Here is a 139,428-nt window from a genome sequence, read left to right as displayed (position 1 = left end):
GCATATACACACACACCTGCATATACACATACATATACACATACACATACATATACACATACACTTACATATATACACATATACATACACATACACTTGTTTGGAGGATCTAACCTGAAGAATGTACCAGAAACTTCTCAAACTTGGGGCCAACTTGGGGACTCCTTGCCCCCCACTTTATGATAGGATCTCTATACTGAATGGCTCATATGTGTAAAGCACAACTGTTCCTGTGCACATATAGGTACACTGAGTAGGTACTCAGGGCACGCCAGTTCCCTTCTCCTTCCCCTTCCCACTGCCATGTGCACAAACCTACATAGGGCCTCTGGGATACGTGCCGTGCACTCCAGCTAACCCTGGCCTGCTCCCCTCTGGCAGACGCCTGACCCGGGCCTTGCCTCCCCGAGCCTGCTACTGAGTGGTCAGTGGGCACCACCGAGGCAGCCAAGACCTGCCAAGCTACTGACCACCCACCCCTCCGCCCTCCTCCTGAGCCTCTTCCTAGGCAGGGCCACGTTGACAGGCAGCAGAGGTTCCCAGAGAAAAAGACTGGGGTTGGGAGCCTCAGGAGCAAGCGGCTTGTAGGGGGCAGGGCCTCCAGATGTGTCTGCCTTCACACAGAGCCAAAAAGCTAACTCTTAGCGAGGATCTAGTTGAACAAAAGCTGGTACGACCACGGCCCGCCCCTACCAGCTGGCCCAGCCAGGCAGAAGAGTAGAAGCCCCAAATTATGAGGTGTTCTCCACAGCACCTCCTCCCCCACCCTTTGCCCCCTGAGGAACCACCCCAATGTCACTCCTTCTGTGAAGCCTTCACCAACCAACCCAGGAGGAGTTTGTCACCAAGCATCCTGACATCGCTTTTGCATACTGTTCTGCTTGTCTGGATGCCTGACTTCCCAACGGTCTGCACTACGAGCTCCCTGAGGGCAAAACAGCATCTTATTCATTTCACATTCCCATTGCCTGGCAGAAGGCAGATATAATCATACGTATTATTCAACAAAATGGAATAAAGGAAAGAAAAAGTGGATGGGTGGGTGAGTGAGAGAATAAATGAGTGAATGAATGAAGTCAGTACATCCCAGGAGAAAAGATCAGGGAGAAAAACTTTTGAGACTGATGGGGGAATGACCCACATTTTGAAGCCTACTGTCAGCCTCTTCAGGTTATGGGGCCCCAGTCACCGAGTTCTCAGTAAATATGTTCTTAAAATAGTGATATGGGAGGGCAACACTCAGCTCTCACCCTCCAAGGTCCCCCAGACAGATCCCCAATCCTAGCCCCTGACGGTTCCCCAGTGGGTCATGTCAAGGAGGCAGACCTGGCCGACAGCAGAGGCACAAACGTCCCTCCGTCCCAGAGCCACTGGTGCACCGGAGAGAGGTTCGCTTGGCAGCCTGTGGAAGGGTCTTCTGGGATGAGCAAGGGCATGCCCCAAGCCGGTCTGGAGAAACTGCAGAGGAGGTGGTTCAAGTTTGGGCCAACTGCACGCAAGATGTGAGCTCAGTGTTCTTGGGGCCTTTGTTTCCCCTGTTATAAAACCAGGCTGATGATGAATCCTCTCTTCCTCAGTGGGAGGAATGAAATGTCCAGGAAGCTTCGTGGCCCCCGACAAAGCACACTGCCCAGGCAGGAGAGCCAAGGAGAGATCACATGCCTGTGCAGAAAATTGGCAGTTTTACAAGGAAACGGGCACAAATATTAGATTACAGAAGAAGGCCCTCTGAGAAGAACTGGCAATCAGGGTAGAAGGGTAATGGCCAAATATCGACTTTCGTGCTATAAAGCTCATCACCAAGATGTCTGGGGAGCGGGGGAGGATGGGAGGAGAACAGGAGGAGAATGGGAGGAGGGGGGAAGGGGCAGGAATCCGGGCCCTCCAAGCCGGGGGTGGTTGTGCGGAGCCGGGAAGGCGGCACAGGTGTGCAGAGCAGCTGAAATGAAAGCGTCCGAGGGTTTCAGAGCTGTTCTCAGGGATCACATCCTTGGGGCGTGGGGTGTGCGGAAGGGGGGCCTGAGGCAGGGTGACACCAGACAGAGCCCCCTGTCCTATCCTCTCAGGCCACCTGTCTCCCCACCTCCTCCGCACCTCACTCTTCCGTCCCCGAGCCTCGCACTGCTGGGGCAAGGGTGGGAACCTGGCACAGAATCGAACATGAAACCCGCAGCCTACTCCTGTGACCCCCAGAGGGGAGCTGGTGCCCTGACTCCTGTTGGTTCACTGCTGGATCCCACAGGTACCTAGTGCAGTGGGTGTTCAGTAAATAGTGCCCAAATCAGCGAATGCATGAATGATTGGCCTCAAAACACGTTACTGACAGTATATTAATCTCTACAACTTTCTTATGAGCTAGGAATAACAAATAATAAGAACAAGAATGGGCATAATAATAGAATCACAGCGGCTACCATTTCATTTGAGGGCTCGGCCAAGCGCTTTGCATCCATTAGCCTCTGTAATCTTCACAACGACCTTTAAGAAAGAGTCTGTTGCCCTCTTCAGTTTACAGATGTGGAGACTAAGGAAAGAGCTGTTAATAAGCGTCTGAGGGTGGCAGAGATGGGCAGGGCCATGGGGGATCTCGTGCAAGTCTGCACTCTTTCCATTCTCCCCACGGCTTCTCCCCTTCCTGCAGTGAGGCACCCTGTGCCCGCAGTGTGCACAGCCCCCCCCCCCCCCCCCGCGGGACACCCAATGCCCAAGCAGGAGGATCCATGCCCCCGGGGCCTTCCCTGGCTCTGGCCCTGCCCCTCAGTCACCCGAGGCCCTAGCCCCAGGCAGCCCAAGCCAGCTCAGACAGAACTTTCCGGAGAAAGGGGATCTGGCAGCAGCAAAGCCAGCCCCAGGAAGCAGCCCTGAAGCCACAGCAGTGGTTCAACTGGTCAAACCAGAAAATCACCTGGCAGCCACCTTGGAACCCAGGTGGCCTTTAAAACAAGAAGGTCTGGAGGCCATGTGACACATGTACTCCGGGAAGAGCAAGGATGGTGTTCCTTCAGCTTCATGAGTGGCTCACATGACATTCCTGGCCACCGTGCAGAAAGCGAACCAAAGGCCCCCTGCATGTGGATGTCCCTTAGGCTGGGACACAGTCTCCCTGCCAGGGCAGGCAGCCCAGGACACATGAGGCCCTTTCAGAAGTTGCCAGCTTGACTGGTTTCGAACGGCTCTCCACTTCCTGGAGGGAAAGGAGAATCGGGGCCACTGTGGAGTTTGGTGTGGCGGCCACAGGAGGGGTGTATGGCAGAGAGAAGAACTGAGCTGCTACCCCAGCCCTTGACTGGTCTCCCTGCTGCGGGTCTTAACTCCCACTCCCAGCCAGGACCCTAAGTGCCACTGTCACCATGTCATTCCCCAGCCCAGGAACCTTCTATTCCACTGCGGAGGCCCAAGGCCCACCTCCTTAGCCAGGCCCTCAATGCCCTCTGCCCTCATTCATCCATTAATTCAACAACACGTATGAAGCTCGAGCCTGGCCCTATACCAGGATGATGAAAATGAAGAGGACTAAGATTTGGTTTTACCCTCACGCCCTTAAAGTAGCGTTTGGGAGACAAAGAAAGAGAAACAGAGGAACGTTCTCACTCTTCCCCTAAAAACTCCCTTCTGTTCTAGCCAGACTGCCCAGAATCCCAGGAACGCCCCCTGGATTCCCACCTCTGTTGTCTCTGCTCCTGTTATCCCATCTGCTCCTTCCCCTCCAGGAACGGAAAAGCAGCCCACACTGCAAGGCCTCCCCTTAGCTTCCCTTCCTTCTAGAGCCTTCCTTGCCACTTCTAGTCAGGCTGGCCTCCTCTAGCCCTTTGTCACAGCAACAGCACTCTCGGTCCCCTCCCCGGTCACTGGCTGCCTCCTGCACCCTGGCATCCTTATTTAGCTGCTGGTAATGCCCCCCAAGAGCTCCGTAACAGTAACAATGATCCTGTTGATCCCCCACATGTGAGGAGTGCTTCACCAAGTGCTTCCAGATCTTGTTGTGGCCTTAGCTCTTTTTGCTTGTGTGCAGGAAAAGGTGGCCTGAATAGGTCGCTAAAATGCCTGGCACAGTGCTTTGCAGTGAATCCTTAATTAGTTTAACAGGTGAGGAGTCAGCAAAAGCCATTAAGGCACGGGCTGCCCACCTACACGCGACTCCCGTCTGGGTTGGCACAGCCACGTGGGGAAGGCTGGCTTGTGGCACAGATCCAGCCCACGACCACCTGTCTACCTGCGGACTAAAAACAAGAGGGGCAGTCAGTGCCTCAGCTGACCTGGGAGGTCTCCTCACTGCTCCTGGCAGGCCCTTCTCTGGAACGTCACGGGCTTTTAGAGCAAATGCCATCAATAGTAAGTCACAAAGGTGCCAGCCTAGGTCACATCAACATGATCCAAGAATCTGAACTCCGTCTTGGCAATAACTAGTGAAATGCCTCGTTTTCCCCATTTCACCAAAGTCGCTCCAGGAAAGGTGCCTAGATCAGTGTCCAGCATGGTAAAAGAATGTGTCTGAGACATGGAGCAGCTTGAGAGAGGTGACGACGTGTCTTATTCATCTTGCAATCTCCAGGTCTCAGCCCTGAGCCCAGCTACAGGACCTGGGCATTTTTTTCTGAATGGATAAATTAATGACTATGAATTGGTAGTACCCATTTTCTTGGCTCCTTGATTAGCCTCCTGGCTGCCCTTCCGAACTCCGTGGGAAACTCTCTGGAACCCTGCAGGGAAAGCTTTCCTTGACCATCCAGCTCTGTCCCTACGTCGTAGTTCTTACTGAAAAACATGCCCAAGACCAGATAGAATCCCAAGTGCCTTAGGTAGTGTTGGACAGAACGCAGTCAAGAAGCCCAGTGGGCAGATTTGAAAAGGCTAGTGGGAAGAAAGACAGGTTTCTTTCTTTCCCATGAACCCAAACTCCTAAACAGTCCTCTGCGTCCTGGGAAAAGGTGGACCCAACCATCAGAAGCAGAGGAAGCCCCTGCTCAGGTTTTAGGTCAATACACCAAGGGCCTTGAGGGGATGGGCTGGGGAGTGTGCTATCGAGAGACCCCCACTCAGTTTGCTGACTCACTGCCTCTAAAGTCGTCGGCCCCAGGGGGACTCTGAGGACGACCCTGTGACCTGTGAGGGGAAACTGCACATTTGTCTCTTTGGCAGGAAGGAGGTGTCCAAAAAGGGAGAAGACAAGGTGGGAGAGACAAAAGGAGAAGGGCTGGTGGTTAGCAATTTGAGGGCATGGGACTTAAGGAAAACACAAGCCTCAGAAGGGCCATCTTGGGATTTCAGAAACATCGCTTCCCTCATTTGTCTGTGGGAGAAGGGGACACATTTCCTAGGGGAGGCTAGCTCCCCTAACACTGAGCAGGAGCCCAAGACCCTCTGAAATGAGGTGGATGAATAAAGTGCTCCAGGGAAAAAACCTAGGTCACTCCTTGGCCTTGAAATGTGGCCAGAACACCAGCGTGCAAACAACTGCTCATCAGGCAGAGTCTGGGGGCCACCAGCAGCCCACAGCCCTCTGTGATACCTCAGCAGTTCCTGGCGCCAAGCCCATCCATAAAATAGCCACTGAAAGTTCCCTTAAGTGCTAACCTGCTGCCCTTTGTCCCCAAGCCAGCAACCTGTCCCCATATCCCATCTGGTTCCTCAGCCCCTCCCCTGCTCACCTCCCAGGCCTTTCCCCAATGCCTCCTCTTCCCTGAGCCTTCCCTAGAGGCATGCAGTCCTCCTTTGGCTGCCAGTATCCCTAGAGGCATGCAGTCCTCCTTTGGCTGCCAGTATCCCTCCCAGATAGATAGCTCTCATCCACGCAGTGGCCCCTCCTGAGCTCCAGAACTCCTAGTAGCCTGTATGGATGGATGTATCTGTTCTCTCACCTTAAGTCCCTTGAAGATAGTGAAGCAAAGAGAGAATGAGACCCTGGGAGCTCAAAGACAATGACAACAATAATAACTAGCATTTATCCAGCTTCACACATGTCCAACTTTGTGTTAAGTGCTTTTACAAACATAATCTCATTTAATCCTTACAGCACCTCAGGAGGTAAGTACTGTTATTATTCCCATTCTACAGATGAGAAATGCAAGCTCCAAAGCTTAAGTGGTATTCAAGGTCACACTGTCCCAAAGTGAGGTCTCCAGGTCTATGTGACAACACAGACTGCCTCTTAACCACGGGTCTCTGTCCCTCCTGGCTCTACCTGCTCCCTCTTCTCTCTTGGCAGGGAAGGTGTGTTGGGAGGGAGGCTTCCACCCTCGAGTGGGAGCTGAGTGCTGGGGGCGGTGGGGTGGGGGGAACCTGGGCCGGGCTGAGGCTCCTCCAGGGCAACAGTGGGGGAAGCTGTTAGATGTGGTGGGATTCCCTCAGCTCAGACCTCCCAGAGGAGGAGGCCCCTCAGGGCCCAAGGGGGAGAGCCCCCCCTCAGAGGGGGGCTACCCACGCCCTCCCAGAACAAGAGATGGCATCACAGTCCAGTCTGGGAAGCCACGAGATCTTGTCCCTCTAAAGCACAGGCTCCAGCATTGCCAGATCAAAGCGATGTACTGGAAGGTGGGTCCTATCAGCCATCTGACCCGAGGTGTGGACAGTAGTCCTGACATTCCCCATCCTCCTCAGCCTCCTTCAAAACAAACCTTTTGCCAACTGTTTTTCTGGAGGTGGCTAGTAAGTGCCCCTTTCCCACGCAAACACGCTCACCGAGTCTCTGCCCTCCTCCAGGTGTCCCACCTTGTGGCTTACCTTCACAACTGTGCTCTGGAAACTCAATCCCTTTGGCCCCTCCCTTCCTCCTGTCTTCCCCCTCCTGGCTCCACATTGGGTCACCCCTGAACTGAGGGCACCCAGTGCCTCAGTGACGCGGCTCCCCACCCTGAACCCCTCTTCCGGAGCACAGGCTTTACTTCCCCTCCCCCTCTCCACCTGGGGGTGTGGGGAAGTCATTTCGGTGGCTAGGATTCTCGCTGCCCAGCTCGGGGTACCCAGGCCTAGACTCGCCCGGGTGGTCTCGGCTCCGATGCGCATGCTCCCCAGTGCGAGGCCGGAGAACCTATCCCTAATCACGGACCACAGCAGGGACGCCCCCACCTCCAGGACCCGCTTCTCAAGTCCCCAGGCGGCGGCCCCTCACCGGGATTTCTCCCCTGGTCCTGGCCTCCCGCGCCAATGCCTCCAGCCGGAGAGGCGGGCAGTTCTCCCGGGCTGGGGCAGGGGCCGGGGGCGGGGGGGCGCGGGCCAGCCGCGGCGGTGGGGAGGGTTGGGCGCCCCTCCGGCCACCGCCCCTTACCGATGGTGGAGATGTGCGAGGAGTGGAACTCGTTGTCGGTGAAGCGGCACAGCAGGCAGGTCTTGCCCACCCCGGAGTCCCCGATCAGCAGCAGCCGGAACAGCACATCGTACTGCTTCGCCATGGCTGGGGCCGGCGCGGCCCGGGGGGCTGCGGGCGGGCGGCGGGCTCAGCCCCGCTCGGCCGCTGCCATCGCGACGCGCCTCCGCCGGGCGGACGCCGCGGGCTGCGAGGAGGACGCCGGGCCGGCCCGCTCGCTCGGGGCCGGGGAGCGCGGCGCGGCGGGAGCGCGGGTGGGAGGAGAGAGCGCCGGCGGCCCCCGCCCGCCCCTTCCCCTGCGCCGCCGCCGCCGCCCGCCCGCGTCCCGGGAGAGGGGGCGGGGAGCGCGCGCCGGAGCGCGGCGACCCCACGGCGCGGGCCGGGCGGGGGCGAGGCGGGCGCGCTCCCCGGCCCGAGGTTGCGCGTCCGGGGCTGGAACCCGGGCCCCTCCCCACCTCCGTGTGCCGGACCCGCGAGCCCGGGGAAACGGTGCGGACGTTCTGAATGCGGGAGTTGAGGTGAGCTCCCACCCGGCCCACCTCTACCAAACTCGGCTTTCGGGTCTCATCACTTCTCCCCAGATCCCATCCGGATCCTGGCCCTGCTAGCCCCGCCCCGGCACCCCGCCCCTGCGCGAGCCGGGTCGGGCCTCCCAGAGTTGGTCCTCACTTGGGCTCACCCCGGGTCGGAAGGCCTTGATCAGGGTCTGCTTTCAAACACCCATCTATTCTTGAAGTCGCTGTCTCCAGGAACACTCGAGAGTGTTGCTAGAATTCTCTCTCTCTGCCATCTGGCTTGCCTATAAACCTGTGTGGCTGTGTCTGCCCTCCTCCAACCCCTCATCCCAATTTTAATTTAAACGGGTAAGATTTCTGCTGATCTCCTCCACTAGGGTGAGAGCACAGATGATCATAAAAACATATCCGAATGCACCATCCTTCAGACAGGCAAAAGTATCTGTTTTGGGTCTGGGCGGCTTAGATGCCAGGATGTTCAGGATGCCAGTACATTATTTCAGACCACTAAGTATTTCTGCTGGTGTACACCCATGACACCAAAGAACGCATGGGCCTCTTTCAAGACGTAATTTACTACCACTGAATGTGTTCGCACCAGAGAGAGGCAAATGCGTGTTTTCTGGAGTCTAGAAAATTGTGTATTCCTAAAAACAGTATTAGGGGTGAACAAGCCCAGCTCATTAGATCTTTAAAAAGTGGTCAAAAGTGTGTATCTGAGTATTGGATAGAGAATATATTTTTCAGTAGTAGGTTAAGGAAAGCAGTAAGTCCATCTTCTTCACTTGAAGAGTTGTATTTTAGGCAATGTGTCTAAATTTATAATAAAGAGGAAAAACTCCGGAACCGGATAGCTACTTTGATGATATGAAAAGTTGAGAAAATGGACCCTGTGAATTCCATTAACATTTTTCAGATTTCCAGGTGTATTTTTCTTCACTGGATTCACACTGGGTTTCAGGTGCGTGGTGGGGTCTCTGGAGTTGGGCACACTGGGTTCTAACCACAGCTCCTCCACTCACTGGCTGTGCAACCTTGAGCATGTTACTGTATGCCTCCATGCCTCAGTTTCCTCATCTGTAAAATAGGGATATCTTCACAGGATTGTTGGAAAGATGATATAATGTGTGGAGAGGACTTAGCACAGCACTTGACAGTACTCAATAAGTGCTGAGGGACAGAAACCACGTAATGTTTTCCCTATGCATACATGGATGGTAAGTGTATCCCACAGATGGTCAGGGATGTTTTCCAGGAACTCGAGCCATCCTGCTGTGATTCTTATCCACACTACCACATACAGTGTGGAGTGCAGGTTCAACTCAGCCTGACCCCCTTTGGGCACTTCAGCTGCCTTCCCATTGATTGGCATCCTAGTGATAAATATTCTCTGCAGGCCTGCTTAGTGGGACCATGAGTGGCTCTCTGTTTGCCTCTGTCCAAGAAAGAGGAAAGAAGATGCAACCTGAGGTAAGTGCCTAGTCCAAGAAGAAACTTCACTTTGAAGGAAATGGCTTTCCCTAGGCAAGACAGGAAAAGAAGTGAGGTTTCCTAAATGAGTCTGGGGAAATAAATACTCATACTCATAAAAAAATTAAGGATATCTCATTATACTTTATTCAGTAGCTTACATTGTTTTAAAAACAGAAAAGCGACAGGGGATCATCTAGAAGTCCAAGCTAGACATCTAGATTGTCCATTCACATCCTGACTCAGCTGCTTTCAGAAATATGTCTGTGTGTGTGTGTGTGTTTCACACACTATGAGATGGAAGAGCTATGATTTTGGGACAGTGTTAGCAAAAGAACTATATAAACTAGTGAAGACAACACAGTTTGCTTTAACCAGGGACTTTATAAATGAAATACCTAATTCCACCTCCTTACATCAGCACTCAGTGGGACATTCTGGCATCCTCCCCAGTTGAGGTCAACTTGGACTGGGACAGGTTTCAGTAGAGCTGGGAGACGTCTAAGAATGGTTGCTGGATGTCTCTCCCACAAGAAGCCTCCAAGAATCAGTTTCTCAATTATGTTATGCTCATTCTTTTACCAGGGAGACAAGTGCCTGCCCCTGCTTCCTGCGACCCCCCCCTCCCCCGCCCCGGCCCAAACACAGAGCATGCTCCCTGTTTAAGCAGCCAGCAGGAGCACCATTGTGGGATCTGCCATCGCCAAAGCTGAATAATGGAAGAGATGTGCTGATAGACAGCCCACTGCTGAGACCAACATAGCTGGACCATGGGGCTCTTCATTAGCAAAACTCTATGTGTCTTCCAGACTCACACCTGTGTTTCCAACCTTGACTGACGTAAGTGATATGCTCACCTTGTAGAAGGAGTTCCACCTTATTTCAGGACTAGAAGAAACAGGACAGAACCCCGCCCCCCCATCATCTCAGTATTATCCTCCATTCATATCCTCTTTCTTTTTTTTTAAGATTTTATTTTTAAGTAATCTCTATACCCAACATGGGGCTTGAACTTAACCACCCCGAGATCAAGAGTTGCATGCTCTACCTACTGAGCCAGGCAGGTGCCCCCATCCTTTTTCCTTTCTATCTCTAATAAATAGAGAAAGGGGGGAAGACTGAAATGACAAGGGAAGAGGGGGGGGAAGGCAAGTTCTCAGAGACACATGCATTTTGGGGTTGGGGACCAAAGGAAACAATCCTGATGGTAAGTCAAGCTAACACAAAAGGACCCACAGCACCACTTCAGGTTGTCCTTGGTATCCTGGCCACCACCTTCAGGACTGGATTAGCTTGGGCTGCCATCACAAAGTACCACATAATGGGTGGCTTAAACAATAGAAGTTTATTTTCTCACTGTTCTCAAGGCTAGAAGTCCAAGGTCAAGGTGTTGGCAGGGTTGGTTTCTTCTGAAGCCTCTCTCCTTCCACCTGGCCATCTTCCTGTTCACATTCTATGCCTTTCTGTGTCCTACTCCTCTTCTTGCAAAGACATCAGTCACATTGGATTAGGGCCCAAACATATGACCTCATTTTACCTTAATTACTTCTTTAAAGCTCCTATCTCCCCAAATAGTCACATTCTGAGGCTTTAGAGGTTAGGACTTCAATGTATGAATTGGGGAGTGGGGAGAGACACAATTCAATCCATGATAAAGAACAAATCCAGGAGCCTCATCAGATATTTCCTATGCACAGATAGTTTTTAGGAATGATTTCATTATCTTGGAATAGGAAGTAAAAGTTAAACCTTTCCTGTGGCTTCCTAATAGGTGGTCTAGACTGTCGATGGGAGGATTTCATGATGGGACAACCTCAGAAGATTCTTCCCTTTATGTGACTAGAGTTGAGAAGACATAACTAGTAACCACCAACCAGGCAATGTATGTCATATCAGACTTTTACTGTCAAAGTTATGTTTGGGGGGGTGGGGTGGGGACCCCATACTTAGGAATCTATGTAGGAATAAAATCATTCATTATATGTATTAGTTAAGGCAATGTTAGATACTGTAACAGATAAACCCTTCAATCTCAGGCACTCACATATAAAGACTTCCCTCTCATGTAAAGTGTGTTGGGCAGCAAGGAGGTGGGAATGGGGGTGGCTCTGTGCTACAAAGTCATTTAGGCACCCAGGGTGGCAGAGGCTTTGCTGTCTTCAATAAGGACTTCCACTGTGGGACTCAATTTAAAAGCAAGACATGCTCTTTATAGGATCTGCTTTTCAGGAAGGATCAAGGAAAGTGCCCACCAAGCAAGGATTGGGAAATACCACCCTCCAGTCCCTCACACTTCAAGGTTACAGGCTTTCTTTTTCTAACTATACCCCTGAGACGCCCCTCTAAGACTGCCTTGTACACAGCAGGGGGGGGAGGGCGGGGGGGGCGTGATACTCTATAGGGAAGATGAAACTTTGGGACACTCAACAGGGGAGGGGAGAGTTGACCCTGTTGTCTTAAGTTAGCAAACTTCGGGGCGCCTGGGTGGCTCAGTCATTAAGCATCTGCCTTCAGCTCAGGTCATGATCTCAGGGTCCTGGGATCAAGCCCCATGTCGGGCTCCCTGCTCAGCGGGAAGCCTGCTTCTCTCTCTCCCTCTGCTACTCCCCCTGTTTGTGCGCGCTCTCTCTCTCTTTCTCTGTCAAATAAATAAATAAATAAAATCTTTAAAAAAGTAAGTTGGCAAACTTCAAAAAGGCTATTTGAAGTAGTAATAATACACATTTGAAAGAGATCACAATATTTGCCCAGAAAATAATTTGGAATCTCTAAAGGGATTATGGCCATTTGTCCAGTGGAAGAAAACACTGAAGATCTCTTTGTTACTTGAGATCTTGAACTTTTAGAACGCAGGGCATGAAGTTCTTTTGAATGTGGAGGGCTGCCCTGGGCACTGACATCCTGCTGGGGGAGAGGGGAAGAGAGGAAATAGAGGATCAAGTAGGTTTTGAAGGGCCAGGCCTGGATTTGGTAGATACCACTTTTGCCCGTGGTCCACTGGTCAGAGCTCAGTCACCAGGCCCTGCCTAAATGCAAGGGCGCTGCTGGGCAACCAGTGCCCAGCTGCAACTCCCTGCTCTGGAAGGGGAACAGAACTCTGGTGGACAGCCAGCATTTCTGCTGTGTAGAAAGATTCCTGGCAGCTCTCAACCCTGTGTATGAGCATCACGTGTGGTGCTTTAAAAAACGCAGGTGCCAGGTCTCTGGCCCCAGGGATTCTGACTCGGTGGGCATGGGCTGGTGACTGGGAGAATCTGTATTTTCAAAGGCACAGCCTGGGTTGAGAGTCACTGGGATGCTCTGGAGCGTGTACCCCTGACATTGTCTCTCAACAGTTTTTAAAATCATTTCTCATCCTTCTCATTGGGAACAGTGCTCCTTATTTGGCTTCTATTTTGTATCTGCTCGTAAAATAGTTCTTGCCATGATCAAAGGGGACTAAGAGTCAATACTTTGGACAGGTTTTCAGTAATGGAGTATCTGTGATGAATACTATATAATTTGATAAATTTTGTATCAATATATGACACAATAAAATAATGCAGGTATGTGTGATTGATGATTTACTGATTTCTGAGAAGTGCAGTTGTTCCCTGTGCCATAAAATCATGTATTCAGAAAACTATTCTTTGAATGATTTGAAACTTTTTATATTTCCTTTTGTGTGCTACAGGAAATAAGAATAAAAAATAAAATTTCACAGTTTCCAAATTCTAATGTAGTCATTTAAAAATTATTACCAGAGAATATTTATTCTGTTGAAAGTATTACTAAATGGGCGCCTGGGTGGTGGTGTCAGTTGACCATCTGACTCTCGGTTTTGGCTCAGGTCATGATCTCAGGGTCGTGGGAATTAGCCCTGTGTCTGCTTGAGATTCTCTCTCTCCCGCTTTCTTTGCCCCTCCCCCCAGTCCCTTGCTCTCTCCCTCTGTGAAATAAATAAATAAATCTTTTTAAAAAAAGAAAGTATTGCTAAGCACAAATATTACATATTAAGGTGCTATTCTCATTAAATGGAATAAAATTAATTACTCCTTTCCTATTCTCCCACTGCATTTTGTATATGTTTTATTTTGTTTATATGTGTTTAAATATTTTATTTTATATTTACTTAAATACATTTATTTATTTTGTATGTATACAGTGTCTGTTTTAATTAGCTAGCGAGCTCCTGACGGGTAAGGCCAGTATTATGTTCATTGTCTTCATCTTCTACAGTGTGTTCTAGAAATGAGTACTCAAAACGTGTATTACAATAACTGCAAATCACTCACATCATTTAACCTACTCAATGCCTGTTATGTGCCAAAGAATAAACAACGACCAGTACAAAAATCTCTGCCCTGAGAGCTTACATTTTTGTAAATAAAATAAATACATTAAAGGTAAGGTCTGTTAGCTGGTGATAAGTGCAATGGAGAAAAGTAAAGACAGCGTGTTGGTGCAAGATGGTGGCATTTCAGCTTTGTATGGGGAGCTCAGGAAAGGCCTGAAGGGAAAGGAATTTGAGTTAAGCTAAAGACTTGAGTCAGACTTCAAGAAGTGGGTGGACAAATCTTGTCTGTACCTGAGGGCAGAGCATCACAGGGAGGGGGTAGCAAGCATAAGCACTCTGAGGCCAGCATGAAGCCAGTGCGGGGGGGACAGTGTGAGCAAGCGGGAGAGTACAAGGAGGAAAGGCCTTTGTTGTCGGGGCCTTCTAGGCCATGGTTAAGGACCTTGATTTTGACTTTGAGTGAGATGAGAAGAAGGCTTTGAGCAAAAGGGTAACTTTGCTCATACTGAAAAGGTTCATTCTGGCTTTTGAGCTTGTATTTGGCTGCAGAGAGGCAAGAGCAGAAACACGAAAAACAGGGAGTTAAGAGATGAGTGTAAGAATCCAAGCAACATGGTGGTGGCTTGGACCAGGACACTAGCGGTGGAATCAATAAGCAGTGGTCCGATTCTGGATATGTCTTCAACAAGATTTATGGGGAGTGAGAGAAAGAGAGGCATCAGGGATGGACTCCAAGTGGAGGGATGGAGTTAGCACAACTGAGATGGGGAAGACTGAGTGCAGAGGCTTGGAAGGGAAGGCTGGCAGCTCTGGTGTGGAGCTGCCTGTTAGACATGTAAGTGGAAATGCAAACAGGATATTAGATATTAGATATGAACTCAGAGTTCAGGAGATCCAGGCTGGAGATATAAATGAAGGAGTTTTCAACCCAACGGTAGAATTTAAAACATCAGGACTAACTGAGCTCACAGGTGATGAGTGTAGACAGAGCCCTGGGGTTCTCCAAAGTTAAGGTGTCAGGAAGATGAAGAAGTAGCAAAGGCTAGTGCTGGACACTACGAGAAAATATTTCTAGAGAAGGGAATTGCTAATAACAAATATTGCTAGGAAGTCAAGCAGGAAGACAGATGAGGACTGAGAACTGGCCCTTGGACTTAGCAACATGGAGTTTAACAGGGACTTGACAAGAGCTGATGGGGAAGCCAGATGGGAATGGGTTCAAGAGATATTTGGAGGAGAGGAATTGGAGACACTGGGAGGAAATGAGTGATGGGAAGGTGCTAAAGGAGGGTGGAATCAAGAGGGTTAAAAATGTCTTTTTTCCCCCAAGAATGGAGAAGTAGCCTGTTTGAGGGTGATGGGCATAACCAAGTACAGGGATAATGTACTTGACATTTTAAGAGAGACAAGGGAGAATTGCTGGGGTAACATCCACGGGTAGTGCATGAGGGGAGGGGGTGGGGCTGGCTCTCAGTAAGAGCTGGGCAGTAATTCTGTCCAGAGAAAGAGGAGGGACAGGGAGGACAGAATAGGAGGCCACAGATGTTGGTAGACGAATAAATGTGGGGAGGAAATTAATTATCTAGCAGGATAATGGATGAGTTCTTTCCATTTTCTAATCTTTACAAGATGTGTATTATTACATACTTTCAGAAGATATTAAAAGAAACAATTCATGCCGACATATGGGCTTCTGTGAGTAATGCAGTGAGAGCAGTTTTAAAGCCTACTCTGTAAGCTTACTCTAGGGTCAGGAGCGACCTCTAGTGGTTCATTTAGGTCATTAGTTTTTTTTCTTGTTTCCTTGCTCTTCAATGTACAAAATAGTACTATCCACATTTTATATTATTTTTAAAGAAACAATTACGACTCACAGCTCAATTTAGAAAAATACCAGGCATTTGAGTAAATTAAATCCAAACCATCTGCAGTCCAAGCTGGAGTTGCTATTATCATTATTTTCTCCTGTAAGTATATCATTCTTTGCCATACTGCCAATATTTATGTCCATTCTGCTTCTTGAACCAGTGGTTTTATCAAACCCAGAGGAATTATCCAAGACTAAGCAATCCTCTCAATGCTACACAGAGTACAAACTCCTCATATTTTTCATTCCTTGTTTCCCTTGACCTTTGGTTGTCATTGGGTTTCCTCACCTGGGATGTCCCCTCACCCTGCATTAATTAACTCATTTCCTTACATCAGTCCTTCCTGATCTTCCATACCATAAATTTCCCTGTTATACAATCTCACAATGGCCTATGGGTTTGCCATTTCCCCCAACTGTAATGAAACAGTCAATTTTGTAATGATTGTTTAATGTTTTGTTTCTTCTGGTAAATCATGAGCCCTCTAAGGGTTGAGACTGTGTCTGGCTTTTTCACCAATGTCTCTTCAGCACTTAGCTCAGTGCTCAGCACATAATGGGGACTCAATAAATACCTATTGAATGAACAGACGATATCCTGCAGGAGACTCTTGCCATGCCCCTTTCAGATCCCAATGCAGAAGAGACTGCATTTCAGAAATGGATTTCTATTTCTTGAATACAATTTGCAATTGCTTTAGGTACACCTGTAACAGATATAACAACTTGTTAGAAAACTGTTCCAGCTACTCTTTCAATAGCTCAACTTAAATTTCTAGCCAGCAAAGCAACTCTTTACAAAGAATCCTTAGATGTGACTCAGACCTTATCAGACCTTTTTTTTCCTAAAACAGAACCAAGGGAAAGACAATAAGATGCAAATAGAGAGGGAAGTACAGTGCAGTCATATCCATGACCTTAACCCACACAGTGTCACTTATTCTCATATTTAGAAACATTCAGCCACCTACAGGACTTAACTCAGCAACAGGACCACTAAAATGGACATGGTGATAGTGTTTACCTGCCTTTAGGGCATCCCAGCCTCATCTTTAGAATCTGAGAGCTTCTATTTAACACCAGAGATGGGTAAGAGGAGAATGGTTGGTTGTGAAATACCACAGCACAGTTCCTTGGGTTCAAGACATGTGATGTGGAATTGAGTGGGAACAGAGTAAAATACTCTGAGCAGGAAGTTGTCCGAGTCTCTCTGGAAAGCCTGTTATTATGGTATCTTCTGTCCCTCTGCCCCAATTCTTGGTATTACAATTTTGATGTAGTCCTTTCAGGACCCTGGAAGAGATTCTCTTCTATTCCTTATCCAAAGACAGGATTTTCCTAAAATCACAACTTTAACATTTTTATGTAGGCATATGTGATGATTAACCCTACTCAATGAGAAGTTTATTTATTCTGAACACCTTCAGATTAAATCATCAGAATTAATACACATACATACGTGTATCTGTAGCAGTGTTCTCTCAAACCTGTTCCTTCTTCTCGTGGAGCTCTTCCCCACATCGTTCGTGTGGATGGCTCCTTGTCATCCTTTGGGTCTCCGAGAGACCTCAGAGAGGCTTGGCCTGACCACCCAATCTGATGAGTCCCCTCCTCCTTTCCTCTCTCTCGTAGACCCTGTTATTTTCTTTCATACCATTTATCTCAAGTCTTCATATATTTATTGTGTTCATTCATTAATTCTGTCTATTCCACTGGACCGTAAGGTTCCCAAGGGCAGGGATCTTGTTTGTTTTGTTCACTTTTGTATTTCTAGAGCCTAGCACAGCATGTGACGTATAGTAGGGGCTCCCTAAACAACTGCTGAATAAACGACTATTTCCTTTGTCGTTGCCCTTATACTTCTTCCTTCTGCTTCACTTCAGTTCCTGCTCCTGCATGCTAACTCCCTAGGGGACAGGAGACGGCTACAATGCCCCTTCCCTCCATCAGGGAGTACCGACAAGGCAACTCCCTTGTTGAGAAGCCGAAGGCTTCTCCTGGGCGGCGGTCACGCAGCACGCAAATGGGCACAGTAATTCTATTAGCGATAGCGTGTCTGAGTCAGGAGAGCTGTCAAAAATGTTTTTACAGTTCCACTCACGGTTCTTGGGGACCCGAAACTGCGAGCTACTGCCATTACAATTAGGTGACAATTAGCACAACGTTGAAGTGTGCGTGCGTGCGTTAATTTGCATAACGGACCGAGGGGTCCTACACCATGTCTCCGAAATGAAATCCAGATGGATAGACACATCCATCCTTCCTTCCTTGCGCGCCAGGAAGCCGAGCCTCCTGCAGCAGCTCCTCTGCCCAATGGGGGGCGGCAGCATCCTAGTAACTCGCTCCCTGAAGATGTGTAGGTGGGTGGAGAGAGATTCGCGTTCAAAGTCTTTTTGACTCTATCCGCTCTCCGTAGCTACTTAGCCCGCTTGAGTTTCAATGCGCGTTGTTGTTTGACGAAGGGCGTCCTATACACCGCCTGCTGCTCTCCTGATCATGGCTTCTCCGAGTTCCTTCACCTACTATTGTCCTCCATCTTCCTCCCCTGTCTGGTCAGAGCCGCTGTACAGTCTGAGGCCCGAGCACGCGCGGGAGCGGTTACAGGACGACTCGGTGGAAACAGTCACGTCCATAGAACAGGTGAGGTGGCCGGACTGAGCGAGGCGCCCACGCGGGGGCTTCTGGGAGCGGGAGTTCCGTCCGCAGGGCCGTAGGCGTGCGGAACTCACTGGGGAACTACTACTCCCACAGTGCACCGCGGCGCCTTCCCTCTGGGAAGCTCTGGGCGCCCAGGCTTGGTTGTGTTGGGGAATGGAGCGTTTGTGGGGCCAGGTTGGGGAGAGGTCGTTGTCAGGGCTGGGTTTGGAGGGAAGGGCAGTACCCGGGTCCTGTCTGCCTAAGGAAGCGGAGAGAATTGTGTTCTGTGCCTGGAGGACTGAAGCAGCCTGGGCGGGTCAGACAGCCGGTTTCATTCTGCCGGGACATCGGGAGGTTTTCAGATGGGATAGTGCACTTTCCTCACCCTGCTCGTAGTTTGGGACATAGAGGGGAAGAGAAGCGGCCAGACTGCGTTCATGCCATTCCAGGATCTGTTTAATTTCTGACCTACAGTGCTAGGTGTAGGGCCTGCCTCGTGGGTGGGCATTTTAGTAGTCATTCAGTCATTTGAGCACCAGCAAAGTATTGGACGCAATGTTAAACGCTGGAAATACAAAGAAATAAGCCAGTTTCTGACTAAGAGCATGGCACAGCCAAGTTGAGGAAAGCAATACTGTCTGGAAAGCGCTATAATAAAATTATACATTTTTAGACGACTTATCCTTCATTCACTGAGGCCTCGAACTTATCACTTTGAAAAGTGCTTGAGGAATGAGTAGTGAACTCCAGTTTTGTTTTTCTTTTCATTCTCCATTTGGAATTGTTCCCAAGTTATTGTGGAAATGTTTGCCCATCCGTCACTAGAAGTGGTTGAGATGATTCTTTTTAGTACTAACAAATAAGCATCAGGCTTTAGTACTAACAAATAAAATAAGATCTCTTAGTAAGATCAGTTCCCAGGTTTAACATTGGAGGGACTTACTTTGACTTTCATACCTGAACCTGGAAGCCTGCATTTAGGCAAAATTAGTAGTGATAGTTATCATATTTTATATTAATGACTATGAATATAATTATAAATTTATAACAAAAAACAAGGACTTGAATACACAGTTATACACATAGTAGCAGAAAGAGTATTATAACTGGAGATTTATGCTACATGGGTTTTAGCCCTTACCTTTTGAATCTAGCTCCCCAGCTTAGTTAGCCCACCACTGTGTCTTTCTACAGAAGTCTTTTGCAAAAGATTGCAAAGAAATCCCCCATCAATGAAAAACCTGCAGGATCTTTGTAGTATTCCTAAGTGACGGACTGTAGAGTTTATTCAGGTGAAGCCTTTTCCTTTTTATGTGACATAAGACTACCGGGTCACTTTTTATGTAATTAACTGACCCCGCAGATAAGGATATGGACAGAATACTAGTGGAGAAAAGGGGATCAAAAGCTGGTCTGTTAATTTAGAGACCAGGACAGAGACTTCCATGGTTAAAGGGGCAAGTCAAAAACAGGAACATTATCAGGAGTTTTGCTGATCTGCTCTCTTTTTCCTGTACTACTTTATTTTTTCAGTCGAATGCCCCTGCTTAGTTCCTGCCAGGAAATACTAGCACTTATATTTTATTTTATTTTTTATTTTTTTTTAAAGATTTTATTTATTTATTTGAGAGAGAGAGAATGAGAGAAAGCACATGAGAGGGGGGAAGGTCAGAGGGAGAAGCAGACTCCCTGCCAAGCAGGGAGCCCGATGCGGCACTCGATCCTGGGACTCCAGGATCATGACCTGAGCCGAAGGCAGTCGCTTAACCAACTGAGCCACCCAGGCGCCCCACTAGCACTTATATTTTAAATGTCTAGGCATAATAAGTGATTCTGGGCTACCAGAAGGTCAGCCAAGGCCAAGGCTAGGCACTGATATGGAACATTGTTATTATAGGGTGTCTTTCAAATGTAGAACCAACTATGTAGATAGATAGTAAAGCATCTTGTTTGTCTTTTCCATGTCATTCTTCCAGTTCACATTTTAAAAGTCTGGGATAAACAGTTCCAGAGAGTAGGAAGATGATGTAGTATCTCATACAGATGGTTACTTCAGTGTCAACACTACTAATAATCATAGTAGTGTCCATTTACTGAGTCCCAGTTCTGTGCTAAATGCTCTCTATACATTGTATCACTCAATCCTTTTCCATTTCACAGACGAGAAAACTGAGGCTTAGAGGTACTAGGTGGGTAAGTTAATATGGATATATATTCATAAGAAATACCAACCTTGTTAGGAGGAGTTGTCTACAGAAGATACTAGTTATTCTTTAGGTTCTGTCCATTTATTCATAGGGATTTACTGACAGGGTTTAATTTTGTGCCATTGCCAATAAGAACAAATGCTTATCTCCTGTTTCCTGTCTGATTATCAGGAAACTTTATTTATTTGTTAAGCAACAATTTGATAATAGGAATTAAACCTATAAACAGTGTAAAGAGCCCTTAGCTATGGATTCTTCTGTTCTATTCATTTACATTTTTATTTGTTCAACAAATACTTGAGTGTTTTCTATGTGCCAGGCTCTGTTCAAGGCACTGGACATCAGGCAATAAGCAAAAGAGGCCAAGTTGGTGCCTTTATGAAACTTTTCTTCTAGGCCAGGGAGACAGTCAACAAAAAAGGGGGGAAAAAAAACCTGTCTGTCTATCTATCTATCTATCTATCTATCTATCTATCTATCTATCTATCTAAATATCCATCTGTCTGTCTAATTTTATTTATTTATTTTATTTTATTTATTTATTTATTTATTTATTTATTTATTTGACAGAGACAGAGACAGCGAGAGCAGGAACACAAGCAGGGGGAGTGGGAGAGGGAGAAGCAGGCTTCCCGCCGAGCCAGGAGCCCGATGTGGGACTCGATCCCAGGACCCTGGGATCATGACCTGAGCCGAAGGCAGTCGCTTAACCAACTGAGCCACCCAGGCGCCCTGTCTGTCTAATTTTAATGAGAGGTGCTGTGGAGAAAAAGAAACAGGATAAGAGAGATGAAGTATGCCAGGAATGGGTGTGGTGGGAGCAGGAAAGGTTTTTATATCAGGTGGTAAGGGAAAACGTCTGATGATATGCCTGCCGCTTGAGCTGAGACGTGAAGTAAGTGAGGGAACAAGCCATGTGTGTGTCTGGGGGAGAAGCATTTTGGGCAGAGAAAGCAGCAAGTGTAAAGGACCTGAGGCCTCCCTAGTGCCTGGTGAGTGAAGGGGCACTGTGAGGAGAGAGGTTAGTAAACAGGAGAATAGGAGATGAGGTCGCATCATGTAGGGCCTTACAGACCATTGTAAGTATACTTTCAGTCGCCCTGTTGAGATGGGAAGCCATTTGGCTGGATAGCTTCTTTTTACCTCCCCAGATCCACAGTACCCTTTTCCAGCCTGCTCTGCAGGTGCGCCGCGAGAGGCGGACCTGTGTGGACAGGCTCCCTTGCCTTATGGATTCTAGGTGTATTTGGCCATGGGGTGTACTGATAGGGGATGAGAGAGAGGGAGAATGAGATCAGCACGTTTACTCCTTTCCTGACAGATTGCATGGTCTGGAGGGTCTCTAGACTTGAGATCACAAGTCTTCTCAGGTGCCTTTCACTGGAGTTCTCTGGCACCCTCTCCACTCCTTCTCTTCACACTTTTCAGGCGTAGGAGGAGATCGAGTACCCCCGTGTTACCTGCCCTAGAGTTCTGTACTCTCTCTTGTGGTTTCCCTACACCTGCCCATACCACTGTAACTAGTTCCTTTAGAAACTCTCCTCAAATCCCTCACTTTGAATGTGCCATCTGTTTCCTGCCAGGAGTCAGACTGATCCATGATCTGAGAGTTTGGACCCAATCTGACTAGCATTTTAACGGGCCCGTGTAGATGAGTGTTGGGATTGTGAGGAGGTGAGGAGGGGTGCAGGGGGACCCCTTAGGAGGCCTTTGCAGTAAGTACTCCAGGTGATGGATGATGGCAGCGTAGCTCAGGGCTGTGATGGTGGAGGTGATGAGCAGTGGTCAGGTTCTGGGTATTTGTAAAGATTTCTGCCTTGACAAGCTGTTTCCCTGATGGGTTGGTGCATGGAGAACCTTTTACAAGTCTAGAAAACAAGATGTGGTTGTCTTCCTTTTTTGTGCTATCTGCACTCACCCCTTTGCAAATGCGCTTTGATTCAGGCCAGTAGGTTAATACTGGCACAGTCTCAGAAGCAGCAGGTTTGCCAAAAACAGTTGTTTACAGAAGGTACTCCTCCTGTTTTTCTTTTAGTTTGCCCTTAGAAACAGGGGCAAAAGCATCCTCCACTTGAAATGGCATGAGGTCATTAGACAGCATTCAGTCAACTGTGGGGAGTATCTGGAAGGATTATCAGTCTTAGTTCCTGCCCTCAAAATTCTTTTCTCTTAGAGAGAAAGAAGAACATGCCTAAAGCAACCACAGAATAATTTACAAAAGCATGGAAGTGCTAAATTATGACTGCATTGCTCAAGGATTTGGGGGAGCAGAAGCCATATGTTGTGGACTGAGGTGGTCAGGACAACTTCATGGGGAGTGTCGGGTTATAAAGGATGGAGTTGGGGGGTAGCCATTCCAGTCAGAGGAGCTGTTAGGAGGGAAGACTCCACCCTACTGGGCATGGAGGAGGCCCGTGGGCTGTGGTAGGAAATTAGGTCAGCTGGGCGGGTGAAGCCAGTGGGATTGGGGGTGGGTGGGGGGAGCGGGATGGAGACAGGCTGAGGAGCTGTCTTCAAGTGTTGAGCATTGTGCCACTGCAGCTCCTGACAGAGGGAACATCAGGGGTCCAGGAATGAATCCTGGATGCCTGCGGTTGACTTGTTTCAAGTTATAATCTCTGGAAGATTATTAAATGGAGGTGAAACAAGTCACTGAATATGATCAAACTTACTAGTTTTTTTGTGCTTCTGGTAAAAGAGACCAGAGCTCTGCTTGGTTACGTGGTCAACAGGCTAGCTATGGTGAATCAGTTTTGCTTTATTGAAATTCAGCATGTATCATGTTGCTCAACTCTAAGACAATTCCAAATATCAAGTTTCCCCCAATTTCCCTATTAAAAAGTAAAAAAAAAATGTTTTTTGGTCAACCTGAAAATACATATACTTTTTTTTTTTAAACCCTCTTTTTTTTTTTTTTTAAGATTTATTTGACAGAGACACAGCGAGAGAGGGAACACAAGCAGGGGGAGTGGGAGAGGGAGAAGCAGGCTTCCCGCCGAGCAGGGAGCCCGATGTGGGGCTCGATCCCAGGACTCTGGGACCATGACCTGAGCCGAAGGCAGACGCTTAACGACTGAGCCACCCAGGCGCCCTGAAAATACATATACTTTTAAGTACATAGGTGAACAAATCAAATCCCTACTTACAAAATTTACATTTTAAATTTAGGTGCATGTACCTGTTTAGAATCACACACTTCGTAAAATCACACTAATTTAGAGATACTGTTTTTCCTCTTTATTTATAAAAAAATTTTCTCCAAAATCTTCACGTACAACTTTGACCTTAGTATTTTTATCTCGCTGGAGCCACATTTTGGGTCAACCAATGTATTTTTTCAGATCACATTTTCATTTTTTGAGATAAATCCTTTTTCAATATGGGTAAGAATATTTCATCCCAAGTTACAGGTACCCACTTGTGTAACATTAGGATCCTTTTACAACATGTCCAGTTGGTGTATATCTGTTATCACCACAACTTAACTACTATTTACTTTTTTAAGTGATCTTTAAAAGGGTTTACAATGGCAACTTAACCTGTAGAAGTGTGAGTTCATATCCTCAGGAATAATTGCTAAATCTGGGCTTAATTTGTCATCTTTCCTTGGTTCCATCAACTTACCTCTATAAGCAGCCAAAACAAACCTTGACTGAGTTTGTTTTAGGCTGATTATGTCAACCCCATCTGGTATTTTGTATTTAAAATAAAGGATTGAAAGAACTCCGTATAGGAAGAGGTACATTGTAAGGACTGCTTATACGGTGACTTGTTTTTTCCTAAGGGTTTTTTTTTTTTTTTAAAGGGAAATCCTTGCCTTACATTTAATCTACTAATGATTCTTTTACAGGCTCGTAGACATTTATAGCTTCTGGGACCATAGTTCTTAGGTATAAAATAAGCAGATGTACCAGAAGGTGAGCACTTAATTCTTTGGATTTTAAAGATGCCATTCTATTGTTATTAATTTATTATTTTTCTTTTAGTTAAGCCTTTACCTCGTGTGCACATTAACAGAAACCAACAATACTGAGAAAATGGAAATGTAGACACCAGCAGGAACCAAAGAACTAGGGACTGGGGAAAAGATTGAACCAGCAGACCTCAAAGAAGGGGGACTGTGGATTGATTCCAAACAAATGGAGAACTGCAGCTGCAGTTCCCAGCATGGAATCTGACGACAGAACCGAGGGCTGGTGTTTAGAAGTTACTTCAGATTGGCTAATAGAAGGCCCTGAGTGCACCACCAGCAATTTCCAGTGTGGATTAAACCGGCAGACTCCGGTTTGGGACTGTGGATTGGAACTGGGGAAGGGATTCCCACGTGGAATTGTAGATTCAACCAAGAGCTAAGGACTGGGGCTAGACCGACCAGTAACCCTAGACTGGAAAGCCAGTCAGATGGGGAGCTCCACCGATTGGAGCTCACTGGCAGCCCTCAGAAATGGCGAGAAAGACCGTGAACTCAGAGGGGTTTGCAGGGCACCACATCTGTTTCTTGTTGTCTCCATATGCCACCACAAGTTTGCTTTGGATCGCAGTGCTGCCACCTAATCTGTTAAAGACCAAAATTCAACTGAATAAATTTGAAGGTCTAATTGGCTTTATTAAACAATTCATTAATCAGGCAGCATCCCATCTAGCAAGTAGAAAGGAACTCCAAAGGGCTACAGAAAGGGAAAGGTTTTTAAAGGCACATAGAAGAAAAGGTTTATTTTGGGTGAGTTCCCCCTTCCCATGGTCATGTCCATAGAGAGGGTCCATGGGACAGGTTACCTTATTGGCACTGACCAGAAAATTCTTTTTTTTTTTTTATAATTTTTTTTTTTTTAAGATTTTATTTATTTGCGAGAGAGAGAATGAGAGACAGAGAGCATGAGAGGGGAGAGGGTCAGAGGGAGAAGCAGACTTCCTGCCAAGCAGGGAGCCCGATGTGGGACTCGATACCGGGACTCGAGGATCATGACCTGAGCCGAAGGCAGTCGCCTAACCAACTGAGCCACCCAGGCGCCCTGACCAGAAAATTCTTGACTGGTTAAGATTACATTCCCTGGGGGAGGTTGAAAATGCACTTAGGGTTAGGTGTTAAGCTCCAGTCTGGTGACCTAGCATAATGACTTTATTATGGGCCTGTGGTTTTCTTTTTAAAAAAAATTTTTTTTTTTAAAGATTTTTATTTATTTATTTGACAGAGAGAGAGATAGCGAGAGCAGGAACACAAGCAGGGGGAGTGGGAGAGGGAGAAGCAGGCTTTCTGCCGAGCAGGGAGCCCGATGTGGGACTCGATCCTAGGACCCTGGGATCATGACCTGAGCCGAAGGCAGACGCTTAACGACTGAGCCACCCAGGCGCCCCCTGTGGTTTTCTTTTTAACACTGTTGTTGATTTTTTAAATTCCTTCTCCTCTTGATGGACAACTGAGCTATTTCTAGATTTTGGATATTAATGGCTATAAATGCTACATTCTTGTAGAAGTCTTTTTATGAGCATATGTTTTCATTTCTGTTGAGCGAAGACCTAAAAGTGGAATTGTTGGATCATAGGGTGGGTGTATGCTGAGTTTTATAAGAAACTGCTGTCCTTTCCAGAGTGGTTGTACATTTTATACCCTTACTTGCATTGTATATTAAGAGTTCTGGTTGCTCTACATCCTCGCCAGCATTTGGTGTTGTTGGTTTTTTCAACTTTAGTCACTCTGCTGGCAGTTGCGGGTGGTATTGTTAAGGAAAAAGTTATTTGTGATATTTGTTAAAGGAAGTCTCTATTCAAGACTTTATTACTACAGTGACGATTGCAGTAGGGGAGAGAGATTGGGCTCAACTCTGAATACGACAAGGGAAAGTGAGAATTCATAGCCAAGGAGCAAGGTGGAGGGATTGTTGGATGGAAACTTACTAAGAGAAAGGGTCAGAGGAAAGGAGGAATTCCGGCTAAGCCAATTTAACAGGCTTCCTCCTAAAGGCAGGCCAGTGTGAGCAGACATCACTGGGGGACGATGGAGGATGAGGAACCCAGGCAGATACTGAGGATGATCAGATATTAAGGATGGGGGATTCTAGCTGAGCCAATTTGGTAGGATTCTTGCTAAAATTGGGTGATGCAAACATGGCCACAGAAGTACAAAAGTCAAGGCTTAGTTGGGATATGGATGCATTGTATGTGTGTCTGCAAATGATTTGACTTTTCAGAAATCTTTCTTATGCCTACATACAGTAGTCATGGTGAAATTTTGGTATTAAGTGTTTTGTTTTGATTTGATTTCTTAATAATTCCCTCCAACATTTTATTATAAAAAAATTTCAAATATACTGGACAATAGACAGCATCTGTTTACCTTTCACCTAATCTTTATCCTTTGTATAAATATAAACTGTTAAAGGATAAATTTTACAAGAGGATAAAATCAAGACTCATACAAATATAAAATGAACACATCAAAGATTTTATTTAACTCATGGAACTGATAGAGTATGATAACTAATTCAGAGGAGAACTCAAAGTGCCACACATTCACAGTCTGGTAAGGAGTGCTGAGGTGAATTTACAAATGCATGCAAAACTGGTCAGTATACATACAGTGATCATTAATTGCATTTTACCAGATATCATATTCATATCTATGGGTAGAAATTATTTGCATAACTATCAGTTTTCTACAGATTAACTTCTACATCTACAGAGTGTGAAACAGCCTAGTTAAGGGCAAAAAAGGAGATAAGCCAGTGGATCATCTAGCCAGGATATAATTTTTCTGTATGTGTGTGTACACACGTGTATATATACACATGTGTATGTATGTATATGTATATGACTAATATTTTTTTCTGAATCTTTGACAATAAGATATAAGCATGCATGTCTTTACATTCTTCCACGTTAAGGACAATAGCATCACACCTAAGAAAATAAAAAAATAATTTTATAATATCATCTAATATCCCATTTTAAATTTTTTGTTTTCTCCAATTGTCCCAAGAATCTTTCTATCTCTTTGTGTGTGTGTGTGTGTGTGTGTGTGTTTTGAACTAGTCAAAGTTACTTTTTTTTTCCAGGCTATTTAAGAATTTTGAAGAGCTAATTCCTTGGGACTAAATCTTCTGGTGACTAATCCTGGTTGCCTTTCTTACAACATTTCATATAGCAATGTTTCTGAAACAGATCAGATGCTTTAGGCTGTCATCTTCCTCCCAAAAGAGTCATATCACTTTCATTAACATGGTCATGAGCTGTGTGCCCTGTACCCAAGGGAAATGAACCTATGGACCCTTTGGTATTTATACAAAAGAAAATTATCTGTTGTTATGGGGCTGTTAATCAGCCTTTGTATTGTACCCGGTTGATGACTGCCTTGCCTATTGGGGTTCTCATGCTGAAAGGAGAGATTGACTAGAATATAATAGTCCGTTCCTTTGGGATGGAAAGGAAGCATGGAAATCCAAGATAAAATGAGAGCTCAGGGAAAGTGGGCATGGTTTAGCATCCCTATGCAGTATTGAAGCTGATTTTTTAAAAAAATTCTGATTTGAGAGCTATATAGTGTTCAGAGTTTTCCTGACTGAGGTAACTTTGTTTTTTTAATACTTAATGTCAGTTCTCTTTTATTTAAAGTGATTTATAAAAAGGAATTTAGCTATAGATCTTGCCTACAGATATTAAGCAGTTGTTATGACTGTTTCTCTTAATTCTATCCCAAAGGTTAAATTTCTAAGTCTACTAATGTATTAGAGGTCCCCAAGACCACCTCTAGTTGATTCATTACAGGGATTCAGAGAACTCAGCATATAGTTGTACTCATGGTTATGATTTATTACAGTAAGAGGCTATAAAGCAAAATCAGCACGTGAAAGGCTCATAGTGTAGTCTGGCGGAAATCAGACACAAGCTTCCAATAGTCCTCTCCCAGTGGAATCACATAGGACATACTTAATTTCTCAGACATCAAATTGTGATAACACATGCAAAGTGTTGTCTACCAGAGATGCTCCTTAGAGACTTGGTGCTCATGGTTTTTACTGGGGTTGGTCACATATGCACTTTCTGCCTAGCATGTCTCAAAATTCCAGACTCCCAGAAAAAAAGCTGTTCAGGGGCGCCTGGGTGGCTCAGTCATTAAGTGTCTGCCTTCGGCTCAGGTCATGATCTCAGGGGTCCTGGGATGGAGCCCCGCATCAGGCTCCCTGCTCCGCGGGAAGCCTGCTTCTCCCTCTCCCACCCCCCCTGCTTGCGTTCCCTCTCTTGCTGTGCCTCTCTCTGTCAAATAAATAAATAAAATCTTAAAAAAAAAAAAAAGCTGTTAAGCATAAACAAGGTTCTTTATGCAGTTTCAGCCCAGTGAGCCACACATCAGTTCTTGGAATGGTGGGGACCCTCCCCAAATTCAGGTTTCTAGACACCAGCCAAGGGTCAACCGTTCAAGCTGGCCTTTCTAAGCATTGCAGTCTCACAGTTGGTATGGTGACTCCTTTGTATACAACTAGCTTTTTTCCTTTCCTTCTGCTACACAAATCGGAGCAAAGAATGCTTGTGTCTTCTCAGTAACAAATTTACTCAGATTTTATATAACATTTGGCGGGCCATATGGGGAGAACGGAAGGCAAAAAAGGATGTTGCATGTTTTGGAGATGACTTTGATTTTCTCTTCGCCAGATGAGTTCTTTTTAATTTCTATATTAATCCATTACTATTTGTCAAAAAAATTGCAGGCTTATTGCTAAGTATTATTTTTAAAGTTGTACTCTAGAAACCATTCTGTGTGCTCTAAGGTGATCTTTTTCTAAAATATACCAGTTCCTAAAGACAACACATAGAATGGGAGTAAATTTTTTTTTTAAAGGTTCACACATCCATTTTCAAAGAGAGAGTGAGAGTGGGGGGAGGGGCAGAGGTAAAGAATCTCAAGCAGATTCCCCACTGCGTGGGGAGCCTGACGTGGGCCCGATCCCATGACCCCGAGATCATGACCTGAGTCGAAACCAAGAGTCGGTAGCTCAACCAACTGAGCCACCCAGGTGCCCCATAGAATGGGAATAAATTTTTGTAAATCATGTATTGGATAAGGGTCTTGTATCTAGAATATATAAGAAGTTATTATAATTCAATAATAAAAAGACAGCCCAATCAAAAAAAAGAGAAGTATCTGACTAGACATTTCTCTAAAGAAGATATACAAATGGCCAATAAGCCCACAGAAAGATGCTCAACATCATTAGCCATCAGGGAATTGCAATCAAAACTGCAATGAAATATTGCTTCACTCCCACTAGGATGGATGTAATCAGAACCACAGAGAGTAACATGTGTTAGTGAGGATGTGAAGAAGTTAGAATGCTCATACATTGCTGGTGAGAATGTAAAATGCTATGACTGCTTTGGAAAACAGTCTGATAGTCCCTTAAAGAGTTAAACGTAGAGTTACCATATGGTCCAGCAGTTCTTCTCCTAGGTGTATACCTATACTTAAGTAGAAATGAAAACATATATCCATCCAAAAACTTATACCAGAATGTTCATAGCGACTTTATTCATAATAGCCCCAAAATGGGGACAACCCAAATGCCCATCAACAGATGAAAAATAGATTAAAAAATGTGATATATCCATAAAATGGAATATTACTTGGCAATAAAAAGAAATGAGGGCGCCTGGGTGGCTCAGTTGATTAAGTGACTGCCTTCGGCTCGGGTCATGATCCTGGAGTCCTGGGATCGAATCCCACATCGGGCTCCCTGCTCAGCAGGGAGTCTGCTTCTCCCTCTGACCCTCCTCCCTCTCATGCTCTCTGTCTCTCATTCTCTCTCGCAAATAAATAAAATCTTAAAAAAAAAAAAAAGAAATGAAATAATGGTTCATGCCACAACATGTATGAAACTTGAAAACATTATGCTAAGTGAAAGAAGATAGTCACAAAGGACCACATGTTGTGTGATTACATTTATATGAAATATCCACAATAGGCAAATCTATGAAGATAGAAAGTTGATGAGTAGTTGACAGGGGCTGGGGAAGATGGAGGGTTGGGGGTGACTGCTAAGGGGTGCAGGATTTCTTTTGGGGGTAGTGAAAATGTTCTAAAATTGATTGTAATGGATGCACAACTCTCTGAATGTACTAAAAGCCGTTGAATCATACACTTTAAATAAAGGATGAATTGACTAGTGTGTGAATGATATCTCAATGAATCTATTAAAAAAATATACCAGTTCTTAAGAGAAGATAAAGGGAATTGTTATTTGTCCATTTTTATGAACAGCTGACCTATAACACTCAGGTATTTATTAGAATTCATAACTTAGATTTTCAGACATGAGTCCGTTACTAACTGCATTGGAATATCGCTTGTTCATTCTGCAGAAGAGTAATTAGGAAATCCGAAGAGAAATGACACAGTGTTGGGAATATTTTAAGCACTTTCTGCCTTCTGTCTGTCAGGTATCCTAGTTTAGCAGTAAAACTACATTTTCCTCATCTAGTACTTGGCTGCTTATGTTGTCCGAGGGGGAGCTGAAGGTGGGTCTCATGAAGGAGTTCCTGGCTGGACCCTTTTCTCTCTAGGGGTCTCAGTGTCAGAATGCTAAGGAGGTGATGGGCTCATCCATCAGCCTTGGAATATTATTAAGTCGTGTGGATTTGAATCAGCTTGTATTTGGGTAAAGGAAGTGAGTTTTCCTCCCACTTGATTTTGTTTCATTCAGAATTCATCAATTCACTTAGCTCTAATGGAATACTGTAGGCAAATCTTTATTGCATGATCTTACTGACGTATGTTTCTTGTATATTTTTCTGCCCCTTTCAGCTTACAGCTGAGGAAGGCGTAACTGAGAAATTCAGTCTGTCTTCCATTTAGGCTGGTGCTTTATGTTAGTCTTGTGTGAGAGTCTGGAAAGGAAAAGAATTGTGAAGAATCGGGACAACTTCCTTATTCCTCCTGAGTCATATTCTGACAGCGACTTCAGTCTGTTTTTTGAAGTATTATGAATTCTTAGCCAGATTATCCCTCAAACTCATGTTCAGAGGCAAATACCAAAGTATATCCTGAAACCAAGTATAAATGAATTTTAGATTGGCTACCATTTGGGATGATTCACATCATTGCTCCCCTCATCATCACAAATAATTCTTGCACATACGTCAAGGGCCCTAGACGCTCTAACTCAGTGGGTGATTCAGAAATAAAGAATACATTTTGAAATTCCCAGAGAGGACATTATTATGTATCTTGAAATCTCAATGAGGACATATCTCACTACAAAACAGGGATGCCAGTGAAGGAGAAACCCTGTCTCCTATTAACCAATCCACTTCTGCCTTGCTGTATCCTTTCCTTACAGAAGCTGAACTGTGTGACCACGTTGTGGTAGGTCTTCAGAGGAAACAGGTGGTCTGGATTTTTTTGTGACCTGGCTTTCTGAGACCCTTTGTATTATGGGACTGTGGAGTCCTATGTGTGACATAGGCCCAATGACCAGATGTGCTATTTCATAGGTGTTTCAGTGATTGGTGTTCTTGTAAATCCCTTAGGGAATTTTAATACTGTTCAATCTGTATTTAAACGGTTCAGTCTGACAATAAGAAGCCTGACCCTTAGCAGGAATTAATTTTGTATTTGTGAATGGCCAGTTAAGTGAACACCTAAACAACTCCATAGAGCAGGCAAGAATAAATCTCTCAAGCAGAATGCCTTGTCTGCCCCCTAAGTAACTGGTTTCAGTGAGTCAAACTCCAGGACATGCCAAACTACATGGATAGTTTACTGGAGGAGTCGATTGTAATGCCAGCATGGACAGGACCTTCTCTCTTTTTTGTCTGTCCTGAGCCTGCCATCTGCAGAGCCCCTGAATCGAGTCTTACAGTCCCGTGAAGTACAAAACCACACCAAGAAACTGTAGCCAGTGGGCATTTGTGACAACAGGAAGAAAAAGTTGACAGAGGACTCATCTGTATTTGTTTTCTCTCTCCCATCTCCTGGATTCTTACCAGGCAAAAGTGGAAGAAAAGATCCAAGACGTCTTCAGTTCTTACAAGTTCAACCACCTTGTACCAAGGTAAGCTGTGGTTAGGAGTTTGGGGGGATCTGGGAGACACCATCTCCTGTGAGAGCCTTTCTTCTTTCCTCCTTGAGCCTATTCACGTCAAGGGATAAGTCTGTTGGGAGAAGGGTTTCTTGACCTTGTGGCCACCTAGTAAGCTTATGACCCCAACTCCTTCCTCTATTAGAAAGATGTTTAGAGGAGATGCTCTCCTCAAACTGAACCATCAGGTGGTACATGGGTAGACCCCTCAAGGCCTGAACTCTGAGGTCTGAAGATGGGGAGAGGAAGTTCATGTTTCTGTTGCTTAGTTGTGACCTGCTGCTCTGGTGTCAGATTAGAACTCTCAAGGTTTTCTTTGTCGTATGACACTTTGAAACAGATGTAGCATCCAGGGGGTGGCAAAGGATGGATTCTTTTGATGTATATTATAATGTGACTGGGAAGAGGTGACGAGTTTGAGCTTCTCCCAGCCTGGCCCTTGTTGGTAACGGTGGAGCTGCTCCCAAGGATGAAGTCTCCAGGGAGAAAATACAATGCCTTTTATTTTCCTTGGCACTTAGCAAGTTGAAGTTTTCTAAGCAATTTGATGTCAGAAATTCCATAAAGGGGACTATAAGCAGAAACTTATTATTTAAGTTGAACCTTTATTTTCTCTTTATTTTGTAGTTTATAATGTATCACACTAGGATTTCACGAGGATATTTCACCCCTCTATTAGCATGTTTCTCCCAGTCCCAAGTTGTTTCTCTAGAACCATCCTCTGTCATATTTCCAGCCATCAGAATGGATTAGGAGGTCGAAACTGTGTGTGGTCATGTTTTATCTTAGTGATACAGCACTCTGCCTTGACTCCTCTGGACAAAGGGCCGTTGGGCTGCTGGCTGATTCGCTCTGGCTGGGAAGGGGGGGCCTGAGGTCCTGCCTGAGCCCTGAGCCCTGTGCTTCGGAGACTGAACAGAATAACCCCAGGCCATTCAGGCTCTGGGTGCTCTGATTTACTGAAACATCACACATGGTTCTAGCCTGAGTTCACTTTATGTCTTTTTTTACCACCATTATGTTTTGCCACTATTTCCTTGAAAAAGAAATTTTCTTCTGAAAATTCTAATTAGCCAAGGCAGAAAACAATTGGAAAAAGGAGAAGGCAGGTGGGAAGGTCATCTTCATGTTTCTTCCCTGGGGAAGGAAAGAGGGAAAATATGAACTAACTGGAGGAGTCTTTCCCCAAACTGCTGAACCAAATCTCTGTATTAACCTAAAGCTCAGTCTTCAATAAATGAATTATTGCTTGTCAGGAACCACAGCTGGAGATTAGGAACTGAAGCCATTTGTTTCAACAGCTTGGGGGCTGAAACTAATATAACAGTGTATGTCAACTCTACTTAAATAACATTTCTACAAAATAGGCTTTCAAAAATATTTATTTTCTTCCAAGTTTTTATTTAAACATGGTTTATATCTTAGAATAATCCCCAAGATATATTAAATGGAAAAATAAAAATATAGAAAAATATGTCATACTCTGCCAGTTGTGCTAAAGATAAAGCAGAATGTTTTTACACATCAGTCAACAAGCAGCTGAGGGGGGCGGGTGGGCACCACCTCTGCCCGGTACAGGCGAGGCTTCTCCAGATGTGGCGGGACCTGGTGGTAGTGAGGGGTGTGATTGCTTTCGGAGGGCCTTTGTGCCCAGCAGTTGCATCCCCGGTGACTCACCTGACTGGGCTCTGACTCACTGTCTGCTGTCTGGGGCTCTGTGGGCACATGTTCCCTGTGTTTCCAAAGGGACCTTTGATCATTTGACATTCCTTTTCACCCATCATCAATAGACCCTTGGACCTTTCTTTTATTCTTACAGAGATGTGAGGGAGAATTGGAGTTTACATAGTCTAGGAGGAAGAAGTGGTGTTTTGGGAGTGGTGGTAGAGGACAATAAAAAAATTAAATCCCCTGAATCCGTAGGTCTTAGGTCAGGTGTGGGTGGAAGACAGTGTTCCTCTTGGGTTTGGATCCTTCTGGAAGTAGAATATATCAGGGCTCTGGATTTATTTCAGGAATCTGACATTTCCCATTTTATCATTGTTGCCTATTGAAAGTGAGTGTTTTAAAGGATGCTAATAAGTATCTCATTATGTCACAGCATGCTAATTAATATTAGAGATATTACACATTTTGGCAGAAAGGCTGAGTGAGTGGCTGATATAAATCAACATATCAATGTAAGGCTGAAGCCAAACATCACCATCATAGAACTAACTTCTAGGATAGAAGAATAAATCTGAAAATTTAGCAGAATTTTAAATTATTACCACAATTTCAATATTTAACATTTTAGAAGTCAAATTTTAAAAGTCTGACATAATGGAGGAGGAAACCTTCATTTTTAGCTAAAGTGAATATGCAGATACCAGCAATAAATCTAAATGAGATGGCGTGTTTGTTTTTGAGGTTATGACGCTGATCAGTGTGATGGTATCACACCCGCACCCAGGACCACTGACCACGCGTAGGTCCAGGGATGCCAGGAATGATGCTGAGGGAGGCATTTGCCTCTTGAACCTTCCAGTGCCACAGCCAAATACCAGATTTGGCTGAAATTCACGGCTGAAGCTGAATGTCAGTACCTTCTACAATTATTCCCCATTCCAAAAGTGATTTCCCTCTCTCTCTAAGACCGTGAAACCTGCATCCTTTCCTGGAGTGAGGTAGTCCCTCCCAAAGGACCTTTTTGACCGTGATTTTAACGGTTTTGTTAGTCAGTAGCCTGCTTTCCCGTGAAAGCTAATTTCCCCTTCCCTGTGGTTATTCCACACATGTAGGAATTTACCCCTTTCCATTTATTACATTAGCTTTAGTAAGAAATCTGAGATGCATGAACTAAACTCTCTCTCTCTCTCTCATTCTCACATACTCCCATGTCATTTTCCTCTTGGGAAAGAGTGATCAAGGCTAACCCAGGTCCTGGCCCTACTGGACTCTTAGTCTCATGGGGGAGGTAGCCATTAAACAGATGCAAATACATAAACAGATGCAAATACATAGAGGACTTTGGGAGGTGATTAGGTCATGAAGGGATTAGTGACCTTATAAAAGAGGCTCCAGAGAACTCCCTCACCCCTTCTACCATGTGAAGACACAGTGGGAAGATGGCCATTTAGGAACCAGGGAGTGGGCCCTCATCAAACACCGTATCTGCTGAGATGCATGAACTAAACTCTACCGCAGACTAGGTGGCTGAAACAACAGAAATCATAAACAGATGCAAATACCAATGGGATGGGTGTCAAGGAAGGGAATGGGATGCTCTGAGAGAATAATAGGGAGGATGTAATTTAGGTTCGGAAGTTAGGGAATATGTCTTAGTCTGTTCTGGCTGCTACAACAAATTACCATTGACTGGGTGGTTTAAATAAGAAACATTTATTTCTCACAGTTTTGGAGGCTGGGAAGTCCAAGATCAAGGCACCAGCAGATACGGTGGGATCTCAACATGAATTTTGAAGGGACACGAGCATTCAGTCTCTAGCAGAAGGCCTCTCGGAGAAAGTGGCTCTCAGGCTGAGACCTAGGGGGTGAGTAGGAGTTGGTCAGAGTTTAGGAGTTTAGGAGGTGGTCGCAGTGTTCCAGACGGAGGGAACAGCATGAGCTAAAGTCTCGAGACTGAAAAGCACAGAGCACAAAGAAGGCGGTATGACTGGGTTTAGTGGGGGCATGAGATGAGGCTGGAGAGAAGTAGGTAGAGGCATATCACAGAGGGTCTTGAAACCCAAAAGGATTCAAGTCATAGTAGGAAATTACATTGTATTTATAATTTACATCGCTGCCTGGTACACATACATATATATTTTTAAGATTTTATTTATTTATTTGACAGAGGGAGATAGCGAGAGCAGGAACACAAGCAGGGGGAGTGGGAGAGGGAGAAGCAGGCTTCCTGCCGAGCAGGGAGCCCTATGCGGGGCTCGATCCCAGGACCCTGGGATCACGACCTGAGCCGAAGGCAGACGCTTAACGACTGAGCCACCCAGGCACCCCTAGTACACATATATTTCAAAGTTCCTTTTCAGATAGTAGAGGTGGACTCCCAGGATCCTTAACATATTTACTTACTTGATCCTTTCTCTTATGTCTCCCCATCTCCCATCCCCCTCTGCACGGCCACATAGATGTCCTCTCATCCACTCGAGCACTGACACCCTGCACTCCCTGCCCCCCCACCCCACTCCTGCACAGAGCCTATGTTGTTCTGCTTCACCTAATGGCATGGCTGTAGGGCTGAATTGTTCAGCAAAGAAAGGGAATTTCTATTTTAACTCCTTACACAGAAAAGATTTTTGGACAGAGGTGAATTGAGAATAAAGGAATAGTAAGGGTATTAGTTTGTTAGGGCTGCTGTAATGAAATACCACAGACTAGGCGGCTGAAACAACAGAAATTTATTTTCTCACAGTCTTGGAGGCTGGAAGTCCAAGATCAAGGTGCTTGCAGGGTTGGTTTCTCCTGAGGTCTCTCTCCTTGGCTTGTAGATGGCGTTCTCATTGTGTCCTCACATGGCCTTTCCTGTATATGCTCCTCCCTGGTGTCTCTTCCTCTTCTTATAGGGTCACCAGACCTTGTTTAACCTTAAATAACTCTTTAAAGACTCTGTCTCCAAATACAGTCACACTGGGGGTTAGGGATTGAATGTATGAATTTCGGGGGACACAGTTCAGTCCATATCAATAAGGCTGTTAGTACAGTTTCTGCTGACCAAAAGAAACTGGATATGTGTCCCTTCAATTTAAAAGAATCATAAGCCTCAGAGGAGAAGTTAAAATTCAGTCAGCATTGTGGTCCTTGCAGCTCTACATAAACAAAGAGACCTTTTGCAAGATTTTAGAATAACCTAATGCTGATATGCATATAGTGTGTGTGTGTGTGTGTGTGTGTTTGATTAAGCGAGCAAAAATGAAAGAGAATAGTTTCCCTTGTGGAAATGCTCTATGTAGAATTTCTGTTTTCTTGCCTATGGCTGGTCTTCAGATGAAACCAGCTAGAGGAACTTCTTAGTTCCCTCCCGGCAGGGCTGCTAGGGCCTGGCTGTGAGTGAGGTTCATCCAGGAGGGCGCTATGGGGGAGCCTGCCCATAGGGCCCAAGCCAGAGCTGCAGCAAAGGTGGCTGAGGCCCCCTTCAGTTAGGTGTTTGTTTCTGGGCAGGCGAGGCTCCAGGTATCCCGAGGCAGGATCTCTTAACTCCCTTGAGGCAGAAAAGCATTTGCCCCTGAGGTCAGTCACTTTGCAGTGACTGAAAATCCCCTTGCCTATCAAGTGAGAGGAGCGTGGAGAAGACAAGGAAAAGGGTTTCTTCTCCAAGTTTCTTGTTTCTGTTTTCCCAGTAGGAGACAGGGTTTGCTTAGGTGCGTAATTGGGCTCTCTCAGAATTCTCGGTCCCATAGGGGAGGGCAGCCTGCGGCCGGCGGGTCTCCTCAGTGTGGAGGGCGTGAGCACACGCGCGAGAGCTGGAGGGACAGACCCCTGAGCCAGTCCAGTCACCCCTCTCCATGCCCTCTCCAAGTGAACCTGAACTCCCCTGGAGGTTTGTCATTCATTTAAATCGAAGGAACATGTATCCAGGGAGAACAGTCTCGTTAGGTTGGTCAGAAACTGGCCTTACTGTGTGTTCCTTTATTCTTCCTTCTGTTCATTTGACAAACAGATGTCAAGAGCCTGCTCTGTGTGGGGCACAGATGTGGAAGCCAGGCAGGAGCTCTCCTCAGAGTGACAAGGCAGTGGACTAGGGACAGACTGACCACGTGGTTCCAACAAGTGCACCCACCTTCTCACCTGGTCCCTTGCCCTAGCATTGTACTTAGGATCACAAATTCTTGTTTACAGGACCCCTTAACCACTGTCTTGCCTCACATTTCCAAATGAGGTGGCTAGTGTTCTCTTCTGTTTCTCCCTTCTCTGCTCTGTGGCTTAACCTCTCAAGGCATTTGGTATATTCAAATTCCTTTGATTGTTTCTTCGATAGGAAAGAATTGACCTATAGAAAACCGCACTCTGAATGGGTCCTTTCAGAGTTAGAAGTCAGGCGATCTGCCTCCAGATTCTGTACTTGCCCTCACCTGGCTTGGGTTTCTCAGCCTGCCCTCATTGATGGTCTCGTGGACACTCCTGGTTCTCCTTGTCTGCACTCCCATCCTGGCCGCCCCCAGCTTCTCAGCCTGCGCTGTGGTTCGCAAGCTATTTGTCACCAGTTCCCTGGTCTCATTCAGGTCGCTCCCGCCTCCGCCTTTCTGCTCTTCCCCTCCTCCCAGTCCTTACCATGGCATCCCTATCCCTGCTTCTGCTGAAGGATCCCAGCAAGATTTCCAAGGAGAAAAGTCATGTGACGTTGCCTGCTGAGTGGCTACACCAGAAGTTATACTACAAGCTTTAGCTGGGCCTTCACTACTGCTCTGTGCTCCCCTTACTCATCTCTTGTAGATTCTCTAACACACTCACCCCAGTGACCTGTCTTGCCCCCTACCTCCTGAGAAACTCCAGGCTGTCCCATGTGAGCTTCCTTCTTCCCCACTTCCAAGTCCTATGTTTGTCTAACTTCACACTTTCTCTCACTGTTTCCATCTCTGAGAATGGAGCATCCATCCTTACTGCCAGACTCATCTCTCCTACTGAACTCTCCACCCCAACCCTCCTTCTTCCCTCTTCTTTAGGGACCGTCCTTGGTGGATTTTTCTCTGGACACTTGTATTTTCAACGTCTTTGCTCTCAAGCAGTTTTTACCTCTCCTCTGCCTTCCCCCCAGTAACCCCCTCAGGCTGCCAGTCTGTTGTCTTTCTTCCCTCACACACATCACAGACACACTTGGATTGTGGGTTTGGTCTCCTGCCACTAGTCTTATCCGCACCCCAATCTGTTCAGCATGCTGCAGCTCCTGGGATCTAGAAAATGCAGATCTGACCATGTCTTTCCCATGCCTAAAATACTTCAGCGACTGCCTCAAATTTTTTTCTTTTTACTTGTCTTTTTTTTTGGTAACAGCTTTGAGATACAATTCAGATATACAGTTCACCCAAAGTGTACAATTTAGTGGTTTTTAGTATAGGGACAGAGTTATGCAACCATCACCACAGTTAATTTTAGAGCATTTTCATCACCTCACAGAGAAACCCTGTCCCCCTTAGCCATCACCCTCCCATTCCTCCGTTCCTACCCAGCCCCTGGCACCCACTTCAGCTACTTTCTGTCTCTGTGGATTTGCCTCTTCTGGACATTTCATGTAAGTGGAATCATACCATATGTGGTCTTTCTGTGACAGCTTCTTTTACTTAGTATAGACTTTGCAAGGGTCATCTGATGTTGATGGCACAGTGACTCCTGATGCATTTAGAAGTCCCGCGTGATCGGGTGCCTGTGTGTCTCACCAGGCCGACTTCTCACGGCTCGCTACCTTCTACTTATGCTCCGGCTGAACTAAACCTACACAAATGTGCCACGTCGTTCCCTTCCTGAAACACCCACCCCATCCCCTCCTTTCTGGCTGGCTAACTCCTGTCCTTCCAGTCTCCTTCATTCCTTGACGCAATGCTGTGTCCTCTGGGAAGTTTGTTCTGATCCTGCATGCCTTGCCGTGTGCTCCCAGAGCCACCACGCTTCTCTCTTGGCCGAGGCTGTCACTGCCATGGACTTGTCTGTGTCTGTCTCTGGGCTGCAGCTCTAGGGAGCGGAGTCAGAATCCACCCCACTGCGGGACACTCAGCCTGCACACAGTGGGTGCTCAGAATCCTGGCCCTCGGAGCTCCTTGAAAGAGACATCGAGTCTGGCCGTCTCTTCTCCTTTATGCTCTGGAATCTGCTCACGGCTCCCTGAACTCTCTCGAAGGTCACCAGCCACTTTGTCATTTGTTCTCCTTTTCCTCAGTCTTGCCACAGCATTTGCGACAGTTAAATACCTCCATGGAGTTCTCTCCTGCTGTTTTGCCTGTGACATGATATTGTCTTTGTCCTCCTCCCACTTACGCGACGTTCTTTAATTCTCTCCTCTGGCTCCTTGTCCTCTAAGCCCATAAGGATGGGTCTCCTCCCAGTCCAGCATTCAAGCCCTTCTCTCTGCTTTGTCCTCTACTCTTGCAGCTTCATCTGTCGTCTGCGTGCAGATAAATGATTCCTAGTCCGTCTGTGTCACTTGGAACCCTCTTCTGAGTCTTACATGTGTTTCTGGCGCTGCGACTGACATCATCACCTCAATACACTTCCTGTGCCATACAGCCCACCTGCCCATGGGTCACCGTGCTAATTTGAGCCCTAAGGACTCGAAGTACTTCTGCCCTGGTTGACTGTGAGCACCGCCTTACCCTGTCTTCCCACCTCCCCTCTCTCCACGCTTAGTGTTTTCCCTTGGCCCAGTTTGTAAACACATACTGAATACCTACTGCTGCCAGATAATCTTTCTAAAGCGTAGTTTGGGTCACTTTTTTTCTCAGCTCACAACCTTCAGAATTTCAACTTCCACCCGCCAGAATAGCTAGAACCAGAAAGACAAGAAATAACAAGTGTTGGTGAGGATGTGGGGGAAAAGGACCCCTCATGCACTGTTGGTGAGAATGCAAACTGTCGTAGCTGCTGTGGAAAACAGTATGGAGGTGCCTCAAGACATTACAAATAGAATCACCATATGATTCAGTAATTCCACTACTGGGTATTTCCCCAGAGAAAACAAAAACACTAATTCGGAAGGACATATGCACCCCTGTGTTTATTGCAGCATTATTTATAATAGCCAATATATGGAAGCAACCTAAGTGTCCATCAGTAGATGAATGGATAAAGATGTGGTGTAAATAATACAGTGGAATATTACCTAGCCATAAAAAAAAAGAATGAGATCTTGCCATTTGCAACAACATTGATGGACCTAGAGAGTATTCTGCTAAGTGAAATAAGTCAGACAGAGAAAGACAAATACTATATGATTTCAGTTACACGTGGAATCTAAAACACAAATGAACAGACAAAAAGCAGAAACAGACCCATAAATACACAGAACAAACTGGTGGTTGCAGAGGGAAATGGGTGGAGGGAAGGCAAAATGGGTGAAGGGAAGTGGGAGATTCAGCCTTCTAGTTCTGGAATGAATAAGTCTCAGCAAAAGGAATATTGTCAATGGTATTGTAATCGCATCATATGGTGATAGGTGGTAGCTACGCTTGAGTGAGCATAGCTTAATGCATAAACTTGTTGAATTACTAGGTTGAAACTATAACATTGTGTGTCAGCTCTACTTCAATAAAACAACAACAACAACAACACAACTTAAGTGGAAAACAAAAACAAAAACTTCAGGGTCTACCTTTGCCTACTAAATTGAGTAGGAAATCCTCAGGTGGCATTCCAGACTCCTATAAAAGGGCTTAAGTTGCCTTTTTGACCACTGTTCTTTCATTCCTAATGAATGAAAGGCCAGATCCCCACCCTTTTTGCACACTTAATACCTGCACTGCCCAATACAGTGGCCATGTGTCTCCTGTAGCTATTTAAACTGAAATTAATTCAAATGAAATACAATTTGAAATTTAGTTCCTCAGTCACACTAGCACATTTCACATGCTCAGTAACCACTCATGGCTGGTGTCTGCCTACTGGACAGCACAGATCCATTTCCATCATTGAGGAAAGTTCTTTTGGACAGCACTGGTCTGAACCTTTTTGCTTCTGTTCCTTCTCGCTACCGTCTCCTCTCTACTCACCATCTCTACCTGTGAACATTTTCTCCCTCTACCAGGGCCACCCACCTCGTATTCCCCCTCTCCCACATAGCCTTTCCTGATCATTCCTTTCTTCATGAGATGCCCCCACTCCTTCCCTTTAGAGTCTTGGTAGTATTTTATCTGTGTTTCCTTTATGAAACCTACCCATTTGTTTTTCACACTGTAGCCACTCGTGTCTTTAACTCATTTCCAGTACTGAACTGGGAGACTCTTTGAGGTAAAGACTACATGAACGATCTCACTCTGAGCATAATATAGAGGGAGTTCAATAAATTGTTTTTGAACTGATCACCTAGAAAAGAGAATGGTTCTCTTTTAATTTGTGGAATTAGTTAAGCACGGGGACTGCTGGCCACTGTGTTCTTTTTTCCTTCCTCCCACAATCACACAGGCCTCTGCTGTGAGACCCAGCAAGAAGTGCAGCCCCTGTCCTTGGCCTTGCCTGTGCAGGTGGCCATGGGCGGCACATTCCATCTTACAGCCAAATTACAGACATCAGTGCCAAGGAGACGAACTGGCTGCAGAATACAAATAAGATCCTGTGGCCAGGGCAGTAGGTCAGCATGTAGGAGGTGGAATTTCAGGGAGGGAGTCACAGACACACAACTGAGGAGCAGGCAGGGTACAAACAACCCACCTCGGAGAAGTAACCCCAGAAGAAATGACTGGAATGACAGAGGCTAACCAAGTCAGGAAAGTGGTGAGGCTCAGATTGGAATTAAACTCACAGGATGGGGAGCCACAAGGTGTCTGTTCACAGACCCTGGAGGAGCTTTCTGGATGGCTTGTCATCGCCTGGCTGTGTGTGTTCATTGTGGCTTTTTGCTTAGCCCAAAGTTACCTACTACAAAGGAGAGGAATTCACCCAAAGCGTCGGCCAGCACATTTTTCAGACGCTTTAGGGACAGTCAGGTGCTGGCCTCTTCTGTCTGGTTTAGCTGCCCTTGGGAGCTAAAGAAGATGCTGGTTATCTACTTGTTGACCGGGGGGGTGGTGGTGCCCTGAAGCTGAGAGTGTGTGCATGTGCACATGTGTTTTCTCTAGTGGGGCTGAAGCAGAAGCATGAGACTAGGTGTTGAAGCTCTTTGTCTTTCCAGGCTGATTTTGCAGAGGGAGAAGCACTTCCATTATCTGAAAAGAGGGCTTCGACAGCTGACAGACGCCTATGAGGTAAGCATGCTGCCAGGAGCTCAGTTGGATGGTCAGCCAGATGGTCCTTTTTTCTGTTGGAATGTGAAACACTCGTGGGCCTGACCTGCTGCCGAGTCACTCTTTGATCTCCGTGGCTGTGGCAGGAGCCAGGTACGCAGGAGCCGGCGCGCCCACTCCTGAAAGGGCAGAACCAGCTCTCTAGTCGTGTCCTCCCCTGGGATGGACAGGGCAGCCTACATGGGGTGGAGCTTTCTTGTACCTTAGATCGTGGTGAGGGGTTCACGTGCTTTCTCCTGGCCACCGCTTGTCAGCTGGCTAAAAGGCAGTTCCTCTCCATCCCTAATCCTTTGCCCTATAAGCGGATCTAATTCCTATGCTGGTCAAAGGATCAGTATATAAATCCCAGTGAGGACTTCCACAGTTGAACACTGTAAAAATGCCCACACTTAGAGTGTATTTTAAGTCACATTCCTCAGAGCCCTGGGCTTCCACAGAGGGGCCTCAGGGAGGGCAGTGGTGGTGGAGGGGGGGGTAGGGTGTTGGGAAGGTGGCAGGCAGGGGATGCATGTGAACAGGAGGGCTCCAATCTTCCTGCCTCACCTTATACACAGCAGCCCTGCCTTTAATTTGCTTTTTATTTGGGGGTCTGCATTTGATTATTTGCAGCAGGGATTGGCCAGCTGAAACGCCTGTAGACCCAAGCAGGTAGCGTAAATAAGAGAAGTGGGCAGGTGGGAGGGAGACTGAGGCATGCCCGAGGCCCTGTGCTTTCCCTCTGTTCCAGCAGACCTAGGCTGGCCAGATCTCTCTCTCTCTCTCTTTTTTCAAATTAAGCCAGAAATCCAGATTTCTGTGTGACTCTCCCAATGCCTACAGGTTGCAACTAATTCTAATTTAAAAAACAAAACACTACAGGGAACAGGTAGAACATGCCTATGGGCTAGACTTGGCTTTGGGGTCAAAATTTTCAACCCTTGACGGGGGTCCTCACTGGTTAAGGTGCAGTGAGCCCCGATACGGTTAATAGTGTACCAGCTAACAGTTGAACAGAGTGCTGCAGCTTGCCATGCCCTCTCTCCCTACTTATCTCACCTACTATCTGACGGAAGTCAGTGGCAGGATTAAGTCATCTGCTCAGAAGTGCATAGCTGTAAGAGGGGGAGCTGGGACTCCAACCCAGGCAGGCGGGATCCACACGCACAGCTCCCCAGGTGGTGGCCTAGCCGCAGCTGGGAACGGTCAGTGCATTTATGAAGAGGGCAGCTTGGGCCAATGGAAGGAGCACAGGAGTGCGAGTCCAGAAACCTGGCTTCTTGTCTCAGCTCTGACGTTTGATGGTCTTCGTCGTCTGGAAAAACTTAATCTCCCTGGATCTCATTTATATACTTTTACTCTGGAAAACGGGAGCAGTACGACTACCTGCCTGCCTGCCTTGGATGCTCTATCCATGTTTATGGGTTGAATTGGGATCCCAAGCACCTCACGCATCACCTTGGGAAGCCTTTCCCAGCCCCTGAGGCAGAATTAGGCTCTTCATGTGCTCTGTCCGGACTCTGCTCCTGCCCATTGCAGTGTGTATTGTTATTCGGGTACATGCGTGCATGTGTTATGTGCCGTCTTGTTCCAGAAAGCTGTAAGGTGACTCGTGTTTAACTGCACCTGTCTAGAGCCTTCTTCCTCTACAGATAAACACACACATTCTATATCCCAAGCATCTCAAGAGTAGGAACTAAGTTGTATTCATTATTGTGCCCCCCGTATCTAATACAATGCTTGGCACACACAAGAAGGTACCAAATATTTGTTGAATCGGTGAATGAGTTAATCCAGGAAATCGCTGTCTGAGAGCCTAGATCTCCTTGGGTCTACACTGAGAAAACGGCATCACTTAGCTTCCTAGCGTGTGGGTGCCCCTCTGCTGAGCCTTCCTTAGGCGCCTATCGGGGAGGACCTAGTGGGCTCAAGGTGGACTTCTTTGTCCCATTGTCCTTTCTGCACATATGGTCACTTCAGCTGCTGACTAGGGCCACAAAGCAAAGCGTCCTTCATTCACTTATCGTTCATAGGGTGCCCTCCTCCCCCTTTCCAGGCAGCCGGGGTGAGCCAGATGTCGCCTTGTCAGCAGCATCTTGAGATGATTCTGAATAAGGGGTGTGTTCTCTCCCCTGTGCCTTTTGCAGTGTCTGGATGCCAGCCGCCCATGGCTCTGCTACTGGATCCTGCACAGCTTGGAACTACTCGATGAACCCGTCCCCCAGATGGTGGCCACAGAGTGAGTCCGGCTTCAGGCAATCTGGGCTGTTCTTTGAAATTCTGTTTTGAGTCGGGGGTTCTTTTTGTTTTGTTTCTGTTTTATTGATTTTGAATGAAAAACACATCGGGCTACAAAGATACCCTTGCCCTCCCCTTGACCCCAGTAACTTCCTGAAACTCCTCCACTTTAGAAGCCTATTGTGAGCTCGTGGGTAGAACAGGACTTTGAACTCCCAAGAGAAGGATTCTGGTTTCTTCTATGGCCTTTTCTTTCGGCTCTTGCTCTGGTGTTTGAGAAAGTTCTTCATCATCAATTCTGAGAGACATGATTTTGTCAGAAAGTACAGTATGAATTTGAATAGCTTCTGTGGGGAAGCATGTGCCAACCCAATGAACAAAAATGCCTTTTCCTTCCCTAAACACCTCCATCGACCTCCCTCCCCACCAGTGCCTGGGGGACAGTGTAGCTCTTGATGGTACTAGATGTGTTACATTCTTGGTGTGCAGATATTTTGACCCACAATTTTCTTAAACTTCTGATTTATGAGTAGAGATCTAAGCAAATGAGATTCTCCCCAGACTGCTGGTGCAGATGGTGTTCTGGGGATGACTGTGGCACCTCATCCTTAGAAGCTCATCACAATTTATATTTTAAAGCAGAACCTTATCCTCACTCCAGTCTTAGGGATACCTGGGATAGGGAAGGGCAGCCAGGGATCAGATCCGATGCCCCAGTTCTCACGGAGAGAGAGAGAGAGCGCACACTCCCTTGGAAACATCTGGAGTTCATCTGCTCCCCTGGCGCTCCTGAGGGAGAGGAGTCCGGGAGGAAAGGCCCGTGAGCCGGGGTCGTATTCCGGAAGCACACAGCGCCGGCCCCATGAGGATGCGTGGAGGCTGGCCTGGGCCCCGCCCCGGTCCCAGTGCCCCCTGCCTGGGTCACATTGTCAGGTCAGAAGAACAGAACCACACATTGTCTCATTCATTCTGTCTTAACAATAACCTCTCATTCTTGCCTTCCTGGGCAGGGTGTCTTGTGATGACTGTGGATGGGGAAGATAATAAAGAATTAGGCAGTTAACCCTTGTGATGTGTACGATGCTTTCTGAGGGAGAGGAAAAATATGCATTGTCCTCATCATGATGCTGCTGCAAGCCTAGTTGCTTCTAGCTCTGGAAGTAGAATTGGACCCAGTTTCTGCAATAACAGGAATTTAATTGTCAAAGGCCCGTGTGTTTTTGAAATACCAGTTGGGGGTTGTGGAGTGTTTGGGAAATTTCTCCCCCACAGATACACAATCAGGATGTACAGCAGGGGAATGGGAGAGGCGCACATGAGAGAAGCAAACAAGAAATGGAGGATTCGGGGGCAGGGAGGAACAGGTGTGCCCGAGGAGGACATAGTTCCTGAAGAGGAAGACCGCGGGTCAGACTTGGGTCGGCTTCGATTTGGGGTTTGTTCTAGGTTGTAGACTCGGTGTGGTGTAGGTGAGGCTTTGCTGAGGAAAGGAGTGTTGGGGCGGCTTCCGTGGCAACGTCCGAAGCGAGGACTCCTTCAAAGGCTTTTCACAGTGAACACCTGGACCCGAGCCCACTCTCCACAGGAGGGGTGTTTTAAAGTGTGTTTGAAGCTGAAGTAAAACATGGTGCGGTGCATACAGTGAAATACTGTGCAGCCATTTAAAAATTGCACTTAACAGATGTTAACTAGACTTGCTGTGATCATTTTGCAATATATACAAATACCGAATGACTGTGTTGTACACCTGAAACTAATAAAATGCTGTGTATCAATTATACTTTAATAAAAATGTATACATAGGAAGTGCATATTTGTTTATAAAAATGGATACGGACTCCCTGCCCAGCGGGGAGCCTGCTTCTCCCTCTCCCTCTGCCGTTCCCTCTGCTCATACTCCCTCTCTCTCTCTCTCTCTCAAATAAATAAATAAAATCTTTAAAAATGCATACATTTATGTAGAAAGGTGTTCATGATTTAAGTGAAAAAAGGTAGTTAAAAAGATTCAACTTCTGTAGATTAGAAATAGACCAATTACATGCATAGAGAAAACCAGAAGATATGCCCACCTGGTAGTAGTTATTTCTGGATGGTGGGGTTATTTGCATGTTTTATTTATTTTTTAAAATTTTATTATGTTATGTTAGTCACCATACAATACATCATTGGTTTTTGATGTGGTGATCCACGATCCATTGTTTTCGTATAACACCCAGTGCTCCATGCAGTACGTGCCCTCCTATCACCAGGCTAACCATTCCCCCCTCCCCCCTCCCCTCTAAAACCCTGTTTGTTTCTCAGAGTCCAGAGTCTCTCATGGTTCGTCTCTCCCTCCACTCCCCCCCCACTTTTTCCCTTCCTTCTCCTAATGTCCTCCATGCTATTCCTTATGTTCCACAAATAAGTGAAACCATGTGATAATTGACTTTTATTTGCATGTTTTAAAATGTTATTTATTTTATTGTTTTGTAGTTAAGAGAATGCTTTAGAACTAAAAAGCTAGTTTGTTCTAATTTCAAGAACCACGTGATAGTGAATGAGAATTTCTGCTTCCCAGCTGCCTTAAAATCTTTACTTGTGGTTCTTCTGAGCATTGATTTAACAGACTTTTAAAGAATTACTTAGACTTTCCAATAATGAATTTTGTTTTGTGCCTCGCAGGCAGTTAGTTCTAGGTGCAGGTAATATCTGTTATCAATGAGCTTAGTAGCTTTGACAAATAAGGAAATAAGCTATTTTTGGTAAGATACAGAGAAATCTTAATGACTTCTGTAAAAATGTGGAATTTTTTAAAAAGACAATCTGATATAGGATATTGCCTTTTTGTTTATTTTGCACAGAGAAAAGAAAATGTGGTCACGTTTCTGTTCACTTCTTCGTTAAGGTGCAGAATTTAGGTCTGGAGTATTATTATTTTCCTGCCCCTTTCTTTTCCCACTCTGCCACCATGTGCAGGTCACACACACACGCATACATGTGCGTGCGCGCACACGTTTCTCTTTCCTATTTTGTTCAGTGTTGTGCTTCTGTTTGTTTAGGGGACAGTATGGCAGGCCGAGTTCCCTCTAGTGGACAAAATCACTTTTTCAGCTGCTGTGAGTGCCTGCTGAAGCCAGCAAAGCCAGGTCTTTACTGCAGGTCTCAGACCTTTCAAGAACAGTATATTCATAGGTAGGAATTTAGCTTGCTGCTCTTGAGAGACCGTATCCACAAATTTGCACGTGTTTACCCGAAATAAATTAATATCTTGGAACTGGACGAAGTACATTTGTTGATGATTTAAGCCCGGAAGGAAGCATCCTTCAATGAGAGTCCCATGCTTTGTTATTGAAAAGTACTTGAATATAACACACAAAGTGAAGTCTTAGGGGGACCACTGCACTGTTAAAGTTAGGTTTTTAGCTTCTGTAAGATCTAAAAATTGTCTTTAACTTAATTGTTTTAGGACTTCTCCGCTTACTAAGTTTTTCCAAGTATTGCATTTCAATTTTCGTGTGTCAGTGTTTTACTATTTCCCCTTCAAAAGGTTATTAGTAGCTGATCCCCTGGGTAGCTCTTTAAATATTTTTCCTTTTAGTTTTTAAATATAATTTGTCTGTTTCCTTGCCTTTCTATGAAGATACCTCATCTCGTCCTTTGTGTCTAGGCATTTTTTGGCCAGGCACTGCTAGGCTAGTGGGTAGAAGTTGGGGTGCTGCCAGATACCCTCCATAGGACAGCTCCCACAACGAATAGCTACGCAGTCCAAAATGTCAGTAGTGCCACGGTGGAGAAGCCCTGCTCTAAAATTACTGACTTCAGCCTTGACCATAGTTCCAGAACAGCAGCGTCCAGAGGATGGCTGCGCTTGGTGAAGTCCAACAACGTGTCAGACTCTCCAGGCAGCACTGGCCTCCTGGGGTTGGTGCAGAGCCCACCTGCCTCTCACCCAGTCACTGCCGGACTCCGCTCGGGGAGGACTTTCTCTCCCTCGCGCTAAGCTCAAGTTGTTTTATGGTATGAAATTCGAAAGACTTCGTCCTAGAGGAAGCCCAATGTCCACACATCCATCTTGTATTGGCCTCGTCTCCCAAGCCATCCTGCTCAAGGATGACTGTTGCTATTTCCAAAGCGGTCATCTTTTTAACCTCTTCTGGGCTGTCAGTCTGTCCACGGTAACCTGTTCTGGTGCTGAAGGTTTTCTTAAATCTGACCTAAATTCTGCTGCTGTGGTTCAGCTTCAGTGTTCATTTCTTTACCAGAAAGTTTGTACAGTTACTCTTTGCATGCTTGAGGTATTTTTCTGGGTGGCTTCCTCACTGTGCTTGCCTATAATAGTAAGCCTTTTAATATTTTTAATATTTAGCCATTTTTACAACTCTAACCTAAACCTCCTTTGAGTTAGAAAATGGAGGCTTGAGCCAGATACAGTTGTGACCAGCACTGTGTTTATTTTATTTAGTTAGTTAATTTTATTGTATTAAATAATTAATTTGTTTTTGAAGATTTTATTGATTTATTTGAGAGAGAGAGGAGTGAGAGAGAAAGAGCACAAGCGGGGTGGAGGGGCAGGGGGTGAGAGAGAAGCAGGCTCTCTACTGAGCAGGGAGCCCAAAGCGGGGCTCAATCCCAGGACCCTGGGATCATTACCTGAGCTGAAGGCAGTCATTAACTGACTGAGCCACCCACGTGCCCCCAGCACTGCATTTATAATGCTCTTAACACGTGTTCTCATTTTTGTTCACAACTCACGGGCCCTAACCTCTGGCCCTTTTTCTCCTATATTCCCAGTCCTTTCCCATCATATATTTATATGCTTTACTCATCCCCTACTCCTGCCATCCCTAAGTATATTATCTGTTACTTGTCCATGTTTTATTTGTTCTATTCTTACGTGCTTCTGATTTAATATTATTCTGGACTTTTAATTCTCACCTTGGAGGTGTTTCTCTGCTCCTTTGGAATTATTTGTTTGTTCACTGTACATGCTTTAGAATACTTCATCCAAGTTGGTGATAGAGATGCCCAGAATCAACCACTTTAGGTCAGTCCTCAACCATCACCTCAGAGTCCAAGTAAACCCCTTATGAGGCTGACGGTAAATCATTAACACTCTTGCTTTGAACTTGATCTCCTTACAGGTCTCACATACTTTTTAATAGTTGAATGAGAGAGTGTTGATGTTCGATAGAACTTTCCACAATAATGGAAATTTTCTCTATTTTGTGAGAGCCACTGGGACATGTAGCTATTGAACAATTGCGGTGTGGCTTCTGTGACTGAGGAGCTAAAGTTTACATTCATTTAATTAATTTAGTTTAAAATTTAAATAGCCTCATGTGGCTAGTCACTACCTATCGGACAGCACAGATCTTTCGCATTGCTACCCAAAATGTGGTTCCCCAGACCAGTGGCATTGCCATCACCTGGAGTGTGCTGAAAGGGCAGACTCAGGCCCATCCAGCTCTTCTGAGTCAGAGTTTCATTTTAATACGATTCTGAGGTGATTTCCATGTGCACTCAAGTTTGAGAGGCACCGATACTTGGCTGTATATTGGAGCCACATGGGAGTTTTAAAACATACGGCCACTTGGGTCCCTCCCTCAGTGATTCTGATTTCATTGGTATTAGATGTGGCCTGGGTGTTGGGTTTTTAAAAAGACATCCCCCAAGTGATTCTAATTGCTCAGCTAAGACTTGGGATTCTCAAGCTTCGTGTGTATTCACATCATCTGGGAATTTGGTAAAAATACGGAGGCCCAGGCTTGTTTCTTGCATCTCTGTTGTGTCTACTCACTCTCCAGTGATTGTGATACACACATTTTGGGTTTGAAAATCCCTAATCTTAAAGGTAGTTCCCCACTTTGTTGACATTTGTCACGTTAGCTAGAATGAAACGCCTTGCTGACCTGAAAGCAAACAGGTCTCCTCGCCCTTTTAGTCATATGACTAAATGAATGATGCATGAAAACTTGTTCTTCACAAAGTCTGCCACTCTTGGTATTTGCACCATGTTTCCTGCTTGTGATTTTTTTTTTTTTTAACTAATTGGTAAATTTCTGGTCTTTAAGATAAGTTTTTCCTCCCCCTTTCTATAGATAGAAGTCTCATTCACATTTTGGTTTTCAGAATTGCTAAGAACTCTGCTAATGATGGCTGGTAGCTTCATGATCAGTTTGCCAGTTCCTTAAGGTGGGAGTTGGAAAGCCTATGGAGCAGAATGTTCTATAAAATGGAAGCGTCTGAGAGTCCAGAAAAGCCCCGCCTGCTCCCCAGCATAGCCCCATGGCCAGTCAGATGCTGCATGTCAGCTGAGGGAGGTTGGCATGGAGGGATGATTTAAAGGTGTCCAGTACATTCAGATCCTGGCTCTCCAGACATGAGGCTACAGGGTCAGGGGTGTTGTATTTGGCACGATTCTATCTTGGAAGTTGGGAAAGAGAATGGATAGCTAGGTGACTCTTTTTCTTTTCTTTTTTTTTTTTGAATGTGCTGTTAAGTTTTATATCAACTAAAACCTTTTGTTTTTGTGATACAGAAAAATGCCAGTGTGGCCAGCCTTTGTCAGGACATGAATTTATTAGCTATTTGTTTCCAGGACGTATGCTATGAATTGATGAAGGTTTGGAAAATATGTTAGGAACAAACTCATTTTCTCAGTGAAAATTAATTGCTATTACAAATATGACACAGTACTGTCTGCCTTCTCTGCTGATCAACTTCCACTTCAATCCTCATGTTTCCTGCAGTAAAATCAGAGGTGCAGATTGAAGGGAGTGTGTATTTTTTTTTTTTTTTTTAACCTGTGAAGACTTCAGAGCTCCAGTAGCGAGTCAGCAGTGTTTTCTATTGCTATCCCTGCGAGATAATGGAAGGTCTGAAATCAAAAGCCATCAGATATTATGTGGAAAAGCAATAATAAGCTTGTGCCCTGGAGGAGATGAGCTAGAGTCTATGTGGTTTCTCTGTCAGCAGTAGATAAGAAAGAATGAGATCAAAGAGTCCAGGGGAAGAAGGCTGCCTGAGCACCAGGGCAGAGATTTGCAGCTTGTTCTCTTAAACGGAGGCTTGTCCGTATTGGAAGCCTGTGATCCCGGCTGAGTTGTGGGGAAAGAGCTCAATAACCAGGACTTTCCTGGGGCACCCCTTCCTGGTGAACTTCAGAGGACCTTGGATAAATAGGGGCTCCCTTGGTTTGACCTCAGACAAGAATGTAACTTCTGGGCAACCTGATGCCCTGCTTGGAGGTTTCCCTCAGTGGCGGACCTGGAGATTCTCCAAAAGCCTACAGGCTGGGATGCATTTTTGTGATATGAGTTAGCAGTGCTGAGGTTTGCCACAACTGAGGTGAGCGTGATAGAAGTCCACTTTTCTTTTGTTCTCCTAGCCATGGAGGCAGACTCCATTAGAAGCTTTTTTTTAAAAATTAACATATAATGTATTATTTGTTTCAGGGGTACAGGTCTGTGATTCATCAGTCTTAACACAATTCACAGCGCTCACCGTAGCACATATCCTCCCCAGTGTCCATCACCCAGCCACCCCATCCCTCCCACCCTCCTCCACTCCAGCAACCCTCAGTTTGTTTCCTGAGATGAAGAGACTCTTATGGTTTGTCTCCTTCTCTGGTTTCATCTTGTTTCATTTTTCCCTCCCTTCCCCTATGATCCTCTGCCTTGTTTCTCAAATTCCACATGTCAGTGAGATCATATAATGATTGTCTTTGTCTGACTGACTTATTTCACTTAGCATAATACCCTCTGGTTCCATCCACGTCACTGCAAAATGGCAAGATTTCATTTTTTTGATGGCTGCGTAATATTCCATGGTATATATATACCACATCTTCTTTATCCATTCATCTGTTGACGGACAGCCAGGCTCTCTCCATAGTTTGGCTATTGTGGACATTGCTGCTATAAACATTGGGGTGCACGTGCCCCTTCGGATCCCTACATTTGTATCTTTGGGATAAATACCCAGTAGTGCAATTGTAGAAGCTTCTTTCTTGGTGGTAGTAGGAATAAAAGTCAGAAACCCCCGGGGCTTAGGTGACAACAGGAGTAAGAAGACATCTCTTGCAATATCCTGGGTAGGCCTAGGTGGTGGCTCCAGCCCAGAGTGGTTAGCGTGGACAGAGGTTGGACACCATCACAACAACTGAGACAAAACTCAATTTAGGGACCTCAGAGGCAAGGAGAAGGGGCTGGGTCCACAGATCCAGCATGGCGAACTGAGGGGAAAGTATGGGAAAGATTCTGTCAAGAGGCATGAGACTGGGCGCCTGGGTGGCTCAGTTGGTTAAGCGACTGCCTTCGGCTCAGGTCATGATCCCAGGGTCCTGGGATCAAGGCCCACATCGGGCTCCCGGCTCAGCGGGGAGCCTGCTTCTCCCTCTGACCCTCTCCTGTCTCATGCTGTTTCTCTCTCGCTCGCTCTCTAATAAATAAATAAATAAAATCTTTAAAAAAAAAAAAAAAAGAGGCATGAGACTTACTCCCAATTCTATGAAAAGCTGTTGGTCTCTGCCCGGGCTTCTCCTTGCTTCACAGCTAGGCGGGTCCTTAAATGCAAAACTCAGAAAGAAGGGCATTCGAAATAGCAGGGTAGAGACGCCCTTCTCAGAGGTTATATTCAACATATGTTCAGTAATTGGGAGGAGAGGTTTTTTTTTTTTTTTCTCTTTTGAGGGCAAGTCATGGACTCTGGTGGAATTTGATGTTTGGAAGTGAATGCTCTCTGACTTTGGTTTTCCCTTTGGCTGTGTACCTAGCGTGTGTCAGTTCCTGGAGCTGTGTCAAAGTCCAGAAGGTGGCTTTGGAGGGGGCCCTGGCCAGTACCCGCATCTTGCACCCACGTATGCGGCAGTCAGTGCGCTCTGCATCATTGGTACCGAGGAGGCCTATGACGTCATTAACAGGTACAGCCAAAGCAGCAGCACCGGACAGCCAGAGGCCCCCGCCTGCTGACACTGCCCTGACCATTGCTGTCTCCTGCCTCCCACCTGTTTGTTTCTCAGAGAGAAGCTTCTTCAGTATTTGTACTCGCTGAAGCAACCCGATGGCTCTTTCCTCATGCATGTTGGAGGTGAGGTGGATGTGAGGTGAGTAGGGTTTTTCTCAGGCTGCCCCATCAGTAGATTCTAGAGCTTATCTGCCATTGGAGATGCCAAACCCAAGGAACAACATGGAAAACCTGCTGCTTTGTCTCACAGAATGACACGTAGAGTGACGTGTCAGGGACACAGTTCATAATCATGGCAAACGTGAGGCAGACGTCCTCAGGTGTCACTGTCCCTTGACTTCTTCTTTGTAAATGTCAAAATATAAGTAAGACAGGAACAAAATCAAATGCTTTGAAGAATCAAAAACTTATCTGGTTGGTAGAAAATGACATACCATAACATAAAGTAACTGTATAGTGTAACATAATCTTTCATCTCTCTGGGATAGGAAGGGAGAAGGAAGCCCAGTAGGGACCTAGTAAATATTTTCTGAATGAATTTGATGAAATCATGAGAATGTCTATCACCTGCATGAGAGTCGCTTTGGGAGGTACAAAAACCCTTGGGGGCCAGTAGAGTGCAGGGAAATAGAAGTTTCAATAACTGATTAGAACCGGTTGGCTCAAAATTATTATTTCACTCTAGAATGATCTAATGTACCTAGCAAGTAGCTCACTCATCTGGCAGGAGATTACTGAAGCATATGGGGAGTTCACTGACTAAGCCATTTCTCAAAGGTGGTGGATCATTGAAATTCTATGATAAATTCTTATTATTTAGTCAGAGAAATATGTTTTCTCGAGCTTTCTATAGCAAAGCCATCTTATTACCTTGTTCGTAAATGTGTTTAGCTTCCACACAAGTTGATTAATTTTCTGGCTTAACCGTTGGTTTGAAAGTAAAGGGGGAGAAAAAAACCATGTAACGTGTCTATTCAAACCAAAAACCTGTTCTCCACTGGAAAACTGGTTTCTTAATAACTCTTCTGACCCCAAACGTGTGTTTTTTTTTCCTCATGTTAAACAATTCGGACACCAACTAACCAGATTTAGCTCAGATTTCACAGGTTAAGGGCTCAGTCCCACAAGATCACCCCCACTTCAGATGCTTCCCCATGTTACCCACACTTCTGTCTGTCTTGGCTACAAATCAGAGGTTCCCATGACCCCTCTTCAGGTTCAACAATTTGCTAGGAGGGCTCACAGAACTCAGGGAAACACTTTACTTACTGGTTGATTACAAAGGATATTATAAAGGATATAAATGGACAGCCAGATGAAGAGGTATATAGGGCGAGGTCTGGAAAGGTCTAGAGGGCAGGAACTTCTGTCCCTGTGAAGCTGGGGTATGACGCCCTCCAGGCAGTCACATGGATGCATTCACCAACCTGGAAGCTCCTCAAATCCCGTCATTTAGGGTTTTTATGGAAGTTATCTTGTGTAGGCATGATTGATGAAATTGTTGGCCATCGCTGATTAACTTGATCTGCAGCCCCTCTCCTCAGGGGAGTGGGGCTGAGAGTTCCAACCCTCTAGTTCCTTTGGCAAGCAGCCCACCCTCCAGGAGTCACCTCATTAGCATAACGCAGGTGTGCTTCACCAGGGCTTGTTCTGAATAACTAGAGACTCTCCTGTCACCCCTGTCAAGCAGGAAATTCCAAGGGTTTTAGGAGCGCTGTACCAGGAATCTGGGAGAAGGCCAAATATATATTTTTATTATATCATACTATCCCAGTATCTGGTGTTAAAACATAAAATGAGGCATATTTATTTATTTATTTATTTTTATTTTATTTTTTTTAAAGATTTTATTTATTTATTTGACAGAGAGAGACAGCGAGAGAGGGAACACAAGCAGGGGGAGTGGGAGAGGGAGAAGCAGGCTTCCCGCCGAGCAGGGAGCCCGATGCGGGGCTTGATCCCAGGATCCTGGGATCATGACCTGAGCCGAAGGCAGCCGCTTAACGACTGAGCCACCCAGGCGCCCCCAAAATGAGGCATATTTAAAAAAATATAAGAGTTTGAGCAAAAATCTGGTCAAACTGGCAGTGTCTAACCCAGGAGATAGAAAGGTGCTCCAAGGAGCTACACAAAATGAGAGACTTTTATAGGCAGAAGGGACCAGGAACAAGGAAGTTATACTAGGCAAACAAGTAGGTAGTTATTGCGAGGTTACTTTCCTTTAGGGGACAGCAGGGTTCTATCAGGCAGATGACCTATCCAGTGCTGATCAGGTGCTTCCTGATTAACTGGTTAAGACTTCATTTCCGGAGAGCTGAAACTATTACTAAGTTGCAGTTTGGTGAGGTGGGGCTTAGCATAAGTGACTCCATTTGGGGCCTGTTGTTTTGTGTTTAACCCTGTAAATGCCAACAAAGCCAATATAACTAATGAAGAAAAGCAGTATTGTGTTGACTCTTCTTAAGGAAAAAGTTAAACATTTTTTTCCCCCTCACAGACACTAGATTTTCATTTCTCTTCTACAGATAGTCCAACTGAATATGCGCAATCTCAAAATTTAGCTTTTTAAAACTTCTGACATTGAGGCAAAGGCAGGTTCCTTTGACATTGTATCACATACCTTTTTCAGATGTGAATATTCTCTGGCTTATTAGTTCCAGCATGAGTTTTTTCTGTGTTCTTATTTATATCTGCTAGACAAATGGTAGTAAACTTCGCCAGTAAAATCGATCCGTTCCACCCAAGAGCCCTGCAGCCATATCTCACCTGTACTCACCTGTATCTCACCTGTATCTCACCTGTAAGCTCCTCTGGTAATGTGCTCCCTTTCAGCCATGCTTCTCATTCGCATAGGGTCACAATGCCTCCTTGCTTTGCCTGGTTTCTAGTATCCTAGTTCCATCATTTCTTGCTTGGTATTTAATTGTCCTTTGCCAGAAAGTGTCAGCCAGGAGTCCAGAGTGCTTATTGAGTGGGTTTGACCAGGAGAGAAGCAGCAGTGACAGGCGGGGTGTGTGTGGGGGGTGCCTTTGGGCATCTGGAGGCTAGCAGGTCTCATTCTGCGTTAGACAGAGTGGCCTCTTGATCTTTCCTGTCTGTCACGATTCCTGATAGTTTCTGGGATGAGCTTATTCAGGGGTTTATGGCACAGGTGATCAGACCGCAGTGAACTCCTAGCAAGCGCCATCCTTTCTCAGTTCTCAAGAAAGGAGGTTATTTATTACTGACCTCCTAATCTAGGTTATAGAATCTGGAGCATTCTGTGAGGGTAGGGGGGAGACAGAGACCCAGCATTTGCAGAAGTTGAGGTGACCGGGCATAGAGTGTGTTCAAGAAAGCAGTTTCGTGTTGCTGAAGTATAGAGGGCCTCATGGGCAGTAGAAGTGAAGCTGGAAGAACAGGCTGGGACCAGACTGAGGGATCCTGAAATCTTAAGAAGTGGGAGTTTAAGAGCAGTGGGAAGCCACGGACCAGTTTTAAGTAGGGAATGACGTGATTTGATCTGTATTTTATTAGAACTTCTCCTAGTTGCAGTGAATAGATTGTGGTGTTTTAGTCAAAGTCCTCTGACTTCAGGGTCAGAGGGAGGAAGACCAGGCAGGAGCTTGATCCAGGTAATGGTGACTTGGATTTGGGGTACAGCAGAGAGGATGGAGAGTAGTGAACAAATCTGAGAGATGTGATGAGCAGATAGAAGGAGAGAGGAAGAAACTGCATGAAAAAGATGTGTTTTGTTCCCCCGCTGTGAGATCTAGGACTAGTGGCTTCTGGCCTCAGCTCTCAGTTCTTCCATTTGTAAGAGGCAAACTACGTGGTTGGCCACCTCCCTGCCTCAGAAGTTACGTTAAGGTTCAAGAGCAAATACTGGGGAACCCCTCTGAGAGGCTCAAAATCTGAAAGAAATGAGATCAGACCTCTGAGGTTAGCTTATGGTCAGTGATACTGTTTGGCACGCAGGACTCTCGCATGCTTCTGCTGCCTGCTGGAGTAACTCGGCGTCTGCCGTGCCGCGGCCAGCGCGAGCAGGCTGATAAAAAGGCTGCTGTAGCAAAACAACGCTCGCAGCTTCCGCAGAGATTTTTTTGGAATACCTCCTAAGTTTGGCTTCGTAATTACGTCCATATTGAACGACATGGAAACTAGGCCTTCCTCTCTCCTCCCTTTTATATTCCCCAGGAGCCTTAGAAAAAGGATCTGTAAGCAGAATTAGAACAAACAGTTTTTGTCTTCATCGTAAAATGGAGCTGAGATGCTGGATATTTGAAAAGGGTGTAGAAGGAAAGAAAACACAGTTTGTAGATATATTCTGTAATAGAGGGAGAAGCTGAAATAAAATGTGTCCTGAGAAGAATTAGGGCTGGCAGGATGGAATGGCAAGAATTATTCCAAATCAAGTAGGATAACATTAAAAAAAAAAAAGTTCTCTTTCTTTTTCATTTAAAAGTGTGTGTGTGTGTCTGTGTGTACATATACTGGTGGGGTGCTGGAAATCAAAGCTCTTTTCTCTCTAAAGGCCTAAGGAAAGTGTCTAAGTGGACTCATCGATTCCTGTTCCTCTGTTCTGGACTAAGCAGCCATTAGGGTCTAGTGCCCTGCTTTGGAGTGTCTGTTGCAGAAGAAAATATATAGTTAACCTTTAATGTGTCCATGTATAAACAGAAATCCTGGATCTAAAACATTACTGACGTCGACTGAATGAGCGTATCAGAAATAGCCGAATGACACCGCAGAAGTTTGGGAACCATGATAGGTCTTTGAAAGAAGAGCTAAATTCACTTTGGACATGAACTGATATGGCTGTTATTTCCTCTGATGTAGATTTGACCATGTGGAGGTAGGGAGACTAGAATGTCATGTCCTTTCACTGAAGTCACGCTGTGAGCAACTCTATCCAAATAGAATGTCAGACCTCTCAGTCGGAGACCCAGGAGGACTGACCGAGTGCCAAGAGGGGATTACAGCTTACCAGGCAGAGAGCAGTCTGCCTGAGTTCAGTGAACCTTATTTTAGCCCTTCCTTAAAGTTTAACGCTACCCCCCTCTGTTCCTGTCCTTCCAGAAGCGCATACTGTGCCGCCTCCGTGGCTTCTCTGACCAACATCATCACTCCAGACCTCTTTGAGGGCACTGCCGAATGGATAGCAAGGTGAGAGCTGCCGGGATTTGTCCTGGCCTCTTGGAAAGCAGGTGGTTAAGATTCTGAAAATAAGGAAAATGGAAAAGGCGTGGAAGGGAATATAAAAATTACAAGAGATGGATTGGGGTTGTAGCGTCGTGCATTTCAAAAATACTTCAAAAGATTTATTTTTTTCCCAAACTTTCTTCAATGTTGTCTTATTGTGTAGATTGGCCAGGATCAAAACCTTGCTCAAACAGTACTTGTTGGCATCTAAATGTAATTTAACCAGTTTGGAGAGCAACTTGGTAATACCTTAAAGATGCCTTTGCTAATGACTCAATAACCCCACACCTACAGAAGCTCACACACCTGCATGAAAGAGACAAACATATGACTTGTTTGTAATGGCAAAAACCCAGAAACAGGTTAAATGTTCATAAGCACAAGATGGAGAAGCAAGTCGTGGTATAGTCACATTGCAGTATAAAATAGCAGTTAAAATGAACGAACCAGAGCTGTATGTGTCAAGATGGATAAATCTCAGAAACAACACTGAGTTAAAATAAAGGGTGTTAAAACATGCAGATTAGCACATTTACTTAAAATTTGAAAACATGCACAATAATTCTGTATTGTTTATAGAAAGAATCACATGTGGCGATATAAAAACATGCATGGGAAGAATAAGCACCAAATTCAGGATGGTGGTAACTTCTCAGGGAGAGCAGAGAAAATGAAATCGGGAGATGTCTATCCATCTCCACAGGAGACGTCAGCTGTATCTGTAATGGTTCATTTCTTTAAAATAAAAGAAAGACCCGAAGTGCATATGACTCAGTTAAAGCTAGGTGTTACATACATGTATGTTCTATGTATTATTTGCTATACTTTCCTAGATGCTTCAAGTATCTCGTGATTTAAAAAAAAGAAAAGGAAAGGTATAGTAGATACCTTTGTACTATTACGGAATGATATCCAAGCTTTATTATTTTGTTTTTTACATTTTTATTCTTACCAAAGTAGTACCTATTACTGTGAAAATATAATTTACAGGTAAATCAGATGGTAAACTATGATCATATTTACTTTCCTATATAATTTTTATTTCCCTGGAATTAATCATCACCTCTTTTTAAAAATGTATACATCATGAATTTATTCCCAGATTTTCTGCCAGAGCTATAAAATCACTCTCAATACAGTCAAACACTTTAGGTAATGTATCAGTTCTCGTGTGTGTGTGTGTGTGTGTGTGTATTTTGAGTTCTCCTTCCTGGAGCCCTCTGCCCTCCCGCTTCTGTCTGGACAGATTGCTCTCAGCATGCTGCACAACAGGCATCCAGAAGCTTCCTTTCAGCATGAAATTCACTTCACTTCTCTCCTTTGTTGAAGCCTCTGCCCTCCTTTTTCTTGGCTTACTTACATGTTTTAATGAAGCACATACTCCAGTAGATCCCAAAAGAGAGCACTTAGGAGGTGAAGTTTTAAGATTGTGCATAATAGTTATTCTAGTCTCACACTTGACTGAGATTTTATTTGGTTAGAGATTTCTAAATTGGAAACTGTATAAACTGTGTTCCTTCGGAATTTTTTAGCATTCCTCCATTATCTTTTGGCTTCCAGTGTCATTGTGGAAAAGGCTAACAATAATAACAACCAACATTTACTGAAGACCTGGCATGTAATACTCACTGGTAAGGTAGCTGTAGTTTAGAGATCGAGAGTATAGGCTTTTGAGCTAACCTGCCTGGGTTTGGATCTTTATTATACTTTCTCTGTCTCAGTTAAGAATTCCCATCTTTTTATTCATTACAAGTGTATTTTTTTCCCATCTTCCTGAGGTAAATATATAGTTATAAAATCTGCTTTAAAATTCTTGTGTGGTAATTTCAACATGTGGGTATCTTGGAGTTGGCATGCCACATTTTCCTGATTCTGCATATGTCAAGTAATTTTTGGATTGTATCTTAGACATGGTGGTGTTATATTGTAGAGATTGGATTCTGTTAGATTGCTCTAAAGAGTGGTGATGGCTTTGTTTTAGCAGCAACTCGGTTAGACCCAAAGTGTGGATTGTCGTACGTGCTCTGGGCATCAGTTCAGCAATTTGATCAGTTCTTGGGTCACAGGCTGCTTTCAGTTTGCCTAGTGCATGTGTGCTTCGGAGTCAGGTAGAAACGTCAGTGACGTTTAAACACAGAATTTGGAGTTTGCCTTCTCTGGCTCTCCTCTTTCTGGTATTCCTCCTCCGTTTCTGTCAGCCTGGTTCTTCTTACCAGAAAAATGGTGGGCTCTCTATTCGTTTCGGCTGCCCTCCACTGACTTCTACCGCTGGCCAACTGCAGCCATCCTCAGGGCTAGCTGGGAAGAAAAAAAATAGGGTGGGGGAGGGAGGAGCCTGCTGCCTGCTGTTGTCTGCTCCAACCATTAAACCCCACCAGAACCTGCCTGCCTCTTTTCAGTCTACTAAGACCTCGGGAAAAGTTGTTTCTGTGTATTTTGTCCAGAGTGCGTAGCTAGTATTTGCAGGAGGATTGGTTTGTTAGGCACTTACTAGACACGGAACTCTGACTACCTGGGTTTGAATCCCAGTTTTGTCACTTTCAGTAGCTTTGGACAAGTTATTTCTCTTCTCCATGCCGTAGTTTCCTTGGATGTCAAATGGTGGGATATTGAATTTGATGTTAAGCTGAAATGTAAGGAATTTTTTTTTTAAAGATTTTATTTATTTGAGAGAGAGAGAGAGAGAGTATGAGAAGGGGAGGGTCAGAGGGAGAAGCAGACTCCCGCTGAGCAGGGAGCCTGATGCGGGACTCGATCCCGGGACTTCAGGATCATGACCTGAACCGAAGGCAGTTGCTTAACCAACTAAGCCACCCAGGCGCCCTGAAATGCAAGGAATTTAAGTGGCCAAAACCTGTTATGGTAACCACTGCCTCCCAGTGCCATTGTATTCCCAATCCATTGTGTGTGTGTGTGTGTGTGTGTGTGTTTAAGATTTTATTTATTTGATGGGGAGAGAGAGTGTGCACAAGCAGGGGGAGCGACAGGCAGAGGGAGAGGGAGAAGCAGGCTCCCCATTGAGCAGGGAACCCGATGCGGGGCTCGATCCCAGGACCGTGGGATCATGACCTGGGCCGAAGGCAGACGCTTATGTTTTGTTTCTCTTTTTCTCTGTCCCACCGTATTACCCTCCCTAGAAATTTTTTGGACTCTTTATTCTTGCTGTTTAGAAACTTCATGCTGATGAACCATGATATGGATTTTTTTTTTTAATTTCTTTTGGCACTCAGCAGGTATATTCAATCTGGAATTGCATATACTTTAGTTCCAAGAATCTTCATTATATTATTTCTTTGATAATTTCTTTCCCTCTGTTTTCTGTGTTTGCTGTTTTTATAACCTCCTATAAGTAGGGTTGGTCTTCTAATTTTTCAAATTATTTTGCCTATCAAGACTCTTAATCTTTCTTTTTTTAAAAATTTTTATTGTTACGTTAATCACCATACGTTACATCATTAGTTTTTGATGTAGTGTTCCATGATTCATTGTTTGTGTATAACACCCAGTGCTCCATGCAGAACGTGCCCTCTTTAATACCCATCACCAGGCTAACCCATCCTCCCACCCCCTTTCTTATTGTACTTTCTGAGAGATTCCCTTACCTTTTATTTTCTAATCCTTCTGTTGAGTTTTTATTTCTGCAATTCTATTTTAAATTTTCCAGAGCTTATTTTATTCTCATTTATAAAAGAAATACTTTTTTATATACTCTCCTGTTCTTGTTTCAGGCATATTTTATTCTTGAAGTATTTTTATCTCATGTAGTATTTTATCTAAAAAGTTTCCTTCTGCTCCCTATGTTATTTCTCCAACTTATTTTTGTGTGTCTGTTCTGGTCTCTCTCTTCCGTATTAGAGACTGCTGAAATGTCTGGTGTTCGTATTTAGGAGCCAAGTGCTAAAAAGCTGATGGAGAGCTACGTTTGCCAGGATTCAGCCTTTCACCCCATTGGGGTTTTTCCCTTGGGTTCATCAGCTTCCATTGAGGAGGATCTTCCAGATTCCTGGTTGGGGTAGGAAGTTGGCAGCCAACTTTGTGAAATACTAGGAGGGGTTCAGATTATAGATTCTCATGCAATCCCCTGCTCAGTGTGATGCCTCCCTCCTGCTCTCAGCTGTGCTGGATATCCTGGAGTTCAGACCCTCTTGATTAAACCCCTGGAACCCCCCATCTTCTGCTAGGTACCTAGGGGTCTAATTGATTCTTACATACATTTGCAGCCAATTAACTTGTTTCCACCTCATGTGGCTTCTCGAGGTGTCCTGTGCCTCCAGTAGGTCCTGGTCCTTCCACAGAGCACATCACTCTGCTTTCTGTTGCCTCCTGCCCTGGGCTGGAGGGCAGGTCTCTCTAATCTGTTAGGTCCGTTGCTTCTTATCTCTCTCCTTTCCTGGCTTTTGAAATTTTGTTATCTCCTGTCTGTGTTCATATCTTCTCCTATGCTCTTTACCTTTGTGGGTTTATCCCTTTTGAAATTCCTTTTCTTTCCTTTTACTGGGCTCTTGTGCTCAATCTGTTAGGTTTAGCTAGAAGACACTCCCGAAGAATTTTACTAAATTTACTAATTTACAGTGATTATAATTGCTCCCATGCATATAAAAGGGAGGAAAAGCAGAATGTAAACCATGTGCGTTCGCACGTCTGTGTGTGTGTGTGTGTGTGTGTGTGTGTTTGGAGAGAGAGAGAGAGAGAAAGAGGCAGAGGTGCACAAACCGACAGCGGTCACTGCTGGTGACAGGGACTGGGGGCTAGGGTGGGCAGGAGATTTACTTCTCATTATTTGTTCTTTAACAGTATCTGGTTTTTTAAAGATTTTTTTTTTTTTTAATTTATTTGAGACAGAGAGAATGAGAGAGACAGAGAGCACATGAGAGGGGGGAGGGTCAGAGGGAGGAGCAGACTCCCTGCAGAGCAGGGAGCCCGATGCGGGACTCGATCCCGGGACTCCAGGATCATGACCTGAGCCGAAGGCAGTCGCTTAACCAACTGAGCCACCCAGGCGCCCAGTATCTGGTTTTTTAAATTCAAAATGTTTTTTGAAAAGTAAGTTACATTAAGAAAAATGCTAAGAGGTCCCTGGCATGTCCCTTACCCATCAGACTCTTCACAACTATTACTACGCTACATGCGGCCAAATGTGAGAGAAGGAACATTCGCCGCTTGGGGGTGGGGGGGTGGGGGGCGGGCGCCAGGGTCCTGGGACAGAGGTGCTGAGGAGTCTGTGCAGGGAACAGTAGCCCGTTTTTGACTTGGCACTCTACACTGTGATGTCCCTGGGCCCCGGGACTGCTCTCAAAAAGGCCTGTGAGTTCCCAAGATGCCAGGCCTCTAGGGAGAGGTGCCTGGAAGACGGGCAGGATTACTGCTTCTTTTCACTTCCGTCCAGAAGTTCTGCCAAGTTTTGGAGTAAGTGCTCCTCCCCCTGTGCACCTGTTCTCCAGCTGGGACTGGGATGTGGACACACCTGCAGAGTATGAGCCCGTGTTCATACATGGAGATCACGGGAAGTAAAGTCCTGCACTGTTATAGGAAACTAGACTAAGAAAATTTCTTTATTTCACAGATAAAACATTTATTATAGGCAAGCAAAAAGAACATCCAAACTGCTTGGAATCTACCATCAACCACTCTGTTGGTGTATATCTTTCTAGAATTCCAGAAAAATTATACAGTACATTATCACTTTGTAACTTTTTGCATGTGATATATTTGGAACATCTTTAAATATACTTCATAGCATCGTTTTAAATTGAGTGGTTTTCTATTGTACAATATGCCATAATTTATATAACCGGTCCCTTACTGTTGAGCTCCAGAGTTGTTTCTAATATTTCACTGTTATAAATGGGAATGGTAAACATTCTTATAATCTGCTATCTGAATACATTTTTGCTTATTTTGTAAGATTAATTCCTAGAAATGACCCTCTATTGCCGGTCCAAAGATTAGGCATGTTTTTATGACTAGAGAAACTATTAATATATAGTGTAACCCCAAATAATAACAATTATGATAATAATAAATTCAGAACTTGAATAATGGGAAGTTATCATTTTAAAATAAGTTTATTTTGGGATGCCTGGGTGGCTCAGTCGGTTAAGTGTCTGCCTTCGGCTCCGGTCCTGATCCCAGGGTCCTGGGATTGAGTTCCGCATCAGTCTCCTTGCTCAGCGAGGAGCCTGCTTCTCCCTCTGACTGCCACTTTCCCTCTCATATGCTCTCTCTATCTCTGTCAAATAAAATAAAAAAGTTTATTTTGATAGTGATAAAGGTATTTATGTTCATTATAGAAACTTGCTGAAAATACAGAAAAGAGGAAAAATACCAGCAATAGATACAGCATTTAAATACCAGTTGTCATACTGTGTATGATTTTGTAACTTTTCCCCTAAAAGTAAAGATTTGAGATACTGTGTTACATAACTAGACTATTTCTGAGTCCCCCCCGCCTTTTTTTGGAGGGACAGGCATTTGCAAAAGTTAATTAGCTGGCATCTTTCCATTCCTAGCTGTGACGGTTCATGTGGTGACCTGAGCAAACTCGTGCTTTGCCGTCCAGGGCGGTTCTGCACTTGCGCCCCCCCCCCCCCCCCCAGCTGGCCGCTCATTGGTTGACACCGACCACTCAGCCTGCTCTTCTTGATCTCCTAGGTGTCAGAATTGGGAAGGTGGAATTGGTGGGGTGCCGGGGATGGAAGCCCACGGCGGCTATACTTTCTGTGGCCTGGCCGCACTGGTCATCCTCAAGAAGGAACGTTCCTTGAACTTGAAGAGCTTATTGGTAAGTGTCTGTTGACCCCTCTTTCTCTTGGGCCCCAGGCGCCCGGCAATGTGACTGCTCAGCCTCACAGGCTTGGGGACTGTTCGGCTGTGGGAAGGGTCTAGTGTTCCTGCCCTGAGCCCACGAACTAAATGACCTGTAATGAAGCTTTTCAACGCAGTTGTTGGGGCACTTAGCACTGTTCCAAGAAAGCGGGAGGGGCGAACGTCTGCTCTTGGTCTTGGCTCCTTTCTTCCTGCCTTTCCATCTTCCCGCTCTAACCTTTCTGTGGTGTGTTAGGCCAACTCCATAGTTGTCTTGAGTCCCTCACACATCTGGCATGAGCCAGAGTACTTTCCTCATACTTCAAGACTGTAGCTTCAGTCTCTTAAATTTGTGTGTCTTAGAACGAATCTCCTAAGAGAAAACGTCATGAGAAGCGCTCTCAGGCCTTTTGAAGCCGAGCTTTTATTACCGACTGCAATATGTGAACATGTAGTAACTACATTTAAATGAGCTGGGCAGAGCAGCGTGGCTGCATTGAGCAGGTAGCCCTGGCATGTGTGTCTGGACTCTGGGCTCCTGACAAATACTGAGTGGAATTCAGGAAGCAGTCAGCTTCAGGCAGTCACTAGACTGTACTGAAATTATCAGAGGCCTAGTGTACAAACATACACACACCCAGTGCCACCATCTTCTGGGAAGCATTTACTCCCAACCATGACCTCAAAGCAAACCAGCTGCAACTGACATTCATCTCCTCTCCCTAAGTTCAGATGTCAGCCTCTCATCATAGGAACTGTCATGAGACCCATCATGAGCTTGCAAGAAAGTTTCTAGTATACTCTGTAGATACACGGTCAGCAGTATTTTGTCCTCATCTCTAGGAAGCCTCCTATAGTATACTTTCCTTGAAGGTTCATGCTGAAATAGCCAACTTTGTGCACTGGATTTAGAGTTTGTTAGACATTTAAAAGCCTGATCACCAATAAGGCATGAAATATGAAAGTCCCATTTCCCAGGCAGAAATAGGAGTATAATTAGCAGAAGCCTCAGTTACAATGGCAGTATTCTAGATTGGAGCCCTGTTTCTACCACTTCCTAACCATGTGACCTTAGGAAATTTGTCTGTTTTAGCTTCAATTTTTTCTCCTCTATAAGGCAGAGATAACAGTTTTTTGAAGCTTAAAGGAGAGGTTAGCAGTCCGGACCCTGAAGGTTAAAGGAGAAAGAATCTATAAACCAGCCTGGCATATAGTAGGTACTCACTAAATGCCAGTGTCCTTCTCACCCAAACCACTCTCTCCCCTCCGTTTACCTGGGAGACCTAGGGCCCATGCCTGAAGGATTATATGAATTCATATAGCCAAGGGAAACAGAATAAACCCATGGGCTTAGGCATTGGAAAAAATTATTTAGTCTGACTTAAAAACCATTAGTCTGGGGGAAAAAAAAAAACAACCCTTAGTCTGTAGGGTAAGTAAAAATGACGAATGGTTTCCTCACTGTAGTACCTGTTTTCTCTTTCCTTGAGTGATGCTTCACCTATTTTCATTAAATGGCGTCATCCCTAAAGCACTGGCTCATTGAAACCTCACTGGGGACGTATTAGTGCCTGCACCTGCAGTCTAGTTTTTATGTCTTTCTTCTGAGAATTTGGGACTTGACTCTTATGGGTGAGTGTTGCCTTGAACAGGGATATAATCTAAACTCCACAACTGCTAACTAAAAGCAGGCTGGACGCCGCCCCCCATTCCAAAAAGGGTCCTTGGTGGCTCCTTTCAGGAACTCGGTCTAGCAAGAACCTAGGGACGAGGAGATGCCCTGTTCCGCACCGTTCAGTTCTGAAAGCCCGTGGCTGGTGGCTGGAACTGCCTGGGAGGGAGATGGAGATGTTATTATCTGCTTAGCCAGTTGGTTCGGCTCATTCCTGGAGGCCAAACCCACGGCTATCTTGATCTTGGTAGTAGCACACGTGTAGGAGACTTGGAGATAAGCGGGAAGGGCAGCATCATGGGTGACTGCTAAGTGACATCAGGAGCCACTTTCCAGGGTCAGAGTGGAAGATTTTCTTCTGTTAGGCAGCCAGGTTCCCCTGGAGAAGCAGAGGGTCTAGACCGGACAGAGCCGTCATTGGTGGTTAGGATAATGGCTTCTGCTTCCAGTCCTGCAAGTGACTGGCTAAGAAACCTTGGATGGATTTCTTCAGGTGCCAAGTCAAAGCCAGGAAGGGTTTGAGATCATCTGACGAGACGTAGCACAAAATTCCACTTATCTGCTTTTAATAAACTTCCCTGAGCAGGGAAAGTGGTTAGAAACGAGCCCCCGGTGGTCTTGCCTTACATTTCCTAGTTAAGCCTTGTTTACGGGGAGACACTTGCAGGTCTCCTTGCAGGCCAGCCCGGCCTCTTCATCCTGTCAGCACCAGAACCCCTCTGGAACCCGGGAAGAGGGGGTCCGTTGTCTGTTAGGCACGGAGCCGAGGTGCGTACCGGTTGCCCTGAAGGGGTCCAGCTGAAGTGCTCCACGTTGCATCTGTGGCAGTGAGGGGCAGGAAGAACAGCCCACGCACTGGGACTGCTGGTGCCAAGAAGCCAGGGGATGGGACCTTCGCCTAAACTGCCTCTCCCTTGTCTGTGTCATTCTCAGCAATGGGTGACCAGCCGGCAGATGCGCTTCGAAGGTGGCTTTCAGGGCCGCTGCAACAAGCTGGTGGACGGCTGCTACTCCTTCTGGCAGGCGGGGCTCCTACCCTTGCTGCACCGCGCCCTGCACGCTCAAGGTGAGCCGGGGGGGTGGGGGAGAGGGGCTGGCGGGGGCCTGGCGATGTCCCGCAGCTGCTCACCAAGTCAGGAAGCCAGAGTGCCTTTTTGGGGGGGCGGAAATGAGCTCTGTCTGTCCTGGATTTCGAGTGCCCGGTGTGGAACCTCCTGCCTTGGGCATGCATGCGCAGACCAGGATTTAACTCCAACGGTTCAGTCGCGTTAGGGGTGCTACTTCAGACTGGCTGTGGCCGGCAGGAGGTGGGTGTGCGCCCTGGGCCCCGGGGCGACTGTCACCTCAGCTGGGTGTGAAGCCACAGTTTCCAGTGCAGAGTTCTGTACCAGTCATAGCAGAACTGAGAACCGACGCTCTGCACGTCACGGTCACAACAGTGATCACACAGGCACTTTCAGAAAGGGGCAGAGAAACAGAACCCGTGTGGAAAAGATCCACCATGTCTGACGGGCTTTGTAGTTGCCACCATTAGAAATGCCGCCATTAGAAATGTAGTTGCCGCCATTAGAAATATCTTAAGTTCATTGGAGAGTCCTAAATGCAAGTTTGTTCCCACCTACGCCTGGAGTGGAGAGACCTGTGTTCATTTCTGTGGAGTCTCAAATGGGGATTCCAAACCAAAGCACTTAGAGAGCAAGCAAAACTTCTGGGAGCCTTCCTTTGTTATCTCTTGAAATCTCAGGTTGCCTACGGACTCCCAAATCATCCTTATTTATTTTATGTGAGAGCAGGGTGTCCCTGAGGAAACCAGTGGGAGAGGGGAAGTCATGGCTGCCCCCGTGGGTCCTGATCTGTTCTTGGAGTGAGATCCCTTGGCCCAGAGGGAAGGTTTTCTTTGGACTTAGTAGTTGGGTAATTACTTGCTCAAATGTGGAAGATGAGATTCCTCCCTACTGCCTTGCCATCCCCCCATGCCTTTTTTTCTTCTTTGGCTGTTCTTTCTGAGCCCCTTTTCTTTAGTTTCTTCATTTCATTTGAGTTGTGGCCACTTTGGATACGGACTTGAGGTAACCAGAACCTCTGCCCTATCTTCCCATTCTCCCTGTCGTAGTCTGTCCTGAGATTCCTTGCCTGGGGCTCCAGGGCTTTCGGTCTCAGGGCGTTAAGATATATCATTCCCCTGACTCTGGAGCCTGCACTGTCTCTGGCTTGACCATTGTAATAGAGAAGTCAAGAACTCCCCAAGAGTCCAATGTTTTCAAAGCAAAAATAGCTTGGGGTTTTAGTGATTTCTTTATCTGGAACTGGTGAGGTGAAGCCCCTGGTAAAACGGTCAGCCTTGCACAAACCTGCCCCTGGGGGGGATGCGATGTAGTCCTAGTGCCGTGGCCAGGAGCATCCCGGAGAGAGCTGTTACAGGAGCGGCAGCTGCCAGCGTCTTCCTGGGGGGGCTGGGGGGGGCGGGACGATGGGCGGCTGACATTTTGTTTATTGTAGCACACGCTCTGGAGGCCTAATCGCGTGCAAAGCTTTGCCTGTGGAAAAGGTTGCCAGTGAATCTTGGGCCTTGCAGCTTTCTTCACTGCTTGGGAGAAGCCCTGGGTTGGGCTTGAAGCTCACCCACTTCTCAGCAACAGTGATAAAGGAAAAAGGCAAATGTCTTAAGCAGTGGGCATAATACTGACATCGGGAGTCAAAAGGAGATGATGTGTAGAAAGATACTCATAATATACTACGATCAGAGGTTTCAAAGCAGTGTGTATATAATTCCATTTTTTTTTAAGAGAGAGAGAGAGTGCAAGCAGTGGGGGCAGGGCAGAGGGAGAAGGAGAGAGAGAATCTTAAGCAGGTTCCATGCCCAGTGAGGAGCCCGAAGGTGCTCGATCTCACGACCCTGAAATGGTGACCTGAGCCGAAATCAAGAGTCTGATGCTTAGCTGACTGAGCCAGCCAGGTGCCCCTATAATTCCATTTTTAGTGAAGAGTTGACTCCAAAAAATTACTAGAAGGTATCTGGGTTGTGAAATGACAGGTGATATTTGTTTTCTTTCTTTGTTATTTGTATCTTCTGATTTTCTACAATTAATTTGTATTTCTTGCATAAAGAAAAACAAATGTTATTTTACAAAAGAAGAGAAATTCTATAAACAAATCAAGTAGCAAGGTGGGAAAAATTACTTGCGACAAATGACAAAGGGCTAATTTCTTTAATTTGAGAGACTCCTACAAATCACTAAGAAATAGCTGGACAACCTCCCTGAAACCCAGGCAGAGGATCTGAACAGGGAGATACCAAACAGGCAGGGAAAGAACTCCTGGTGGTGTTACTTCTGCTACCACTGCCCCTCCTCCCGGGCACTCAGCCTCAGCCTGGGACTCAGTGGAGTCCTTCACTCGTATTTTCTCATTTGAGAAATGAGAACAATGTCATGAAACAGGTACTCTTGTCACCCCCGTTTTACAGATGAGGAAACGAAGAACAGCGAGGCTCAGTGACCTGCTCTATGATACCCGATCGCCACCTATGCCGGTGTGACCGCCGCAGATGGCATAAATGGAACAAAAAGATGATAGTGAAAGACATGCAAATAAAATCAGTGGGACACTGGTCGTTTTTACTGTCAGATTGCCAGAGATGAGGAAACGTGGTGCCCAACGTTGGGAAGAGTGTGGGAAAACAGGCACTCTTGTACTGTCAGTGTGGGTGTAAACAGCTGTATTGGTTTTCGGAGGGTAGTTTGGAGACTTGTTTAAATTACTTAAACCAGGCTAGTGCATGGTCAGGAATTTACCTGCAGAGATTATTAGCAAAGGATGTGTATTGAGGTGGAGTTTAATGGCGAACAACCGAACTGCTCATGGAAAGGTTAATACAGGTTAAGCGGTTAAGCGTCTGCCTTTGGCTCAGGTCATGATCTCAGGTCCTGGGATCGAGCCCCGCATCGGGCTCCCCGCTCAGCTGGGGAGTGTGCTTCTCCCTCTGCCCCTCCTCGCCACTCGTGCTCTCTCTCTCTCAAATAAACAAAATCTTAAAAAAAAAAAAAAAAAAGGTTAATAGTTAAATATATTACGATTTCTCCATACCATGGTTACCTGCAATGGGCTACTATGGAAAACTCTCCGGAACCCAACATAAAGTGTAGAAAGTGTGGTCTGTGTGCACACAGGCTGAGAGCCCCACAGCTTTTCCTGGAAGCGAGCAAAACCCCTTTAACGATGGGCACCTTTGGCAGAAGGATGGGAGTTGAAGGGAGGGAGACTTATGTATTGAACTTTTTTTTCCTTCTGGACCATACTCTGCTTTTTTCTTAACCATGTGCATTCCTACTTTTATCTCAGGAAGTGACCCAATACACTTTTTTAAAGGCGATGATCCTATTGCTAGTTAAAGAGATAAGAGGGGCCGACCCCTGGCGGCGCACACACCCAGTCGGACCTCACCGGCCACCTCCACACAGGTCGCTGGTGTGTGGGTGTAGAACGCAGTGGCTGAAGAGAAGAACAAATTATTAAGATTTTTAAACTATAAAATGCTGACTAAATGAGAGAGTTCTTTGGTTTCCGTGGAGCTGTAGGAAAGCAGCAGGCCTGTGAGCGTGTGTTTGGATTGGCGGTTACCAGAGGCTTGAATGTTCTCGGAGGCATACTTGCAGGCCTGTTTTTGTCCACTGAAGTTGCGCTACATGTCGCTGTACCTGTCCGTTACTGTTTGGGAACACTTTTCTAAGGGAATCTTTGAGATGCAAAATGACATGATGGCGATTCGTAAGGTGAGGGAGAAGCATGAAGGATTTAGAAGGCTGATCCCAGGGCCGTCAGCAGCACCCTGTAATCCCGTCTGCCTTCATCTGTGATGATACGTGGTGCTGCGCAAATTCCAAGATCCCTGGAAGCTCCTTGTCGGGTTTGTGAACTTTGAGCTTGCGGACTTCTGTAATACAGCACGTCATTGACCCACTCTGTAATCTATAATAGTAAACGTAGCAGGTTCTTTTCAAGATTCCGATTTTAGTGATAGGTGAGCACTTACCTTAAAATAATAGTCTTTTATTTCTTTTAAGATATAGAATAAAGGTATATTTTGTACAGATGTTTAATGCAGTTTAAGACATTTGTTTTTTTTTTTAAATAACAGCTTCCTTGAGATATAATTCACATAACCATACAATTCACTTATTTAAAATATACAATTCAGTGGTTTTTAGTGTCATCACAGATTTGTGCAACCATGACCATAATCAATTTTAGAATTTTCATCACCTCCCCAAAGTCCCTGTACCTATTAAATAGGCTTCTTTAAAAAAGAAATCACAAAGGATTGATTGATTACAGCAGAGAAAAATGTATGCCTGTAGTGTTAAATGGAAAACACAAAATACAAAATGATGATAACTATATAGAAAAATGCATAGAAACAAAAAAAGACTGGAAAAAGAAAAATTAGCTTTTAATTGCTATTTACAGATTGTTTGCTATCTTTGTAGTAGCCCAGGGATCAAAGTATAAAATTAACCAAGGACTGAATGCATGTGTGGAGTTTTTAAAAACCAATTCCCATTTAAGTGCTTCTGCAAACATCTATCTGGTTGGCAGTCTGTCTCTCCTCCCCACTTGATAACTATACAGCACATGGAATTCTCTGACCGTACGGATTCAGCTTCAGAGTGTAGAAGCCCAGTTGCTTGTCCCTACTTTAGTATTATTACCAGAATTGCCAGTTTCTGCTGCTACCATATTAGATGATGCAAGAATCCTGGCAGTTACTAATAATGCTTCTTAGGAAAAGTTTTTGAGCCAAGAGAAAAGTTGGAGGACGCCCTTTGGAGATAGATTAAGTTCAGGCTTAGAAAAGAGAAGGAACAGACATCACCCCTGTTGAGAGTTCCCTTAGCCAACTGGAGTCAGACATGTGCTAGAGGAAGTGTCTTAAGAAGCCCAGAGCAGTATAGGGCGCCTGGCTGGCGCAGTTGGTTAAGTGTCCGACTCTTGGTTTTGGCTCAGGTCGTGATCTCAGGGTTGTGGGATTGAGCCCCGTGTCAGGCTCCAAGCTCAGCACGGAGTCTGCTTGGGACTTTCTCTCCCTCTCCCTCTGCCCCTCTCCCGCCCCTCACATAAAGAAAATCTTAAAAGAAAAAAAAAAAAGAAGAGGAGGAGGGACTTGTGGACTGATCAGAGGTAGTAACAGGGTCTGGAAGGCGGAGCTAGCCAGCTTGCTCACACCTTCAGGGATGTGGTTTCGGATGGGCACCCACTCAGCACCGCTGCTCTGACTCGGGTCGAAGGTCAGGAGAGGGACATATCATGGGACTTGCGTGAAGGTGTTAAGTGTCCTGAGAATGTAATTTTCAAAATTAGTCCAGGAAGAATAGAGGGAAACCTTAACTGTCCCCAGTGGGTAATAAAATACAAAGACGTAATTGATACCGTGTTGGCTGTTTCCCTGGCATGGGCCCGCCCTGATCCTCTGCCTTCCTGCAGGTGACCCTGCTCTCAACATGAGCCACTGGATGTTTCATCAGCAGGCCCTGCAGGAGTACATCCTTATGTGCTGCCAGTGCCCCGCCGGGGGGCTTCTGGATAAACCTGGCAAGTGAGTGCCTTCTCTTGGGGGAGGGAGGGACAGGGAAGGGAGAGAGGGTGTGCCACTCAGGCCTACCCAGAGCTCTGCAGAGGTGTGTGGGGGTGGTGGTGGTGGGGGTCCCTTTCCATCCAGCTGCTTAGTACTAGGGTGAAGCACCCCCGTGGGGGCACCCCTTCCAGTACCATCCTGGCTCCCCTGAGCTTACATGCACTCCCCTCTCCAGGTAGGTATACAGATTGCCGGGGTGTAGCTTTTCTTTTCTCCTTTTTTTTTTTTTTTAAATTAAACTGATCTAAATAGAATAGGATACAGGATTTTAAAACCCTTGAGTGTCGTAAACAGAAATTATAATCACAGCTATTACCACGTAGATTAAATATTTTTAGGCGCCACAGTCAAAGAAAAGGGACATCAGATAAATCCTGTCCCCCTCGCTATTGGTCATGGGCACACCCTGCCCCTGTCGACATCCAGGGGAGGGCCCAGCTCAAGGCTTGTCCCCAGCAGTTGATCAGGAAGAATTTGACCCGTTTCTAAGCATTTTGGTAGTCTTTTGGAGAAGTATATTAATTTAGCACCAGCACCACCCTGGAAGGCCCTTTCCAGAAGACAGCTGGAGGGCCCCTGGAGGGGCCGACTCTGCAATGCCAGTTCCTGCTGTGGGGCAGGACGGAAGGACGGGGCTTTGAGAAATGCCACCGGGTGGCAGTGGGATGTGGGGGTGCATCTTGGGCCCGGATCTCTTGTTGGAGGCTGTGCCTGTGGGGCTTTGTGGGGGGGCAGAGGAGCCCCTGCTCAGAGCCACCTTGTCTGCGCAGGTCTCGGGACTTCTACCACACCTGCTACTGCCTGAGTGGCCTGTCCATAGCCCAGCATTTCGGCAGTGGGGCCATGGTGCACGATGTGGTCCTGGGTGTGCCGGAAAATGCTCTGGTAAGACGGGATGGGGGGCTTGACACCCCTTCTCCACAGGGTCCCCAGGACCGTCCACGCATCCCCTCTGCAGCCTTCCAGGAGGAGCTGGTGACTGACGAGGGAACCTCCTCAAGGCAAACTCAGGCTTCCAGGTGGGGGGATCCATCTGTGATGGAAGTTCTGTGCCTTAACCCCCCACCTCAGGACCCAGACCCTTGCCATTAGTTCATCCGAGGCAGCGTACTCAGAGGCAGTACGTTTCTGGAATCACCGCATGTCTGTGGGAGCCCTCGGCTGGCATAGCGGCTCTCCAGAGGAGCTTCTGTAAGTGAGGTCCCCCCAAAATGCGCCACCACGGCGCCCTGTGTGTGCCCTCCCTAGCACTCCGCGCAGTTTGGAATGTGTGTGTTTAACTTGTTTTTGGCTGCTGCCCCCCAAAACTGGCAGCTGCGCGAGGGCAGCGTGTTCGGCCCGCCTCCAGCCCTAGAGCAGCCCAGCCTCAGGAAACACCCCTGAGCCCAGACGTGAGCCTGGGACACGAGTCCATCCAGCACTGTCCACAGCCAACAGATAATGGGGCCCGCGCAGACCGCCACGCAATAGTTCCAATAGAAGGAACACAGATGGCCAGTAGATGGATGAAAAGATGCTCAGCCTCACTGATAAGCAGGGAAAATGGAAGTAACCACCACTCAGCTTTTTCAGGTCTTAACATTTTTCCATATTTGCCTCCCACACAACCCTTCTCCCTTTGTCTCGCTCCCCCATCCCCAGCATCACCTTGTCCTAAGTCTGACCCTCGCCATGGCTGCAGGTGTCTTTGTGCTGTCACTGTGTGTGTGTCCGTCAACAACACAGGGCAGGCTTTCGTGCCTGTTAGAGCGGGATCCACCACACCGCATACTGTGCAGTGCTTTTCTTGCTGACCGTGTACTTCCGACGCTTATCTGCGTTCGTGTGTTGCTCTGGTTTATCCATTTTAACAACTATACGGCATTCCCACGTGTAAGTGTACCCCAGTTTCTCGGTTAACATCGACATGGTTTTGGTTCGTGCTGTTGCAGACAGACTTGCGGTGTCCTTTGTGCTAGTTTGTCTAGGAGAGACTCGCTGGGTTGAAGAGAAACACTTGATCTTCACTAGACAGCGCCTACCCGTCCCCCACGTGGTTGTGTTTTTGACGCTCACGCAGTACTCAAGGCGCTGCTCCGTAGTCCGACCTTTCCTTTCTGCCATTCGATACGTGGGAAGTGGTACCTAGGTTTTATTTTTGCATTTCCCTGATTACTAGTAAGCTTGAGCATCTTTTCAGAAGCTCATTGACCATTTGTGTTACGGCTTCCGTGAATTGGCTGCCATCTGCTTGCTTTCTTGCTGATTTGTAATTTTAATTGTTTGCCCTTTTCTTGTACATTTGTTGGAGTTCTCTGTGTGTTCTTTTTTTTTTTTTTAAAGATTTTATTTATTTATTTGACAGAGAGAGAGACAGCTAGAGAGGGAACACAAGCAGAGGGAGTGGGAGAGGGAGAAGCAGGCTTCCCGCCGAGCAGGGAGCCCGTGCAGGGCTCGATCCCAGGACCCTGGGACCATGACCTGAGCCGAAGGCAGGCGCTTAACGACTGAGCCACCCAGGCGCCCTCTCTGTGTGTTCTTGATAGTAATCCTGTGTCGGTGGTGTGTGTGTAGTGAATCTCTTCCATTCGTGACTTGTCTTTTCACTTTTTGTGGGGTTTTTTTGTTGTTGTTGAATAGGAGATTTATATTTTATAGTGAATAATTTTATTGCCTTTTTGGTTTTTGAGGGTGTGGAGGGGTACTTAAGAAATCTTTTCTTACCCTGAGGTCATACATATATTTTCTTCCCAACAGTTTAAAGTTTTGCTCTTCCCATCTGGATTTTTAATTCTCCTGGAATTGATTTTTGTCTGTGGTGAGGGGGGGATATAATTTTATCTTTTTTCCATTTGGATGCCCAGTTCACCAGCACCACCACTAATGGAAGTTTACAACTTTCCTTCTGATGTGTGTCCCATGTACGTCACGTACTCAAGTTTCTATATCTGAGGTGACTCTGTTCTGTTCCTTTGGTCTGTTCGCCTGTCTGTGCTTTTTTTTTTTTTTAAGATTTTATTTATTTATTTGAGAGAGAGTGAGAGAGCATGAGAGGGGAGAGGGTCAGAGGGAGAAGCAGACTCCCCACTCAGTGGGGAGCCCGATGTGGGACTCGATCCTGGGACTCCAGGATCACGACCTGAGCTGAAGGCAGTTGCTTAACCAACTGAGCCACCCAGGCGCCCTGTCTGCGCTATGTTAAGCAAATCTTTTTTTTTTTTTTAAAGATTTTATTTATTTATTTGACAGAGAGAGACAGCGAGAGAGGGAACACAAGTAGGGGGAGTGGGAGAGGGAGAAGCAGGCTTCCCGCTGAGCAGGGAGCCTGATGCGGGGCTCGATCCCAGGACCCTGGGATCATGACCTGAGCTGAAGGCAGCCGCTTAACCGACTGAGCCACCCAGGGGCCCCATGTTAAGCAAATCGTAAATGCAGGTAGGCAAGTCCCATCCACCTTGTTCTTTTTATTCAAATTTGCCTTGCTAGTCTCTGCTTTTTGCTTTTTACTGTGGATTTTAGGATCAGCTTATCAAGTTCCACAAAAAGCTATAATGGAATTTTTATGGGAATTTGCACTGGATTTAAGATTAATGGGAGAGAACTGACTTCTGAGGCTTTCCATTTGTGAACACAATTTTTCAGATTATCTTACACGTCCTTCAGTGGTCTTTTATCATTTTCTCCACAAAAGACTATCACATCTTTTGTTAGACTTGTACCTAGGAAATTTATAGTTTTTGTGTCTGTTGTGATTGGAATATTTTTTCCATTATATTTTGTAACTGGTTGTTACTAATGTACAGAAATGATATTTATATTTTAATTTTGTATCCAGCCACCTTGCTGAACTTGCTTAATAGTTGCAATAGTTTGTAGAATCTCTTGGATTTTCTATTTAGAACGTGATGTTATTTTAAAATGAGGACAGTTTTGCCTTTTTCTTTCTGATTCTTTTTTTTTTTTTTTAAAGATATTTATTTATTTAGAGAGAGTACAAGTGGGGGGAAGGGCAGAAAGCGAGGAAGAGAGAAAATCCTCAAGCAGACCCCGGGGCTCAATCTCATGATCCTGAGATCACAACCTAAGCCGAAACCAGGATTGGACACTCAACCAACTGAGCCACTCAGGCACCCCTTTCTTTCTGATTCTTAAGAGTTTTCTTTCTTTTTCCTGCCTTGGGATATTGGCTAAGACCTCCATAGAGTACTGACTGGAGACAGTCATAGGGGGCGCTCCTTATCTTGCTTCTGGTTGTAATGGGAAGGCGTCTATAATTTCACGATTACGTAGGATCCTTACTGTTTGTTTAAGATTTTATTTATTTATTTATTTGAGAGAGAGAGAGTGCACAAGCAGAGGGAGGGGCAGAGGGAGAGGGAGGGGCAGAGGGAGAGGGAGGGGCAGAGGGAAAGGGAGAAGCAGGCTTCCCGCTGAGCAGGCAGCCTGATGTGGGGCTCGACCTGAGCTGAAGGCCAGCTGAAGGCCGACTTTAACCAACTGAGCCACCCAGGTGCCCCAGGGGGGTTTTGATAAATACTTCTGATCTGGTTAATGATGTTACTTGCCCTCTCTTCCTGGTTTGCTAGGTTGTTGTTTTGTTTCAATCATAATCTAATATTAAATTTTATTGAGTGCTTTTTCTACACCTGATTTTTCTCCTTTAATCAAATATGCTATTATTTTGTTAATAAATGTTCTGATGTTAACCTTACATTCCCAGGATCAGCCCTTCTTGGTCATAGGACAGTGTGTGTGTGTTTATTTAATACATTGCTGGATTCAGTTTGCTAATATTTTTTGGCTATTTTTATTTAGGATTTTTTGCATGATATTCATAAGAAAAACTGATCTAAAATTTTTGTTTTATTGTATTGCTCTTTCCAGTTTATATTTCAGGATAATATCTTAGCCTCATAAAATTAGATGGGTATTTTCTCTCCCTGCCACGTTCCCCGCCCCCCGCCGCCTTTCTTTTTTTAAGTCTTTGAGAACATTTGTACAGGTTAGAGATAATCTGTTTCTTGTAGGTTTGATAGCGCTTGCTTGGGAAGCTGTCTAGGTCTGGTATCCTGGGGCAGGAATGATGGGAGCAGAATAATCAACTGTATTATTGATTTAATTTATTCATGTACATTTTAAAGAACTTCTTGAGTAAATTTTGGGAAAACATATTGCTCTATAGAGTTACTTAGTTTATCTGTACTTTTATATGTTTTGGCATTAAGTCGCTCATAGTATTCTCTCTTAAAAGTTTTATAACTTAGGGGCACCTGGGTGGCTCAGTTGAGCATCTGACTCTTGATTTTGGTTCAGGTCGTGATCTCAGGGTCATGAGATCGAGCCCTGTGACAGGGTCTGCACTCAAGGTGGAGTCCGCTTGGGATTCTTTCCCTCTCCCTCCCCGTCCCTCCCTGTTCGCTTGTGCTCTCTAAAATAAATAAATAAAATGTAAAAAAAAAAAAAAAAGTTTTGAAACCTCTCCTGCAATTCTGTCCCCTTCTTCATTCTCCCCAAATGGAAGAGTTGTGAATACTGGCCTCCAGTTGTGCTCTTAGACCAAAAGTTTCTTTTGGGTTTCTGTGACGTAGTGGAATAGAAAAGAATTTAAACATGGCCTGATACCTTTACTGCGTCATAGGGTTGTGGTCCTTTTTCCTGATTACAAATGTAAATACATGGTGATTGTTTTAATAATTGGAATATATAAAAAAGTATAATTAAGAAAACTTAAAACAATCCTATCACTGTTCCTGTTTGGGTATATGTCCAATTTTTGCCTATAAATCACATCTATAAACACATTTTCAAAAAGTTTGGGATAACGTTGTGCATACCATTTTCCTCACTTAATACCTTATAAGCATTTGCCCATATTATTAAATATTTTGAAAGCCTGTTTTTAAGTGGCTACATAATATTCCTTTGTGTCCCATGTACTATTAAATGTTTTTACTAATTCCTTGTCCGTGGACATCAGGGCTTTGTGGGCTGGATCTCCCTGGGTGTCTCTGATGAGTCCTTCTTCCTGCTCAGTTCTTACAGGTGCATTTAATTTAACGGCTTCAAGGCTGTGCACATTCCCAAGGACCACTGGGGCGATTAACTGGCATCTGCCCTTCTCTTTGCAGCACCCCACTCACCCTGTGTACAATATTGGACCAGATAAGGTGATCCAGGCCACCATGCACTTTCTGCAGAAGCCAGTCCCAGGCTTTGAAGAGCACGAGGATGAGGCGCCAGCAGAGACCGCCAGCGCCTAGAAGACAAGGGCCCGAGGCTCTGTGCTCACCCACCTCCCCGGTCGGACCAAGGTGTATATGTTGCGATACCTACTGCACTCTGTGCTGCACAAGCCTTGGCCACTGTGGAGCTGTGGTCCTTTGTCCTTTCTTGTCAAACAACACAAAACTGATGGCTCTGGGTTTGGAGAACATAGTGGCGTGGTTTTTTTAAAAATTCTTTCCACTTCTGGCAAACCAAAAATCTGTCAGCCCGCGCGGCACCTGCACCCGGCTCTGGCCCGGCCAGGGCTGCTGGGGAACAGTGCATGCCGGGCAGAAGCAGCCCCTCGCCGCCAGCTCTCCGGCCTGGACAGTCGTATTGAGATGAGTGGTGCCTACGAGTCACTGCTGCGACCCCCGCTTGCACACCACCGTCAAGTCGCCAGGAAGGTGCCCTCCCACGGGTGGAAATGAGTCTGCTCTGTGCCAAGGGGGAGGGGGGGCTTTGGTCCCATCCAAATGAATTCTCCAGAAAAAATCATGGTGGGACTTCACTAGGAGATGCCCAGGGCTGTCACCTCCCACCGGGGTCATTTGCAAGGGAAAGGACCTGGGGGAGGGGGAGAAAGGTCTTGGGTTGTGAGCTCCTCCGCCTCCACACCTGAGAACCGAGCCACACCTCTCCCCAGGGCCTCAGCCACCCGTGTGGTGACTTTGGCCCAGGAAGCCAGTTACGAGTGGAAAATGAACCTCCAGTTCAGTTCTGCGCCCGAGGAAGCAGCCCCGTGCCCACCCCTCCCCGACCCCATCATGTACCATGACAAACCCCTCTCGTGTCCGCAAGGCAGCACCGGCGGCCCGTGGCCATTCTGCGTGTTTCCACCTCCCGTCGGACTCCCGGCCCCCTCAAAGGTAGTGTTGTCTTCTCTCATCCCAAGTATTAACGCTACTAAGTCTTTCACCTTAATTTGACTCAGGATTTATGCACGTCCTGCCCACTCTAGGCTCACAGAAATAAAATCAAGTGCTAGATGGGCTGGGGGCCGCCCAGTGTGCTCAGCCTGTCGGGGCCTCAGCTGCACGCAGGGAACCCTTTTTGGCCAGTGGGGGCTTGAGTCGGGCCACCTGTCCGCGTGGCTGACCCGGCCTTCACGTAAGCAGCCACGGACTGCGGGCCGACGGGAGCGCAGAGGTGCAGCAGAGGCTCTTCTCAAAAACTCTGCCCTTCGCAGCCTCTAATTCCCTATTGCTTTGGCGGATGGGGCTATGTATTACCTCCTTGAAATAAAAAAGAATAACATTTTCTATGATGGCTCTCATTTGTGATTGGTACCGAGAAGATTCCCTCCGGATGTCCAGTGGTCGGCGGTATTGAAGATTGCTCCCGGATCGCCAGTCTCCTGCGTGCAAGGTTCCGGGCCCCATGCGTTAGCGGTCACAGGGCTCTGGCTTGGGCCCCACCTTCAGACACGCGCTCCAGCCAAGGCCACCGTGGGCCTACCAGCAGGAGAAGCTGTTTCTCCCCAGCTCCCCAGAGCAATTTGGTTGACTCCCCAGCACTCTGTACACCGTGTCTCATGGTCCGTCTGTGTGTCTGTCTCCTCCATCCGACTCTGAGCAGGAACTGTGCTCCTGAGTCCTAAGGCAAGCATTCAGCAACAGGTGGGGGCGGTCGTCCTGACCGGAGGCAGGGGGCTGTCACCGGAACAGGAACAGGCCCGAATCCTGCAGGCAGCTGGCTTTCGTCGAGGGATGAGAAGAGGGTGTCCTCCTCTTGGAATATAATCCCTGCCCCTGTGCTCCCAGTGTCCTGACAACAAAGCTTGGGCCACAGAGCAGCATGGTCAGATGCATCCCTGCCGTCACTAACAAAAGGCCAAGCCCTCGCACACTGGGAGCCTCGCACGGTGGTAGCACATGGGTTGCGGTAATGGGTGTGGTTAAGAGACAGAAGGGATCGCTCTGGTATGAGCTGGCTTTATTACACCCTGGCCGCAGGGTTTGCGCCAGCCCCAGGGGTAGGTGAAGTATCTCTCGGTAGAGGAGAGAGGGTCCTTTGCTGGCATGCTTATCTCAGGGCTTCACACTGGCATAATCATGAGACTCCCTTCCTGCTCCCAGTTGGGTCTGGAGGATTTCCTGATTTTACAGCATTCAAGTGGGTGCTAGAGATGAATTCTCAGATTTATCATGTGGGTCCTTAAGTAGAAGGCACTTACGTAGCATTTAAGGTGGGTTACCCCAAATATTTCCCCATCAATCAAGAAATACAAAACTACCACAGATCTCTATATCCAGATGGGCTCCGGCTTCCCCCTTGGATCCATTTCAGACCCACCTTGAGCCCCATATAAGTTGGGCTACCTGCAGGAGCTCTCCGGTAGCTTCAGCATCCCAACTCCGAGGGAAGGGTCATGGTCTGGGACAGGGAAGTAAATGTTCTTTATGTCTGCGGGCTATCCTAGGCTCTCTGTGGTCAGGACTACTAAAATACAAACGCTGCAGAGACCAAATATTAACAAAGATGTAGTATGTCTCTCATTCTCTGGGCTAAGTTCAGTTCGATGAAAGTTTGCTTTCCTAATGTTGATAATCAGACCTGAGGTAAACGATACAGAGGTCTATCATGGAGGGCTACTCACTGTTGCTTCCATTTGGGGACACAGGTATTCAGTTGAGGGGGAAGTATTTGCTATTTTATTAGTCTACCATCTACACCAGGGGGCAGCAAATTTTCTCTGTAAAGGGCCAAATACTAAATATTTTAAGCTTTGCAAACCACTACTCAACTTCAGTCTGCCATTGTAGTACAAACAGCCATAGACCAAGTGTGGCTGTGTTCCAATAAAACTTTATGAAAACAGGTAGTGGGCTAGATTTGGCCCAGCAGGCTATAGTTCGCCTACCCTGATCTAGACTACATCCCATCCGTATTCATTCAGCATTCTTCCACATCTTTCATGGCTGAGATGCTTTCCCTGTAATACTAGTCTCAAATGACAAATGGGCTTGGTAAAGTTTGTATCAAATATTCCAGCCACCCACACGAGCAGTTCAGGGCATTCACTGCCTTTGAACAGGAAGGAGAACTGTGTGATTTAAGACATGGCTACAACTTGCTTCACGCAAAGAGGAAACGTGTTGACTCACAGACAGACATCCAGGAATTAGCTTGGCTGCACAGCTTCGGTAGGTTTCTCCATCTTTCTGTATCAGCTCCAACCTCGGGCTCTCTCCATGTGAGTGTAAAATGTCAGCAGCAATAGCTCCAGACCTTATAGCCTCTCAGGGTGAAGTTCAGCAGACGAGCAACTGGCACTCTCCCGGTCTTCCTTGCTGGCAAGAGTCACTATGTGTCATTGGCTTTGATCAGGCCAAGGACCTTTCCGAGAAGCAGCCCAGTGGCCAGGAGATGAGAGTGCACCCGTTGACCTAAGTCTGGATCACATGCTTCTCCCATGAGTGGGCAATGGTGGGGTTCCATCAGAAACACACAGTCTAAGAATGGGGAAGGAATGAAGCCGCAAATGCAGATTAGGGTTGTAGCCTAAGGGAGGACACGGATGCTAGCGAGACAAATCACCATTGCTCTCTACAACCGTGGATTATTACTGGGGATGGAAACCTGTGGTGGACATTGTTGGCATCCATTCCTCCCCTCCCCAACTGTGGCGGCCAATAGGCTTGTGTGGATTTGATCCCCTTCCTTTTTCCAGGTCCAGGCCCTGATTGGCCTAAGCCAATCATCTTAATCCGTCCATCTTTGCTTCAGTAATTTGTTCAGGTTTGGCAATAACCCAAGCCGAAGCCAGTCAAATGGCTTGGCCCAGCCCCACCGATGGATGTGGGGCCAAGCACGTGGCCTAAAGCAGACCAGAGAGAGAGAAGCCCTGGACATTATATGATGGAGGAAAAGCACCTCTCTCCTGTGAGGGATGGTGGAATGTGTGGCCTGGGGCTCCTACAACCATTTTCCTACCTAGAAGGAAGCCAGTCTTAGAAGCAGTACACACAGACTCCCCGACTTACTGAGAAACATGGCCAGAACCCTGATCACACCACTCCTGCAGCTTGCCTGGTCTCTGGATTTTTCAGCTATGTGAGCCAACCTGAGTTGGATTTACTATTACTTGCAACCAAAAGCATCCTAATACATACAAAACCTGATCCCATATTAGCCCCTTGGCTATCAAAGTCCTTACCTGCTGCCTGAAGGACACTGACCCCCCCTCTTGCCACATCCACCCAAAGAATAACCTCTAAGAGAGTTCCTTCTGACCTACTTGCCTTGTCTCATTTGATCCTTGACTTAGCCTCATGAGGCGGGTGAGGCAGGTGTATTATCTGCATCTTACAGCTGTAGAAACAGGGCAGAGAGCTTCAGTGAATCACCCACGTTTCCGAGCTCTTGAGTGGTGGAGTCTGAACCTGACCCCAGATCCGCTGCCTCCAAGCCCATGTGTTCCCATGCCTCCAGGTGTCTAAAGGAAGGTGAGATGGGTGGTCTCAGGAATGGGGGCAGGAGCTAAACATGCATGGGTTACCTCCAGGGCTGGACGGCTGAGACCGCATATGCTTGTCCCCATCTTTTACCAGGACAAGGACGGTGACAGCCAACAGTAGGTGCAGGCTCACCTCACCCCTCTAAGCCACCTCCCACTCTGCTAAGTCCTCAGCGTAGAGCGACGCTCCCCGCCCCAAATGGGTGCCACCCCAAGTGCGGAGTGTGACACCGCATGACTCCCAAGCAAGGTCGTGGTGAGTCAGTCTTTCTGGGAGCAGATCACGGCCCCGAAAACAGCCTGGCCTGGCCTGCCTAGCTGGTTCCTGGACATCCTCTTCACTTCCCAGCAATAACCTCGCCTCTGCTTTCCACCAGCTGGTGCAGGAGGCTCAGAGAACGGGGCCAGGGGCCGGATGCCTCCCTCCCACTTCTTGGGCACATCCAAGAACAACCAGGCAGGCGGTGCCAGCCCAGCTTACTGGAAAACTTTCCCTGCCCCCTGCCCCTCCGGCATAAACGACTCCTGCAAAATAACAACAATAGGAACACATTTTTAAAAACAACCTTTTTATTTTAGGACAGTTTTGGATTGACCGAAAAATTGCAAGGATCGTAGACAGAGTTCCCATAGGCCCCTTAAGCCAGTTTCCCTAGTGTAAGCATCTTACATTGGGGTGGAACCTTTGTCACAACGAATGAACCGGTATCGACACATTACTACTAACTAAAGGCCACAGTTCAGTTAAATAACTTAGTTTTTACTTAATGCCCCTTTTCTGTTCCAGGATCCCATCCAGGATACCTCATTACATTTAGTTGTCAAGTCTCTCCTTAGGCTGCTCTTGGCTGTGACAGTTTCTCTTAGACTTTCCTTGTTTTGAGTGACCTTGACAGTTTTGAGGAGTACCGGTCAGATATTTTGTAGTGTCCGTCAATTGGGATTTGTGTGAAAACCATTAGACTGGGGCTGTGGGTTTTGGAAGGCAGGCCCCAGAGGCCAAGCACCCTCTCTTCACATCCTCTCAAGGGGCCGTGTGTCCACATGGCTTATCCCTGGGGCCGTTAACCTTGGTCACCTGGCTGAACAGTGTGTTTGGTTACCCCACTGTGAGATTCCTCTTTCTTCCCCTTTCCAGACTGTCTGTCCCCCTTAGTAGGAAGTCCTTGTGCATGGTCCATACGGCGGGAATGGAGAGTTATGCCCCACATCCTTAAAGGTGGAGTATCGACATAAATTATTTGGAATTTTTCTGTGGGAGGTTTGTCTTTTCTCCATTTATTTATTCAATCGTGTTTATATCGGTATGGACTCATGAGTATTGATTTTATACTTTGGGTTATGTTCCATATTATGTTGCTCAGATTGTTCTGGCTTTGGCCTTTAACTCTTCCAGTTGGTTCCTGTGTCCCTTTGACATCTCCACACTTCCTTACTTAGAAAATAATAATAAAAAAATAATAATCATGCATTTTGTCATCCCTTTTCTTTCAAGAAGTATGGCATGTTGAGAATCGTTGACACTGGAGAATGGGAACATTAGGGTTCAGTACATTACTCTCTCAATCATTGATAACATTTAGTTCTTTCCAGAATAAAAAGTACTGCGTGCCAATGATCTTGGATGTGAGACTTCATGTTGTCCTCTACTGTACCTGTGATGGCCTGGCAGATGGGATAAAGGTGGTGACAGGAGCTGAGGACGTCGGCTCCCAAGTCAGAGAAGGCTAAATGTCACAGCCTTATCGAGGGCAGGGCCAGGGGACCCTGGGACTACAGGGGTCTCTGTCCCCCAGGCAGGCTGACCAGTGCCTGGCAGGAGAGCGGTGAGGGTCCGGCAAGGGGCAACTCTGGAGGGGGATGACAATACCCAGGAGAGCTATGCTGCGCTCCCAGGAGGGCTGATCCAGTCCCTCCCCTCTCTCTTGGGAGCAGTGGCTGCCTGGGCCTGGATACCAAGGCAGCCAGTGACTCTGGTGGAATGGGCAGCAGAGGCTCTGGCCCACCTTCCCTTCACCCAAAGCCTCCACTGGGCGCTTGTGGGGAGGGAGGAAGGCGAGCATACCAGAGCTTGGGAAGCGAGGGCCTGGCCCTGTTCCTTGCCCCTCCGCATGCCAAGTCCATCGTGGAGGGCCTGGCTTCAGATCTCCTTCGGCTTCTGAAGTGCAGACGTGCACCTCTGGGTCATGTGCTTGAGTCTGGTCTCTGCCTCCTCCACGCTTCCTCAGCTGCCCTGAATCTCCCCAGCGCCTGCCATAGCGCTCGGCTCAAGATGCGTGCTGCTCGCAGACCTGGGGCTGAACTCTCCTAGAGGCAACCCCAGAACGGGCCGGCAAGCACACAGAAACGCTCGTGCGCCAGAGGCTGGAGTCGCTTGGCATGTGCACCTGCATGTGTGGGGGGCGCGGGGGTACCCCGCGGTAGGCCAGGCTCTGTGATAGCGAGGAAGCAGCGAGCACGGAGACCAGGCCCTGGCCTCGGGGGAGCTTCCAGCCGGAAATGCCTGCCGAAGTGCTCCCAGCAGCTCTGCGCAGAGTGGCCAGCCCCGGACTCATCTCCCGGGTGGGAAACCTGGCCGAGCTGTTTGAACCAGAGTTCCTCTCCCTGAAGTCTCCCACTGGCCTTGTGGTGGCTGTTTGCTGTGGACGTGACATTCCTTCTCTTGGCTGGCTGGCCTTGCTGTGGCCTTTGGCCCAAAGCCATCGGCCACTGTCCTTTAGCCCCAGACCCGCCCCTGCCACCTGTGAGCTGTCGATGGCACGGGAGATAGGAAACAAGGAAGCTCCTCAAGCATGTGCGTGGGAGCCGCACGGTCGGCTCCTCCGGCTGGGGGTGACTGAGGCGGTGGGGGGCAGCTCCGCATGCCCATTGGGTATTTCTTGGCCCAGACCCTGCGTGGCTCATTGGGCCCTGGCAGGAGCCAGCTTATGGGGTATGTACCCTTCTCAGCTGGCCTGCTATGGTAGCTGTCAGGTTTCTGTTTCTCTTGGCAGGACACTCAGACCCTCCTCACGTTCAGCACTGGAGTGGAAGGTTCTGGCACAGATTTCTTAACATTGGATCCTTGATTTTTCTTCCCCGCTGCCCTCTCTGGCCTTCAATTTACTGGGGAAAATTAACAGAGACTGTGCTAGACAGTTTTGCCCGGAGAAGGCTATCGGTATACAAGGGCCCCACTTCTGCCATGGTAATCGGGGGAAAACAATCCTAAATGGGGCCTGGCAGTCAGAACAGGCCTGCCCAGCTGGTTGGGAACTGTCCAGGGCCACCCGTTGGGCTCTCTTCTAGACACGCCCATCCCGCTGGGTGTGTGTGCGTGCACAAGGTACACACATGTCGGTCAGCGTGAGCTAGAGTGTGTGGGCCCTGGGGTCTAGTCCACATGGAGACAACAGGCTAGTCTGTCCCCACCTCACCTCTCCAGGCAGCTCAGCTCAAGGGGCCCCCGAGAGGGAAGGCTGAACAACAAGGACTCAGCCACTATCAGAAGCAAGCCTGGGCAGGAAAGAGCGAGCAGCCCAAGATGGGCTTGCAGGATCCCTGTGCGTGGCTCAGCATGGGCCGCCAGGCAATGCAGAAATCCAAAGTAAAACCAGGATGGAGAACAGGGCGAAGGAACCAATATGGTAATGGGTCATGGCTCCGATCCAGCTAGCAAGGCTGTATTTCGTTTCCATGTCCAGAGTTTTTCAAAAGGTAGTAAGATTTGTGGTCTTGCTTGAGTTCCAACAGAAATCAAGGAAAGCCTATTTGCTACCACCCTCTGGTATTCAACATGGATTTACTTCCTTTTAACGATTAAAATGAAATGCACTGAAGGATGGGTTTTATTCCCTCCGTGTTTCAACAAAACTCAAACAGAAATGGTCACACAGCCCAGGGCCCACAACGGCAGACAGACCTAGGGCTGGCTAACATCTGAGTACTTACCAAGTGCCAGGCACAGTTGAAGGGCTTTCGCACTTACACCCGTACGCCTCACCATGGCACTTGGTGCTATCTCTGTCCTCCTGTTCTGCCTCAGGAGACCGGGGCAGTGTCACCCGGAGCCAACCCAGGAGGCACGGGGAGCCGGGGGCCTGAGCCATCAGGCACTAGCCCGGCAGCTGCCCGGCTCCTGGCCCTGCCCGGCTCCCAGCCCCGCCCGGACCCTGACGGCGCGACGAGGACACTCACCAGCTGGTGACTGTTCGCCGGGAGAGCCTCCGAAACTCCAGTGGGGGCCTGCCCGATGCCGTCACTCCGGCCCAGCGTAAGCCTGCTTATCCAAACTTGTCCAGGAGTGGGGTATTTGGCCACTTTGATTTCCATCTCGGGAATTAAGTAGAAGAGGTTTTTTGTTTATCCCCTTCCCGAGGAAAGCCTGGCGCTGTATTAATTAAATTAGTCCATGCCTTCATAACCCCACACAGTGGAGGGCTTTCTGTCTTTGCCCATTCGTGACCTAGCGGGGCTTCCGAAGGGCCCTAGTTCTCCCCGTGGTGTTTCCACTGGATGGCCAATGCAGAGGCCCGCAAACTTTCTCCCTACCCTGCGTTTCCTTCTCAGGCTAGAGAAACTGTTGGGAACAAAGAAGGGCTCTGGTTTCATGTTTCCGGAGGCTGTCCAGGGAGGAGCCTGGCCAACAGGCCCAGGAGACAGCCTTGCTCCGACTGGCCTATAGACCTGCCTGGCCATCAGAGGACAGCCAGCGTGTGGGATAAAGATGGGGGAGGCCCCAGGCCATCACCCTTGCTGGGAGCTTCAAAAGCAGGCGTTGGGCAGCCCTCGAGAGTGTGAGCGCGCCACTGGGAAGAGGGAAAACACCAGCAAGGCAGTCCTAGCAAGTGGATGGCTTCCCAAGCCCCTCTCTTCCCGCCCCCCTTTCTCCCAAGTGCAGCCTTAGAGGGCCTGACCTTACGCCCACTTTGCTATTCGGCTCAGCTGCGCCTCACACTTCCTCCAACAGCTTCTTTCTGTTCTCTGCATTATTTTCCTTTTGGGAGTCAAACCTAAGTGCGTAAGAACCATGTGGGAGAGCCTGTTGAACAGACGGGCTCTGGCTGTCGGGCCACAGTATGCTTTAGGTCAGAGATGCAGGAGCCCAGAAAGGCTTTTAACAAGCACCCCTGGGCGTGGCTCAAGGACCCCACCCTGAGTACCAGCACCATGGGCACGACACCAGCGTCCGAAGTTCAGAGGCTCCGAAGAACAGCGGGAGGAGGGAACGGCAGCGCCTCCTCGCTCGGGCTGACAGCAGGCCTAAGGAACCCACAGGTGCCTCTTCGGTTTTAAAGAGCATGTCAGTCCAGTCCTGGGGTCCCCTTGCTGTCTCTTTATTCACCTTGCCTTGGAAGGGGTGGGAAGCGTCTGTGGGGCCCCAGGAAGTCCGCCCTCACATACTGCAGGGAAGGCTGGTTGCAGGAGCGGGGTTTTTCCACCTTCTGGTCAGCCCTGGTCACGTGCTTTGTGTAGCTAATGAGCTGGCACCGGGGTGCTCACTAGGGCCTGAGGTCGAGCACGTTATAAGCATGATTTCATTTAACCCTCACGGCCACCTGATGAGACTAGTACTATGATTATCCTCGTTTTATGGATGAGGATGCAGGCTGGGAGAAGTGGCTCCGAGATGAGCAGCCACTGACAGAGCCAGGGTTTTGAACTCAGGCAGTCTGATTTCAGAACCCAAGCATAGAACGCTCTATTTCTAGAAACAGAATTCTGCTTTCTTCAGTCCCAGGTCAGGGCTCCATCTCCGCTCATCTGCTTAGTCTTGTTTCTCAAACCTTTCCCAGCTAAGATGATAGCTCGGTGAGCTAATTCTTTGCTGAACTTGTAGCTACTCTACATATGGGGTCTGCATATCAAGAATTTAAAAAAAAAGGGCCATTTAAAATACCCTTGTACTTGGGACAATCGTAAAGGTAGGAAAATACCAAGCTTACCATTGCGAAAGAGAAACGGGTGGCTTTCTCCAGGACTGTCGGTGCCGCAGTGACCAGGCACATCACCAGGTTCCCCAGCTCTTTGCTGCCTGCCACAGCGCAGCGACTTGCTGGGCGAGCAACCCAGGGTCAGCCTTTGGTGTCCCGGGAGATGCATACCTTGGCTTCCTAGACAGACCGGAAGGAACCGAGCCGGGACTCTCATTTGTCCCCTTCAGCGAGCACAACCTCCAGCTTGGGTCTCCTACCTTGTTTTCTTTTCTGGGAAGCTGCTTTCTTCCATCACAGAATGTAGTCAGGTGGTTCACATCTTCCCAGGAAATAGTAGCCTCCCATCCGGGCCCTTTTCTTCCAACTGGTTTGTTGAAATTTTGAGGAGCCGAAAACTCAAGCCCTTGTCCAGCCGATATCCTGGAGCCAGGGCTGGCTCTCGGGGCCATCGCCTATGGCTCAACTGCCCTTCTCCCCGCTCCCCACCTCCCACGTACCCAGCTGCACACTCCTTCCACCTCAAAAACACAGCTTCACCTGCAGCTTGCTCCTGAGGCCCACCCATTCCCTTCCGAGCCAATTGTGTAGGAGATTTATAATTAAGGCCAGATATACAGAGATATAATAAACAGCAACAAAAAAGAGGAAAGCATGAGACCTTTGAGGGCTTATTAAATCACCTAACTTCATTCTCATTTTCTTATTCTTGTCTCTATTCCTGTCTTGGAAAGGAGTGCCTTTAATAAATGGGATGCTGTTCTCCCAGCATCCTTGTTTTCCTAATTGCAATCATGGTTTTGGGGGTTTGGTTTGATCATGTTCCAAACTGCCTGTTGTAGAAACACGGCCTACCTATCAACTCCCATTAACCAAAGAGATGCTGTGAACTTGACATCTGGTTGACAGGAGCCTGAGCACTACCATTCTAAAGAGAGGGACAAATCAAAGAACTGATTTAACTTCACTCCCTCCCTTGGTCTAGGAATAGCCATGTTTCCTGTCAGCCAGACAGGAAAACCAAAGCTGAGCTGTGCTCTGGCCATAAATTCTCTTCCTTTCAAGGTCAAACAAGTTCAGGCCAGTGTTGGTCCCTAGGCCGAGTGGAGCTAACATGATGCTGTGAACGAGCCTCCTGTATTTACAGCCCTGGGCAGCTCTGCTGCCTCCTCTTACCGTGGTGGAATTCTCTAGAAACACAAAGGAGCTAGAGACTACCAGTCACCCCTGAACTGGGCATTCATTACCAAGAGAAACCCAAACCCACAGCTCTGGGCTACCAATTCCCCAAGGGTCATTTATTTAATAGGAACGGTCTCTAGAAATGTTGCTCTGGATAACCCCATCCCTGTTGGAACTTTAAAAAGCTACTCTCCAATGAGCAAAGTCACCACCACTGGTTTACCCGTCCCCTGGCCTGGTCAGCTGAGCTGAGCCCTTACAACAAGAAGGGGGTTGCTGTGACTTCCAGGAGCTCTGCCTTCTCTTAGCTTTCCCCACGGGCCCCGTGGCCTCCAGAGGGCTCTTCCCTTAACCATCTTGGCCTCTGCAAGGGCAAGAAGACACCACCACCAAGAAGGATAAAATAAGTTTTTATTTATAGTCTTATAGTAAAGGGGAAAGCCTTAACTTGCAAGACAATTCTTGGGCAGTATGTACAACATACTTTTTATTTCCATGGAATGGAATCAAACACGGACTGAGACTACAGAGTACACACTAGAAATCAGCAAATGCCAGGAACGGAGTAGGAAAAAGACAAAGAAATGAGGCCTAAACACACAAACCCCTTCACTGGGATCTGCTGACCGCAGCCAGGACCAGGGCTGGATCACACGACGGGAACGGGTTCCAGGACGTGTGGAACGGGAGTGGGGTGAGGGCGGGGAAGGGTCCGCACTGGGGGGCGGGTTTAGTACCAGGTCAATTGCTCTTGGTATTTACATACAAAATCAGTTGGCTCTATTTCTTAGAAATACACACGGAAAGAAAGGAAGATTTGATCATTACTTTATGAATCTGCCGCTTTGCAATACCGACATCATCAGAAATAGGGACAATTCACTCAGATTCAAATTTCAGTAGCAGGAAATAAATATCAAAACATCATCACTGGCCCTCAATACAAAACCTCTCCCCGACCCGATCCTCCCTCCTGGTCCCACCCCCACCACCCCTCGGCGGCTACCACTTCACCGCTGCCCCCCACACGTACCCCACGAGTGTCACGCAGCCCTCCCTAAGGCTGGCTGACAGAAGCAGGAGTGAAACAGGCCAAAGACTGTGCTGCAACTCTGTCCCCACTTGTTTTTATACCACAGACTTCTTCAAGGATCTGGCCTTTTAATAGCGATAAATAGCTTTTTAGGAAAAAAAAAAAATCCTTTAAAAGAAGGGGGATTAATTCTGATTACTCCAAACCGGTCATCTTCTTAAAGTAGAGCAGTCCACAGATTCACAAAGTCTATCAAACGGAGGTGAGGGGGGCCCGGGGGAAAGGGCCCAGGAGGGCGGAGGAGCTGGTGGCTGGTCAGGACACCATGTGCTCGGAGGGCCGGCCGGCCGTCTGTCCTCCACAGAAAAAGCTGCCAAGTTGGGGTGTTTTGGTTTAAAAATTCCTGGTGGGGACAGGGAATCCCTGAAGGGAAATGTTAAAAAAAAAAAAAACAACAAAACTGTGGAAATGGGGAAGGAGAACGAGAGCTGTTATCCAAGAGCTTCTACGTAAAAATAAAATTAAAAAAAAAAAAATAGAAAGAGAAAAAAAAGTCTCTTAAATGTTTGTGAGGGTTCTAGGGATGAACTGAAAGGAGGATGGGACGATGGAGGAGACAGACAGTTTGTATTGCTGGCCTGCCCCGCGGAGCTTAGCTGGCCTCCATCCGGAGCTTCTTCCTGCTTTGGGGCTCTTCGGGCTCCGACTCTGAGCTGGAGTCCGAGCCTCCATCGAAGGCAGAGATGGTGCTGCCCTTGGCGTTGGTGTAGAGGCTGTTGTCTGAGGAGGGGTAGTTGGTCTGCAGTTGGGCACTCGACCTCGCCTTCTCCAGTGCACGGACTGAAAGGCAACCAAGCGAGCGGGTTACAGCCTTCTGGAGACTGGGGGAGTAACCAAGTCTCAGCTCAGGGTCCAGCCTGTTCTTCCGAAGGGCTTGCTGGCCCCCGAGGCTCAGAAGTAACACCCTTCTGGTGGCTGTTCCACCCACACGCTTCATTTCCCTCCTCCTTTCCCAGCCAGACCCAGGGGTCCAGTGGACATGGCCAGCCGCTCTGCAATGCCACCCAACCCTCAAGAGAAGGCCTGTGATGTCACCGTCCTGCCACGGAAGCCGAGTGTAGAGACAGGAGCCTAAGCTCCCTGTGGGACCCAGCAGTGCAGTGACAGAGGGAAAGCTGGCCCGGCCATGCCAGGCTCCACAAAGGGTGTGAAGGCCACACAACAGTAGGAAAGGATGACATAGGATGTGTCAGCCAAAGTTTTGGCTTAGCTCTCTTGTACAAGATCCACTTGGAAAGACAAGCTGGACACTTGGAAGCAAGTCACCAATACACACAGAAAACCTGGGCCTTTCTACACACAGCCCCTACATGCAGGCTGCTCGGCCCAGTAACCAACCCGTTGCCACCTCCCGCTGCCCATCCCCTGGGGTTCAGCTCATCTTGAGCCTGGAAGGTCAACCCGTTTATTTTATCTTATTTTATTTTATTTTATTTGAGGTGTTCTAACCCAGGTGGTTACTTGCATTTCCTTTTACTTGCATCTTCCATGAGGGAGGAAGAGAAGTGAATTCCCCAGGAACAAAGAACTTGATCAGCTCTCGCTTTCCCCTGTGGTTGTAGGAAAAGGCGGGTGTGAGCATTGGAGAACAGCATGGGCCTGGCCCATAGGCTGCCCTGATTGGACTATCATTGACAATGGGGAGGGCTCACTGTCCCTGAACACCTGGAGTTTCTGGTACTTACACAGCACACTCCAATCCAAGGACCTCAAAGCTCTTTTGAGACACCTGATGCTAGGTGTGACCCCTACTGCAGGCAGAGCACCTGAGCCCCAAGAAGGGGAGAGATCAGGTCAGAAAAAAGTCTCCAAACGTCCAACCCCTAGACTCCACTGTTCCCTCACTGGCGGCTCAGGTCCTTCCTCAGGATGGTTCTAACACTCAACTATTCAGGCCCCAGAAGCAGGGCTGCAGCTGCGTATGAACACGCGCTCCGTAACTGGTTCTGACTCTGCAGGCCCAGGTGCGAAGCGCTGACCTGGCCGGAGCGCAGCAGGGCCAGAGGCCCCACCGGCTCAGGGGCTCACCTTGCTGCTCCAGAAGAGCATTCTGCCGCTTGAGGTCATCAATATCTTGCTGGTGTGTGTGGTTTTTCCTTCGCATATACTGGATATACTCTGTGGCTTTGTCTAGGATTTGGGCCCGGGAAGCCTGTTGCCATAGGAGAAAAAGCAAAGGGAACAAAATAAAGACCTAGTCCAAGCAGTGAGGAAACCACGCCTTTCTGCAAGAGCAGCCCAGGGGAATAGAAGCAGGAGGGTGAGGCGGGACAGGACCGAGGAAATAGTAACTGCTGCTGGGAGCCTTCTCCGTGCCGGTCCAGGGGCCTCCCGGCAGCACGCTCTGAAGCAACTCCACCAGGAACCCGAGGCTCAGAGAACCTTACTGGTTTATTCGAAGTCACCAGCTACATATGGCCGAGCCTGGATTCAAACTCGGATCCATCGGACTCCTGAACTTGTACTCCTCCCAGCCCCTTTGGTTCTTTAGGCTGCTTTCAAGTCTTCAGCCTGGCTACGTCTGAAAACATTAAAATAGTACTTAACTGAGAGCTTACGCTGCCCACTCTCTGCTAGGGAGTGATACGGGCAGCTGGGCCAGAGAGACAAGAGCAAGTTCTAGGGGGAGCCAGCTCAGAACTGCAGTAGGTGTAAAGCTTTTCATCCAGGTCCCTAGATTTCAGACAAACCCTGACTGCGTTAACATTTCCAACTGAGCCATGCTGCTGTGTCATTATTTCAGCCTTCCTGGCTGCAGAGACTTTAGTGAGAGCTGTCTGAGCTTGATGTCAACACAGGAAGGGCAGGAGATTGGGCCATTTCAGGAAGCAACCACACCTTGACCATGGCCATGGGCATGGGCAGCCCAGGCACTGCCCCGTTAGAGGAACAAGTTGATAAGCCATTAAAATGGATGTCAGGTTACTTGGCCCCTGGAGGTCCAACATGCCTGCAAAGAATCAGAATCCCTCCAGGTTGCAAACATGGCCAGAGTTACTCATAGCCAGGCGGCTAACCAGCCAAATTGGTAGAATGGTACAAAGCCCGAGGACTGACACCCAAGGCAGGGTAGTCTAGAAGTTGAGTGCGGTGGCAAAGCTTCTTACTCAGGGTAGGGCAGTACCAGACAGTTCTGTGTTACAATCCTAGCGGGTCCTAAACAACCAGAACACAACAGGGGAAAATGGCAAAGAAGACATCTACGCTCAGGCTAGCAAAACTAAATCTACTTGTATTAAATCCTGACAATCTCAATTTATATACCTCAGGCTGGGCTGCGGGTCAGAGAAGTTTGCAAGGCCTGGATTTATTCACCACTCCTCCCAAGTACCAGAACTTCCAGGCTTTCCTCTTATATAGCATGCTTAAGGCAATTTCCTCAAAAGGAAATTGTTCATATTTAACCATTTTTATCTGCTGCAAATTATGTGCAAGGTACCGAGCAGACACTGTGGGGAAACAAAATGTATTAGTCATGGCTTCTTTGGCCCAGAAGCTTACTTACTATCTAGCTGAGGAGATAAATATATCTATACACAGACAAATCACAGGGCAGCACCGACAAGTGCAACTTGAGTAGTACAGATTAGAAAGGCCACGGCAAAGATGGCTTTTGGCTGGAGTGATTACCTACTGTGTGCCAGGCACTGGCCCTGGCTGTGTGTGTGCACGCACGCGCACACACACACACACGCACACACACATTAGACTGAGGTGACATCTGTGGGAAAGGGTCACTCTGGGCAAGGAGAGTAGCACAGCAGGAGTACGAGAGTGGAGACTGAGCCAGGTGTGTTTCTGGAGTCAGTCGGCTTCTGTAGCAAGAATGAGAGTACCTAGCAATGGGGGCTTGCAACCCTGGCTGCAAGGCTGCTTCCGACGCCGTTTCCCATTTCTGCCGAAGGGAACTTATTAGGATGTAATTACTAGGGGAGAAATTGAAAAAAAGAGGCACATAATCAGAAAGGACTAATTAAAATACTCTGCTCCTCTGTATACTATAGATGGAACTGAAAAGAATTACTGTAGGACCGGTGGCAGAGCGGCAAGGAAGAGTTTTAGGCATCCAGGAGACAGGTGCGTTCTGGGTTCTGTGACCGCAGACTGAATTTTGCTCTCCAAGCTATTTCTTTCTTTCTTTCTTTTTTTTTTTTTAAGATTTTATTTATTTATTTGACAGAGAGAGAGACAGTGAGAGCAGGAACACAAGCAGGGGGAGTGGGAGAAGGAGAAGCAGGCTTCCCTCGCAGCAGGGAGCCCCATCTGGGACTTGATCCCAGGACCCTGGGACCATGACCTGAGCCGAAGGCAGACGCTTAATGACTGAGCCACCCAGGCAGCCCTCTCCATGGCTATTTCTTATCTGACTAGAAATTCTCTCAGACTCCACCTAGCCCTCCAAATTCTATGTACCCCATCAATGATCTAGTTGCTATGCATATTTACATCCCAGTCTCTCTTAAAGTTTGCCTATTTTTTCAACTAACAGTTCCCAGAAAGCAACACTGCAAATGTTCAGTGAGGACTGTTCTTTTTTTTTTATTCTTATGTTAATCCCCATACATTACATCATTAGTTTTAGATGTAGTGTTCCATGATTCATTGTTTGTGCATAACACCCAGTGCTCCATGCAGAACCTGCCCTCTTTAATACCCACCACCAGGCTAACCCATCCTCCCACCCCCCTCCCCTCTAGAACTCTCAGTTTGTTTTTCAGAGTTCATCGTCTCTCATGGTTCGTCTACCCCTCCGATTTCCCCCACTTCATTCTTCCCCTCCTGCTACCTTCTCCTTTTTTTTTTTCTTAACATATATTGCATTATTTGTTTCAGAGGTACAGATCTGAGATTCAACAGTCTTGCACAATTCACAGTGCTTACCAGGGCACATACCCTCCCCAGTGTCTATCACCCAGTCACCCCATCCCGCCCACCCCACCCCCCACTCCAGCAACCCTCAGTTTGTTTCCTGTGATTGAGAATTCAGTGAGGACTGTTCTTAATGAATGACCACAGTGAGTAGCAGTCCATGTGCTACTAGATTCTTCTTCACATAGTCAGACATGAAACCATGAAGTGAAAGTGAGCAGTAAGCACAGCACAACAAACCAAAGAGGGAAAAAGATCCTGCGAGTGATGGAAGTTTCCATTTCAGGGCAGTTTTCAGATGAAGATCAAATGCACAGATGCTCAGAACACAGAGGTCCCCAAAGAAGGCTGCACTGGTATGAAAGCCAGCACAAGGCCTCCAAAAGGGTAAGCAAAGCCCTTCCTCCATCCCCTGCTGAGAGCACAAGCATCCCAGGCCACCCCTTACCAAGTCCAAAAGAATGGTTCAATTAACTTTATTTTCCCCTACCCAGAGTACTCACCAAGTAAAATCCAACAAGAAAAAAATTTAAAGCACAAAATACAGAATTCCCCCAAATTTACATGCATGTCTAGTCCCGGCGGGTGAGGGGCGGGGCTGGAAGCAAACTGTTGAAACTAGAAAACGCTAGACATCTAAAGTCCCCTCTTCCTGGCTTTCCAAACCATGCGATCATGTGCCCAGCCACAGGATTAAGGTGTGGGCAGGCCCTTCTGTGCCTTTAGGAGTTTCTGCTATGTGAACAGTAAACAAGAAACAGACAAGAACCTTGGGCTTTATGGTTCGGACTGTGGAGTGGCCCCCGGCTTTATGGCATGGACTATGGAATGGCCCTGAGCTTTCGGTTTCTGTTTTCTGAAATGCACTGTTGGCGGAGTCGTGTGTGTGTGTGTGTGTGTCTCAGCAGATAGAACTTGGTAAGTCAGTGTGTCCACAGATGAACTGTTGCCTTTGGACACCTAGTAAGGACCCAGATAATTTTTTCCTGCTAGTTTTACAATCAGAAGGCACGAATTCTGAGTCTGCCTTTCTGAGAAGCAACCGACACAGCCCTGAGACAGCACACACTGTGGCTGAGGGGACGAAGAGGTCCCGGGCCTCTTACGGAGCAGCGTGAGCTAAGGCAAGCGGCTCTTCAGGCTCCTGCCCCACCTCTGGGAGCTGCGCGGAAGTTCCCCGGACAGCCTTGCCCAGGTCCTGTTCCAAAGCCATGGCCGCATTGTGGCGATATAAATGAGCATGAGGATAGTGACGGCAGCAAACACTTACTGGGGGCTTATTAAACACCAGGTATCTTCATACAACCTTCTGCTGTATTAGTTCCCCTGTTTTATAAATGAGGAAACTGAAGCACAGAGCTCTAACTGGCTTACCAGCAGGTAGTGGAGTCAGGATTTGAACCCAGGCCCTCCAGGACACCTCTACTTTGGGAGAACAGAGGAAGCTGTGGAAAAGATCCACAGAAATGCCGACAGTGTTGTCATAGCAGAGTCTGAGCAGGAGGGAAAGGACAATGAAAGGGTCATGGGATTCGTCTACAACATGTCAATGAAGACCCAGGTGAGGATGGTTTCCTTGGGGTAGTCAGAGTTTAGGTAAATCATCCTCGTACAGGTAATGAGCATAGGGATGAGTTGAAGCTGAAGGCTAGTTTTTTAGAATTAGGTTGAAAAAGTGAGCAATGAGAAAAAGGTAGCTTGTCATGATAGCAGCCATGGAAGGAAGACTGTTTCTCTTTTTCTTTTAAAGACAGGTGAAAACCAAACAGGCTTCCAGCAGAGAAGCAGCAAACAGAAAAAGCCTGAGGATACAAGATAGCATGGGAGAACAGACTGACCCTGGCCCCCGGGGAGGGGAGACACCGGCTCCCCACAGTGCTGTTGGCTTCATTACCTAACAAGGGCACGACCAAGATGGACACAGCAGAAGCCACGGGGTGGTGTGGCTGAGGTACCCAGCATGTTCCTGTCCCGACTTGGGCTCGTGCCACCGCTCCTTGCGGGGTGGATCCCTGCCCACAGCAACAAGGAGACAGAGGCAAGGGCCAACCCAGCCTCCAGAGGCACCCACTTGAATGGAACTGTACTCGGGAACACAGGGCACCCACCTCATGTGCTGCAGCAAGAAATGACGACACAGTTCACAAAAGGACCCAAACCCAAGAGCTGGATTCTAACTAGAACCTTTTTAAGGCCCCAACTGAATCCTGAAGTGGTTAACTGATGTTAGGATGAAATCCAAGGTTACTAAATCCCACTTAAGACAGATCTCAAAATTTTTTATCTAAGGCAAGAGTTCCACACGTTTCCAGAGATGTAAATCTTATTATAGTAATCTGGATTTGTGTAAAAACCCATGTTGTTTTAGAAAGCAGGTGGAGAGAGGTAAGGAAGAGAAGAATAGTGCCAGAATGTTCATGTTAGGAACACCACTGCTGTTCGCTAGGGTCCTAACCCAGACTCGAGAAGTAATCAACTTGGCCATATTTCACTTTTCCTCCTCACTGTCAAAACCAGATCCTACCAAGCTGACGTTACCACTGCCTTGTTCCCGCAAGAACCAAAACGCCATATTCTGGGGAATGAAAATAGAACTACTGCCTGCCTCACTAACTGACATCTGATTTGCACTACATATTTTAAGGAAACATAAAACCATTATTTTCTGAAACCTGCACAAGCTTTTATACATATTAAGGTAATGAGAAAGGGCAAAGCCGACATACATTCCCATTTGAATAAGCCATCTTCTTAAAATAAAAATTCAAGAATTTGCACAATAAATCTGGGTCTACATTAAAGTAGTTCATTCCAAACTGGAACCCCCCATCAATGCCAATAAGGGAGGCTGGAAGGCTGTGAAGGCCGGAGCCAGCCCAGCCACTTGGACCCTCAAAGCTTCCTGCTGGCAGGCCCTCTATAGCCTGAAGGACCATTTTATTGGTTACTACAGGAAGGTAGTCATCATGCCCTTTAAGGAGCTTAAAGCCAGGTGTCAGACATTTGTTTAAGGGTCAACACAAATCATGTTTCAAAACCTTGTATTCTTTTTTTGTGTGCCCTAGGTAGTTTGAAATGAAGGTGTGACACTTATTCATGAAGGACAGAGGCACACAGTTCCCCAAAGAGGACATACAACTGGTGAATAAACATGTGGAAAAGGATTTAATCTCACAAGTAATAAAATACAAAATTAATTACTACCTTTTGCCTACTAAATTAGTTCCCCCTCTCGAAAAAAATTCCAGAATGGTAAAACTGGAACTCTTAAAACAACTGTCAAGACTAGTCTTTACAAATATCATATGATTTCACTCATACGTGGAAATTTAGGAAACAAAACAGAGGATCATAGAGGAAGGGAGGGAAAAATAAAATAAGACGAAATCAGGGAGAGACAAACCGTAAGAGACTCATAACTATAAGAAACAAACTGAGGGTTGCTGGAGGGGAGGTGGGTGGGGGGATGGGGTACCTGGGTGATGGGCATTAAGGAGGGCACTTGATGTAATGAGCACTGGGTGTTATTTGCAACTGATGAATCACTGAACTCTATCTCCGAAACTAATAATACACTATATGTTAATTAACTGATTTTTAAAAAAGACTAGTCTTTAGCACTTGCTTTAAAAAATAAGAAATGAAAGAATAAAGACATGAAAACAATCCTCTTGGAAAGCATTCTGGCAACACACAGCAAAAACCAGATGTTCTTACTGCTAGACCCAGCAATCCAACTTCTAGGAATCTATTCGATGGAAACTGTCATCTACACCAAGATGGTCATCACTACATTTCTTACATAATTAAAAACCGGGGAACAATGTAACTGGCCAATAGAAACATGCCTAATGACTGAATATGAACACTCTATCAGTTGGGCAAAAAACATCATCTGTGATAACAAGAAGCTATAACATTTCACCCATGTAAAGCATGTATACAAAGAAACCAGAAGGGAATATACAGATTGATAACACTATCATTTCCTTGCTTCTTAGATTCCATCCATTATTCCATGAATTTAGCAACAGCAGCTTTTTGGGGGAGAAAAAAAAAGGCAAGTTTCTTTTGACACCCACTGTAAGACGGCACCCAATTTCAGTCATATTAACATGGGGCGTGGAGTGGGGAGCAATGTCTGAATTGCACTGTCCAAATGGCTAATAAGCACTTGAAATGTGACTAGACTGAGTTAAGCTGTGCTATTAAGTATAAGATATAGGGGATTTCGTTGAAGTCATACTTATTTTTGCATATTAGGTTAAATAAAATATATTATTAGAATTAACTTCATCTGTTATTTTTTTACTATGTCAATTAGAAAATTTAAGATGCATTTGTGGCTCACATTAAACATGTACAGGGCAACACTTGTCTCAGAATCTTAGAATAAAGGAAAGGTTATAGTTGTGTTAGAGAAAGGGGGTACTGTTTTCTTCTTCCCATTTTCCTAAAATTTTTGCAATTTTGCTACAGGGAAAAAAGAAAAAGAAATGCTTCCTAGGAAGGCCTAGGAAACAATCCAGTATCCTTCCAAATCTCAATCTGGAAAAACGTTACAACAGCCTCCTGGCTCTCTAGTCCTCTCCACAGGAGTGAGCCCTCCCCTGCTCTGCACTGCAGAGACTTCCAGAAGAATGGGACAAGGCTTCTGCCCTCAAGGAGTACACCCCTCAGGTGATAAGATTGTCAGAGAGGGAAGGGACACACAGGAGAGGCCCCATGAAGTCCATGCCCGCTGGGGCTGATGGGAGAGCAATACTGCGGGGTTCTCTGGGTGGTGAACTGCTTGATATGAGCCTTGAAGGCAGTCAGGGAGACACAGACTGGCAGGGGAGGCCCAGGCAGGGAGAAACATGGAGGCGCTCCAGCAGGAAAGAGTGCACAGGCTGGGGGGCCCTCGTGTGTGGGTCTCTTTACTGTGAAACACTGATGTCCTCTGGGTGGTTAAGGCTGAAGTCAAACCTTGAGAAGAGGAAGAACTCTGATAAATGACATTCTTGGGGAAACAGAGGAGAGCATACACACCTCCACAGTAAGGGAAGGAGGAGAAAAAAGCAGGAAGGCAAGGTTGGGTACCTTATTTAGAGAACACAGAATGCCAGTCTTTACCTTGATGGGCACTGAAAAGCCTTGGGAGGGTTTTCAGTAGCACATAAATACAGTTTACAAAGAATTTAATAAATCAGTACATTTACAGTTGCTGAGCCCAGGGCTCAATGGAAACTTTGGCAACTATGGACAACAAATTTAAGGCAGAAAATTAAATTTTTGAAAAAATTAATTCTTTTTAAAGATTTATTTATTTTCAGAGAGAGAGAGAGAGCGCGCACACACGTGCATGCATGAGTGGGAGGGACAGAGATGGGAGAGGGAATCTCAAGCAGACTCCGCAGTGAGCATGGAGCCCAACACAGGGCTCGATCCCACAGCCCTGAGATCATGACCTGAGCCAAAACCAAGAGTTGAACACCTAACTGACTGCGCCACCCAGGTGCCTCGTTGAAAAATTAATTTTGAAGAAAATAACTGCCCAGGTTGGAGTCTGGCTAGGAAACAACCTTAATGAGTAAGGAGGTGAAATGGTTAGGGCTGTGGCTTACATTTTATTTAAAAGATAATCCCTTCAACAGCCCCTACATGACACAGAAACAGTGCTGCTGAACGAACGGCATGCCTTAAAAGGTGCCCACGAGGATGAGCCTCTGCCAGTATTAATGTGGCCTGGTGGCTGGGGGCTTCCAGCCTTCAGTGAATAAACAGTCATGCAGCCTACTGTGTGCCAGGCACGGAGGGAAAAAATAGGAACAGAAGATGTTTTCCCTGCCTTCACGGTACTTCTTACGGTGCATACAGCCGACAGGCAGACAGTCACCAAGTAACCACACAAACATATGTACCATTACAACTGGGTTAAGTGCTCCAGTCATAGTGCTGAGTGAGCTTAACAGGAGACTGACCTTGAGCTATAAGAATCGTCAGGTTCCCTGGTATAAGGGAGCTATTTGGTATCAACACCTTAACATGTTAAGAAAAGCAGGCTTTAATGGAAACGAAAGCGATTAGCTCAGTATTTTAACCTCTTATTTAATGCTCAGCACGTCATCTTATTATTGCTAAGTGGTAAGTATAATCCTCTCTCCCAACGAGAGAACAAGACCCTCAAGAGGAGAACTGTCTATTATACCTTTTAAACCTCTACAGCACTCACATGGGTCTTGGGTCCTAATTAAGCAGGTGCACACAACCATGTTGGCTGTTGCTGTTTTGTTCAAGGACTGAGTAAGCCCACGCTTTCCTCTGGTGGCTCTCCACAGCCACGTGCCAGAGTCATTAGTAGGAGCTGACTGGGGCAGTGCACTCATGTTCTTACCCCAAAGGAAGGAATTCTGAACTTAATGCTCACTAGAAGAAACCCTGGTTTTCTTTATTTTCATCTTAGGTTATATGATCTCTTTTTATTATTTAAAAAAAATTTTAAAAAACATTTTATTTATTCGAGAGAGAGAGAGAGAAAGAGAGTGCGCACACGAGCCGGGGGGGGGGGGGGCAGCAGGCAGAGGGAGAGGGAGAAGCAGGCTCCCTGCCGAGCAGGGAGCCCGATGTGGGGCTCAATCCCAGGGCCTTGGCATCATGACTTAACTGCTTAACCGACTGAGCCACCCAGGCACCCCTATGTTATCTCTTTTTAACACAGCTCTGTCCAAAAAGGAGAAATCCATAGCACAACTGCCTGAAAAGAGCAATTAACTATTAAGATAAACAGGCACTTAGGAAGAGACTTAAAAAATGAGAACTTTCTCTAAACCACTGTACAGCTACAAATGGCAATGTTGCAATAGAACCTTTTATCACTAAAGTCAACGATGCTAAGGAGACAGTGAGACTGGATGCTGTGGCTAACTTACGGAGCAGAGGGCAGAATTACATCTCCATGTGAAGGCAAACTGATGGGCTGGTCACCAGGTCTTGAACCCGAATAAACAGGATGAGCTCAGTGCCAGCAAGCCATTGGGCAACACTCCCTAGTACCCAACCTAGCACCCTTAACACAAACACTAATTCTGTTAAAAAAAAAAAGTAATGTCTTCTTGTAGAACAGTTTTTTTTTTTTTTCTAAAGATGTTATTTATTTATTTGAGAGAAAGAGAGAGAGAAGAAGCAGGGGGAGCGGCAGAAGGAGAGGGAGAGGAAGGCTCCCTGCTGAACAGGGAGCCCGACATGGGACTCGATCCCAGGAACCCAGGATCATGACCTAAGCTGAAGGCAGATGCTTAACCAACTGAGCTATCCAGGCACCCTTAGAACAGTTGTTCTTGCCCTTACTCCCTTTCTCTGGTTGACTGGCTGATGGTTCTATTTCCATCCCATCTTTCTCCATGGGATGTCCAGTGGAAGAACTACGTCAGAAATAAGAGTCAAGCAATAGAGTTCAAGAGTATACTTGCTAACCCTGGGACCTATGGCAAAACCCAAATGGACCGCCCAACTATAATGGTCTATTTCTCAGAGAAGCTATGTGGACTCAGAAAAATTTACAGACTTTAAATGATCCTCAACTATCTGTACTTTAGTGTCACCTACATATGCCACTTCAGGAGAGAGTATTCTAGTAATAATAGCCCCAGTATGACATAGAGTCAAGATTACTAGCTCTACCTAAGGGGAGCTCCCAATATAAAGATATAAATATTGAAGAAAGATTTCTTCAAATATCTTCAAGTTGTTTACCCCTCCAGTGTGGGAGAAAGCTTGACCTTGGCAATCGGCAGTCCTGAGTTCTAGTCCCTGTCCAGCTACAGATGGGGATCATGATCTCAAGCTTGCTTCCTCATCTATGTTACAGTAATGATGGCAGGAACAGCGGTAATAGCAAATGTCCAATTCTATTACTATAAAACCTCACAGAACCGTTGTACTTACTTCTATGTTGCAACAGAGATGTTGGTTATTACGGATTTTTTTTTTTTTTTTTTACTTACGCAAAAGGTGACCACTTTTTGTAACGTTTATGTTATAATAAAAATAAAGAAAACAGAGGATAGAGTCTGGGCCTTACATTTAAAGCTATTTTTTTTTTTTTTAATACAAGTATCCCTCACTCTTGGTTAGGATCCAATTCACCCAGGATTGGTTTTGCTTTAAAAATCAAAAAGCTTAGGACACGTATGATAGGTGATTCAAATATTAAGTGAGAAGTCACCTGGAACTTAAAAGATGCCCAAATCAAGAGACTGGAGGCCTTTCCTGCAAGAATTGGATCTGAGCTCCCGCAAACTCACAATTATTTACATAATGTTGCAACCTTAATTACTGCAATACAAATCAAGAATTAGCCAATCTCCTTTGGTTCAAATACCATAATTGTAAAAAATTACAACATTTAGTGAGCACTGGTTAGACTGAGAGACAAAGTATTCTTTCTGTTAGACTCCCCCAGCATCTGTGAAACAATGCTGGCAGACAAGGAAAATCATGCAGATGGTGGAATTCAGGTGGGAAGGGGCTCAGGGTGACTTTACTCATGCTTAGTGTGAAATATCTGGATTATAACACAGAACAGGATTCTGAGATCAAAAAAGTACCTGGTCAATTCCCACACTAGGGTTTTGTTAATGGGCTCCACATAACCTGGCCCCTCCACCACTCCGCTCCTCTCCCCTAGTCTTGCTACTTCTCTGACCTCATTTTCTGCCACAGTCCCTTCACTCATTCCACCCCAGCCACCCTGGCCTCTGTTCTTGACAGGCCCAGCAATGCTCCCAGGTTCCTGCCTTTGGGCTATTACACTTGCCTTCCCTCGGCCTGGAATGCTTACCACCAGACAGATACCTGGTTCTTCCTTTCACTTCCTTCAAACCTTTGTTCAAATGTTGCCTTGCCAGTGAGTTTTCTTGTCTGCCCTACTGAAAACTGCAACCCTTGGGGCGCCTGGGTGGCTCAGTCAGTTAAGCATCTGCCTTTGGCTCAGATCTTGATCCCGGGGTCCTGGGATCGAGCCCCATGTCGGGCTCCTGGCTCGGGGGGAGCCTGCTTCTCCCTCTCCCTCTGCCTGCCTCTCCCCCTGCTGGTGCTATCTCTGTGTCTCAAATAAACTATCTCTGTGTCTCAAATAAATAATAAACTCTTAAAAAAAACCCAACAAAACTGCAACCCCCCCCCCCAAAAAAAACAACAAAAAAAAAACAACTACAACCCTTCCTTCCCTGTTTAATTTTCTCCATAGCACTTACCTGACATACTACAATTTTTTACATTATTAGCTCACTTTCTATCTTTTCCTCACCAGAATAAGAGCCTCTGCTTGTGTGTTTTGCTCCCTGCTGTTTCCCTAGTATCTAGAACAGTTCTTAGCATGCAGAAGACCCTCAATAAACATTTGATGAATGGAGTGACTGAATAAATGAATAGGCCACAACGAATGACAAACTATTCAGTTTGTAAGGCTACCAAATTTAAAGTGTCAACTTTCTTGAAGAAAAGAGACAACGGGATTCAGGATACTGTGATTTTAAGGACTTAAAGAAGAATGTTACAGCAATGCAAAACACGCTGGACAAAGAAAAAGGTATAGTTGAGCTCCTATGACCAGCTTCTCCCAAAGGGTTCTCAAACTTAAGAATGCCTAAATCCCCAGGCCTGCCTCCAGAATGGCAGTCAGTAGTGAATCTGAAGGGAGTGAGCCACAGGCCACCTCTTGGGAAACACTGCCTTGGTGCCACTCCTGGTTAGCTGTGAGACTTAAGGGAGCTCTGTCCATTTAGCTCACCAAAGCCGTGCTGATACCACAGCATATGAATAAGCACTGTCAACAGTTCAGACAAGCACAAGAGATAAATAATCCTTTGCACATGTATCCTCTGACTAAAAGGATGAGTCTGTCTCTCCATCATAAAGATTTTCTGTGCTGCTCTGAGAGTGTTGTGCCCAGGAATGTTGTTATTCTAGGTAAGCACCTTAGTTCAAGGCCACAAAACCAAGTCAACACTAAGTAGGCCTAACCCATGGCAAATTCTGGTTTTGCAATACTAGGTATTCACATGGCCTGTTTTGCCTTTTTCATGAAGGTCAGACCTACTCCATGCTTCAGCCACATAGAAAGCCACACCTTAGATAAGGTATAAAGCACATGATTGACCAGAGCGGCAGTATAAACAAAGTGAAACTATAATGGTTCTAAATTTGACTCTGGATAACCAAACAAACTCAGGACCCCCAGCCATAGAGCTAAATCAGGAGAGTCATTCAAAGTGTACCTGAAAGCAATGGTTTTTCTTAAGATAGCGGCTTTTAAAAACACTGGACCACTGAACAAAAAAGCACAGGTCCTCTTCCCAGTCTGCCATTCATATCACTGAACTGCTGCGGAGAGCAGCTGACTACATTCTGTGTTAAGGATATAACTGTGCAAATAGATGTTTTCTCCAAATTCCAAGAAGTGACCCTAACCCATAGGCTTTTTACTCAAAGCTTCCAACTTTGTTTTTCAAATGTAGAAACAGCTGGTGCCTACCTCTCCAGGGAAAACATTAGTTTCTGGAAGGCCATCAGTGGGGTGGAGGGAAGCAGAAGACCTGTTATTTTTTTCCCTCCATTTCATGAACATGTATCTTTCCTTAAGTCTTTTGTCCCAAAGCTTAAAATGCTCTTTGTATGCCTTGAAATAACAGCTGTTGGAACTGGAAGATCGCTGGTGTCCATGTTGGTTCACATACCTTCCCTGAGAGGTCTCATTTAAAATAAGTACTAACTTTGAACCATACGAAAGAAATTCTCATGGAGGTCTAGGGAATCACTGACTTCAGAAATCCTTCGGGTCATCCCAAACTTCTATGGGCTATTCTCTGTACTGTGGAGTTATAATCATTTCTTGAATGAGTAATTTATTATAATTAATTCTAATTTTAAAGGATGACTCCTACTAATGTCTTATAAGCAGCTCCATCCCATCTGTCATTATTTGTTAAGAACAGAGTAGGTGTGTAATGATACCCCAAAGAATCAACAATGAAGGAAATCACATAACTGGAATATCTCTCTCTGCTTCCATTTCTTTCCAGACAGGAAAGCCCCTGGTAAGCCCCCCAGCAAGTTTCAAGTAAGCGGTGGCCATCAGCTTTCTCAATAAACTCACCTTCTCTCCTTGGAGTGATGGGACAGAGTCCCGCAAACTGTGAAAGCTGTCTTTGATGTGGTCCCTACGTTTTCGTTCCAGTGCATTATGATGAGCCCGTTTGTCAGCCTAGAAGAATGGGAGAAAGAGCACATTAGCAATGTCATTCCTTCTGCTTGGTATATAGGTGGGTGGGGAATAGCCTGGAAGTATATGCTGTCAGCGCTGTCCCTGGCGATTGGGCTGGGAAGGATTTGTCGAGGTGGGCAGTTAGGAGTCTCCAGAATTAGGATCTGCTGAAGGGGGAGAAAGGGGTGAGCAAGGCTTGCGACAGGAACATCCAAAGTAGCTCGATGCATCCAGCTCATGCATAAGTAAAATAAAAGTTATTCACGGGGACAAAGTGTAACTCTCCTGCAACATTAGTCTTCCCCCACAGCTTACTTATATGACAGAACAGCCGCCAGTCCATGGTTGGGAAATGACCAGGGAAAAGCTCTAGGGGGCCCCTTTATAAAATGTGATCACCCCCACTGTAAGAGATTCCCCATGGTGGGTGCCCAGGAAAGGAGTAAGGTCACTGGTGCAGTATTTCTTTCCATGTGAAACCCATCACCATGAGTCTGGTCTCCAGCTTGCTAAAAGGAACTAATTTAAGACCTGCTCACCAAATTCTACAATAGGAACTAAAACCTCTAGAAAGCACAGATGCCATGAATCTGAGATTATGACAGAGCTGATAAAGACACCAACCACATTCTGAGTTCCTGTTTTTTAAAGTGGATCCATGGTGCTATCCTGCCAAGGGCTTCCCCTCACACACACTGGGCTAGAAAGGTTGTTCTTAGACAGCATATCATCTGACACCCACATGCTCTGAATAAATTTCCTCAGGCACCTGTGGCAGGTCAAGTTTATTTGGCAGTATCTAAATACCCATGGACCAAAGTCTTTATCCTGTCCTGCTTAGCATCACAAAGAACTATCAGCTGGAGAGGGATGAAGACTGGCAATGGCAAAATACTCTGGCTTCAGGCAAAAGAGAGTGCTGGAGAGCACTGCAAGAGAGCTTCCGCAGGTCCCTAAAAAAAGGGCATTCCCTCCAAATGGAACACAGATGCTTAACTTAGTCTAAAGCAAGAACTTTTACACATCCACACTTTGGGAATTTTGGAAAATAATATACTCTGAGAATTTACCCTGAATACACAAGGTCGCACTGAGCTAACCCAGAGAGCAAGTCTGTATAGGGAAAGCTCGGATAGCTTTAACCTACCCCGAGCATCAGGAATTTTAGATATGAAGCAACAAGAGTAAATAACTTGGCTCAGCACAAGAATGCCTCAAATGAATCCTTGAACTAGACAAGATGTACAGACAAAAATTTATAAAGACAAGAGTTGTGGGAATGAAAGGACTTGAAATTCTCTTATCTAATCCTAAGTCTGAGACATTAGAGAGGAAGAGGCGACTGGGAGCAGCTGTAGTAACTGAAGTCACCTCCTGGTCTCTCAAGCACAACACCTCACCTACAGCTCTGGTGAACTGGACACCTGGTTCCCATCGAGGCCATGATTCTACATAGCATAGCAACTCATTTTGAGGGCAGATGCCTGGGCACTTCTAAAACCCTCCTAATCTTGCTAAGTCTGAATTCATGGTAAAGTGTTTGCTGAACTCAGCGACGCATGGAATTTATGGGAAAACTGAGGGAACGACCAAGTTTGGAAACCAGATATAACCTGAGGCTAGAGGGACATACGCTGTATCACACAGCATTAGAACAAGAATGCTGACGCCTTCTAACAGCAGTATGAAATAACTTGAAGGAATTAACCATACTTAAGGACCTAGTCCTTTCCTAACTTACTGTCCCCTCTAGTCACCTACATAGGTGGGCTGAGCTCTTACCTGGACTATACCTAAAGCACTGAGAAGGTGGAGATGGCATTTGGCATCTACCTGCCTCTCCATCGTTTGCTACATACTCCGAGGATGGTTTATCTATATGCATATTAATTGCCCAGCTTTGGTCTCCAGCAACAGCCCAAGATCCTCCTGTCTACTAAATCACCCTGATTCCTGGCCCTCCTCCCGGCTTAAAAGCTGTGCACAGAAGCAGGGACAGCAGAGTTACCCACAATTCCTCTTGTTGATACAAATAAAATCCTAATTGTCTGTTTTCTTTCTGGGAGAGTCCTGCAAATCTCAAAAGGTTAGAATCAAGCTGGACTTGGTTTCACTCAGGCCTGCACTAGAGGGGTGGAGCTAGGAATAATCTGACACCCAAATCATCCCCACAATGCACTACCCCCTTCCCATTCACTGAGCCCTGAAAGGACTCAAACGGACAAGTCTTTTGGTTAGAGGATTGTTAAGTGAACTTGGCCGGGGACCATCAGCACAAATCTTGGCTTCTCATCTGGGGAGCCAGCCAAGTTCGAGAAGTTGGCTCAACAAGGAAAGGCAGCAGTCCACTGCCTGGTAGAAAGCCTGGGCTGGGGACTGTTGTTCTCGAAGTAGTGGATGGAATTTCTGTGGTGGTTCCAGGCCCAATTTAACTAGCAGAAGAGTAGAATCTTAGACCAATCCCTGCTGCCATGTCCGTCCCCAAGCTGCTACTCTTAACCAGACTCAATTTCAAAGCTCTCAGAGACAACGGCAATGATGTATTTCTCCTCCCTAGGCCTCATTTGAAAGAGCAAGTTAAAAATATGTAGAACTAACATGCCTAACTCCAGGCAACTCTATACTAAATGATACCTCTAGTGGCTTGAAAGAGCAGATGAAAAACCTTTACACAAAGCTGAGAATTCTGTTCAGGAAACATTTCCAAACCACAGAGATCCATCCAGCCTGATAATAATGCTCCTCTGTCCCCCAATCCAAATCATCCAAATGGAGGGCCAGTTGCCAGGCTTATCACTGCTTTGTTAACGGTCTTCACTTGCTGGCAACCCTTTTCGAAAGGGCCAAGATTTCAGAGTTGAGAATCAAACACAGGGTAAAGACTTCCAGTGTAAAGCATCTGAGATCCTCCCACAAACTCAAAACTAGTTAAAAAAAAGGGGGGGGCATGGGGGAAGGGTCAAAGAACTGTATGTCTTAAAACAAATAAAGCTCAACTCAGAAATTAGCCAGTTTTCTGTAGCCTATACTGAGAAAGATGTTTGATAATGAAAACAAGTGGTACCAAACAAAAGCAGGCCCCCAAATACCTCCCTCCTTACATCCTATAGGAGCAGTGGCTGGATGCTGCTACCCTTCAACTTCACTCAATTTGCAGTTTCTGCCAAAAAACCCTTCCTTCAGGGCATCCCAAGCTAACAGAAATCCTAAAGGGCTGTGTGATACTCAAGAGTGGCTCACAGATGCTCAACAGGAACTCCAGCACCAAATCGCTTCCAGCTTTGACGTCTCTGCCAAGGTTTTTACTCAGCCTCTCAATTTTATTTCCACCAAACTTTCCACTGGCAGCCAGAATACAAATCTTCACCTACAATTTGTCCACCTCTGACACTAACAAGCGACTTGTATCTTAAGTGTTGTTATATGTTGAAAGTAAACATTATTTTGTTAGCCAAGAAGTTGCAGGAGGTCATTCAAGCTGTTCAAAATTGAGGGGAATCTCTTTAAATTATTTCCTTCCAACTTACTGCATAGAGAATGCATCTTCATTCAAGGCATTACATCAGTTAGCAGCCTCATTTCCTACAAGTTCTAGGTAGGCAAGTAGCATGGGAAATAAATGCTCCATTATTCAAGGATGCACAAGGTTCTCCAGAACAGTGCTATTTCTTTCAGGCTACTTGACATCTAACCCCATCTATAGGGAGAATCTTCTTCATTTCCATATAAAAAATGCTCAGCCTATGCTGAATTGGAGTTGCCCACTAAACACTGTTTTAAAGAATTTCAAAGATTGCATTTTAGAGGAGACTGTTGCTTATTATTAATAAGCTGTTCTTATTAAACACAAACACGGAAAATACACAAGTTCAAAATTCTCATCAGAAAAGATCTATTCATTTCTTCTGATGGCAAGCAGATAGGATAAATAAAGCTGGATTTCTAAGCAACCTAAGCAACATGAAAATTACAACACCAAGTAACAGGCAGCTAGGATGAGAAACTCATGAAGGTCCTTAAAAGATGTAAATTTCAACTTTCCAACACCTGTCCTGCTGGAAGCTGCCTGCCTGCTAGGTATTTCTAACACCTACTAAATACATGTGTTTTTGAGGCTTATTTATTTATTTATTTAGTATCATTTGGTGCCTGAAAGAACTTGGAAATGCTATGATCCAAATATGCTGTCAAACTATAGCCATTTAAGAGAGTAAAAATGCCTTGGTCATGAAATTTTAATTGAAAACCACGCTGGATTCCATGATCAACTATTTCCCCATTACGGGCATCTTGAAAAAGAACTTTAAAATGTAAGATCACCTTTTCCTCTAACAGGCATATTTAGGAAGCAATACTGGCATTTCTGTATCACTGTCGACATTCTGAAGCACACACAAAGTACATGCAGCGTGTAGCACTTCTGAGATGCAACGAATTCCAGGTAAAACAGACAGTCGTTTCCTGAGTAAATTCCAATCTCAAAGGCGACCAAGCTCATTCCCTTCTAAATAGATTACAATTCTCCCCCACCCTTTTTAAAAAAGATTTTATTTATTTATTTGACAGAGAGAGAGACAGAGCCAGACAGCACAAGTGGAGGGAACGGCAGAGGGAGAGGGAGAAGCAGGCTCTGCACTGAGCAGGGAGCCTGATGCGGGGCTCGATCCCAGGACTCTGGGATCATGACCTGAGCCGAAGGCAGATGCTTAACCATCTGAGCCACCCAGGCGCCCCTAAACAGATTACAATTCCTAAAGAAGCAAAGAGCGCTGAGAAGTTAAAAATATTTCATATGAGGAAGGTCGACAAGTGAAACTGCACAAATCTGTTTTTACACCCCCTAATATGTACTGTAACTGCAACACATTCAGCTGATAAGGGAGGGTAAGATGCTGAAAAAGGCTTTGGTTTCCCTCCTAACACACTGACCCTGCATTTCTCATATACTTTCACTATTCCCAAAAGGAATTTCCCAAACAGAAACAAAAGCAAAGGATCACTTTGTGTGAAACATACCTGTCCCAGAAAATATCTTTAAAACGTAACCTCTTCCCTCCAAAAAATAGTAAGATAGCATCAATGGAATTGTGAGGTGTATAAAATTTAGTAATAAAAATATTGTTTGGGATTATTTCCTTCAACAAAGCTTACTGGTCACTAAAGAAGATGTTTTCCGTTTGCACTGAGGCAACAGAAAACAATATTCGTCAATCAGTTTCACTTTCTGTTATAGTTAGCCTCACTTCCTAACTGTCCTTGCTGAGAATCTTACGTTTCCCACACAGCAAGGCTGCGCCTACTGTAGTGACATTATAAAACATAAATGAGGGCCTCTTTTTCCATCGGGACCCACAGAACCTTTTCCAAGTAACTTTTTACAAGGTTTTCTATAGCCCTAAATCTTTGGTTGTTCACAGTCCACAGCCTTTTCTGAACTAATACAAGCTTAAGAATAGTTTCCAACAAAATTTAAAAAATATATTTATTATCTATACTAAATAGCAGGAAATAAACTGGTGTATTCATGGAGAAAAAAACCCGAAATCCTTTTTACCCTACTTGTTCACGGTAACTGTTTGATAGGCTATAAAATTTATCTGTTGCTTCTTCTCTCCATGCTATTGTGATTATTTTGTGCCAGATAATATTTAAAAGTTTCAGCAAGTAGATGTGTCAAATTAAAAACAGAGGGTCAAATCCACTCCCACTGCCCACCTCCCAAAATCAAAGAGAAAAATCCTAGGCACCTTCACACCAAACTAAAAATATCTAGAAAAAATAATGACATTAGCATTCTAGGAGAGTGGGAACATTTTAATAATTAATAAAGCTATTTACATCAATACCCATGTGGATGGATATTTTGAAAAGCATGAAGCTTTCAAGAACTGTAAGCCAAACTTTCACAAAGAAAACTTTCTCTCACTGGAAAGCCAATGTAATTCCAAGTCAAATAATAATTCTGCAAAGGAGGCCTGACCAATCCCTATCCTCCAACCCTGATCAAGCCCTGGGGCACATTTTATAACTGGAGACTTGGGGGGGAAAAAAGTGTTTTAAATAGACTGGATCCCAAACATGAAACTCCATGGTCACATTATTAAGGGTCGTAGTGACTAGAAAAAAGAACTGAATTTCCATATACATGCATAAAGGTAAGTGTCTGACAATATTTCAAGGAAAAATAAAGCACAACAAACTCTTTTTAGTGACTATTACCCAGGGATAATTTTTAAAACCCTCTGGAACTGCATACTCCAGATTTTACAGAAAATATCAGCTCTCAATAAACAACATTTTTTCTTAATGCTTATCTGCTTGGACAAACTGCAGAAACCTTGCTTGCTCTAATGAAGAGCAGGTACAAGGACGAGGACTTGCTTTTATCAAAGGTATCAAAGTGGCATCCTGCATATTCTAACAAGTTCCCAAACAACTTGGTTGTCCCACACATCATTTCAAAAATCAGAAAAATAACACAAAAATCTGGATTTCTAAACTTTCTTTAAAAATAGGAAGATCTGGCAACAGTGAGCCCTTACTCCCACATAACAACAACCCACTGGAGTTTGGTGGCTGTCTTTTCAGAAGAGACATGTGCAATCCAGAACCCAGTCCTCACCTCTGCTCTTCACTTTATTCCTGACGATCTTACTGCCTGGGCCCCCCAGAGGCATCTGAATTTTTGACCCCCATTCTATAAACTTCGTACTGTTCCCATCTGTCAAATGTTAGACACTCTGATGTACTTCTCTTCCTCTGACTCTGATTTATTTTGTGTCTATTCTTTTTTTCTTTCTCCAATCTATTCAAGGAACACCCACAGTCCTGTCCCAGACTGGAAAGGCACGAGATTAGTGTCTATCTAAATCCACAGAACCATCTACTTAGAACATTAATATCAAAATCCTGAGAAATTACCAATAACATTGAATGGTCTCAGCCACCACCTTTTAGCAAATCTATCTCTGCGATGCCACTTCTCCTCAACAATTTTTCTATTTTCTTTATACCTCTCCTTCAACTCAAATAGGCAGACCAGAATAAGCTGTTTGTGACACTTTTCATATTCAACCTTTGGTTCCCCTACATTTCTAATTTCTGCATTAGACTAATACCAGGTTGTGCTAGATTCTACAGGTCTACAGCAGTCACATGACCACCTAACTTTTGGTTAAAGATGATTTTTTTGCATGTGGCTTCAGCTTCACACAACTATGCATATATGGTTTAGAGCCTGCTTGTTTCAAAGTAAATCTGACTACTTTGCCCCGAAATAACAGTTTACTTCAGAATTATATTTCTCATTTTACACTTACATAGTGACAGCTAGATCCCCCACCTGGAAACTACAGAACGATTCATTTCTTTGCAAACAACACCTTTCACTCACCTACAGTCACTGAAACTTATCACCTGAGAGTCTAGAATGAGATTTGCAAACCCGCCCCCCACTTAGAACCCCAAACAAGGCCCCGCCTCACCTTAGCGGTTAACAGGAGAGTTTACTACAGTACTAAAAATAATAGAACAATCTCTTTTTCTCTCTGACCCCAAAAAGAACTAGAACTGAACGGAAATGAAAATGAAATGGAGAGTAGGAGACGTACCGCAGATTGAAACCTCGGTTGCTCTTCCTGGAATAAGAGAGAAAAAAATAGAAAATATAGAAGTTATTTTCACACTTCACATTCAATAATAAGAAAGAAAATGCCGGCGGCGGAGGAAGCGGCGGGTGGGGAGTCAGCCCGACCCCCTCCCTCCCTCCCCACCCCACGCCCCCTTCCCCCCAGCGGGATCCGGTAGCGGGGCAGGGGGGTCCCGAGCGCCGCCCCTCCTTCCGGGATCCGACTCTGGCCGGAGGGGGTTCAGAGCACTGTCTCCTCCCCTCACACCCAGCTCGGGGCATCTGGGCACTCCCACCCCCTCTCCGCCCTCCCTCAACCCCCCAGGATCCGCGGGTCACGGGAAGAGGGTGATAGCAGACCGAGGGGGCAGGTCCTGAGCGTCGTCCCCTTCCCCGGGATCCGGACAATGGGATCCCGGGCGCACCCCGTCCCAGTCCCCTGGATCCTGAGCGGGATAGGGTGGGAGCCGGAGGCCGCAGCACCTTCCTCCACCGGGGGAGGTGGGGGTCCTAAAGGCCGCGTGTCTCCACCCCACCTCCAGTCCCAGAAGGCCGCTCCGGCTAGGAGCCCGGAGGGGAGCGAGCCGGGAGCGCGACGGAGGCGGTCCCAGCCGGGGGGGTGGGGGGCGGGGGAGAAAGGGAAGGAGGCGGCGGCTGCCCGGCCCCCTGCCGCCGTCGCCCCGCAGAGAGCCCCGGCCGCTGTCCCCGCCTGACAACCCGCACGGGAAGGAAGAAGCCCCGGGACTCACGTCGCTCTCCACCTCGATGTCATCGTTATCGCTCATTTCCTACGGCCCAGGGAGCGGCCACTGCAGCGGCGGCGGGGAAGGGGGGAGGGGTGGAGGGGAGGGGGAAGTCACCGACAACAACAAGCCGAGTCCCCCCACACACACACTCACTCACTCACTCACTCGCTCTCTCACTCACTCACACACACACACAACACGGGCGAGAACCACCTCCTCACTGCCGCACCGGATCAACGGCGGCACGCACGCCCGGTCGGCCCCCTGCCACGTGACCGGGTCCGTCACGCTGGGGCCTCTGAGACTTGTAGTTGTCGTCCCTTTGACTGACGGCCCAGCTGGCTCCAGAAAAACTACAAATCCCATAAGGAACTGCACACGGTCGTCGCCAGTCCTGTCTGTTGACGGAGCCCAGAGCGTCTGCGTGTCCTGTGGAGGGGGTGGAGAGCGAAGCGGCGCGGTGCCTGCTGGGAGTCGTAGTCCGCAGACCGCGAGTTGTCAGGAGGTTTTCTTCCCGAGGCTGGAGAGGAGGCTGCTGGGAAGACAGGACACGTGGAGGGAGCTGGGTCGCCTGGAGCCCGGCACCGTCTGAGCGCCCGGCGCGGGGCCCAGGGGACAGGGTGGAGGCTCTGGGGGAGTAGCCGGCTGCCTAAATAACGCTGCCTCTCCTTGGTGCGACTGGTTTTACTTTGTTTTTTTTGATGCCTGAGTCGCTCTGCATTGTGCCCTGGGGCGTGACCCTCTTGGGGAGGGGGGCATCCTGCTGCGGCGGACTAGGGGGCGCGGTTCCGAATGCCCACGCGAACCTTTGGGATCTGGCAGTGGGGAGGAGTCAATGGCAGGTGTTAAGTGGTGTTACAGGACTGGCAGGATGACCGGCCTCGCTGACGGACCGCTCCCAGCCATGAGAATTTTGTATTCATTCATCCGGGGGTGACCATCCTTGCTGCTCACCGTGAGGCTCCTACGTTCATGGAACCCCGATCCTCAACTACCATTTACGTGGAAGTAAAACCCCTTTTGAGTTTGTGGTAGCCCAGGTAGATTAGAGAGCGCCAGTTCAGAGTGCTGCAATTAAGAATTGCAAAAAGTATCAAAACGGGAAACTTGTGCAGCTCTCTATCCAGTTAAAACATATTTATTCCATCAATATTTATTGAACACTTATCATGTGCCAGCACGGGGATACCATAATGTATGAGATTAGACTGGTCCCTGACTTCATGCAGCTCACAGCTGTGGAAACAAAAATGCTGCACGGCCATCATTTTAAGAGTGTACCTCACGTCCCACAGGAAGAAAAAACAAAATAAGACTCAACCCGAGATAAAGTAACTGACTTTTACATCAGGTGTCCAAAGTGAATGAAATTTCGGGCTTTTCCCATAAATTACCAATTCCCTAATGAAAACCATTTTATCACTAGCTTTTGAATACAGAAATTTGGGGATATGTGACATATCTTCCCATGTGAGCATAACATCAGTGCTTAAGACACAAATGTAAACTATGGTAATCTTCCCTTTACATTTTTTCCTTTAAATATCTGTTGTAATTTTTACTCAGTGATCCCATCCTAGTGAAGTTGGCACATCTTTGCAAGTAAACTTACCTTTTCTAATAAATACTTTGTCTCCTAGTCTTCCTTTCACATCCAATGGGGCAGATCATTATGAGAGCTGAGACAGGAAAGTAGTTCTGAGTGAGTTAATTAGCTGGATATTAGAAACTAGGGCTAACTCATATTAGAAACTAGGACAAACAATTATTTGGTGCCAGTTATGTGCAAAGCATTATAGGGCAACACTGGCTACAAGTTAAAATCACTTTGGGGGGGCGCTGGGTGGCTCAGTCGTTAAGCGTCTGCTTTCGGCTCAGGTCAAGATCCCAGGGTCCTGGGATGGAGCCCCACAGTGGGCTCCCTGCTCAGCGGGAAGCCTGCTTCTCCCTCTCCCACTCCTCTTGCTTGTGTTCCCTCTCTCGCTGTGTCTCTCTCTATCAAACAAATAAATAAAATCTTTAAAAAAAAATAAAATCACTTTGGGGCTTTTAAAAATTCTGATGTCAAGGCTGCACCCCAAACCAATTAAGTCAGAGCCACTGGGGGCAAGAAGCAGGTAGCAGAATTTTTTTTTAAAGCTCTCTGGGTGATTCCAATGTGCAGCCAAAGTGGAGAACCACTGCTACAGAGGATGCCAAGTTAAATAAGATAGTCTCCCACTAAATTATGCATTTTACAAGAGTGAATTTTATAGTTTGTCAAATATTATATTTCAATAGAGCAGTTATATAAAAAATAGGATAATCTTTGCCCACCTGGAATCTAAGAGCTGATAGGGGAATAAATTAGGAACACAAATAATTGCAATGAAAACAGACTATGTATTTGTTAAATTAGTTACACAGGCAGTGAATGCCTTAAGAGCTCAGAGGAGGGAGAAATATTTCCAGATCTGAGGGGGTGGGGAGATGCTGGTGATTAGGTAAATCTTAGGCTCCATCAGGGCAGAAACTGAGTCTGCAGAGACTATGTCAGATTTTGGTCACCATGAATCCCTAGTTGTCGGATGGAGGCCTGGGCACATAGGAGAGGTGGGGAAGAAAGGCTTTCCAGTCAGATTTTAACACATTTCTTTTTAGTAACCCAGTTAATAAATTTTTTTTGAGTAAGAGCACACGCCTGCACACACGTGCAAGGGGTGGGGGTGGGGGGGTGGCAGAGGGAGAGGGAGAGAGAGAATCTTAAGCAGGCTCCAAGCCCAGCATGAAGCCCAACTCGGGGCTCCATCTCACCACCCTAAGTTCATGACCTGAGCTGAAATCAAGAGTTGGACACTTAACCGACCGAGTCACCCAGGCACCCCCCAGTTATTAAATTTGACCTAAGAGGCATAAATACTACACCCAACAATAGTAGAATATGTTTTTTTCAAGCACTCATGGAACATTTACAGAGGACTGTAATCTCGGAGAGCATGTTCTTGAACCTAACACAATTAAAGTAGAAATAGTAACTAAAAGATGACTAAAAAATCCTTATAAGTTTGGAACTTAAGAAACACTTTTAAGTGACCCAAATGGAGGGACTTTCACGAGCAAGGTGTATACACAGGAAAGGACCAGACATACAAGAACAAAAATTTCCTCTAGTTTTCCTTTTTAGTACTTTTCTGATGTGAATAATAATCTTGGACCCTTAAGAACTCATTTTCATCTCTGCATGCTTAAGTGTCTTTGGTAAAGTCCTGTGTGAATGTATCAAGACTGGGCATTGTCACTGGGCAACCTAATCTAGCCCCTTGCTACTTCAAGTTTGGTTCAGTGGTATCCACATTACCTTGGTGCTTGTTAGAAATACAGGCCCCATCCCAGACCCACGGAATCAGATCTGCAATACGACAATATGCGCAGGTGATTCATCCACACAGCAGAGTTTGAGAAGCCCTGATGAGGGACCAGGGGCCAGCAAGTGGGGAGGGCAAGCAGACTACCTCCATTTTCTCCTCAGCTCTTCCTCAATGTGGCTTCCACTCCACTACTTGGCTAAAATCACTCTTATCCAGGCCACCAGCTACCCTGTATTGCTAAATCCAAAGCCCTTATCTTATTTGACCCAGAGGTGGCCTTCTTCACTGTTGACCACTCCTCTTTCTCGAAGGCCAAGAAGTCCTCCGCTCTTCCTACCTCCTTATCTGTCTCCTCTGGTTTCTCTTCTCCCTCCTACCCTCTACCTCGTGGGATCCTCTGTCTCCCCAGGCTTTCGTGGCCATCTCTCCAATGGTGGCCCCAAGACCAAGTCTCTTAAACTCTAGATTGTTATATTCAATTTATTTCTGGACACATCTACTTGGATTCTTCCACAGGCAGCTCAAAACTTGAGGCTTATGGATGAATGAGAAAAAGTAGGTTTGACACAGCATTTGAAGTATGAGTCACTCAAAATTGAACATATCTGTATGAGTATATATGTGTCGAGAAATATGGAGGATAGCCAGCAAACATTTAATAGCATTTGTTTCTGGGATGTGGGATTTCCGGTGATTTTTCTCTTCTTTTTAAGTGAGCAGCATCATTCCCGAGCAAACAGCAGGGCTATTAAAAGACAACCACTGTCTCAGTAAGTCTGTTATCTTTCCTAAACAGCAAACTTCTCAAGCCATAATCCTTAGGAAGATGGTCCCATCCCTTTCCCGTGTCACTTATGCTTGCTTTCTCCTTATTTAGGGGGTGGGGGTGTAACCATGAGGGGCTCAGCAGGAACCAGCTGGCACACTCAAATTAGGATCATTCACGGAGTTTTTAATAATGGGGTTGTTTACAAATATGTGGGCAGGGTGTAAAGAAACTATAAGGAATTGCACAGAACCCCTGGGACTCTGTGCCCACCCAGGCCTGTAGGGGAGAGAGAATGAGTGGTTAACAGAGCTGGGATGGAGGCTGTATGAAGAGGGCCCTCTGAAAGGAGCTCAGATCTGGGGCCCAAGACAATTGGATCTGGAAAGCCAAGACAAAGGTTTCTGGCACTGCAAAGGACCCTTATTTCCTCTTCTCACCATTTCAGAGAGAGCTGGAACTTCCAGTCCTCCTCCTGCCTGTTCTCCACCCTGCAGAAAGATGGATCTATCAGGAATGAAGTATCTTCACTCTTCCAGTTAAACCTTTCTATCCCTCTCAGTGCCCTCAGAATAAAACCTAGGCTCCATAGTTTGGTACATAAGGCCCTTCATGATCTGGTTCCTTTGCCAGCCTCTTATTTTAGCTCCTGTTCACTCACCCTCTACAAATCCAGCCTTGCAGAACTTCTTGCCGTTCTCCCAAAGGACCATGTTTTCTTCTGTGTCCAGGGATTTCCATACGCTGTTCCTTCTGCCCTGAGTGTTACCTCCCCCAAATACTCTCAATCACCCCTCCCCTCTTTTCTTCTCATCCTTTGGGACTTAGCCATCACCTCCATCAGGAAGTTCCCCCTGGATTCTCCAAAGCTGGATTAAGGAGACTGGGCTGAACTGCAGGGAGCCAGTTTCTCCTCTCAGTCTGCAAGCCCATGAGTCACTCCTCTTCCCAGGGGGAATAAAAGATGGAGTAGGAATGCCAGAGTATTCCTCCCATAGTTTTTCTTCCTTGCAAAGAGCACTGTTCAGTCCCTTGAACGCTCAGCCTCCAGTTCTGGGAACAATAAATTTCTGTTGTTATAAACCATCCAGTCTGTGCTCTGTGATAGCATGAATGGACTAAGACAATCCCCAGCTGTTTTGATTTGGTGTTTGTTGATTTATTTATGAACTATCACCCTCCCACCTCAGACCATAAGCTCTAGGAGGTCAGGGACCGTGCCCATTTTGCTCCTACTCATATCCATGGCGCCAGCACTGTAGCTGGCAAAGGGGGGGGTGATGTACAATAAATAGGGTGGGACTGAACCTTGCAATTATTTATTTCAACCCCATCATACTTTACAGGCTGCATGGACAAATGTTAAAACACTCTTAGAAGTATCTGGGAAAAAAATCATGAAGATTGCTTTTTCAACCCCATCATAATTTATAGGCTGCATGGACAAATGTTAAAACACTCTTAGAAGTATCTGGGGGAAAAAAAATCATGAAGATTGCTTCATCTTTGCCCTGGGGGCTGAATAGAGCTTCCCTCCCTGGCCTAAACATCCCTGGGTGGATGGAAAACCAAGAGATTATTTGGGTCCTGCTCGGCACACTGTGCTTGGCAGGGTGGTCCCTGCTAACAGTGCCTGGCTCGGAATTCTTTCAAAATGACTTTCAACAATTCTGAGGACTTAGGGGTCAGGATGGAGAGGAGGAGATTATGTCAAGGGCCAATCTGTGTTTAGCCTATACTTTACTTGTAGTCCTTGAACTAATTTGATTCCTTTGTCAGGAAACCAAAGGCATTGGGTTCATAGCTCGTATAAGAAAGAGCCAGCGGGGGCTGTTTTGTTCATTTGAGCCAGGGTTAACTTCCTTGCAGACACTGGAAGTTTGTTGATGGAATTTGTTCCATTGATCACTTTGGCTACTGTCAGTGATATACAATAGAGTTTATATTATGTAGGAGGAATTTTAATACGATGGAACAATTTTGCATATATTATCTGTTCCATCATAGCATCAAAGCCCAAGTTACAAAGAGCAAATAAATAAAAATCACAGATCTTTAATGGAGATGTGTGAGATTGAATGGGACGATCACTTTTACTTTAAATAATAATTTAATCAGTCTCCATTGTGACGCACTCCAAAAGGCAAAAATAATACAAGGGTCAGTGTGGAAGTCAGCGCTTAGTGTGACAGATTCCGCAGCTTTGATCTGGCTTCCTGCTTTCTGTAGCAAGAATATTTGCCTACAGATATTACAGTAGGGGAGCATGGACGCCCCAGGGCATGTGGTTCCTCAATAGGGCGTCCTTTGTCTCCTCCCCAGGACAAAGTAGAGAGCCTGGACAGAGAATGTTTCTCAGAAACTTTGTGGAATTCACATACCCATTGCCAAACTTTAAACAAATCAATTGGTTAATTAATGGTGTTATTTAAGCTGATGGCTTAAAACATTAGACATTCATAGGAAAGGGAAGATGGGAGACAGAAGTGGCTGCAGGGGTCCAACACTGAGGTGTCTGAGCGAGTCAGAGTGGAAGTAGCTCCAGAAAGGGGCCCTGGGGTACTGGTTCCACTGGAGTTCTACTTCCCTCTACATGCCTCATCTTCCCAGAGCAAACATGAGAGAACTTGCACTAGATGATGAGGATTTGGGAATAAAATGAGATTATGTGTACACCAACATTTTTCTTTTGGTTTTCTTTTAATTGAGGTGTAATTTACATAAAGTAAAATAACCCTTTTTAGTGTATACTTCTTTTTTTTTTAAAAAAAGATTTTATTATTTGAGAGAGAGAGAGAGAGTGAGTGGGGGGAGGAGCAGAGGGAGAGGAACTAGCAGACTCTGCACTGAGCATGGAGCCCAACATGGGGCTCGATCCCATGACCCTGAGATCACCACCCCAGCTGAAACCAAGAGTCGTCTGCCCAACTGACTGAGCCACCCAGGGGCCCTGTTTTAGTGTATATTTCTGTCAGTTTTGACAAATGCATATAGTCATGCAACCTACCACCACAATCAATATATAGAATAGTTCCCTTACCCCCTAAAACTCTCCTGGGCCCCTTTCTAGTCAACCCCTCCTGCCATCCTTGGCCCTTGAAAACCACCACTGACCTATTTCCTATATCTATAATTTTGCCCATTCTGGAATGTCACGGAAGTGGCATCAGACGTATGTAGTCTGTTGGGTCCAGCTTCTTTTGCTTTGCATTTTGGACTCATTCAGGCATATGTCACTAGTCCACTCTTTTGATTACTAGGTAGTATTCCATTGATGGGTGTATTAGTTTGTTTATCCATTTACCAGCTGAAGGACATTTGGGTTGTTTCCTGTTTTGACCAGTTTCGATTATGAATAGAGCTGCTATAAGCATTTGCAGACAGGTTTTTGTGTGAACGTAAGTTTTCATTTCTCTTGGATATGTACTTACAAGTAGGATTGCCGAGTCTTATGGTAAGTGTATGTTTAACTTTATTAAAAACTGCCAAACTGTTTTGCAAAGTGGCTGTACTCTTTTGCATCCCCACCAGCACTGTATGAGTGCTGTGATAATATTTTGAAAAATAAAAATTTCTACATATCACTTATAAAAGTAGGTAGAAAGCAATTTTCCCAGGATTGAGAGGGGCAACTTAGAGACAACTCTAAATTGTTTGCCAAACACACAGATTGCCAGCAGAACGCACAGAAATCAGCTGAGAATGTTTTGGAGCAATGCTGCAAAGAATATTGTTTATTTAGGATCACAGTTAATACTAGCAGACATTTATCGAGCACTTACCATGCCCTGGGCCTTGAGTTTCCTGCTCTATGCAGATCTTCACAATGGCCTTAGTATTAGCCCACCTAACAGGTAGGGACACAAGGCCCAAAAAGGTAAACAACATACCAAACAAAGGCAACCCAGCCTATAAGAGAACTAACAGGGAATAAAATCCAGGTGTGTTGGATTCCAGACACTGTATCCTTAACACTGCTCCCCTATGCTGATCTTTTAGCTCCTTATAATTACTAGTTATTAGCATTCATCAGATTCTACCTTCTGCTTTTCCTTGCACACAAAACTGGGCCCAGGAACACGGGGCAGAACTCAAGCTTTGTGCCCAGCAGCTCTGGGACTTTCTGTTGTTGTTCTTCGAATCCAAACTGGGCTCAGTCCTCCGCTCTCAGCCTTCCCGGCTTCCTCCGAATCATGCTGTAAGTCACACGTCATTTCTTTGGAGAATATTTTGGGAAGACAGCCTCTTGCCATTGAATGTAGGAAAGTCCAGGGGAATGACCTTTCCCTTCCAGTTTGAGAAGGTTGGGCTGAGAGTCTGCTGCCAAGAACTGGAGCCAGTTCTTCCTCTTCAGCTTTTGCTTGGATGTTGGTCCACTCCTGCCACCACGCAGAAGCCCAAGGAGGAAGAGTTGTAGGGGGATCACCTTGTATTCCAAATGTTGGTTGCTTCCGAGTGCCTTGGAATCATCAGATCCAGATAGCTGTGATTTAGAGTTGACAGGGACGCTGAAGATCACATATTCTGACCCCTCAGACCCACAGAATTAATTCACTGTGGACTTCCGATTCTATTGCTTACTGGCTGTGTGACCTTTGGCAAGGTGATTGACCTCTCTGTGCCTAAGTTTCTCTGCCCATAAAATAGGGAAGTGATACACACAGGGTGTTTTAAGGACTGCATAAGCAATGACTGGAGCCCAGGGCCAGACAAATCGTAAGTGCTTAATAAATGATAGCTTATTATTGATACAAGACTGTAAGTGACACTTCTAACATTAACGTTTCTCAGAGCAGAGTTAGAGTTAGGCTGTTTGGTGCCTCAAACCGGATGCTTGGCTGGGACATGGGAGAAATTTGAGGCTAAAAATGGATTGTCAAATTAGTTAGTTTTGTGATCTTGAGCAGTCCCTGAACTTCTCCTCTCACTTATCTTCCATGATTACCTCTGAGAACTGCTCCTTCTGGCCATCATTCAGATCTCTTAGAGTAAAAAAATAAAAAGAACTATCTGGCTAGTCTTTTCCTTCAGATTATCACATCCTCCTTTGTTCTACTCAGTAATAATTTTAGAAGAAAGGATCCTTGGAGCTAGAAAAACTTTCTGTGTGTATTCCCAGAAAAATAAAGCTCCTAATATGTAATAGAAATAATGATAGCCCGGTACTGAGCATTTTCGCCGTGCAGGCGCCGTGCCAAGCCCTGCGTCGCGTCGTAGAAACCTCCCAGAAGCTGGAGTTGAGCAAGGTCAAGTAACTTGCCCAACGTCACTTAGCTGGTAGGTGGCAGAACCAGGATCTGAAACCTAGTCTCTCGGATGCTGAAATGTGTGCTCTTCACCGCTGCCTTGATTAGGAACATAAGGGAGAGCTTTAGAATGGAAAGGAAGCTTGGAAATGACCTAGTCAGATGACTCCAAACCCCTCCTTTTGATCAAAAACAGCATAGTTGCTGTTCTATCTCTGTGAAGTTACTCCCTGCCCGCCCCATTTGGTAGAATAGTGAGTTGGAGAAGCCTGGCTTGCGAATTCCTTGTATGGATTGAGACCCCCGTGTGGTCAGCATAGTCTGAAGTTGTCATGCCCTTGACCGAGGTGGGCGTTCAAGGGGTGTCAGGGCAAGGAAAGGCAGCAGTTAGAGACGCCGGCTCCCTGGGGCTACAAAGTAGACCTTGAGGTGTCTAGAACACTCAGAGGCTCTTTCCGAGGGTGGGTGGGGAAAAGGCTGTGGCAGCTGTCATATCACTTTCCAAAATCCAACAGTCTCTTCCAACTGCCGGAGCTGAACCCCGCGCTCCGGGCGTTCTGCACGGGGCATTGGAGGGACGGCAGCTCCCGGCCCAGCCTGCCCGCTGACTGAAGACAACACAGCTGTCTCCCGCTCTTCCTTCCCGCCACGGCCAGGACCTGTGTGACCTGGAACGAGTCTCTCGGGGATCAGTTGAACGGTGCAAGCTGTAAGCATATTGATTAAAACAAACAGATACATAGGAATGATAATGTGTGAACAACTGTTCTGTGTTTATAGAAAGATCTTCTAGGCCACACTTCCCCCACCTCGCCATTACAGGCCAAAAGCTGTGGCAATTCAAGGAGAATGAGAGGAAATTTGCTTTGAAATAGGAGGAGAAACTGACCTGGCTGGTTTGGCAACAAGTCCAAAGAACACAGCGTCCTCTGGATGCTGACAGCTGCTGGAGTAAGTGTGTTCTTCCTGATGGTCAGGCCGACCCTCTTTGGCCAGATGACTACTGGCAAGTGGAGAAGGTCAACGACATTTATGGAAAGCCCACTCCATCCTCGACAGTGAGATGTGCCGAGGCAGGAGAGGATAGAGATTTTTATGTAGTGATAAACAACAGGAAGATGCCCACAGTGGAGAGGGACACCAGTGAAGCAGGTTACAAAACAATAGGTAACATGATATCACATTTAGGTATTTTTACAAACAAATGTGTATGTAAATTATCTAAAAGAATATATACAAGTGGGATTGAACAAGGCAGAGAGGGAATTTTCACTTTTCACTAAGTATACTTTGGTTATTATTTGAATTTTTCCTGAAGAGAATGCGCTGCTTTTTTCCCCCCAGTATTCTTTTTTTTTTTTAAAAGATTTTATTTATTTGCGAGAGAGAGAATGAGAGAGAGCACGAGAGGGAGGAGGGTCAGAGGGAGAAGCAGACCCCCCGCCGAGCAGGGAGCCCAATGCGGGACTCGATGCGGGACTCGATCCCGGGACTCCAGGATCATGACCTGAGCCGAAGGCAGTCGCTTAACCAACTGAGCCACCCAGGCGCCCCTCCCCCCAGTATTCTTTGGTAATTATTACGATATCATTTTTTTTTAAAGTCGGGTTTTACTGAAGTCAAATTTACATATAATTACATAATAATTACACATCTATATTAGTAAAAGCACTGTTTTAAACGTGTGTGGTTAGATGAGTTTTGGTAAATGTATACAGTCATGTAACCACTACTGCAATCAAGATACAGAACATTTCCATCACCTGGAAAGTTTTCTTCTGCTTCTTTGCAGTCAATCTCCTGCTCTTACTCCCTGCCCCAAATGACCATTGATCTTTAAGAAAAATGTCAATAAATGGAATCTTATGGTATGCAGGTAGCTTTTTATTCTGGCTTCTTTCGGTAGCACAATGCTTTTGAGATTCGACCACGCTGTTACCTTGTAGGACTTTGTTTCTTTTCATTGGTGACTCCTACTACACTGTACCATAGTTTCTCCATTCACCAATGTGGCTTGTTTTCCGCTGTTGGCAATTATAAAGAAAGCTGCTATAAACATTTCTGTACAAGTCATTGTGTAGCCATAAGTTTTCTTTTGGGTAAACACCTAGGATTGAGATTGTTGGGTCATATATTAAATGTATGATTAATTTTATAAGAAACTGGCAAACTATTTTTCAAAGTGACTGTACCATTTTGCATTCCCACCATGAATATCAGGTTGCCCCACATCTACATCAGCTTTATTTGTTCGCAGTTGTGTGGATTTGAGTCATTCTAGTAGGTATGTAGTATTACTTCATTATGGTTTTAATTTGCATTTTCCTAATGACTAATAATATTGAACATCTTTTCATGTGCTTGTTGGCCATGTGTATGTTATTTTCAGTGAGGTCTCTTCAGATCTTTTGTTTATTAAAAAATTGGGTTATCTTTCTAATATTGAACTGTAAGCGTTCTTAATACGTTCTGGATATAAGTCCTTTATTAGAGAGTTGTTTTGGCAAATATTTTCTCCCAGTCTGTGGCTTGTTTTTCCATTTTTCTGAATGGTCTCTTTTGAAGAGCAAAAGTTTTTCATTTTGATGAAATGTAATTTATTCTCTCTTTTTCTATGTAGTTTTTCCTTCTTGTGTCCTATTTAAGAATTATTTACCTCACCCAATGTGACAAAGACTTTTTCTCTATATTTTCTCTTAGAACGTTTTAGATTTCCTCTTACATTTAGGTCTATGATTCATTTTGAGTTGATTTTTAACAGCTTTTTATTTTATTTTATTATTTTTTTTTAAATTTTATTTTATTGTGTTATGTTAGTCACCATATATTACATCATTAGTTTTTGAGGTAGTGTTCCATGATTCATTGTTTGTGTATAACACCCAGTGCTCCATGCAGTACGTGCCCTCTTTAATACCCATCACCAGGCTAACACATCCCCCCACCCCCCTCCCCTCTAGAACCCTCAGTTTGTTTCTCAGAGTCCATAGTCTCTCATATTTAACAGCTTTTTGAATAGGTATAAATCACATATCATACATTTAATCCATTCCAAGTGAACAATTCAATGGTTTTTAGCATATTTAGAGTTGCAATCATCACTAATCTGATTTTAAACTTTTCATCAAACCAAAAAGAAACCTCATTACCAGTTAGTAGTGATTCCATATTTCTCTTCCCACGCCCTCAGGTCTCGGCACCTACTGATCTACTTTCTGCCTCTATAGATTTACCTACTGAGTCAATTTTTATATATGGTAAAGATAAGCGTCAAAGTTCACTTTTGTACATGTCTGTCCAATTGTTACAGCATCATCATTTGTGGAAAAGATTATCTTTTCTCTAGTGAACTACTCTGTCATCTTTGTCCATAATCAATGGACTTATATGTGTGAGTCACATTGAACTCTCTATTTTGTTTCATTGATCTACATGTTTATCCATATGCCCGAACCACACTGTCTTGATTAATATAGCCTCATAAGAGATTTAAAAAATGATATGTGAGGCCTCCAACTTTGTTCTTCTTTTTCAAAATAGTTTTGACTACATTTTTTGCATTTCCATATAAATCTTAGAATCAGTTTGTTAATTTCTAAAAAAAAAACAAGCCAGCTAGGATTTTGATTGGGGTTGCTTTGAATCTTTAGGTTAATTTAGAAGAATTGACATTTTAATGATATTGAGTCTTCTTTATTCATGAACTTAGTATATCTCTCCTTTCTTTTTTAGGTCTTCTTTAATTGTTCTCAGCAGTATTTTATAGTTTTCAGCATTAGATACTGCAATTTTTGTTAGGATTATTCCTAAGAATTTCATGGTTTTTTGGTGCTAATGTAAATGTTATTTTTAAAATTTCAATTTCCAATTGTTTACTGTTAGTATCTTGAAATATGATTTTTGTAAACTGATCTTATATTCTGACTTTACTTAATTCACTTATTCTATTCTATTCTATTCTATTCTATTCTATTCTATTCATTGTTTTGTAGATTCTTTAGGATTTTCTTCCTTTTTTTTTTTAAGGTCTCTTTTTAGAGAGGGAGGGGGAGGGTCAGAGGGAGAGGAAGAGAGAGAATCTTAAGCAGGGTCCACACCCAGCTTGGAGCCTGATGTGGAGCTTAATCTCACAACCCTGAGATCATGACCTGAGTTGAAATCAAGAGTCAGACACTTAATTGACTGAGCCACCCAGGCACCCTAATTCTTTGGGATTTTCTATGTGGATGATAATATTTTTATTTTTTCCTAAAGTGTATGCCTTTTATTTCTTTATTTTGTCTATTGCACTGTCAAAGAGCACTGATTCAGTGAGAACAGACATCTTGTTGTGTTCCCAATTTTAGAGGAAAAATATTCAGTTTTTCACCATTAAGTATGATGTCCTCTATCAGTTTGAGAAAGCTTCTATTCCTGGTTACCTGAGTGTTTTTATTATGAAAAAATGTTGGATTTTGGCCAGTGCTTTTTAAAAAAACTATTGAGATAACCATATGGTTTTTCTTTTTCAGGTTGCTGACATGGTGAATTACACTGTTGAGTTCTTTGAAAGTTAAACCAACTTTGCATTCCAGGGATAAACTCTGCTTGGCTATCATATGGCTTTATATATATATTTTTAAGTATATATATTTTAATATGTTATATATATTTGATTTCAAAATATTATATATATTTTGATATATATTTGATATATATTTCTGGATTTGATTTGCTAATATTTTGTTAAGAATTGTCATGTTTAGATTCATAAGGATATTGACTCACAGTTTTCTTGTAATTTCTTTTTCTGATTTTGATATCAGGATAATGAAGGGAGAAGTGTTCTTTCCTCTTCTGTTTCCTGAGAGAGAGTTTGTGTAAACTTGGTACTATTTCTTCCTTATTTTCTTCCTCATTTTTTAATTTGAATATTTCTACGTTATTTGAATTTTTTCCTAAAGAGAATGCAATGCTTAAAAAATTTTTCTATTTTGAAATAATTTTATACTTACAGAAAAATTGCAAAAACAGTACTGAGAGCTCCTATATACCTTTCACCCAGATTTCCCTAATGTTAACATTTTACATAATCATAGTATAATTATCAAAACCAGGAAATTAAATTGATATATTATTATTAATTAATTTATATATCTTATTCAAATTTTACCACTTTCTCAGTAATGGCCATATTCTTGTCCAGGATTCCACAGTGCATTTAGTTGTCATGTCTCTTAAGTATCCTTTATTTTTAAAAAAATTTCCTCAGTCTTTCTTTATTTTTAATGATATTTGTATTAGTTTTTAAATTAAAAAATAATCAAGGAAACTTTTTTCCTCTCTCTCTCTTTTCAGTACTTCTGAATAATTTAGTGTAAAACCATTAGCTTGTGCCAAACAAAGTACGCATCAGTGGGGAGTGAGAGTTTCAGTGACCTGTTAGATATAGGAGCCCAAATGGGGTGAGGCAGCAACAGTGAATTGGAGTGGTGATGGCCCAACAGGATTGTCAGGGTCTGAGTTGAGAGAGGAAGGCCTCTATGCCAGTGTAGGGGGTGAGGTTGGGCCCAGAGTAGGTGAGGTGATGAGGGCATCTGTGCAAGGGTAATGATAGCAACAGAAGATTGGTTACACATGGAGCCTTGATAAAGTAAAGAAACATATTGAGAATAACGAAAGACAGGTGTCTCCTGATCAGAGAAAGAAGTTATGATATGGAGAGGAAGGTAACTAGAATGAATGAATCTTGTGATGTTGGAATAGAATAGAATAGAAATATACAGTTTTCACATATTTCAATAGATATACAAAAATAGATCTCTTTAGCTTCTATCCTCTGGGAGAAATAACATCCCAATAGCAATGAGCACACCTAGTACCCAGATCTTGGCTTCTAAATAACATTCTCCACTAAAGCTCTTCAGGGAAATGACTGATTTAAGGCTTATGGCAGGGAAAGTACAAGATGAGTCTGGAATATATTTTTGTGTCAGAAATTAAGGAGTGCTGGAAGAATAATGGAGACATGTCAAAAGAACATAGAAGCCAGTTTGATGGGGCTCCTACTTGCCAAATCTGGGATAATTTGAGCATCAAGATAAGTAATAATAATTACAGATGATAACCCATTTAATAAAATGGGAATCAATGAGTCTATGCTGACATAAATAAGTGAACAATAAATGGGGAGAGGAGAAAGCTCTTCTTTACCATGGAATGTCAACAAATGAATGTAAAATAATGATGGAATTAGAAAATCACTTTGGCAACCAAAATAATAAAAATAATTCAGTCAAGAACCATCAAGAGATGCATGGTAGGTGAAAGTTGAATGAGGAATGGAAATTTACATCACTTCAAAATACCTCCCAACAAATATTTGATGATTAAGAAGGAAAACAGAGTAACTTTACAGTGGAGGTCTGGCACACACCACCTAATCAAGTGATCAAGATTAACATCACAAGTAAAGGGACAAATGGGTGTTAAGCACCTCTTGATAGAATGCAATCAAGAGCACATAGCATCTCTTTTGTGATACCTCTGACAAAAATGCATAATCTAGATCTAATCATGAGGACATATCAGGCACACCCAAAATAAGTAACTTTCTAGAAAACAACTAGCCTATAATCTTTAAAAGTCTCCAGTCTGTGAAAGACCAGGAACACTGGGGAACGATTTCAGATTGAAGCAAGTTGAAGAGACATGGTAACTAAATGCAAGGCATTAAAGGATGATATTGGGACAATTAGTGAAACTTGAATGGAATATGAGAATTAGATCATGCTAATGTATTGATGGTGGTTTATGATTTTAATGGTTATAATATTGTAAAGAGAAAATAATCAGCAAAAAAGAAGCAATTTATCTACCCTAGACGGACTACTTCTCTGGTATTCTCTATCTTAATTGGCATTACCACCATCTATCCAGAAACAAGCTTGGAACAAGGGAGTCATCCTTGGCAGCTTTCTTACAACCTAAAAGTCCATTTAGAGCAATTGAAATATCTATTGATAGACCAATAATATTATGAAACATCTGTGCCTTGGAATATTATATGGCTATTCTGAAGGTTGAAATAGGTCTATGTAGCAGCATAAAAATAAGAGAAGAAAGTCATAAAATAGAATATGAAGCAGGACCCCTTTTCTATCAATTTTTGTACATGCAAACACCAAGGGGATGTATTCTGAAATGTTAAAGGTTAATATCTCTTTGGTATGGAATTATGAATTTTCTTCTTTTCTATACTGTTTGGGTTTTTCTTAGGGTGAAAAGCACAGTAAGAGATTTCACTTTTGAAGAACTTTTTAATATAAATGATGTGGCAGAGGCTTACAAAGGAGATAGAAGCTATTCCCCTTCAAAGAACTTCAAATCTAATAGGACAGTGTAAAAGTTATTATGTGGCACAGAATACTTATAAAAACAACAGAGAGAAAACACAAATTTAGAAGCAAACTGCAGCTTTAAAAAAATGTTTGAGGATATAGGAGGGAAGAAAGATGTATGGGGGTGCCTGGGTGGCTCAGTCAGTTGAGTGTCTGTTCCACTCAAGTCATGATCTTACAGTTATGGGATGGAGCCCCCCGTCAGGCTCTGCACACAGCATAGAGTCTGCTTCGGATTCTTTCTCCCTCTCCTTCCCACTCTCTCTCTCTTCCTCTCAAATAAATAAATAATAAAAAAATCTTTAAAAAAAAAGGAATGAAAGATGTGTGGGAGGATTGAGAGAAACTGAACAAATGGGGCACAACTGGAAAGGTCTTGGTTATGAGATGGATTTTGAGGATTTTGAGGATTTTGAATAGCAGAGGGTCATAAGAGGCAGAGATATGGCTGTTTTCTGAGTGCCGAGGAGTAGGCCCCTGGTTCAGAGATTTGAACTAGGTGGGTGGCTAGAGGGAGATGCTTCGGTGACATGATCAGCAGATTCCTTCCCGAGTTTTGTCCTTTAACTTCTCTCATTTTTTATCCCTCCCTCCCCACTGTTCAGGGCTCCAAGGATAAAACACATTCCTATTCACTCCAAGGAAAGCATGGACAAAACTCCTTTAATAGAGTTGAAAGAGTTAACATGAATGAAAATTTTTATAAAAAAACAATGGAATAAAGAAAATAATGTCTGATAATACAACACAAAAATGAGCCACCCATGTTTGGTTTCTTATTCTAAAAAAATTCTGTGAAAATATCTAAGATCTGTACATAGCCCTAAGTTTCCCTGCTCTTGAAATAATTTCATGCTAACTCTTAAAGGCCCCAGCATCAGTTTGCAGACATCTGGTCTGGCTTCCTATTCTCCCAGTTCCTCTTCCTGCACGTAGCCATGTGGTCTTTGGGTGCCATCTTGTTTCCTAATCCCGGGAAGCTGGTCCAACAAATACATCTGGTTCCATGTAAGGACAAACCCAGCTCCATTAAAACTCAACCTTCTGGAACCTCTAGAAGCTTCTCATTCTCGTCTAGTACAAGTTGGTATAAGGACACACTTAGTTCACAACTGAGCTATCAGGCAATGCTGATGGGCATCTTTCAGCCCTTCCTACTTAGGTCTCTGGTTCCACTCTAGAAACATTTTGTGATGATTCATTCAAATGAGTCCTGATACACAAGGAAGGGTCTTGTAAAAATCTGCCTGTTACAGTTACACAACATAGTAATAACTACATAGTAAACATACAATTCGAACAGTATGAATTAGTACATTTATAGTATGAGGACAGTCATTCTCATTTACCCAGTGAGGTGGTGAAATCTTGCCTGGAGGGCTCATGTTGGGTAGGCCGGGAGTAGCTTTGCAAGCAAGTGAAAGCTTGAGATATACTTCCCAGCAATTTTCTCAACTAGGTGGTTTAAAGATTAAAGAACAATTGTGTGAATTTCACCTCAAGAAGTTATTTTAAAAAAACAGTTGTGTCCATGTCCAAATCAATATAAGGAAAACTGTAAAACCCACCTCTAAGTATAAGTAATTTAAATTCCTTCTGTTAAAATAATTACTGTCTATAATAGTTTCAGGGAGTAATTCAGTTTTCACTGGGCTTATTTGAGGGTAATTTTTATGTAGCTTTTTCTAAGATGAGGGTCTATATCAGGTGTTGTTTTAGTTCTGTGGCTTTGTTCAGCTCTGTGATGCTGACAAGTCTTTGAGCTTCTTTTATGGGAGACCCTTAGGAAATCCTCTATGGGGCCTGAGACCTCTTAACATTACCAAGAAATGGTTTTAGTCTTCCTGTGGGAGGCATATAAGGTGAATAGACTTGTAATTATATATTAATTTTACAAACTCTTTTCTAGTACTAACTATAAGCTTAGTATTATGTGAATGGTAGCTCATGCAAGCCTCCAACAGCCCTCTGAGGTAAGACTGTCATTAGTTCCATAGAGCTAGGGCACAGGGAGGTTGCGAGGTCCCTAAAACATCATAGCCAGTAAATGGCAGAGCCGGGATCTGAATCTCGTCAGTCCAGTCAGGCTTCAGAGTGGTTGTTACGGTGTCTGGCTATTGTAATTCTGCATGTAGCTCCAAGAGCTCAACGCCCACCCCAGAAGATAGGCTGATGGTTGCAATAAAAAAAGAGAACAAACAACATCTCACAAATTTCCTGTTAAAGTAGCTCTTTGTTTAGAAATCATACATGCTTTATAATATTCTATTTATTTATTTGACAGAGGGAGAGAGAGCGTGAGCACAAGCAGGGGGAGCAGCAGAGGGAGAGGGAGAAGCAGACTCACCACTGAGCAGGGAGCCTGATGTGGGGCTTGATCCCAGGGCCCTGAGATCATGAATTGAGCCAAAGGCAGATGCTGAGCCACCCAGGTGTCCCTGGAAGAGAGTTTTTAGAGCAGGTCAGTTGGGTTTTATTTGAGAGGTCAAAGTAGAATTTTAAATGGCATTTGGTGAAGATGAAAGTAGAAGAAAAGAATGAGCTCTGAGAAGTCTGACTACCACACAAAAATAGGGGAAAGTGCATGGTTAGGGGTATCCTGTTAATTTTATTTCTGCTATGTTGTCAACCACCCAAATTGTCCCATAAGCAACAGAAGTCCCATGTTCTCCTGGCAACAGCAAAGATGGCTGACCCAGCAGCTCCCGGATGCTTGTGACCCACACCCTGAGTTTCCTGGGAAGGAATATGCTCAGAAGTGGCTTCTTTCTAGGAGCAGAGAGTGATACTGGCACCTTTGGAGGACCACCAGAACAAAGGAAAGATTTTCTCAGTAAACATGGCTGAGAAGGTGGTGATGGGGGTGAAACTCTCCCCATTGTAGAATGACACTTGGCCTCCCCTGTAGCCCGAAGACCCTCGAGTCTTACCGGGTCTGTCTTCCGGGAAGATGTTAGCGCCGAGGTCTGTGAGAGCCCGATAACAACTCCCTGGAGCCCTACAGCTCAGGCTTCTTCAGGTTTTGGTGGAAACCACTCTTTCTTACACACAGATTCTCTGACCATGCCAAGCCCCCAGGAGATGCCAAAGGCCACCTACATATCCCAGCAGCGTCTGTCTGCTGAGGCCCCACAGTGCCCAGCACACCGAAGTCAGAGGAGCACTTTGGGTTGGAAGGGACAGATAGTCCGCCTCTGTGTTTATGCTGCTCAGGTCACCTACTACTTGAGGTACGTGCTGGCAGCTTCTGGGGCCAGGAGCACGGCGCGGAGGGGCCGGGGGGAGAGAAGACCAGTGGGAGTGCTGGATAGGCAGCTGAGGGCAGGGAAGAAGTCGGTTTGGGAAAGCAGGCTTAAGCCCGCAGAAGGCTGGGGCTGGATGCGCCCCCGCCCCCCCACCTCTCCCAGGGAAAGGGAGCCAGGCCTGCTCCAGGCTTGGAGAGCCACTGGCTGTCAGAGGACCCCTTCTCTGTGACAGGCTTCCCTTTTCCTCTCGCAGGACAGGGCACACCTGGGAAACCCAGGAGTGTGTGGTCAGCATAGGGCCCCAGAGACCCCTGCTGGGTGTGGCAAGGGCAGGCAAGCAGGGTGCTTGGGGCATGGATAAAAGGAGCTGCTCACTGTTGGAGTCGGGCAAGTGCCCCATTCCCTGGGTTCTGGCAACTCTCCCAGCACTGGGCTGAAACTTAGGGACGGAGCCAGCCTTTCTTAGGCTTGGTCTTTACTGCCATCCTGAGGCTGCTGGCCAAGCTCGGCCTGACAGGCCCGACAGCTGGGCTCATACCCACTGTTCACTGCTCCTTCCTCCTGGGCCTGATTCCCTTCCATCATCCCTCTACACCCTCTACCCTTACCTAGGTGCTCTTCTTAAGTGTTTTGAGACACTTTAGGGCTGTGAGAAATGTGCGCAGGAGGCCTGCCTGGTGCCCTCTCGGCATACCCAGGCATTAGCAGATTTCTGTCAAACCTGGCTTAATCTCCAGGGTTTGCCAGACATGTTATCCCCCTCCCTTCCATAAGGAGCATGGGCTAGTGCCCATTTAGATAGCTTCACCAGGCTTGTTATTCTGAGGAATTTACCTCCCGCTTCCTCCAGGCCTGGTTCTCTAGGGATAGAAAAAGGGAAATGCTTTGAGCTCCTAGCCAACAGGTGCCTTCCACATGTATCTTCTTTTAAAGTTAAAAAAAAAAAAAAAAAAGCCAGCTGCAGGGAGAAGTCTGACCTCCCTTCTCTGCTTCTAGATCAATAGTGGCCACCCCAAGAACAAGCAGGAATTTTCATTACTTTTGAACTCATGCAGGGCACTGAGTTCTTTACTCCTCCCGAAGAAAGTGTCAGTCCTCTTGCCCGGTTTAGTTAGCTTGAGGACTGATGGTTTAGCTTAAATAGTTTCACTCCTGGGAATACATTTTGCCAATCAAGGATGAGCTGATTTACTTCCTAGCTGTAAGAGGGAGAAGGGCAAATGGAACAGTCTGCTCCCCAGAAATGGCATGTGGAAGAGAGGGTTACAGTCGAGGATCAAGGCCCGCCCTCACATTTGCAGGGCCTGGAGCAAGAGAAGAACTGAAGGCCCACACACCATATATCCACCTCTTTAAAAG

The 139,428-nt window shown here is 45.7% G+C and overlaps 3 protein-coding genes and 1 long non-coding RNA gene across 9 annotated transcripts in view; 2 read left to right on the top strand and 2 right to left on the bottom strand.

Annotated features, from left to right (window-relative positions):
- RAB15 (RAB15, member RAS oncogene family) overlaps nt 1-7,443 on the bottom strand; it is a 22,798-nt gene extending 15,355 nt beyond the window's left edge. The window contains exon 1 of the mRNA XM_034992653.1: nt 7,265-7,443. Coding sequence (XP_034848544.1) covers nt 7,265-7,388 — 124 coding nt within the window. The 5' untranslated portion in view covers nt 7,389-7,443. The remainder of the gene's footprint in view (nt 1-7,264) is intronic.
- A 275-nt stretch (nt 7,444-7,718) lies between these two features.
- LOC118002298 lies at nt 7,719-9,912 on the top strand. The gene is made up of 3 exons (XR_004677011.1): nt 7,719-7,821; nt 9,215-9,288; nt 9,874-9,912. It is a non-coding gene; the product is annotated as an uncharacterized LOC118002298 (long non-coding RNA).
- A 7,958-nt stretch (nt 9,913-17,870) lies between these two features.
- On the top strand, nt 17,871-82,215 carry LOC118002294 (protein farnesyltransferase subunit beta). Its single transcript, XM_034992652.1, has 12 exons — nt 17,871-18,071; nt 32,252-32,316; nt 43,154-43,226; nt 45,389-45,480; nt 54,232-54,378; nt 54,478-54,561; nt 59,481-59,567; nt 66,255-66,384; nt 69,013-69,145; nt 74,560-74,671; nt 75,481-75,595; nt 80,818-82,215. The coding sequence occupies exons 1-12, from the start codon at nt 17,928-17,930 to the stop codon at nt 80,947-80,949; spliced, it is 1,314 nt and encodes a 437-aa protein (XP_034848543.1). The 5' UTR covers nt 17,871-17,927; the 3' UTR covers nt 80,950-82,215.
- A 10,685-nt stretch (nt 82,216-92,900) lies between these two features.
- On the bottom strand, nt 92,901-118,339 carry MAX (MYC associated factor X). Of its 6 annotated transcripts, none has more exons than XR_004677009.1 (6): nt 118,090-118,337; nt 117,324-117,350; nt 109,606-109,713; nt 95,628-95,751; nt 95,049-95,149; nt 94,292-94,379 (listed from the first exon to the last, which is right to left on the bottom strand). XR_004677009.1 is itself a non-coding variant. In XM_034992648.1 (5 exons), the coding sequence occupies exons 1-5, from the start codon at nt 118,123-118,125 to the stop codon at nt 94,192-94,194; spliced, it is 483 nt and encodes a 160-aa protein (XP_034848539.1). In that variant the 5' UTR covers nt 118,126-118,333; the 3' UTR covers nt 92,901-94,191. The 6 variants fall into 6 exon arrangements, 4 of the variants coding, with proteins under 4 accessions (XP_034848539.1, XP_034848541.1, XP_034848540.1 ...); XR_004677010.1 differs by having other exon boundaries at nt 94,303-94,379; nt 95,065-95,149; XM_034992648.1 differs by lacking the exon at nt 95,049-95,149 and having other exon boundaries at nt 92,901-94,379; nt 118,090-118,333.
- Between the last annotated feature and the right edge of the window lie 21,089 nt (nt 118,340-139,428).

Source organism: Mirounga leonina, unplaced genomic scaffold, assembly GCF_011800145.1.
Source record: "Mirounga leonina isolate KUSES-001 unplaced genomic scaffold, KU_Mleo_1.0 Mir_82, whole genome shotgun sequence".
Lineage (NCBI taxonomy): Eukaryota > Metazoa > Chordata > Mammalia > Carnivora > Phocidae > Mirounga > Mirounga leonina.
This window is presented reverse-complemented; position numbering and strand designations above follow the sequence as displayed.

What these genes read in the sequence shown, in the direction of transcription:
- LOC118002294 (XM_034992652.1), top strand. Translation starts at nt 17,928, where the DNA reads ATGGCTTCTCCGAGTTCCTTCACCTACTATTGTCCTCCATCTTCCTCC. An exon ending in TTCAACCACCTTGTACCAAG is followed by an intron (nt 32,317 to 43,153) that starts GTAAGCTGTGGT and finishes TTGTCTTTCCAG; the next exon opens with GCTGATTTTGCAGAGGGAGA. An exon ending in CCCCAGATGGTGGCCACAGA is followed by an intron (nt 45,481 to 54,231) that starts GTGAGTCCGGCT and finishes CTGTGTACCTAG; the next exon opens with CGTGTGTCAGTTCCTGGAGC.
- MAX (XM_034992648.1), bottom strand. Translation starts at nt 118,125, where the DNA reads ATGAGCGATAACGATGACATCGAGGTGGAGAGCGAC. An exon ending in AACCGAGGTTTCAATCTGCG is followed by an intron (nt 109,714 to 117,323) that starts GTACGTCTCCTA and finishes CCATTCTTCTAG; the next exon opens with GCTGACAAACGGGCTCATCA. An exon ending in TGCTCTTCTGGAGCAGCAAG is followed by an intron (nt 94,380 to 95,627) that starts GTGAGCCCCTGA and finishes GTTGCCTTTCAG; the next exon opens with TCCGTGCACTGGAGAAGGCG.